General features: G+C 43.2%; 3 protein-coding genes across 7 annotated transcripts; 2 read left to right on the forward strand and 1 right to left on the reverse strand.

Annotated features, from left to right (window-relative positions):
• The first annotated feature begins 4,411 nt into the window (after nt 1–4,411).
• Nucleotides 4,412–27,976, forward strand: PIK3R4 (phosphoinositide-3-kinase regulatory subunit 4). Its single transcript, XM_061373159.1, has 19 exons — nt 4,412–5,171; nt 6,392–6,525; nt 6,700–7,282; nt 9,501–9,635; nt 11,498–11,719; nt 14,167–14,340; nt 15,500–15,645; nt 17,699–17,902; nt 18,119–18,320; nt 18,868–19,067; nt 20,003–20,213; nt 20,508–20,673; nt 21,418–21,582; nt 23,190–23,401; nt 23,667–23,798; nt 24,768–24,868; nt 25,924–26,012; nt 26,436–26,544; nt 27,358–27,976. Exons 1-19 carry the CDS (start codon nt 4,442–4,444, stop codon nt 27,526–27,528), a joined length of 4,086 nt encoding a protein of 1,361 aa, XP_061229143.1. The 5' UTR covers nt 4,412–4,441; the 3' UTR covers nt 27,529–27,976.
• Nucleotides 27,977–29,129: 1,153 nt separating this feature from the next.
• On the forward strand, nt 29,130–57,283 carry CAPN7 (calpain 7). 4 transcript variants are annotated; one of them, XM_061373153.1, is made up of 21 exons: nt 29,130–29,299; nt 32,969–33,077; nt 34,140–34,297; nt 36,603–36,670; nt 38,350–38,547; nt 39,351–39,437; nt 40,367–40,493; nt 40,808–40,893; nt 41,804–41,897; nt 42,246–42,392; nt 43,912–44,018; nt 44,926–45,046; nt 45,270–45,414; nt 47,019–47,118; nt 48,873–49,008; nt 49,468–49,543; nt 51,772–51,917; nt 52,593–52,655; nt 55,543–55,673; nt 56,859–56,951; nt 57,034–57,283. In XM_061373153.1, exons 1-21 carry the CDS (start codon nt 29,198–29,200, stop codon nt 57,176–57,178), a joined length of 2,439 nt encoding a protein of 812 aa, XP_061229137.1. In that variant the 5' UTR covers nt 29,130–29,197; the 3' UTR covers nt 57,179–57,283. The 4 variants fall into 4 exon arrangements, with proteins under 4 accessions (XP_061229137.1, XP_061229140.1, XP_061229138.1 ...); XM_061373156.1 differs by lacking the exons at nt 48,873–49,008; nt 51,772–51,917; XM_061373154.1 differs by lacking the exons at nt 29,130–29,299; nt 32,969–33,077 and having other exon boundaries at nt 34,163–34,338.
• Nucleotides 57,284–60,479: 3,196 nt separating this feature from the next.
• On the reverse strand, nt 60,480–108,247 carry SH3BP5 (SH3 domain binding protein 5). 2 transcript variants are annotated; one of them, XM_061373157.1, is made up of 9 exons: nt 108,129–108,247; nt 106,058–106,120; nt 95,887–96,015; nt 76,332–76,496; nt 68,688–68,818; nt 66,774–66,816; nt 65,157–65,376; nt 62,243–62,503; nt 60,480–61,910 (listed from the first exon to the last, which is right to left on the reverse strand). In XM_061373157.1, the coding sequence occupies exons 1-9, from the start codon at nt 108,207–108,209 to the stop codon at nt 61,729–61,731; spliced, it is 1,275 nt and encodes a 424-aa protein (XP_061229141.1). In that variant the 5' UTR covers nt 108,210–108,247; the 3' UTR covers nt 60,480–61,728. The 2 variants fall into 2 exon arrangements, with proteins under 2 accessions (XP_061229141.1, XP_061229142.1); XM_061373158.1 differs by lacking the exon at nt 95,887–96,015.
• Between the last annotated feature and the right edge of the window lie 15,457 nt (nt 108,248–123,704).

Below are 123,704 nucleotides of genomic sequence, written 5' to 3' on the forward strand. Positions count from 1 at the left end.
TAGGGAAGGGGAAATGGAGGGAGAAAAATGAAATACATAAGGTGTTTGGCTGGCATCAGAACTGAATTAGGCCCAGAAAAGGTGGCCATTAGCTGACTTGTGGCTTGTACAGAAGAGCCATTTCTGAGTCTCAGGCAGAGGAATCAAACATAGGAAGGGGGAAAATTACACAGGTTAGTCCTTGATGTTAAAGAGTTACCAAACTTTCATGGGAAGCTCAAGAAGGGCTGACTTTTCTCCCCATGAATGTCCATAGTTCAGTAAAACAAAACCCAAACCATTCTTCCTGCTCTGCTCTCACTGCAAAGGGGTGGCCGGTCAGCACTATCAACAGCTTACAGGTATGCTTAGGCTATAATAGAGCCTGGCTTTATAATTTCCCCCTTTCTTTTTTTAACTCCCAAAGTAGCCACAGGCATAGAAGAAAACTACAGTAGGATGACCTAATGGTGGGAACACATGCTAGCACAGTTTAACCTACTGGGTGGCAGAACCACTAAACTTGGTCTGAATGAAACACTAACAGGACCGTGTCTATGAAAGTACCACACAGGTCTTGATGCTTCTGAGCACATGGTGTGGGAGTGCAAGGGAGTGACAATTGTAACACAACTTGTTAGTGACTGAAATCAGCCTTGTTGAACATAAACACCACTCTCCCCTTCCATACAGTCTCTTGCTGAGTTCTGTGAAACTGATCTTGTGCATGCTGCTTTGGGAGAAGCATCAAGGAGCAAGTGATTCACACTTCAAAACATGTAGCACATGACTAGGGAACAAATCCGTCAGTACCTTCGGTCTGCAGACTACGCTTCAGGCAATCCTCCTGCTTTAGGTGCTTTTAAAGAAAACATTTCTCTCACTCATTTAAGTCCCCGGGATCACTGCTGTGTCATGGTGCTAAATCAGCAGGACAGGCTGCCAGAAGGTTTGATAGAGCAGAACGGTGCTGCGGAAGGTTTTAAAGTGTTGACACATACTAATCAGAGGTAAGATGGGAAAATCTTGAATCCCTCTGCAGATCAGTAATGAAAAAAGTGCCATTCAGATGAAGTCAGATGACACAGGAATAAATCTTTTCAAAACCAAAAAATAGCCCAAACACTGACACAATCACTTAAATGGAAACCTCCCAAGCCCCTTTCAGTAAAACACATGAGTTTGTGACTTACAGAAGCTTTATTCTCATTCCAAGATGCTTATGAGTGGAGACTGATTAAATCCATTTTTTCCTTCCAAAGCAGTTCTGGTTTCATACAACATAAATACCTCCAGAAGCCCTGGAATTAGTGAAATGGGGTTTCCTACAAAGTTGTGTCTCCTGTCTCCTTTCCTTCATTGCCTAATCTTACCTTAGCATTTTTTGTGTTTCACAGACGCAGTTATTCCCACTGTTACAGACAACCTGCTATTTTTTAAACAACTTGCATGTTGACCCCTTCCCACTCATTTCTCCATATGGGGTAAGTTCTTGTTACTGGGGCAGGAGCATTAGAGGCCTATAGGACACAATATTGAGCACAATGAGTTTCCAGGCTATTTCCAATCCTCATCATGATCATAGAATCATCACAGAATCCCAGACTGGTTTGGGTTGGAAGGGACCTTAAAGCTCATCCAGTTCCAGCCCCCTGGATACATCTGAATAAATGCTGGCTAAAGATGCCGCAGTGAAATGCTAGGTTTTCCTTTCTATTAGTTTTCAATTTGGAGGAGCACCTAAAAAGCATATAACTGAGGAAAGGAAGGAATGCTCTTTTTGCTGTTTTATTGCTCTGAAGCCACAACTGCCCCTCTCCATTTGCTGTGGCCACTTTAGCTTAACTAGAACTAACTCCAATTTCAGTGCATGAAAATCCGCCACTATTTTTGCCCCAGCATCTCTGCCCACTGTACACCTGGCAGTACTGCAGGGGATTTCACCCAAAGACAAGAGGCTGAAAAACTGGCTTGAACTGTGGTGATGCTAGCCCAGAGCAACCACATGCACAGACGAAACGATATGTCTTAGCTAGGAGACAATAACTAATAGCTTAATACATCTAAGCTAGGAGACAGTAACTAATGGCTTAGCTGGGAGCAAACTCTGCTTAGGGGAGTTACAAAAAAGCCCTTAGTATTAGAAAGCTCTTTGTATTAAGAAGCCCTACTCTCTTTTGAAAATTGAACTTATCTCCTATGAACAAAGGGAGAAAAACAATTCCAAGCTGCAGGGACTCAGCGATGCTCCTCTTCAGCCACATCTGAAGCTTGACTGCATGGGGCCTGGCATCCCTTCACAGCTGAGATGGAAGCTCAGTCATGGGGGAAGCATAAACACCTGTGAACTCTGTTTTGGGAGATGTAGGCTTTTATATTGTTAGAGTTTTCTGTCCAAAGAGAATGAGAGGCACATTGCCAGGGTGGGCTGGCCTTCTGAGCAAACCCTGAGAGGGTCAAACCTTAACTAAGGACTGCTGTAGCTACAGTCCTAGTTCAATGATTTGAGCAGGAAGTAAGTCACAGCATGAATACAGGTTCTGGTCTTCACTGAACACACAGCCAGAGCATAATTTAAGTAGCTTTCATGGGATTTATGCTTACTGAACAACACCAGATACTTTCTTCTGAACTTGTATTTCCATGCATCTGATTCAGCTGAGAAAATCTTTCTGCTTTAAATCCATTAGCTTTTTCCATTAGAGAGAGCAACCTCTATGTAACTGTTTTGCAGACAAGCTAATGGAGATTTTCTGATTACCCACTTACTGACTTATGAGACAACCTATGTCCAACTTGGCCATAGATGTTCAGCAGTCACTCAATTTTCTTCCCACACAGCTGTCTCCACCCGTGTTATGCCCTAAAAGAAGTGGATGAAGTTTTAGGTTATTAGGAGTAATCAGAACAGCTTACTGTGTTTTAAAGTCAAAAAGGGAGCACAGGAGTCACAACTCCACATTCCCCTCTCTACCGTGACAGCAGCTAAACACTGGGGTCAACAGCCTCAGTGTTACAGCATGAAGCCAGCCGACCAAGCCTTAAGCAGAGCAGGAAATTCACTCTATTTTCCTTATCTCCCTTGGCAGTACTGATGCCTACCCTGCCTGCCACCCAGGTAAAAGCCCTGTGAGCTGAACAATTATGTCCACATCATGGCATCCCAAGGGGAAAAAAGGGCACAAGTAGGATTCTAGGAGGAGCCATGCCTAAGCACCAATCTAAATGCCTACAGGTTTCCTACTTTTCACTCTCCTCACCCTTACTCCCAGCCCTAACTGTAACCCTAAGCCTGGACCAAGGTATCTGCCCTGCAATGTGCTGAGCCCCTGAGTGCCAATTGCCGGTGGCACAACCCTATCTGCTTTGGAGAAGATGTGTTTAAGTGACCTCATGGACAGCTTGGTGGAAATACACACTTGGGTAAGTTTCGACCGTACAGGCACTGGAGTGGGGGACCCAAGCATCACTTTGTTAGCAATGTGTTACTTCTACTAGTTAGCAAAAAACCAACACTGCAAAGGCAAAAAGCAAAGGGAAGGATGCACAAACAACCCTGGGGTTCTCCTTGCTCTTAGAGATCATGAGAAAGGCCCCCTTTTTGTTTCACTTAGAGCTTGCTATGAAAAGCCTTTTTCTTCTATTTCAGATACATGAAAACATGTCAGGATTTAGACCTAGTAGTGAGGTAACCTAAAAAAAACTCCGCACAGGCATCTGATGCTAAGCGTCAGAACAAGGAAGCACGGCAGCTATTCACCTGTTTGCTTGGCCAAGAGAAGGTCCTGACTAATGCATGTTTTACCTACGTACTAACCTCCTCCCATCACTTGCTGATACACAGCTTGCACCGCATCCGTACCAAGCTCAGGGAAGCAGATGCGCTGTACCCGCTATAGCTCTTCCCTGACAATGCTGAATAGGGAAAAATAAGTTATCAGCTGCCCAAGCGCATCACTGTTCCTCCACCCGTCGCACCGCCCTCTCAATTACAAAGCACACAAGAAGGAGGATACCCAGCCCGTGTCACTATAGCAGGCATCAACGCAAACCACGCCGCTTTCCGAGCGGGGAGGCGGGCTCGGCAGCACCAGGTCCCGCAGGATGTGAGCTCACGGCACCGCCCCTTCCCCGTCCGCCTCTCGGTGCCGGTTCCGCCGCCCGCAGTCCCGCCTCGCTCCATCCCGCCGCTGGAGCTGGGCGGGGGGATCCCGGCTGTGCCTGCGCTGGGGGGCCCGCTCCGGTGAGTGCTGCAGAGGGGGACCCGGCCCCACGCAGCGCTGCCCTGGCGGCGGGGATTGGGCAGGGGTTGGGGGGGAGCCGCGGTGGCGGCGGCGGGGCCCACTTGTGGCCGGGGGAGCGGGGCTGCGCTGTGCGGGGTTGGGGGGCAGCGGAGGAGGGTCCGTGTGAAACCCGCGTCGTGTTATTGCGCAGGGAGAGCCGTGGTGCGGTGGGTGCCGCCATGGGGAACCAGCTGGCTGGCATCGCCCCCTCGCAGATCCTGTCGGTGGACAGCTACTTCTCGGACATCCACGACTTCGAGTACGACAAGAGCTTGGGGAGCACCCGGTTCTTCAAGGTCGCCCGAGCCAAGCACCGGGAGGGGCTGGTGGTCGTGAAGGTGTTTGCCATCCAGGACCCGACCTTACCGCTGACGAGCTACAAGCAGGAGCTGGAGGAGCTGAAGATAAGGCTACACTCGGCACAGAACTGCCTTCCCTTCCAGAAGGCCACCCTGTCCGAGAAAGCTGCAATGCTCTTCAGGCAGTATGTGCGGGACAACCTGTATGATCGGATCAGTACTCGGCCGTTCCTGAACAACATCGAGAAAAGATGGATCGCTTTCCAGATCCTCACTGCTGTGGACCAAGCACACAAATCTGGAGTCCGCCACGGGGACATTAAAACAGAGAACATAATGGTAACCAGCTGGAACTGGGTTCTTCTAACCGATTTTGCCAGTTTCAAACCAACTTATCTCCCCGAGGACAATCCTGCCGACTTCAACTACTTCTTTGACACATCGCGGAGGAGAACGTGTTACATCGCTCCCGAGCGCTTTGTCGATGGCAGTATGTTTGCCACGGAGTTGGAAAACATGCGGGACCCTTCAACTCCTTTGGTGGACTTGGCAAACAGCAATCAGCGAACGAGAGGGGAGTTAAAACGTGCAATGGATATCTTTTCTGCAGGTACTTGGAGCCGTCAGGAGAAACCAGCCTGGTGTTTATGAGTGTGTCAGGGTGCAGACCCAACCCCAAACCTTTCATTCACAAAGTACACAATACAGTAAGCTACGTAACTTCAGTGCATTGCCATGTTATCTAAGAAGGGAAATTGCAAACTGTCTTGTTATGGTTCAGCTCTGCCCTGGGAAAGAGATGGTTCTGCAAGGCACAGACCATCACCACCCTGTGGCTGAGGTTACAGGGATGCATAGTGTATGCCTCCTGGGACCCAGGAGGAGGTTAGTCAGTGGTTCACCTAAGGTCTAGCTGCCTGGGGACTGAACCAGCTTTCAGTTTGGCAATATTGGCTTTAGAAGCCCCTTCTCATTTCATTGTCCCCCCAGGCAGGAGGTTGGATAACTAAATAAGCTCCTGGCATACTCTTGCTCACTCGCTACAGTCAGACTGTGGGGGTCTGCCTTGAATCTTGGGCTTGTCTTGAGCAGTTAGAAAGCCGTAAGTTTGGTTGGGCTTTTTGTTTGTGTTTTGTTTTGTTTTTCTTAAAAGTGATTGAAAATCTTAATTTAAAGGTAATGGTTTCTTCATTTTGCAAGCTGCTCTTATGGCCGAACTTCCAGGGCACTCCACTGGTAAAGCAAGATGCTGACTGTTGGGAGCAAAGTGCAGGCGTGGGACCACTGAATAGAACATGTGTCATGTACATGATGGGGGGGGCTGTGTTTGGAAGTTGTGTTGTTTCTCACTGGGCGTATAAGCTTGTGTGAGTGAATATATACTGTGTCTCAGCATCACTGTGGAAGCAGAGGTTGTTTCTTCACCTTCTGTAAAAGGATGGTGTAGTTTTGACCTACTGCCCAACCTATGCTGAATTACTGGTGCTCTTCTGCCACGTGACAGTGATGTAGGTTCCTTTTCTGGTGGTGTGTTTTCCAGCTGGCAGGTGGCTGAAAGCACTGCCCCGTGTTTCCTCATTGCAAACTGCTCTGCTGTTGGCATGTTTGAAATAGAATACTTTGGAGGTATTTCAGGGACCAAGCACAATAACCAGTTTTTAGAGCTTGAGATGTTACCTCCTTTCCACAATCTGGCAACTCATTTGCCTTATTTTTAATCAAGTTAAGAGTCACGTAGTGTTTATTCTTGTCTGCACATAGAAAGCAAAACTAAAGTGTTTATAATCCTCTGACATCTTTGACGTTTTGGGGTTTTGTTTTGTTCCTCAGGCTGTGTAATAGCAGAACTCTTCACAGAAGGTGTACCCTTGTTTGATTTATCTCAGCTTTTGGCCTACAGAAATGGCCTCTTTTCCCCCGATCAAGTCCTAAACAAGATTGAAGACCGCAGTATCAAAGAACTGGTAAGGATGGACTACAGCTTTAGAGTTATTTCTGTGGTCTCTCTGTAGCTTTTCCACCTACTCTGGTGACAAACCGCTTATTGCTTGGGTTTGGGTTTTGGTTCATTTTGTATTACAAATGTTTAAACCTTTAATCTTTCTCTCCCATTCTCTCCTCCTCCTGCCTTTCTCAAGGTCACTCAGATGGTCCATCGTGAGCCAGATAAACGTTTAGCAGCAGAGGATTATTTGAAACAGCAACGTAACAATGCATTTCCTGAGATATTTTACACTTTTCTTCAGCCTTACATGGCCCAGTTTGCCAAGGAAACGTTTGTGTCAGCAGATGAGCGTATATTGGTCATACGTAAAGATCTGGACAACATCGTTCACAATCTCTGCGGGCATGATCGCACAGAGAAAGCCGAGGGAGAGACAAAAGAGAATGGGCTGGTTATTCTAGTGTCTGTGATAACCTCCTGTTTACAGACTCTCAAATACTGTGACTCCAAACTGGCTGCTTTGGAACTGATTCTTCATTTAGCACCAAGATTAAGCGTGGAGATTCTTCTGGATCGTATTACTCCTTATCTGTTACATTTCAGCAACGACTCTGTGCCCAGGGTGAGGGCAGAATCTGTGAGGACACTAACTAAAGTTCTGGCTCTTGTCAAAGAGGTGCCACGCAATGACATTAACATTTACCCAGAATACATTCTCCCAGGTATTGCACACTTGGCCCAGGATGAAGCCACCATCGTCAGACTTGCATATGCTGGTAAGAGGAAATCCAGTCAAAACTCCAAATCTTCAGCTTTTCTGTATGTCCTTAACTGTTTTCTCCTGTGCTCAAAATCATCACATAGCTTGCTGGTTTTGGTTCAGTAAATCTCCCCCAAGTCTCAGAAATGACTGCAGGTAAAGACACCTGTACTCACTTAAGGTTGTTGACAGCAACTAAATGATTAATGAGTTGAACACTTAACAGGTGAGTTTCCAGTGTAGAAGTGTACCCAAACTAAGTAACTGCATTTTAAATAGTTGACAGAATGTGTTTGCTCTCTGCTAGATGAGTAAAAGTTTTTGTTGTGGGTTGTTTTTCTTAATCAACATTTAGTCTTCACTGTAGTTTTGCACATAAAAGCAACTTGCAGAATGTGTACATGTGCTTTGGGCTAGGGCCTGGATAGATCACACAGTAGGTGTGCCTACAGATAAGGAAAGGGTGAGAATATAGGTAAGCAGCCCTGGCTTTTTTCCCTCTATAAGCAAGAGCATAATGAAGAAGTCTTTATGGGGCTAATTATGTGAACAGGGCTTTCTGAGCTTGCCCACCCTGTGCTGCTTTTACTAGTTAATCCCAGCTGACATTTCATTAGCTCACATTGTTTGCTTAGAGTGTCCTGATTGAACTGAATAAATATGAAACTAACTTAAATCATCTATGTGTTGCTATGCTTCAGAGTTATTTTCCCACAAAAAGAAATTTGATATTCAGGGGCTGAAATTACAGTAACTGCTATGTAATAGACTGGTTTGTACCATAGCAGATGTTTTCTTTGTACATTACTCAGATGAGTTCTGCCTGGTTGAAGAAAGAAGCTTTATAGTTATGCCCATATTTGTTATTGATCATGCACCTCTATTTGCTATGACTAGCATATTTTTAAGTGTGTTGCTTCGTTGTTTGGTTGAGGTTTTTTGTTTTGCTTTGGTTTTGGGTTTTTTCCCCTCAAAAAACATAAATGCAGAATCAAGTTGAAAATGTCTCAGGTGATGTTTTCCTTCTGTTTACTAAGCTGATAAAACTAATTGTTGAAGACAGTGTATGGTTAATGAACAGGACTGATTGCTTTGGATCACCTTGATCTTCCACATTAAGGTCTTTATGAAAGAGCCATATTTTCATGTCTCACTTTTATTTGTAGATAAAAAAACCTTCTAAAATTATATTCATAATGAATTTTTAAATTAAGCAATATCAAGCTGAAGTTGTTGAATAAACTGAAATGGAAGAAACAAAATGCAATCCCTTTTATGCAAGTGCAAAAAGGCTACAGGTCTCAGTGCCCATAGACTCCAGCTGCATGTTTACACAGAGAATTCTCTCTGTGTTCAGTGGTTTGACTTTGTTTTCAAACCAAGTGCAGCTACAGTATTATCTGAACTTTGAAAAGGCTGTTTGAACTGTAGATGGTCAGGGCTGATTAAGTTGCCTTAATTTCAAATAGCTTTTCTTTTAAGAAAGCAATTTAAATTTCAAATATGTATATATATTTAAAGGTAGCCTAATGCTTGAGTTAACTTGTGTTCCTATAGGACACTTCTTGGAAGTGCTCAGACTGTTGACTTGATCTGGGCTGTGGTCAAGCTCCATTGGCATGCTGCTGTTGTCTTGGCCAACACTCAGAATGGCTGCTTAAGTAGGACTTCTATCTCAATGAGATTATTCCTGAGCCAGCACTGGCCTGACCCATATAATATAACCTGAGTTGCTTCAGCAGATTCCAAACAGTGCAGAGCAGTGCCAAATCACATAAAGAGGTATGGGGGCAAATGTTTTAAAGCTGGAATTCAGCCCTCAAGGGTAACCCTTAGGATATGTATCCTGGCATGGTGGTTTGTTGTTGCTCTTTTGTTGCAGTCTACCACATGGGCATGTTAATTAAGTTAATTGGCCTTTAATTCTATCAAGTTATTTAGTCATGAGCCTGAGATTAGGTGGCATTTAGGGCTAGTGCTAGAAGACTGAAGTGAGTCCTTGTTATGCTTGTTATTCTTTTCCACTTGTTTGCACGACAAAAGTACTGTGTAATTTGAAGTACTGGCAGTTTTTCTGGAGTCAGGGTTGACCAAAGCATGTTGTGTAATTTCAATCCCATTTGCCCATCATGACCAGTATTGTCAGTGGTTATGATCTTACATCAGGAGGATCGTCAGACTGGTGTAAATTGGCAAAGGAGGACAATTCTTAACCAAACTGTTTTGCTTTGCAGAAAACATAGCATTGTTGGCAGAAACGGCTCTGAGATTTCTGGAGTTAGTACAGCTGAAAAATCTAAATACGGAAAATGAACCAAGTGGTGAAGAGACGGATGAAACATCTCACCCTAGTGATAACTATGACACAGGTAATGTCACTTACCTTACCTGCTTACAATAGCAATTCATGGGCTAAAGCTCGTAGTTAGCACTGCTCTTCCTCACATCTTAAAGTTTAGCCTTCCTATTAAAAGGGGAGAATGCTTTGTCTTGACTAGTGTCAAAGCATGTTTGTTACAGTTCCATACAGAAAAAGACACCTCTGTTCTGAACATTGTGCAAGACAAAAAACTGTATAAATGATCACATTTTTCTTCTCCAAAAGTTCTCAAGGTATTTGTGATGCTGGCTGCCTGGTTGCCTATCTAGCTTTACTCATTTACTCCTGTAAACAAGTCAGCTGCAAAAACATGGCTGTATTCCAAATACTGCTTCCATTGAAATGGCAAGCAGTGTTAGCTTTCAAAAACCTGTCAAATTCTGGCACAGTCATAGTACTGTATTTTGCAGTCATTCTTTCCTTTCTGTTCTTACGCCTGGCAATTCCTGTCTCTGTTTTTGTGTGAAGGTGCTGAATGTATGGATGCCATTGGACAGTATCACTGCTATCTGTGCTACTCTGTGTCACAGAGAATGAGTTAAAATCCTAAGGATGGCTTTTCTTTTTCTTTCCCTTGGAAAGGAGAGATGTTAGTAAGTGACCTGGGTGTCAGCTGCAGTGCCATTTAGTGGTGCATGGCTTTCCAGAACAACGCTGGGTCAGTCTTCTAAGCTGGGGAGAATGTGTGGTTTAAAAGTTGTTACTATTTGTAATGGGTAAACATGCCACATATATTCCATCTGGTAGAGCAAAAGGCATGTTTCAATTATTTCTCAACTAGTTGCAGGATGATGATTTATAAAAGAAACCCCAAACCACACAAATCCTACCAAAACCAAACATAAAAGAATCCCCTTCAAGTTCTTCACATAAGTCACAGGATGCTCAGAATTGCTAAGGAGTTAGAGAGGAAGACCCATCATACAGGCTGTGTTTTTAATAAATACTGTCCCCTATCCCTCAAAATACGCCAGACATGAAAGAAGTAACACAAAGAAGAAAGAAGTTTGGATACTTCACTTTACCCTTTTAGAAACCAGGCATGAGAAATTTAAACCCAGAAGGCAACTCTTACATCAGAACAGAGTCCTGATGAAAAGCAAATCAGCTGATCATCTGACTGCAAGCAAATGGTAATCACCCCTGCAAAGCTGGGAGAACTGTGTGTTTGAGAACCTCCTTGTGCAGCTGTCAGTAATAGGCAGTGCATTAGCAGTTGTGGGTTTTCCATGTAATAGAAATGTTTTCTTAGTTGCATCATGGAGTAGAAGCGATGGGAAAGGTCATCTTCAAATTCTTCATTGGTATTGTTAGGGTCACTGCTCATATTTAATGAAATTGGAAGTTCTTGCTTTTTCAAGTGTTGTTTACTCCTCTCTATATCCTTAATGAAACCAAACTGTCTACCTAGCTCGAAATATACTCTTGATCTGTTATCAGTCCATGAAGTTTGAAACTGATAGTTAGATAAACATATCACACCAGAATTGCCTTGAAGCATTTTGTTGGCTGTTGTAACATTATCACTGACTCATTTTGATGCTTCTTCACATCTGCATTTCACCTATTATATCTAAACCAAGCTGGATCATCTTACTTGAAGTTACAACGATTTTAGAGCATATTGGTCTGGGAAGAAAGTCTTACATTTCTATCCTTTCTTGCTTTGCCACCACCTCATGCTTAGTCTGAGGTCTTTGGGGAGCCAGTTGTTGAAATTGTTGAGGATCTCTGGTGTTGTCCATCTTGCTGAGTCGGGTGTTTTTCAGTGTAATTCCTTTAGCAGCAGGTAGTGCACGTGCACGTATTGTTCCTCTCCAACCCAAATGCTCACCCTGTTGTCTCATGCAGAGTTGCAAGCCTTGCATGAAATGGTCCAGCAGAAGGTTGTGACATTGCTAAGTGACCCGGAGAATATTGTGAAACAAACACTGATGGAAAATGGAATAACACGTCTCTGTGTCTTTTTTGGGCGTCAGAAAGCCAATGATGTTCTTCTGTCTCATATGATCACTTTCTTAAACGACAAGAATGACTGGCATCTTCGAGGAGCTTTCTTTGACAGTATTGTAGGTAAGTGTTTGGTTTCAGCCAAACAAAATGGGGAGATAATAATGTCAATTAAGTTTTGCATGCTGAAAACTACAGTCACACAGAAGTCCTCTCTTGTGAAGATTACTGCAATTTATAGGAAAATAATTTGTTGAATTATTGGGTGTAAATGTTTCTTTAGGGAGCAAAGATAAATATCTGAACTAAAAGAAAAATGTATTTATTTTAATACAAGCGAGACTGAGGCATTTAAGTCTGGGTAAGATTAATGTAAAATAAACTTTAAATGCTGAGGGGTGTTTTGGGTTTGGTTTTTTTTTTGACTTTCCTATTTTTTTCTGAGTCTTTATTAAAGCCGCTAAATCAAAAACTGAATTATGACAAGTAAATACAAAGACTTCTGCAAGCTGTCTTGTAGAGGCATCACTTCACATGTGTGCATGTCCCAATAACTTCAGTTGACATGTTCATATGATGAAAACTATGCGTTGTTATAGGCTTAAATTAGAATTGATTTTTTTTTCAGTGCCTTAAAACCTCACTTAAAGACTCCTGTGAGCTCAGAGAACTTACCAATTCTAAAGTCTTGACAGTGATGACATCAGGTGTTAGGTATATGTAATATTCTGTTCATGTTGGAAACTGATCCATCTGACTGTTGCTGAGAGTCAGTCCTCAGGATTTGTGGGTCAACAAAACTTTCCCATTGCAGTACCTGGGAGGAAAAATGGTATGTCAGGTGCATGCCAAGAAAAATGAGCATGTTCAGGCTTCAAGAAGGGCCACAATGGTAGGCATACATTCCATATGACTGGAAGCCACAAAATGCTGCGCTGGCAAAGCCTGCCAAGGTGTGATGCTAGTAACTTGTCTCAGTTTGTTTAGAAAGAGCAGTGGGGTTGCCAAAGCACGGGTCAGTGTCCTGGCTTGCAAAAGACATGTAGAGAGATGTGAGACAATTAAGTGTAAATGTCAAGACATGTAATCTGTATTTTTAACTCCTCCTCTCTTTGTATCTGTTCAAAACCTCCACAAAAGAATTCAGGTAACGTTCAAAAGTGATATTTTTGTTTTACACTGCTTTACCTAAAGCTTTTGCACATCTTTAAAACTGAGTTCTAATGTGTTTTAAGTATGTGCAGACACTGCTGCCTGTGCCTGTGGGCAGATGCCCTTCTGTAGCAAGTGCCACCAAGGGGATTTCTTACTTGTGCTATTTCTCTCTTCTTCCTCTCTTCCTTGTAGCAACTGGTTGCAAAGCCCAGAATTAATACATGAGCAAGTATATGGATTATTACCTTATTAGAGTAAAAGTGATAAAGTTATTTTATGTTTAATCTTGATTCTGATGGGAAGATTTAGAGTTTTCTGGTAATTATCAATCCCAAGTAACTGGGCTAGAAGCAGAGGCAGTTATGGTCTATGCTAAGCACCACTTATAACAATAGCATCAATAAGCTTGAGCTATCCATGAAAATCTTTTTCTTTACTCTTGAGAACAATCAGAGGACTTGCCCAGTTGTTTGTGGTAAGGGATATTAGCTTGATGGATATAAAGCTAGAGAAAAGATGAGAAATCCAATAAGGTCCATCTTCCTGACTGTTGCCAGAGATCAATTATTATAGATGGATTATCTAATCCAAACAAGCAGTTCCAGATGGCAGTTTCCTGTGGCCAGTGGCTGGTTTTCATGTGGGAAAGGAAGAATAGGAAAGCAGTTTATTTTACTCTGATGCAGTTGATATATTTTTGTCCAGCAGCTTTGAAGGAATTACTTTCATTTTGCTTTTGATCTTGGCTTCTTTCTAAGATTTTGAATTATATTTTAGAATCGGATGTATTTTTTAAACTAGGGCCAAGGTGGCTTCGTGTTGGCAAATAATTTGAGAGTATTTAACTAAATGGCAAATCTTGCAGCCAGTTCAGGCTGGAAGATTTTTAGAAGATTGTTCTAAAATTTCCTTTTTGACTATTAGTGATTCTTTCTTTTGTGGCTAAGTGAATGTCTGTGCTTGTAGACTTCCCTTACTGATAATCAGTCCAGTATCCAGATCAGACTTTTCAAGAATCTGAATGATACAACCACTGCTAAGGTAAAAGACAAAATCCTGCTAACAGAACCATTCGTTGTTGCTTACTTGTCACTTCCATGTACAAATGCAGGCACTGCACCCCTTAGGAGCACTGCTGGTTTTGCCTTGCTGTTGCAGACTTGTACTGGCCAGCTGTGTGCTGACAGCTATGCCTGGCATCTGGAAGGACCTTTGCAGGCACAGGGATTTGCTTTTATCAAGCAGTTTTTAGAATGTTGGTCTACTTTTGAACAGAAAGAAGCTTCTTTTTTTTCCCTAATGACTAATAATCTATTTTGAGACGTCTCTGTGGGACAGCTATTTTAATCTCTGGTGAGCGAGGAATGGCAAGGAAGTGCTACTTTGGATATTTATGTTTTCGTTTTATGTTTCAGGTGTTGCTGCTTATGTTGGCTGGCAGAGCTCATCAATACTGAAACCTCTGCTTCAACAAGGTCTCAGTGATGCTGAAGAATTTGTCATTTATAAAGCCCTCAATGCTCTCACTTGCATGTGCCAGTTGGGGCTCTTGCAAAAGCCCCACATTTATGAGTTTGCTTGTGATATCGGTGAGTTGGAGCACTGGAGAATACATTGTTTTTCCTAGTTAGGAAAAGAAATCTTAGTATTGCATAAAGCTTCACTGTCAGCTTAGCTGTCCAATATACATACCTATAGTCCTGGTTTAGAATCTACACAAAACTCTGTTAATGAACTATTGCTAGTCAGAGCATGTGAGTGCTCAGAACTCTTAAAATATTAATTTTGATGAAGGAATTAGAAGCAGCTTCTCTGACTTTTATATAGGACATCCAAAACAATATTTAGTCCAAAAGCTTTCTGCTTTAAGATCTTTCCTGTTTTTCATTGCAACCTCCTATAAAGAAAAAATGGTTACTTCTGGAAGTTGATCAGGCCCATAACTTGCAAACTCTTAGCCATCAGCCTTGGGGAAGGGGGAAATCCAGTCCTTCAGACAATAAATGATCCTTTCTCATCCTATTTCTAACACCATAAAAACTCCTTTAACTCCATAGAATCTTGAATAGAGTTGGTCTCCTTACTTACAAGTTTAATTTAGATGTGCCCGAGATTTACCAGATATTTGTGGAAAAGAAAATACCAACTGATCTTTTGAGATGTGGTCTGCTTCTTCCTAATGTTATGGCTTTTCAAATGCCACAACATTATGGGGCAGATGATCTGTGACTATATCTCGTGACTAGATACAGTCCTTTGATTACGACTTCTTAGAACCTACATAGAGATACATGAGATAGATTTCTGAGTCTGATAATCTTACAATATAAGTAGTGACTCTTCAAGGCAGAGAGGGGGAGAAGGAAAGAATAAAGATTTCCTTAAAAACTAATAAGAATAAAAAATAATCACTGGTATTAGGATTATCCATAGTAGCCCAGAATAAGGTTGAGACCTATTTTTGGATTAGTCTCCTTTGCAAATCTGGAGTTGACAACAAGGGATTGAAATGAATAAACAGGAAAAATATGCTTTTGGGCAACAGTAAGGAAGCTGAGCAACATGGACACAGTGAAGTCTATGAAATAGTTTTCTCAGTATGAGTGTTTTAATCTTGGTGCTGTGAATGAAGGTTCATTTTCGGGATAATTCTAAGAGAAGGAAGTGACATTGCAGGCTGCCATATACCAGATGATTCCCTCTTTTTAATATAAATGGTGTCTTTTAACAGCCTAATTTTTTTTTCAGCACCTTTCCTGTGTCATCCTAATCTTTGGATATGTTATGGTGCAGTTGGATTTATCACTGTGGTAGCACAGTATTTGAATATTGCTGATGTCTACTGCAAGCTAATGCCATACCTCCATCCCTTTATCACACAACCAATAATACAGGTAATAATTCAAATGCTATTAAAGTGAATATATCTTGGCTAGTCACAACTCTTAAGTGTGTCTTGGGCATAGTCCTGGCCAAGATTAGTTAGGGTTTTTTTCAAGTAAGGTTAGAAGCAGTATTTTTGGAGCTCAGCTGGCAGACATTGCCAGAATGGCCATTGCCTTTCATGTTTGAAAGGCTGTTGTCTCAAATCTGTTGCAAGTTGCAGAACATTTTACAAAGCTGAAAGTCAACAGATATGTCTTTGGTTCAAGCCCTTCTCTGCCTTGTTTATAATCAAACTCTTGCAATATTGTGCTAGTTTATAGGAGGCTAAAAGTCATGAAAAGTTGGCTGTGTGTGTTTTCTGCTTTCATCTTTAAGACCAAGTATTCCAGCCCTGCCCCACTAGCACATTTGACCATGGGCCTGACCCTCTGGAAACATGGGCAGTCTGTTAGGCAGCGATTACCATGCCTGTGACTTCAGCAGTGCTACTGCCAAGGGCAAGGGCAGAATGCTCAGCATAGATGAGTTAAGTGATTTCATTAAGCACATGTTTAGGAATGACCTGCATGATGCTGGTAACATATTCATATTTGTATCCTATTTCATATAACTTTAGGACCTCTAGAATGTGTCTCTCAGGTGTTTAAATAAGAAACAGATGCAGTACTGAAACACATGATGCACTTTTCAGCATAACATTTTCTTGTAAGCCATGCAGGTGGTAACTTCACTAAAAGAATACTTTTTCCTCGTTTACATCTCCCTAGACACCTTGTGCAGTGTTTTGGGCATTGATTGATAAATTTCTGTCTTTTCACTTCCTGCTTTGTTTTAGTATGTAAGTCTTTACTATGCCACACTAAACATAGTAAGCAAGTAGGGGGTAGTATTGAGTTGAATCATAATAAAGTCCTCCCTTTGGACTCATTTTGAAGTTGTTTTTCATGTAGATGGTCAGCTATGAGATGTGTGTTACAGGAATGCAGTCTTCTGACACTGATGTGAAGAAACAATTGCAATCCCAACCCCATCATCTCCCATTAATTTTTTTGAGTATTCCAACCTTTATACAAGCATTTATGTCATCATTTTGGGCCTAATTAGGTTTAGCCATTTAAATGTGGGACTGTAACTGGGGAACTATTTCATGGATATGGCTTGCCTTCCCCTTGCCATCTTAAGATCTATTCTTGAAACAGCAAAGATCAAGTACTAAAAAGTATAAACTCAAAGGAATATTGGGGCTGCAAGTAATATGGATTGTATGCAAGATTTTGTTTGTTCAGACACATTGTATGGACACAAACAGACACTGATTTGCCACCTGGGAGGATAGAAACTTGTTTGGGTTTTTTTCTGTTTCAACAGTAATGAACAATCTTTAGTAGTAAGGAACTGCCCTAGTTAATGATTCTAAATTATGCCCTAACTCATCAGTTTCTTATGATTGTTTATTAATGTCTCAGGTTGCTTTTGAATATTACCTAATTACATGCTTGTGCATCCTTATTCCTTTGTATACATAGAAGGAAACCTGGTAATCTGACTGACACAGGGGAGGAGCTTTTCTAGTTGGCATTTTTACAGTGTAAATAGGCCAGAGAAAGACAGTTTGAAATACATACTTGTAGCAGAGTTTTTAGTGCCACCTAGCAATACCAAGTTACCATTCTGAGACTGCTGGCGGAAGAGGGAAAAAGAATGGAGAAAACCAGATGTGACCAGCATGGATCTTACTTTCAGGAAAGAAGTTGAATCTATGTTATTTACACAATGGTGTGCAATGATTTTCAAGTCCTGCATGATTTTTTTCTTACTGTAAGTTTGAAACCATCTTTCCAGGACTGTGCTGGAAGCATGATTTTTAGAACATGCATTCAGGGAAAGAGATTAATTTTTGTATCATACTTGCAATTGTCCAGTTACTGACTTTCAGGGTAGGAGAAAAAAAAAATGCAGACACTATAGACATGAGGTGACAGTGTTTACTGCTAGGTTTCCTCATGTTTATGTGGATATCATCCTCCTCCACATTGACTGATCTTTCTTTTTGAATTGCAGATAGATAAAGAAATAGTCCTGCTAAGTGTACTTAAAGAGCCTGTCAGCCGTTCCATATTTGATTATGTCCTAAGATCAAAGGATATCACAAGCCTCTTCCGACACCTTCATATGCGCCAGAAGAAGAGGAATGGTGTTCTCCCTGACTGCCCACCCCCAGAGGACCCTGCCATTGCACAACTTTTGAAGAAGCTTCTTTCACAAGTAATGTGTTTTCATCACGTACCTCGAAAGTCAGGCTTGAGACACTTGGGCTCTGGATGCCTCCACAGACTCAAACCTTGCCATTGCTGCTGTGAGGGACTTTCAGGCTGAAGTTCTGATCCTGCAGTGTGCTCTCTCCTTCCATTTCTGAGCCAGAAATTAATGCTACTGCTTCTTACATCTTTATTATAAATAATATTTTCTCTTATTTTGTAGGGGATGACTGAGGAGGAAGAAGACAAACTGTTAGCACTGAAAGACTTTATGTTGAAGTCAAACAAAGCTAAAGCAAATATAGTGGATCAGAGCCATCTGCATGACAGCAGTCAGAAAGGGGTGATTGACTTGTCATCTCTGGGAATAACTGGGAGACAAGTGGATCTTGTTAAAACAAAGCAGGAGCCTGATGACAAGCGTGGTTGGTATATTTTGTCGTCTATATAAAGTACAGCCTTTCTTTCAGGGTCAGAGAAATTAAATCTTTAATTTACTCAGCAAGTGTTCTCAGTAATTCAGCCTACATAATTATCACCATTCTTACTGGGTTTGCAATAAGAAAATACTGCTGCTATTTGAAATGTGAGGTGGTGAAAGACGGGCATGTTTTGCCACTAACAAGATTTAAATTACTTTGCATTTGCAGTAGTAATATATACCATTTGTTTAGCAGGTTGTGACAACCAGGGCTCTAATGACCCATGCTAACAGCGTAAATTATAAAGGTTACATTTCTGTGCTGTTTTCTCTCAAGAAGCAATGAGCTCTAACATATATCTGTGTCAGCTGATTTAACCTAGCAGTAGGGACTTCCCTAGATAAAAAATAATAAACAGGCCTATAAACATTGGATTTGCATGTAGTCTGAAAGTATTGACCAGCCTGAGTGAATGTTGTCATGATAATGTTTGGATTTTGGGGTTTTATTCTCTTCTTCCACCTCCTCCCTCTCTCCTAACTGTTTATAGCTAGAAAACATGTAAAGCAAGACTCAAATGTAAATGAAGAATGGAAAAGCATGTTTGGGTCCCTGGAACCAACAAACATCTCCCAGCCCATATCCAAAGGACATGGGCAAACAACTGATCCCGAAGCCATCCAGGCTGGGAAACCACTTCGTTCAGAGTCCTCAGCTGGCATTTGTACCACTTTATCATCCTCTCCACAGGTATTACTGAAAAACACTATCTTCATGTCTTAAAGTGATTCAGTTGTTTTAAAACCAAGTGGGACGTGGCATTTTTGTTTGTTTGGAGGTTATTAGACACTGGTCATGGTATTCTCTGGTGTCTTCTCTAGTACAGTAGCTGACTTTCACCTTCTGAAAGTAGGAATTGAGAGTAGGACAGAAATAAGTTTAGTCACTTGAATAGAAGAGCTTCGCTGACAAGTAGATGCCTTGCAAGAAGGGATGGGGCTTTGTGAATTAGTCAATCATTAGGTAAGCTGTTCTAGCAGGCGGGGCTTTCCCTCAAGTTGCATGCCCTGATAGGTGTTGTGAGGAAGAGATGTCGTGATTTTAACTTGGAACTGGTGTATCACATCACAGCTTCATTTAGGCATCCCATACCTGTAGTACTTAGTACTGAGTACAGAAAGATGCACTGGAAGTCCTGCAGGCTGTGAAGGCATCTGAACGCTGTTTCCTATTTGGTTTCTAGTTGGAGATTAACTTCTAGCTTTAAAGAGGTGTCCATTCTGAACTAAGGGGGAAACACTTCACACTTTTCTTTTTAAAGCCCAATATAAACAAATAATTGTTTGAGAGCTAACCTGTAATTCTGTCTGTCTTGAGAGCTACAACTGCTTCTGTAATCACGTAAGAGGTGTACATGGCACAGTTTCTACAAATAGAATACAGAATAGACTAGGCAAACAAGGTAGAGTAAGTGAATGGTTAAGCTTTTCTATAAATAATAATTTTCACTATTTTAAATTGTTTTCATGGAACATGAATTCTTTAATGCTAGTTTATTGCTAGTTGGTTCAATTAAAAAAAAATAAAAGCTTTTACCATTTCAGTGTGACCCAGTAATCTTAAGAGCAAGATCTATCTGTGTTTATAACATAAGGGTTATATTTTGAAGTACTCACCTCTTACAGGCATCTGATGGGGTGGTTGTTCAGCCCAGGAAACCGACCATGCAGGTGCTGAGCAGTACAGCATCCCCGTCTGCACACCAGTTACGCATCACCACTTGCAAAACAGAACTTCAGCAGCTAATCCAGCAGAAGCGAGAGCAGTGTAATGCAGAGAGGCTTGCCAAACAGATGATGGAGAATGCTGAGTGGGAGAGCAAGCCCCCACCTCCAGGTAAATCACAGGCCACCAAGGTGGCTATACAAAAAAATATGCATACATAATATACATATTTAAATGTTGAAGCTCCAAATCCTTCTCCAGCATCCTTGCAGGCCCCTTCAGACACTGGAAGCTGTTCTGGGGTCTCCACGCAGCTTCTCTTCTCCAGGTTGAACAGCCCCAACTTCCTCAGCCTGTCTTTGCATGGCTTCATATATCCTGATATGGCTATTGGTAGATGGGATCAGGGAGATTTTTGTGTTCCTAATTAGACATCAAATTCCATGGTTTTGTTTCTCCCTGTAGGATGGCGTCCCAAAGGATTGTTGGTAGCTCATCTTCATGAACACAAATCTGCAGTGAACCGTATTCGAGTCTCTGATGAACACTCTATTTTTGCCACTTGCTCAAATGATGGCACAGTGAAAGTTTGGAACAGCCAAAAAATGGAAGGAAAAACCACTACAACCAGGTACCTTTAAAACTCATGGAGTTTGGGGGCTGCTGTTTTAGGATTGCAAAATAAAGCAGAGCTGGAAGCAAAATATGAATCACTTGTGAGTGTGCTGGAGATAGCGATAATGAAATACACTGATGTTCTTTTTGGCTTGCAGCTATAAAATACTAGGTTTCGATTAGTTAACAAAGGAAAAAAAATCACTAGCAAATGCAGTGATGTGGTAATTATGGACTTTTTATCTCATTTCTGCACATACATAAATATATTCTGGTGCTGCTGTTTAAAGCCATATGAGGGTTTTTTGAACAAATGAGCTTTATGCTTAACTGTCTCATCCACTGATACTTGATGCAGAAAGCTGTATTGCTGTTTGAAGCACAGGTGGTATGGTGTGCTGCTTTGATACAGCCTTAGGATAGACTTCTGTTTTCCTGGTAGGCAGATGTGTGCTTCTGCACCTGGAGACTCCTAACCTAGAGGCTTAAAGATGGAGAGTTAAGCTTGCAAAGGCAGCACTGGCTATGTTGTTTTCTTATTTTGGAACACTTAGAAAATGTTACATAAAAGTGTTTTTTTCACTTGGAAAGTGTTACTACATTACCAGAATGTAATGGTTCACTGAAAATAATGAACCATTGGTTTTAAGTAGGTGTTTGAGAGAAATAGTATTGTTTTTAAGTGCCACCAAAAAAATGCCTTTTTTTCATCCTTTTCCCCTCCTCTCTCTCTCTTTCTCTCTTTCTCTGTACTGTTTAGATCAATTTTGACATACTCTAGGATTGGAGGACACGTAAAAACACTTACATTCTGCCAAGGATCCCATTACTTGGCTATAGCTTCAGATAATGGTGCCATCCAGCTTCTTGGTATTGAATCTTCAAAGCTCCCTAAATCTCCAAAAATTCATCCAATACAAAGCAGGTATGTACTTAGAGCAGTTAAATCTCACTGCAGAGCTCAAGCTATTACTATATTCCTCGATTAGATCCCTTGATTTGCTCAAGGATTCCTGCTGGCTGAGGCCCAGGCTGTACTGGAAGGCTGTAATCCATGATCATGGATTCATAGTGCTTCATACAGAAGTGTTGAAAGGAAAGCGTGCAGGGCTGAGAATTCATAGCTGTAGGTTATTGGTGCCTCCTGTGTCACTGGACTTACTGTGAGCCTAAAACAGTCAGTCCTCAAGTTCTTTTATTTATGCACTGGGATTGGTAGTTTCTTGCCTCCTTTATTGCTGTATTGATGAGGGACATGTCCAGGCCCCAGCAAATCTATCAGCCATCTCAAAGACTTCTTTTGTCTGAAGTAAAAGGTGTCTTAAATGTCCTCTCCTATTTGGGATTAAGTACAGAAATTAAATAAGCCAAATACAGTGGAGGTGGAAACTGCAAACCATATTTTCCCTTTTGGTATACACTGTATTTCTGCCTGAAGAAAGTGTCCATTTGCACAGACAGTAAGTGATTGATGACAGTGCTGGCAGGATAACATGAACAGGGGTGTTCCTGTAAATTCTGGGTAGATGAATATCTGATGGATGGAGCATGAATTACAGAATCCCAGACTGGTTTGGGTTAGAAGGGACCTTAAAGCGGGACACCTTCCACGAGACCAGGTTGCTCCAAGCCCCTGTGTCCAACTTGGCCTTGAACATTGCCAGGGATGGGGCAGCCACAGCTTCTCTGGGCAGCCTGTTCAGTGTCTCACCACCCTCTTAGTAATTTCTTCTTAATGTCTAATCTGTATCTACCCTCTTTCAGTTTAAAACCATTCCCCCTTGTCTTACCTTTACATGCTCTTGTAAAAAGTCCTTTTCTGGATTTCTTGTAGGCTTTCTTTAGGCAGTGGAAGGCTGCTATAAGATCTCTCCAGAGCCCTCTCTTCTGTAGGCTAAACAACCTCAGCTCTCTCAGCTTGTCTTCACAGGAGAGGTGCTCCAGCCCTCTGATCATCTTCATGGCCCTCTGGACTTGCTCCAACAGGTCCCACATTCTTCCTATGTTGGGAGCCTGAGAGCTGAATGCAGTACTCCAAATGGGGTCTCTCAAGACCGGAGTAGAGGGGCAGGATAACCACTCTCAACCTGCTGGTCGCAATTCTTTTGATGAAGCCCAGTACACAGTTGGCTTTCTGGGCTGTGAGTGTACATTGTCAGGTCATGTTGAGCTTCTCCTCATCCAGCACCCCAAGGCCTTCTCCTCAGGGCTGCTTTCAGTGCATTCTCTGCCCATCCTGTAGTTGTGCTTGGGATTGCCCTGACATGGGTGCAGGACTGAGAGACCCAGAGCACAGAGCTGTGTTTATGTTTGCAAAGAGCCAGCCTTTTACTAGTTTGTATAAGGCTCACAGGTCCTATTGGCAGAGAGACTTAAAAGACCATAAGCATCTGTTGTACTAAAATCACAAATTTGTTTCTGACAGATGCCTTGAGAAGTGACATGAAAAGGAAAATGTTCAGCATTAGCTATTGGAAGGAGTCTTAAAGGGAGTAATACCTATTTCTAAATTAATTTATTCTTTTAATCCAGGTCCTTAGATCTGAAGGATGATGGCTGTGTGGTAGATATGCATCACTTTAATTCAGGAGCCCAGTCAGTACTGGCTTACGGTACAGTTAATGGATCTCTGGTTGGATGGGATTTGCGATCTAGCAGCAATGCTTGGACGCTGAAACATGATTTGAAGTTAGGCCTTATAACTTCATTTGCTGTTGACATACACCAGTGCTGGCTGTGTATTGGTAAGCCTGTATTTCTTGTTAGCCTCTCCCTCCCCTTCTGGTTTTCTTTTACAGTAACTGTAGCTCAAACTTTTGCTTGATCTCACTTGCCTAGTATATGCTTTTCTGAAACAAGAGGAGACAAAAAACTCCTGATTATTTGTGGAAATTGTTCTGACCTTTAATGCTTGAGGCTGAGGTCTATCTCCATAGGAACAGAGCACAAGGAGATGGGCAAACTCCCGTATATTTATGCTTCTGATTATGATGAGGTTTCTTTCACCAGGAACAAGCAATGGTACCATGGCATGTTGGGACATGAGGTTTCAGTTGCCTATCTCCAGCCATTCTCATCCCTCTAAGGCCCGCATCAGACGTTTGCTCATGCATCCTGTCTATCAGTCCTGGGTAATTGCAGGTAAAGGATGTCTTAAACTTGCCTCACCATTGCCAGAGGTTGCTTCTGTTTAGTTTCTGCTTCAAGCCCTAGGTGGAGTGTTTTTATTCCCTTGCAGTTTCTCATGTGCTGTGGAGAGTATACTTGTGTTCATACTTGTATTCTGCCACTGCTCTTCCTGGATTTCTGAAATTGAAAAAGAGAGAGGAAGATAAAAAAAACAGTGTTAAGCCATTACGAAAATTACTAACAGGCTTTACAATTCTCATCTTCTGATCACTAAAGAGTCACTTCATGTGTGCTGTCTACCACATCACTTTTCAAGGACAAAACCGTATAAAATATAGAACCCAAACTCATGGCATACATTGAAGTTGATGGGAATTCTGCCACTGCCTTCAATGCCTCTGTACAGCAGAGAATGAAAGGCTATCTCGTTCCAATTCCCACATGAATCTAACGCAGCTGTGTCATGGGTTAGAGCTTTTGAACATCTCCCACCGTTCCTCATTTGGTATGCTCACAACTGCTTTATTCTCACTGCATGTAGCACTGTTATATACTTTCAAGTGTTTGTGTGGGGAATAAATTCTGAAATGGACAAGTAGCTTAAACTAATCCTGCAATAACAAAATTTACAAAGTTGCTGTAAGATGAGAGTAACTTGAGTTTCGTGTTTGTCAAAGGATGAAAAGTTATCTTGGGGGGGAAAAGGAGGTTTTAATACCTTTTTAAAGGCCTGGAGATTAAAGCAGATTTAATTTAAACTCCTGAAATTAGACCCTTTTAGCTGTAGTGTAGCTGCTTTTAAGTGGTAAGTGGAAAAAAACCATGTGCATGGCTTTAGTGCTAGAATAACAGTAACACAGATGCTGCTGAGAGCAAGGTGAGAGTGTTTCTATGTTTTATCCTCTGTCATGTCAGTAGAACAGGTAGTGAGAGCCAGCCAACCTGGTTTATATTTTTGCATTGGCAATATCTTTCCTGTAGCTGTTCAAGGCAATAATGAAGTCTCCATGTGGGATATGGAAACTGGTGATCGACGTTTCACTTTGTGGGCCAGCAGTGCACCTCCTCTTTCAGAACTGCAGGTCTGGTTTTCTTCTTTTCCAGTTTTTCAGTTGTGTAGCCAGGGCTAGAGCAATCTCAGACTCCATGCTGTGCATCAGCACAGTTATGTGTTTCCATGGCTGAGGCAATTCGGCACCTGAACTTGCCCTGGGATTTATTTTGGCACCATAATTGTTTTGTGTCAAAATCAAATTCCCTTTGTAAAACAGCAGTGTAACCTGAACCTTCACTGGTATCTTTTGCTGTCTGTGGAATGTACTTGTAATACTTACTTGTACTTGTAATACTCATTTGCTATATACAGTCATGTTCTTAGAAAAGCAGAAAGCCTGTCAAGCCTGTGAAGATTAGGGCAAAGCCAAAACTCATGGCGTGGCATTGTACTTACTTTTACATGCTATTTCTGGGATTGTGAATGCTTCTTTGCACATTCTTTCTGTAATACAATGTCACTACTATACTGAACTGCTAATTTAAAACGTGAATTTGCTCCTGTTCAAGGAGTTAACTGGGGAAGGAGCAATCTGGGATATTTATTGTTCTTAAAATACAAATACATACACAAAATAATTACAGCTGCTTCTATGTTGGTTTATAGATCTGGAGTCTGTTGGTTAGGTAGATCTGGAATCTACCTAAACTTGAATTTGTACAGGCTATAAAGACTGAAAGTTGAGTTTATTTTGATCATGCCCTTTTCACAGGAAGCTCTATGATTGAAGCTAATTTTCTATTGTATATCCATCCCTTAATGCCATCATACCATAAAAATTGAACATCCATGTGCTTTTCAATATGATTTGCCTTTCTATTCTTTTAGAAATAATCTCTTCCATTTGCCATTGAGAATGTAATTTCCAAGATTCCAGACAAGCATTAAATCTGCTGCATTGCTCTCTAAAATGTAGAGAAGCAATTTACCTTAATATATTAAGATGTGGCCTACTGAAGTAACTTGGCATTTGTCAGAAAGATTTGGGAATTGAGAGGATGAATGTGGTAAAGAATGAATTCCCTTTCTGAAGCATGGCAACAGCTATTGGTAATATTTTTATATATCCCTTTTCCCTACTAGCCTTCTCCTCACAGCATCCATGGAATATACTGTAGCCCAGCATCTGGTAATCCCATATTACTGACAGCAGGCTCAGACATGAAAATAAGGTAATAAAACTAGCAACTATTTTGTTTGACACCCTCCCCTCCACCCCTGCTGATACGCTAAATGTTGCCAAGTATTGCCTAAGTAAGCTCCGAGAAGTCAAAACAATATTGCTGAAGAAGTGTTCATTTAGTAAGCATCAGTAAACAGAGAGAATTGTTCTCAGCAAAAGTAGTGCAAAACTTGGTGCTTCTCTGAAACACATGTACCCTTCTGTAAGGTTCTTGATAGACTGCATTGGCAATAGAATCATGTGTAAGCTTGAGACGAATGTTGTATTTATGCACACTTTTCCACTAAGTGTAGAAGGGAAATAACACTTGTACCCACTCATTTTCAACATTAGAGCAAAACAGCTTTTAAACAGCTATATTAACATGATAAAATTGAGCATCTCGGCTTAATTTTTGTTCCTTTGTGTTTAGGTTTTGGGATCTTGCTTACCCTGAGAGATCGTATGTTGTTGCTGGAAGTTCTAATTGCCCATCTGTTTCCTACTACAGGAAGATAATTGAGGGCACAGAGGTGGTTCAGGTATTTTGCTTTGTTTGATAGACATCTATTCTCCTTGCCTTTTGGATGGCCCCATGGGTCATGCTAATTACATGGTAGCTTTAATTATAATTACCTTACTTTTATCTTTTACGGATGGTGTTGGTATTGCGTTTTCAGGCCAGAGTTACATGTTTCTTTTGGATATTGGAATCTAGTGTTTTAACACTTTTGACGTTGATCAGTCTTTGGGATGTCTCATGAGTAGGATTCAGCAAGACAGTGTGAGAGGTACTGGCCCCAAAATGATATGGTAGCAGAACTCTGAGGGTTTTATTACACCCTGAGAGTGACTTTTGGAACTGACAGTGTTGCTGATTGTTAAATAAGCACTATGTTTTGTTCCAGTTCAGTTGAATGAATGGTATTTCAAAGGTGACTGGAAAAGTCAGAGAGGGTCTGCCTGTGCACTGTGATATTTTAGTGCTCCTTCATCTGAAGTTCTTGAACAATTACATTCATTCTGTTGAACCAGTTTTATAAAACCTTTGGGAAGATGTATGTGTTGCTGTAGCTTCTTTTTCCCCTATAGGAATATCAAATCTTAGTAGTAAGTGTAATTGAAATAAATATGAGGAAAAAAAAAATCCCTAGTTACACCTGTAATGTCAGTCCAGATTAAGAATTAGGTTGTGTGTAATGAAAATAAATGAATCAAGGAGTAATTTTGTGTTATTTTGTTTGCTTTAAGAGGTTTTTGGTCTTTTTACACTGAGAACCTAGTATGTGTGACAGTTCCCCTTTGCAAATGCTCACCCTTCTGTAAATAATGTTTCTCACTTTGTTTTTGTACAGGAAATTCAAAACAAGCAAAAACTGGGGCCCACTGATGAGACCCCTCGGAAAGGTCCAGAGTCTCTCCCAGTCGGGCATCATGATATCATCACAGATATCGCAACTTTCCAGACGACGCAAGGGTTTATAGTAACTGCATCAAGGGATGGAATCGTTAAAGTGTGGAAATAGAGGTTGCACTAATATACAGTATGTAAATATTTGTAATAAAGAAATAGTGTTATAATGAAGTTTTCAAGGACTGTTTCCAGATCATGGAATAGAATGGTCTTTAAAGACTGCAAAGCTGATGATAAAACTGGTTATCTGTATCTTGCCACCCTGTTAGCACTTCTTAATCACTTCTTTTAATAAAGATGTTTTGTATCTATACCATTTCCACACAATGCCAGTCTATGAAGAAATCGTTTAGCCTGGGTTTGACTACATTGTTCTTTTAGAATCTTTCAGAAGACCATTTAAAGATGTCCCAGGTCATACATTCTTAAAGGTTCTAAAAGCAAAGAGCTGATAGAAGTACTTCAGTGTCTGATACGTGCAGTCTGAGAAATGAAACAAGAACCAGTGCACTAATGTACCTGTACATTCTAATAACTGTAATAAAGTCCACTTGAGCTTCCCTCTTTGGTACTTGGGGTTTTTTACAACCTCTGCAATGTCTCTGGTCTCAGCTGCCAGTGCCATTGGGCTGCTAACTGTAGTTTGAGATCAGCTTACCCGTGAGTCAGATCCTTAACTGCCCCCTCGCTCCCGCTGCCCAGTGCCCTCACCTCACTCCCGCCCTCTGCCCTCACCTCACTCCCACTGCCCCATGCCCTCACCTCACTCCTGCTGCCCTGTGGCTTCACCTCATCCCACTGCTCTTTCTCCTCTCCTCACTGCTACCACTCTGTGCCTTCACCTCACTCCTGCCTTTTGCCCTTACGTCGCTTCCACTGCCCTATGCTCTTGCCTCCTTCCCGCCAACCTGTGCCCTGACCTCACTCCTGCCCTTTGCCCTCACCTTGCTCCCACAGCCGTGCCCTCACCTGATCCCACCACCCTGTGCCCTCATCTTACTCCTACCACTCCGTGCCCTCACCTCACTCCCGCCCTTTGCCCTTGCCTCATTCCCACTGCCCTGTGCCTCCACCTGATCCCACCACCCTGTGCCATCTCACTCCCACTACTCTTTGCCCTCTCCTCACTTCTGCCACCCCGTACCCTCACCTCACTCCTGCTTCCCTTTGCCCTTGCCTTGCTCCCCCAGCCCTGCGCTCTTCCCTTGCTGCTGCTGCCCCGTGCCCTCGTCTTGCTCCCACTGCTTTTTGCACTCTCCTCGCTCCCACCACCCTGTGCCCTGAGCTCACTCCCACCCGTTGGCCTCATCTCCCTCATACCACTCGATGCCCTCACCTCACTCCTGCTGCCCTGTGCCCCTCTCCTCGCTCCCACCGACCCATGCCCTTGTGTCGCTCCCACTGCTCTTTACCCTCTCCATGCCCTCGCCGCTCACTTCCACACCCTGCCCTCGTCTCGCTCCTACCACCCCATGCCCTCGCCTTGCTCCCACACCCCGTGCTCTCGTTTCCGCCTCCTTGCGCCCTCACTCCCACGCGCTCCTACACCCTAAAACCCAAAGCACGGGCACCCCCCTGAGCGCATGCGCGCTCCCCTTTCCACCCTCCTCCGGAGCCGCTGGCACCGGGGCAGCCTCAGTGAGGGCAGGTGGGCGTGCCCAGGGGAGCAGGCGGTCGGAATGGGGGCGGAGCCGGCGGGGTCAAGGGAGGCGGGGGCCGGGGCGGCGGGGTTGGTTTGAGGGCTGGCAGCCGCTGCCGGCGGTACCGGGAGAGAGCCGGCCATGGATGCGACTGCGCACGAGCTGGACGCGGTGAAGTTCGCGCAGCTGGCGGTGCAGCGGGACCACAGCGGCCGCTACCAGGAAGCAGTCTTCTACTATAAGGTATGGGGGAACGGAGGGCGCGTCGGCGGCTGCCCGCTCCCTCAGGGCGCCGGTGTCCATTTCGCTGTCCTGGGCTCCTTGGCCTACCGGTAGGTTTGCGCTTCCCCCCACCCGCCGAGTCACCAGAGGGCTGGGGGAGGTAGGGGTGGCTCAGCCCTGTCCTGCCGGTGGGGAGCGATGCGCTGGTTTAGCGCTGCCCCGATCGCTTCCCAGCCCCCTTGGCGGGTGTGCCCCGGGGACGGGAGCGCTGCTCGGCCGGGGGCAAGGCGTGCCGGTTGCAGCCGAGAAGAGACCGGAAGGCCGGGCTTGCGCGTCGGAAGTTTGTCCCCGGAGGAGCGGCAGCCTTCAGGGCGGGTTGCGAAACGTGTTTTCCCTGTCTTGTGTTACCGGGTGGGAGCAAGGACTGCCCGTGCGCTGCTGCCTGCTCGCGGGCTGTGGGGTAGCACTGCAGCGGCGGTACTGAGAAGCGGGTACGGGCACTTGTGTAGCTGGTGGAGACACGGGCCCTTTTAGGGACGCTGCTGCTTAAAAACACCTCTCTCCCGGTGGTGCTCCATCTTCATTCCTGGCCTCCCCTCTATCTCTGCCAGGCTTTTCGGTTTTATGTTGGAGGTGTAAGCGCTGAGCATTCTGGAGATCTACGTAAGGGAGGCATAGGAGAAGTGGGCATACTGCAGCTCTTGAGTGCAGCTGGGAGCAACTGCCGTATCATCAAATAGAGACGTACACGGTGAAATACAAGGTGCTCAGTAGTAAGCTAGCTTCAGGTCGCAAGCTACCAGTGACACGTTTTAAGCCACATGTGAATATCCTTTGTGTTAGAGATCCCACTTTATTATTTTAATGCATTTTCCTCTTGATTCCTTTAGAATCCAGGGTGTGTTCAATGTCTTGCTCAGTATCTATACACTTACTCCTGGTATTTAGTAGCTTCTCTGCAACCACTATGCCTTCTTTACCTGTGCAGGTGGTCTCATTTTGTTGGATTTATGTTTTGCAAAGTTACACTAAAGTTCCATATCCTGGAGCCCATCTCATCTGTGAGAAGGGATTTCTTTGAAGCCTATGTTTAATCGTTGTTGCAGTAATTGTTCCGCAAATTCCGTTATCCTGCCAAAATAACCTCTCCGTTAACTTGCTAAGAACTCTGTAGCTGACCTTTTACTTCATGAATACTGTGTGTCTTTGAAACAATATAAAAAGTATAGTGCTGTTATCATGGTGGCCTGTGCATGTGTGAAAGGATAGGTATCTTTTTTTCAACCTGGTTGTTAATGTAGGCTGAGCTAATTTTATATATTTAAAGCATATATACACCCCTAAACCAAGTGTAGTTACCCATAATAATATAGCAGTGCATGGTCTAATAGCTGTGCACAGTACTTCTTTATTACTTTATTACCTTATTTAGTCCATTTCTTAGTATATCTGGAAGAAATTATCAAATGCTCTTCAGAAGAAAACCGTCTTTTTATGCAGATAATCACTCTCATGTGCTTCTCTACAGCATTTGGAAAATCTCTTGCATTTGCAGAATTCTTTGTGGTGATTTAGCCTGCATAGGTTTGACTTTCCGGCTGTGTCCTGAAGAATCACAGTCAATTTTAGATTAAACAAGAATAGTAAGAGAATATCACCTAGAATTTTGGAGTTACTTTTTGATTGAACAGTGCGAATAAGCATCTGGCCTGTCACCAACTTTCTTAGCAACTGCTCTAAGCATTTCAGAGCCCCCAGTACAATTATGAAGCTCATGGGAAAGTTTGGGTGCTGAATGGGATTCTGCAAGAACCTGACTTTAAGGATGAAGCACAGGAAATGATACAGTTTGTTGCTGATAGACAGCAAATGGCCTGTCTAAATGGAGTTCTTATGGATAGAAAATGCTGTTTGCTTCCTGCTATCATGTAACTGATAGGTCCTAGAGGAAGGCTGCATGTGAACCAGCTTGGGGTAACTTGCTACGGTGCTTTATGGAAGCATCAAACTTTTTGGGCAGCTGACGACTGCAGCAGAACTGGTGGAGGCTGTTGCTAAGTTTGATTATTGACCAGCATTTAGCAAATTACAGACTGATAGCCGATAGTTAGCATAGTTCAGAGTTAGTATTTATTATCACGTGAGTGGTGTACCACAGCTACATGAACTCCGAATTGTATGTCCACTTTATCACTGGAAACAGTTGGCATACTGGCTCTCATGCAGTTTGTCAACTGCTTCAGTCCTTCAGAAGCATAAATTATACAAGACTGTTTTCATTATGTTTACATCTTAAAAACTGGCAAAACAGAAACAACATCAATTGTGCATTGAATTTGCAGCACTGGTTTGAAAATCCAACAGTTGATCTTTGTGTTGTATGTAGACAATTTGTTGTCTACAATACTGCACCTGTTTTGTCAATCTGTAGTTGTGGTATGCCACAGACAAATACATGTATATCCTTTCAGCAGATCTCTACAGTGCACTTTTATCCCTATGAAATATAGTTGTATGGTAGACCTTGATGGTAGTTAATTGCTGCATATGAATGGAACAGTACTTATATTTACCCCTCTGTTGCTGTGAACATTTTATATGATGCAATATGGTGATGGATGTTGACAAGGAGTGTGAAGTACTTGGTTCTGTGATGCTTGTCAATGAAAAATTGCCCTGATAACAAGCACAGGTTGTATCAGGATCAGTTTCAAGCCTGGCTAAACTAGGCAGATGTGAATTGGAGCAAACTGATAAGCTTGACAGAAATCATGGCCATAAAGCACACAAGAGAAATCCTCTGGCCATGGCTGTGTGCTTGACCTATGCAGAGCAGCCTCTCCAAGCCCCATCTTTGTGGATCAGCTTTCTAGGTACTGATCTCCTTCCTACGTACTCAGCTTGCTACGTGAGTACCTTCTCTACTGCTGCTGGGAAGATGAGTGCTGCCACAAAAGCAGATTTTTCCATGCAAATAATGAGGACAGAATAGAGTTTTGATGCTCATCTTTACGAGTGACAAATTTCAGTTCTCCATATGCTTCTGACACTGTGCCGCTTCTGTTTATCACAGCCCCGACAAGCCTTACATGTTTTTCATAAGTTTAGTGGAAGGATAGACAGCTTATGCAACCGAAGGCCTTTTTTTGTTTTAATAGATTTGTACAGTGTGAAAAAGCCTTCATGCAGATAATATACTGTGCTTCTGAGCTGGAGGCCTGTGCAGTGTCCTGAAAGCAGGTTTTCATCCAGTGTTTGGTGTATGTTTTTTTCGCCCATAACCTCAAGTCTGTAGCTTTAAAATTAAAGAGCAATTTGTGGCTTGTGAGCTTTTACTGAACTGATTTCAGTGCATGTTTGAAGCATGCTGATTTTAGTTAAAATCTCTTAATTCCGTGCATTCCTGTATAGGCAGATGTAAGATCTGGCCTTACAGAACCTCCAAAGTTTGGTTTCTGGGTTGTTTTTTTTTTATATTGCAGCTTGTCCCATGTGTGAGATCTTGAACATAATCTCATTTGTAACTTGAAATTTGTTATTTCCAGCAGAATTTCCCTGCAGCCATTGAATCTATTGCAGATGCAGGAGCTTGCTTTCACCCAGTTTATGGCTCCTGTAGGTCCTCTGTTTACGGGAAGTAATTTTCTAGGCAGCAAACATAAACTTTGTCTCAAATCCTTTTCCTTGCAGGAAGCTGCACAAGCTTTGATTTATGCCGGGATGGCAGGGTCCAACTTGGAAAACATTCACGAAAAAATAAATGAGTACTTGGAAAGAGTTCAGGCTCTCCATTCAGCAGGTGGGTAAGGACCTTTCTAACTAAACCTATGCGTAAATTCATTGAGTGGAAAGCCTTTCAGTGCTGTGAAATATGTGTCAGTGATGTGTGCTGGTTTTCATTATTCTGAATTCCTTGTCTTTTGTGAAGGATGACAAATAAAGCAAGCACATCAGTGCTTTGAATTCTGCTATGTCAGAAATGAAGTGAGATTTACTTCCTAAGGATGTGGATGTGGGTATCCTTTCCTTTTAAATATTCTTAGGAACCACAACTGCAGAGCAAACCTGAAAAAGTAATTCAATATAGCAACAAAAAATGTTCAGGAACAAATCAAAACTCGCATCTAAGCCTCAGCTGCATGATGGATTTGAAGCAAGTGGGTTCTGGTATTCATGTAGAATTACTAACTTTGAGAGGGCAAAGAGCCCTTTGCTCTCATAAAGGCTTCCTTGTTTGATCTAGTTTTGGTGTTTATGCTTATACCAAAATCTCAATTTTTTGTACATCTGCAATTCTCAGTTAGAAGCATAGAATCACTTGGCCAGAAAGGGGCTTTGGGAAGTCTGTAGACCAATCTCCTACTCAAAGCACTGTAGACTTTGATTTTTGGACCAGGTTGGTCAGGTCCTCAAAATGCCTGAGAACAGAAATCTCCTTCAGGTCATTATGTTAAAGATAGACACCTGAGGAACTTGTATGTTACCATAGGTGACCTATTTTCACAAACGATGCAATATTTTTTGGGTTGAAACTAGATGATCTTAAGGTCATTTCCAACCCAAACCATTCTGTGATTCTATTTTGCGTAATTAAACATCCTTGTCCTTAATATAGTATGAAAGAGGTTTTATTTACATTGACTTGTGAAATACCCTGAGAGTGTATCTCTGCTTCAGGGGGTAGTAGTGGTATTGGTTTCTTGTCCTTGCAAAGATGTTTTTAGCAAAGTTAAGAAAGATTTGCTTTCCAGCCAAGAAATAGATACTGCCCATCTGATTAGAACTGCCAGTGTTTCAGTACCAGTAGCTGTTTTTACATATCTGCTGCTGAAGAAAGCTAAATACTTTCTTTTTCATTTAGTTCAGTCACAGAACACAGACCCTCTGAAGTCAAAACAACAGCTGGACTTGGAGCGTGCTCACTTCCTAGTTACACAGGCTTTTGATGAAGATGATAAAGACAATGCAGAAGAAGCTATAGAGTTGTACACAGAAGCAGTGGAACTCTGTTTGAAAACAGTATGTTAAGCTACAGGTTAACTTGGTGGAATTATGTGATGGTAAGAAATTCTTCCACTTATGCAAGTGACTGGCCCTTAAAGGCTGGCTTAAAAATGGAGTACCTGTATTTCTAAGACCTAATTTTTTTAATTGGTTTGTTGTTTTTTGGTTTTTTTTTACTTCTACTGTTTGGTTGGGTTTTTTTGTTTTGTTTTGTTTTGGTTTTTTTTTTTTTTTTGTTTTGGTTTTTTTTTTTTTTTTTTTTTTAAATGCTTCTTCTAGGATTTGTACTATGTTGCTATTCAACACTGTAAATTTATGGGGACTTGAGATTTATGTGTTTTTCCTGAAATGGATTATACTAAAACCTAGAAGTATTCTGTAACTGTTCTCATGTTAATTTTTGCTCTGGAGCAGATGCACCACTAAAACAGAGATTAAGCCAGTTAAAACGGAAGCTGTCTGGCTGATGTATCAGCTGTATTGCTTTCTGACTACATTAAAGGAAGCAATTTAAGGGGAATTTTTTGTGTGTAACAGTTTCTGAGAAAATAACAGACTCCTGATGCCAAAACTAGTAAAAATACTACTTGATTAGTCAGTGCTCAGCATTAAAGCTGTTACATGTGAATTTAATTCACACTGAAATTAATGGTAAGGATCAATTGGCTATTATGTAAATGATGAAGAATGTAATTACAGGTACTGCTTTTTTCCCTTAAGTCCAGTTGCCTTAAATAACTCATTACAGGAAGAGGTTCACCATCATAATGTAACTCCACCAAGTCTGTTTTTCTCTTTTTTTTCCGTTTTATAATGTAAATATATGTGGGTTGTTGGGAGGGAGTGTTACATTTGTTAAATGCTAGAGTAAAATCTTCTTTCTGAATTCTGTAAACTGTGATTATGTGGGCTAAAATACCCTGGTGATACAGTGTAACCAGATGAAGACTAGAACTGCTCTAGTTTTTTCCGCTTGAGCTGCTGGAGCAGAGCATTTTCAGTCTATTAGATAACATTTACTGCAGCAGCATACTGTTTTTCCTCTGCTGTGTTCCTCCTCTTGTGTCAGGGAGTGCAAATATTACTTACATATACTGAAATTAGTCTGAAATTATATTAACAACTGCCTTTATCATGTATTTCATTAAGTAGAGATAGTGGTGAAGTTTCTTTTAATCTTGACTAGCATATGAATTTGCTGAAATGACTGTAGGCTTTGTCCCTCAGGGTGGTCAGAAAGTACCACCTTCTTCCCAGGATGAAAGAAGACTGAAGGAACTCTGCTATCTTGAAGCTTTACTTCTGGCTTTCTCCTCAGTATATTCAGGTGGAGAATTTAGTTCTTCTTACTCTTGAAATACTTGGACAGCAGCCATTCCTCTTCTTCTATGGCTGACTCCTAGATAAGTGTGCTGGTGTACCTGCTTATCTTCGTATGTCTTTCAAAGTCTTTTCTAACCAGGAACTCTGGAGTGTAATTTAATTGCAAATGAAAACATTTGCTTATAAAGGGTGTTTCTAGTTTTGTTTCTTGATGTGAAACTAGCTTACCTTTTGTTTCCTCAGTTGACCTAGCTGACTCAGAAGAATCTGTAAAGGTACAAGTCTAGAACTTGAAACCTGCTTGTGGATTAGGGGAGAAGGCACACCTCATGCTGTGCCTCTTGCAGATTCCATGCAGTAGCCATGCTTCATCTCTAAGGAAAACAAAAGCATAAACTGTCATAGCTGACCTCCTAACTGAGAAGTTAGGACTCTTGATACCTATTTTAGTGCCTTCCCATAGATTATTTTATGCCTTTGCTTGCAGGTTAAAAATCTTGTTTTTGCACGTCTGTCTTGCTTGTTTGTATTTTAAAGTAAAATTGTTTGTTTGAAAGTAAATGTTCAGATTTATTTTTTTTCCTAAGTTACCATGATTATTTTTTACTAATTTGGGAAAAGGATTGGAACACATTTAAGCTCAGTAGTATGGATAACATTTGTTTTTGTCTTCTTTCTGCTCATAACATTTTAATATAGTTAATTCTTTTGGAGAATTGTTGTTGTGTACAGTATTTCCCATGCTGAAAAATTTTAAATACCATTTATGTTCTAGAAATCTTACTTAGAACAGCAAAATTACATTTTCTCACTTAGGATGCATTTTATACTAAAATAGATAAAAAAACCCCACATTTGCTCATCTCAAAAGAGAATTGAAAAAAATAGCTAGTTGCTCTTTGCTGCAACCTGTAAGTGTGGGATTTTACAAACTGAGCTTATAAAACCTGCTGGGTTTTTTTGGATATGGAGGTTTTTCTTTTATTTTGTATTTAAGGCTACTGAAACTTCAGAAGCAGGCCTCCAGTCCAAACTGAAACAGCTGGCTCGACAAGCACTGGATAGGTGAGTAGTGCTAATGTTATTGAACATACTTGCTGTCAGGTCTAAATGCGCTCTGTGAGTTGAATTCAATCTACCATATCTGTTCTGTACTGCAGAGTATGGATTCTGAGTGGAGTTTGCTCCTGTGGAGATCTTGCAGATAGCTGCCAGCTGCTGTGCCACTGACTACAGCAGCTCTTGTGCCAGTGCTGTGGGAATATTGGGGCATTCAGAATTGGGAAAGGACTGTGTATTTGTTGGTACCAACCCACTACTTCAGTATTCAGAGATATAAATTGGAGTACTCTACTACAATTATTGGCTTTTATAAAAATGCTGAAACACAGAGATGCAGATAGGGTGTCGATGTCCCTTCATAAGGAAGACAGTTTGGAAACTGGGACATGCTTATCTTGATGGTAGCAATCTAATTGTAGTGTAGATACAGTGAAGTGGAGTCTATATCTGAAACAAATTACACAAGTTCACTCTTAATTCTTTTCAAATCAGCTGTTTGGTGCTGAATAATGGACTGTGTTGGGCTGCACTTCAGCGTAAGCTGGTTTTTAGCTCTTCTCAGTCTGTGTTAAGAAACAAAACCTTTTGCATGTGTGTGACTATGCAGCAGCTTAATGCAACAACAACAAAACATAGCTTCTGAATACGCAGCCTTCAAGCCATTGAAATGCTGGGTTGTGAGAATGCTAGTGGGGTTTTTTCTGCTTTTGTAGCTGTTAGACAAATTAAATTCTGAAGGTATGAGGGGATGCATGTCAGTTTTCTCTGCCTGTGTTTCAGTGGCCTTGTTCATTATCTGGAAGCTCAGAACACCTACACCAATTCTCCTATTAACATAATTTAAAGGCAACTGTCCTGGTTTTGGCTGTGATAGAGTTAATTTTCTTCCCTGGTAGCTGGTATAGTTCTGTGTTTTGGCACTAGTCTGAGAATGATGCTGGTAACACACCAAGGTTTTAGTTGTTGCTCAGTAGCACTTACCCTGATCAAGGAATTTTCCGTCTCATGCTCTGCCAGTGAGGACAGGCATGAGAAGCCAGGAGGAAGCAGAAACAGGACACCTGACCCAAGCTAGCCAAAGGGGTATTCCATAACACAGCACGTCATGCTCAGTATAGAAACTGGGGGGAGTTACCCAAAACGGATGAATCACTGCTCAGGTTCAGCTGGGTGTCAGTCAGTGGGTGGTGAGCAATTTTATTGTGCATCACTTGAGTTTATTGTTCTTTTTGCCTTTTCCCTTTTGGTTTTATATTCTTACTCCTTGTTATTTCCCTTATTATCACTACTAGTAGTGTTATACCCTAGTTCAGTTATTAAACTGTTCTTATCTCAACCTGTGGGTTTTTCATTCTGTTGATTCTCTTCTCCATCCCACCTGTAGCAAGGGGAAAAGTGGGTGGGGGAGCGAGCGTCTGCATGGTAACCATGACAGCAACAAAAATCTAGTGAGTTCTGCCACAGGTAGTTTATATATGAGTTGGAAAGGCTATATTTTAATTTATTCTGGACCATACAGTAGTACTGGCATCAGAAATTGATTTCTTTTCTTAGAAAAGCAGTGGAGGTCAACTTGGCATTTGTTCATTCCATTTAACATATGTGGGAACATGAACAAAGCAAATCAATTACTGAACCATAACTACTTTTCTGTCATTGTAAACAATTTTTATTTGCTTTAGAGCAGAGGCACTGAAGGAATCTATGTCAAAGTCATCTCAGAAGAAGTCAACTGCACCTAAACCAAATCATCCAGTCAGAACATTCTTTCCACTGGGACCTGATTTTTCTTTAAATGATAAGCCACAGACAATCAGAGCAGTGCAGGCTAGTGAACCCCAAGGTCAGAGATACACTGCAGAGGAGATTGAAGTGCTGAGGTAAGTTGAAGACAAGTTTTTCCATATTTCATCATTTGTGCTCACATCCTTTGTGCATCTTACACCGTAGATTGAAACAGCTCAAGCACAAAGTTATAAGAAGAGGGTTGGAAAACCACCTCTTACCTCATTTTTGGTATTATCTATACATTAATAAATTGATGTATTATTTATGGTGATGTAATTAGTGGCTTTTGTGGGAGGGGGTTGGAACTGGATGATCTTAAGGTCCTTTCTGGCCCAAACCATTCTGTGATTCTGTGATTTGATTTGAAAAGATTTTGCATAGCCCTTTTCAGTTAACTCCTTGTTTAAAACTGAAATTACATTCATGTTTAAATATGATCCTCATTTTTTAGAAGGTGTTCTGTGCATTTTAGTAAAAAAATATTAATAAACTTGTGCAGTGTTTTTATTGTTGTTTGACGAAGTATTCCAAAATAACTGCCCCAGATCTGGTGTTGCGAATGAGAGGGCTAAGTGACTTGAGAAATTCCATTTAGGCAAATGTCGTTTTAAATGTGACTTCTAAAAGTAGCAAGACATTTGCGGCTGATAATCATTTTTATCCTAGCATGGAGACTTGTCTGCAGGTATGTACATGCAGGAATAGTGCTGATCATCAAGTACTGCACATTTCAAACCCAAATAAATATAGTGGTGGTTTCATTTGGGACAGATATTTTCACAAGCACTGTGTCTTGTTTGTTTTTAAAAACTTAAGTTTGTTGTAACCTTCTGGAACTTGGGTGTTTGAAAGCCCATAGACATGTTTGTAACTTCTTTTTTCTTTTGACTTATAGGAAGACATCAAAAATTAATGGCATCGAATATGTACCTTTCATGAGCGTTGATCTGAGGGAACGTTTTGCCTTCCCTATGCCATTTTCGTAAGTGTGATTCAATTACTGAACTTTACTTTTGTTTTTATTGCCAAAGCTTTCCCATACTTAGTGTTTCTATGTTTTGTTTTCAGAGTTTAAAATTGTTTGAATAGGCTTTTAAGCACAATACAGGGAGAGATATTTAAATACTACCACTTCCTTCTTCTAGTCTAATTGTAAAATTTCAACATAAGCTGATCCAGTTGTGCACCGTTTTTGCAGTTGTATCTTCAAGCCCATAAGGACAATATTTTATTTGGCTTTTTAGAATATTAGGCTGGACCACCAACTTGGGTCAGTTTCCTGATTCTGCTGCTTCCCAATGAGTTTAGCTCCCTCCCTCTCAGTTACCTGTAAAATGAAAGTGGTAGAAAATTCCTCTATAAAAGGACTGTTCTGAGGAAGAGTGATATGTAACTGTTAAGACCTTCATTCAAGAGCAATAATAGTATGTTAAGATTACATAGCTATGATATACAAAACCACTGGCGTTTGGTTTTTGGGTTTGGGTTAGTTTAGTTTTGGGTTTTTTTCCACTAATGGCTTGCCAAACAGATAAGCCTTGATATTTAGAACTAAATAAACTTTATTATTAGTTTATCATACTGAAATAAAGTGAAGAATTTGAGTTTCTGCTATTGTAGATGGCTTTTTGGAATCCAGTTCTCCTGTTTGGTTCTGTATGAAGGAAGTTCTTGGGTTGCATTTCATGGTTTTAATACTTTTGCTTTTTCTCTCTAAAAATCACAATCTTAGAAGTAGTGTTCTTTGAATTTGTTTTACAGCTCTGTCTATAAAACTGTGTAATTGTTCTGCACATACTTTGCACCATCTATCAGATATAAGACTAGGCATAACATGAAAAGAGCTTTTCTAAACTGCTGAATTATTTCTACTACTGACTTATTTCTACTCTTTTTCTCTCTTAAATCTAGTGATAAATGTGGGAAGCTACCATTATCCCCCAAACAGAAAGCAATGTTTGCTAAGTGGGTGCGACCAGATGATATAACAAATAACCCCACGATGATTTATACTGTATCAAGTTTCAGCATAAAGCAGGTAAATTGTTCCTAAAGAGAAAAGTGTGCTGCTAGCAGTGTATTGCAGGGGACCTTCTTGTTCAAAAAAGTATCCCCAAATGTGAGTGCTTTCCATGGTTCTCATTAATAATTCTAACTGGTTTACTCTGTAGGGAGCTTGTGTTGAGCAGGCATACATTTCCTGTCTTTTTAGGAGTAACATTGCTTCTCTTGATTGAAATCTTCCCATTTGAAGGGAAAAACTGATGATTTTCCTTCCTTCCATACATCCCATTTGTTTTTCAGTATCTAAGTTATTAGTAAGTGTCCTCACTGCCTTTCTTTTCTTTATAGACAATAGTGTCAGATTGCTCTTTTGTGGCATCACTAGCTATCAGTGCGGCATATGAAAGAAGGTATAACAAAAAATTGATCACAAGGTAAGTAGTTGTTGCTTTCTAAGATCTTTTCAGACTTAGTAACTGCCAGACTTCTGCAAATGTATGACAGTTGCAGTTGCACACAGTAAAAAACATCACTTTTTTCACTTTCATCTCCTTGGGACTTGTGGCTTCAGCACTTCTGAGAGGGAGGCCAACTTTATACAGTATGCAGACACTGGAGTTTAACTTTGGATGTGTTTGGAGGAGTTTTAAATAGTTTGGAAGGTTTTGTTTGGGTTTTAATAGAAATCTTGCTTTATAATGCTTTCTATAATGCAAATTTTCCTACTTTGCTATGCCAGCTGCTGTGCAATGTGTATAGCATCTCGCTGTAGAATTAATGTTAGCAGTGCTGTCTCAGTTCCACTTGACTGGCATCCTGTGATAAATTTGGCATGGATTTTGCCACTGCCAAGAGCCTGTTACCAGACCAGTGTGTAAAGACTGTTCCTGGATTTATTTTTTTTTTCATTTTAACTTATACTCATTAGAGCTGAACTTGTTCTTTTATGAGAGCAGTGAGTTCTGTGCTGAATTCTCCTTCTTCAAATGTTTGACTTGTCATTCAGGCAAATACCGTATTTATACTACAGATGTGTAAATAGCATTTGTTTAATAGTAAGATAAATTTGTTTGCCTTGCTTCTGATGGAGAAACAATTAGGTGACTTATATTCTCTTTATTGCTATGTTAAGCAGAGAACTGCAGCAAGAGCAAGGCTTGAAAAGTAAGACCTGTTTAAACATCTTTGTCATTTTTACTGAATTGAAGTTGCTCTTCCATACCTATGCTCAGTGTAAATTCTAGAAATAGGCTGTGTTAATCCCACTTCTGTTATCGGTGTGTGTGCAGCCAAGGTATTTATGTCATAATTTCTTTTTTTCTTTTTTTTTTTTCTCTTTAACAGTATAATTTATCCTCAGAATAAGAAAGGAGAACCAGAATATAATCCATGCGGCAAATACATGGTAAAGCTTCATATCAATGGCGTACCTAGAAAGGTAAATGGTTTGGGGAGACTTTTATTCTGGTAGTTACACTGAATATTTCTGTGGCTACCTTTCACAATAGGTATTAGATACTTTACAAGAGAGTACTGTCATCATCCCCATTTTACATTGGAGAAAGCAAGGCATGTTATCACAGGTCACCTATAGACCTGGAATAGAATTTCTTGTTCACTTAGGCAAACCATTGCAGGATTGTTAGAGGTTCCCATCTATGAGAATGATGGTTGGGGCTGGTTGTCTCTGAAAAGCTGTATATTTATGTAAGTTGGGGCTTATTCCTTAAAATACTTCCAAAATACTTTATTGACATTATGATGATTTTTCACTTATTTCCCACAGGTAATCATAGATGACCAGTTACCTGTTGATCATAATGGAGAACTTCTCTGCTCTTATTCTAACAATAAGAATGAATTATGGGTATCATTAATAGAAAAGGCTTACATGAAGGTCATGGGAGGATATGATTTTCCAGGATCAAATTCTGTAAGTACGTGATTATTTCTAAGAGGCAAAAAATTCCTCTTGGATAATCTTGGGTCAAATAACTTTTCCTTCTAGTGAAATCAAAGTAAATTGCTTGGGGAGGCAAGTATTTGCTTTTACGTTTTCTTGGGTTTTTTTCTTTTTCTTTCTCTTTCTTTCACTAATCTGCTTAGCTCTACTGTTTTGTGGTTATGGTTGGGAAGGACATGTATTTATATAATCTAGATGACTGTGTTGGGTGAAGTAATTATTTTTTGCCTATTTCAATATTGCTGATTTTGGTTTCTAACTGTCATTCAATAAATAGGGCAGTTGGTTAGGAAAGGATGAGGCTAGTCATTTAGTACATGTATATAGAGGGAGCAAGTACTTTGATCTGTGCAAGTTTGTTTAGCAGATTTACACTCCTTTACAAAAACATGTATTGGGTTCCTATAATGTGGGTCCTAAAGTAGCAGTCATTGTACTGCAGCTAAAATGACATGCAAACTATTCTTTCAAAGGACAGGTTACTGAAATGGGCAGCCCCTATAATCTGCATCTGTCACTTAGGAAGAATTTCTGGTTTTAATGTATAATTGCTTAGAATTTTAACACTATATTTTTATTTCATGGTGCTGTCCACATTCTAGTTGATGTGTTAATAATTACATTCTTGGAGGATATACTAGGTAATAGTTGTCTTTTGAAAAATGATAATGGAGGCAAATGTGGCTTTGTAGAAGGGGTAAACTTGTAATACATTTTTATGTCAGTGTTAGGCTGCTTTATTTTGGAGGACAGAATCTTATTGTTAATAATCATATTCTCATTGTTGTCCTATAACTTGCTATCTGGAAGAGCAGCTTGACTTGTGACATTTAATCTCCACCCTTCCTGCCTTTTTTTGACTGTATTATAGCTTCCTTGTATAATCAGGCTGTGGTGTACTTGTAATTCCTCAGGTTCCTACTCACCAGTGCTGGTTTTTAACACTTTAAGCATTTATAGTTTCTGCTTTTGCTTTGAGGAGTACAAAGCAAAAGAAAAGGGAATAATCAATATTTCAGGGAGATAAAACGGGGAGATTAATGTGGCCTTTTATGGAAATATATGTCAGTGTCAGCTTTACTAAAAAGGATAAAAACCCATCCCTGAGCCTTAGAAGTAAAACTTAAATAACTTCAAATGCAGGTATAACAGCAAGGTTCCAGATAGTTTCTGAGACTGTGCTTTAAAAAGTCTCTGAATCAATTCAATAAAACACATCATAGAATTGAGCACAATAGATCATTCTCTTATGCTTCTTCCATTGCTCTGAAATTAGTTTTTCATTAGTTCACTTTCCAGCATTTTCCTAACCTCATCAAATAAGGTTTTATTTAATATAGTCTTAATCTTGAGCCTTTAATGTGTAGAGCTATATTGTAACTTGTATATACTTGCTTTCTTTCAAGGCATTTTTATAACCTGTATACAGACATCATATGCTTATAGATGGATCATCTGCTCTAATTTCTTTTGAATGTTTGCATTTCAGAATATTGATCTCCATGCACTGACTGGTTGGATACCTGAAAGAATTGCCATGCACTCTGACAATCAAGCTTTCAATCAAGATAGTACTTTCAGAATACTTCATCAGAGGTAGAAGTTTTTAATTTCCTAAGTACTTAAAATGCTTGCTGTTTAGTATGTGTATTACCACTCTGAAAGCAGTACAGTCACCACAGATCCTTAACAGCATTTTGGTACTGCTGCAAATTGTGCTTTATAAGGCCTCCACATTGCTTTATGGAAGGAGATTTGAGATACTGGTGGTTTTGATTGATAGAACAGAAGAGTGAAATATTGTGGAATTTTATTTGAGGTGATTTTTCTTCTTTCCATATGAAGAAAAAGAGTAGTAGCCATTTCTGGATAAAGAAAATAGAATATAGAGTCAGAGAAGAGCAGCTTGGAACCAATATACAAGCTGAAAGTGTTTTAAAAGTAGAAGGACATGTGTTCTGTGTTCCCACAGAGTTCTTCAGATCTTTGGCATTGATCTGCTGTCCTTAGCAAGTGGATATAGTATAGTATTTCTAATTGTATCACAAGACCTTGGTTATTATACCCCAATAGTAAATGTCCTGGAGGAGCAGCAGAAGTCTTTCAAAACTGCAGTACTGATCTTCAGATGTGTGAAGAGTGTCTTTAAAAAGGTGACACAGATTGAACTTCAGGTTGATAAATAATGATTTTTATTTATAAAAATATGAAATAATGGAATTGTATATATTGTATATTTTTCATTTAAAGCCTATACTTAAAAACTGAAAGAAAATAGTTTCACTTTCTCAAGCTTTTTCAGTAGTGGTTTCTGCTGAGAAAAAACTTATTCCAGTTTTTATAAAGCAGGGTCACACTAACAATGTAAAAACATGATTGCAATATCTGGCAAATGTTAGTTTGAAACTTGCAAGATTTTAAATTAAAAGCTGTTTTAATTTATTTTAGCTTTTTTAAAAGCTAATTTTAAATTAAAAGCTATTTTTCATCTCACTTTGAACAGATTTCACAAGGGAGATGTCCTTATCACAACAGCAACAGGGGTGATGTCTGAAGAGGAAGGAGAAAAATGGGGTTTAGTTCCAACCCATGCATATGCAGTCTTGGATATAAGGGAATATAAGGTATCAATGTTTTCAGATGCCTGTTTGAAAACTGTCTGCAGTGGATAGCTGCAGATCTTTTTGCTCTGATGGCTGCTATAGTTTATTTTGTCTTGAGCTCCATTGGGAAGTTCCAGAAAGCTTAATGATGCTGTATTTTCTTGAGAGGTTAGTCCATATTCTATGGTAATATAAATACAAAAATTACCTTGAGAAGATAAAGCCAGCAATTTTATCTCTTTAGGGACTTCGGTTTCTCCAGCTGAAAAATCCCTGGAGTCACTTACGTTGGAAAGGGAGATACAGTGAAAATGACACAAGAAACTGGACCCCAGATTTACAAAAATACTTGAACTTTGATCCAAGAACAGCTCAGAAAATCGACAATGGTAATAAGGTTTAAAAAGCCACTATCTTTTCAGATAATATAGATCTTTATGGAAAAAAAATCATAAGTACAAGGAGAGGGAGAGTAAAACTAAATAGCTCCAAAGTTTAGGAAGTCTTTGTGTATTTAAATCTGTAATTTCAGGTTTGTCTGTGGTTTAAATTTAATCTGGACTGTTTAAGATAGATAAAATTAACTGATGAGATTATCTCCTTGCTTAAGTGTTGCTATCTCAGTATCTGGGCATGGGGAGGTAAGGGCGGAGATAACATCTTGATAATAAGCTGCATAATGCTTCTCTTCAGTACATGAATAGACCTTTTGTGGTTTGGGGTTTTTGCCTCCAAAATTTGTGAATATGTATCAAAGTGCTTTTTATAATCAGTATTTAAACTAGTCTTGCTTGTATTTGAGTTTATGAAGTGGAGGTAAGTGGTGGATTTTATTTTTTTTCCTTGCATTACATTAATATACCCACACCAAATCTTTATGTACACTGTATTCCTGGCTTTAAGAGTAGATCAAGACCTGTCTTTGAGACAGTGGTACTGCTATGTCACTGTCCAGAAAAAAACAATTGGAATGATGCCTAGCATTGCCTTGTTCCATCTTCCCTGGGGAGCAACAGAGTGTAGCATCTGGAAAGTCAGTGTGGGTTTTTTTGTGGATGGGCCTTCAGAAATGCTGCAGAAGCTCTTTTTGTGCATTCAGAAAGAGATACCAGCTCTTTTTATAGCATCCTAGGTGCTCCCTCTGTAAGGGAGCTCTTTTGTTAAGCACCAATCTATTTCTGACAGCAGTGTGCATCCAAATGCATTAAGTTATAACATTTATTGTTAAACTTCATACAAATGTATAAGGAAAACTTCTGATTTAATTATAAGAATAGCAGTCCTGGCTTTGTGACAATTACAGGAGATGAGCTCATTGTTTTGGGGTCAGGTTTTTTAATTGCTGCAAGATCTGCAGCTGCCTCTGTCAGAGACTTGAATTATAAGGCTGTTACCTTTTTGAGAGCTCATTTCATCAGGAGTCTGTCAGCTTGCAGGTGCTGGTCTTGGTTGGAATTGCAATTAGAGGTGCTATGGAGAATGAGATTGAACACATGAGAATGTTGTAAAGATAAAGCAGATTCAGGCTGCCAGAGCAAGTCATGTAGGTGTTGGATGAAGTATCATAGAAGTACATTCAAACATACTCACATGTTGATTAAATACTTGATTGTGTTGGGTCACTATTGAAGTAAATTGTTGAATTGGGGGAACCTTTTAGGCTATGTAATGATTTTTAAAATCATGTTAGGTTTTTAAAATTCTATGAGAAACCTAGAAAAGGGGGAGGCAAGGTTGGAATCATTGAGTGGCATCTCTTTCAATACAACAGATCCTCTTATTACTTATGCTTAGTGATTGAGAATGAAAAGGACACTGACTTTTTGAAACTAACTTGGTTTAATATGTTTGTTTTGGGGGTAAGTTTAACTTTAGAAACGTACAAGGTTTTACAGAAATGTTGGTTTATATAAACTGTATTTATTTGCCTGCAAAGAGGCAAGTAAAATCAAGGTGTCTAGTAAGGAAACAATACCAGCATGTCTTTTCGTAGGCATTTTCTGGATTGCCTGGGAGGACCTGTGCCAGCACTATGATGTTATTTATTTGAGTTGGAACCCAAGTCTTTTTAAAGAATCTACATGTATTCACAGGTTGGTCAAATAGAGAAAACTTTTGTGTTGGTATTTCACTGCATTTTCTGATGTAGTGTTTTCTTTCTTCCATTCTTCTTAGTTACAGCTGAAGAGGTGAACTCCAACCATGCTCTCTTGAGCCTGACTTTATGCTTTTAAACTCTGAGCCCAGGCTTTGTTTTTGACCTCTTCTGTAACATCATTGAAACTCCAGTGACCTCTGTGATGTTGCTATGGACCTAAGGCTGTATAATCAGACTCTGACCTCAGTCCCACCTCTGTCTGTGGGAATAGAAATCAGATTTTTGTGCAGCCTCTCTTTAAGCAAGTGGCCAGACAGTGCTTGAGTGACCTAGTTTTTATCTGGAATTCATTTTCTTGGCCAGTTGTAAGTTGGTTGTGCAGTGCTTGTTGTCTTTACAGGGTGTGTTCACTGTTGTTTGATTCTGTTTTTCCCCAGTTGCAGTTATCATAAGGAATCTTCCTCGCCTGCTGAGTTTTGTTTTTCCTGAAAACAGTACTTGTCTCCTCCCTAGTATCCATCATACTCAGCCTTTTTGTCCCCCAGTTTGAAGATGTGTGTGCCTCAGTTTTAGAAAGCAAAGGTTTCTCTGTTTCTCTACTCATACTGGGCTTTGTTGCTGCTTTCACACTATTTCTGCATATGCTAGCTCTACACAGGCTCCTTCATCCATAGCGTAACTGGTGAGCTTATCTGCAAAGGCTCCTTCCATCTTTGTGTTCAAATTAATTCTAAAATACACTATGGTGATATAGCAAGTTAGATAACATGTTTGCTAATCTCAGAGCTCATCTACTAGTCTTTTCTTACATTGTGATTGTCATACCTCTGTGTAGGGAAATGCCTAGCGCAGTGGCAGGTGCCATAAAAAGCAGAGTAATGATGGTGCTAATTTGAAGCTTAGTTTATAATGGAAACTTCTATGCCTGCTGTTCAGTGTTAAGAAGGGGGGGGCAGTTTGACTTAAGTGGCTTTATCCACTTCTGATCCCAGCATGCCATACTTTGTTCTCAGTCATCAGCACTTTCTCTTTTATCACACTGTATTTTCATTGTCTGGACACTTCATGAGGCAGCAGGCATATTTTGCAATAGGGTACCTCAAGGATCTGTAGCACTTCATGCAGGTACCCTTCCAAAGGGGAAACGGATGGAATTTCACACTAAAAATTACCTCAATAAAAAACTGGAGGAATAAAATTTGGCAAGGTTTTGAAAAGTAACCATATCTTATATATGGATTTCTATAGTTACAAAAGCACAGGTGTCTTTCATTTAAATCCGTGTATGCAATCATGAGTATAGTCAGGTAGCCCAGATTTCTGAATGGCTTGGCTTTTTCTGTGCTTTGTGTGGTTGCAGTCACCATGCCAAGCAGCCAAGCTGTTTGTATTTAGCATTTTTCATCATCACACCTGTATTGCTAAGTAATTTATAAAACAAAGTTATAAGGTAATGCTTCTGATGTGGTTGTGTTGTCCAGCCACTGCAGTAGAGTCCAGTAGAATACTGGCCTTCAGTAACTGTGTTACTGGTAATAGATAGCTCTGAATAGATGTAGGATCCCTGGCACTATTGAAGGCCAGGTTGGATGGAGCTTGGAGCAACCTGGTCTAGTGGAAGGTGTCCCTGCAGGGGGTTGGAACTAGATTATATTTAAGGTCCCCTAGACCTAAACCATTCTATGATTTGATTTTTAAAGCACCAGATAATGTCTTATTTAACTAACCATGTGTCTGCATTACTTCTAGTACTTGGGATGCCAAGCAAGGTCCCGTGAAGGATGCTTACAGCCTGGCCAATAACCCTCAGTACAAGCTAGAGGTCCAGTGTCCACAAGGTGGAGCTGCCGTATGGGTCCTGCTCAGCAGGCACATCACAGATAAGGTGCTGGGTTCTTTTCCTGTATTGTGAGTTCTGCAGCATCTTCTGTAAGCCTTCCTGTATAGCATTCTGTTATTAGTATATCACTGCTTATGTTTCTTGTTCAGGTATTTGTCTATGTATATGTCTACAGTTTAAGTTTAGCAGCTGCATCCACATACAAACAAGATCGTTGAAATAGACCCAGATTAAAAATAGAGCTAAGTGATTATATTCCACTATAAAGGTTCTGAAGTAACTTTGAATCCCGGGGCCTGAACTGTTATAAGTGAAATCAGTGGCAGTTTATTTACTTCAGGTGTTTTAAAATAACATTGGATTGGGTATCTCCATAAATACTAATATCGGCTCATACCATGTGGTGATCAATGGGGATGATAGAATGTGTACTTGATTCTGATGAAGCATTACTTATGTTCCACAGAAGTGTACAAATCTACTTGATCTGTGTTTTTTTTACAGGATGACTTTGCACACAATCGGGAATTCATTACAATGGTTGTATACAAGACTGATGGCAAAAAAGTTTACTATCCAGGTTAGTGTACCTTAATTGCCAAGACGATTGTTAGAAGGAAATGAAGAATTGCAAAGGATTTTGTGGAGAGAAAAGGCACTTTTTGCTTTAAAACTAGAAGCCTTACTCCAGGAGGTCAGTCTTCTGACACAGTTGTTTAGGTCAGTGTGACCACCTTCAACAGTCTACAGGAATAAACCAAGCTGTACATGTTGGAAGTGTTTAGAGGGAACAGATGATGTGCTTCTGTTTATCTGATAGCATAATTATTTCCCCCATTTCTGACATTATTTAAAGGATTATGGCTTCCATTAAATGTAAATAATCAAGGTTAATTGTTCTGTGAACTTGGCTTAGTAAAGTTTCTAAGCAGGCTCATGAGGTAAAGGTGAACGCTTCAACATATGTCAGACTATCAGGTCTGGAATGCTTAAGGGAAGTATTTAGATGTCCAAATTTTATGAGAGTATTACACGTGGTCATTTTACATCAGATTCTACTCACCTTGAGAAAAAGGGTCTTGGCTTTTGGAGCTTTGTAGCTGTGAAAAAGCTGTTTGTGTTTTATTTCAAGAGAGATAGGAGATATGAAACATAGGAAGTAAAAGTAATTCCTGGTTGAATGGCTAGATTGCAACTTTAGGGTAGAGCTAATAATTTTGGGGGGGGTTATTTATTATTTACATCAAGTTAGAGATCTATGTAAAAGATATTATTTGGATTTCTTCAGTGAAGGTGCATCCCAAGACAGGTAGGATTTGGCCTGTTGCTTTTACATATAGGGATCTGCTTTAGAACCAGAGTTGCATTCAGGTAGTTGCTCATATGCAACAGGTAATAACAACAGCTAATGTGAGAGTAGCTTTTAAAGCTTTTTTTCACCAAAGAGTGGAATTTGTGGGGTTTTTTCCTGTTGGAATGGTTGGTAAGGTTGCATTATTCATCTCTGTTCTTATTCAGTGTATTCTGCTGACCAGTTCCACTAGAATCTAAACTGTCTGCAGAAAGCATCCTTTGAGACCTGAGCAAATCATCATCTATTTTTGCAAGAGCTGATCTTGTTAAAGCATCTGCTTCTCCATATACCCCAAGACTTGCTTCTGGTGTGACCAGTACTTGTGGCAGTGCTTATTTTACAGTGTGTCTTACTGAAAGCATTAAGTGGGCAACCAAACACACTTGCATAGTAGAAGAAATTGTTCAGTAGTGTTTGAAAGAGACAGTCTTCCACCAAGACCACTAGCAAGAACTGGATGATTCATATGTTTTGTCTCGCTACCCAAACTCTTTTATAAACTTCTGATCTCACGAGCTCAAACTTGTTTAATCTTTTTTCCATGGAAATCAATTGGTCAAGTTGCAGTATTATTTTTACCATCTGTTAAAATGAGACTGGAACAAAGCAGGTTGATCCCTTAGCAGTGAGGCAAAGATTTCCCTTTCCTAAGCTGCTTATTGTTTTATAGTAATCCTTTCCCCTCTCCCATCTTGCTTAGTGGAGAAAATAAAAGGATGTGATCCTGGGCCTGTTGAAGTAGCTGCTAGATGTGTTCCTGCTTCCCTGGAATGAAAAGTAGTCTGGAAGGAATCAGCTAGAGGCTAAATAACAAATTACATTGTCTAACTGTAAAAGCAAATATTTAGGATGTTTATCATAAGTAGTGCATGTGCTTGGTACTGCGAATCGACTACATCTGTATAATGATCACAGGGATTTGGAGAGAGAAAGTGTGTGTGACTTAGTTAAAGCAATTTACATGTTTTCAAGTCTTGTTTTCCTAGTGGCCAAAGATTTGGTAGCTTGCATTCTGAACTCTCCAACCAATGGAGAAAGAGCAAGCTCCTCAGGGAGTTTTAAAGAGTGATCAAAGATGCCTTATCTTTCTCCTGAAATATGAGCATCACTGCAGTAGGTCTTTGAGTAGTGACATTGGTGGGAGATGGATAAGCAGTTCTTGAAGGTTGTGGGATTTAAGCTGTACTTTCAAGTGTAGAATTTGTGTCCCATCATGTGTCATGCATCTCTTGATAAGGTTGAAGGTACCAGTGATAGTTGCTCTTGCCTGTCCTTTTTATGAGCAAATCTTGAGGCTCTATTCTTTTGAGAGCACTCAGGTCTGCTTGCAGTCTAACCTTAATACCAACAATCTGACTTTCCTGGCAAAATTCATTGATACAAAATGGCTGAGAAGTTTACCAAGCTGGGGGATTTTATGATCAGAGAAAAGTGTTCATCCTTCTCTTTTCTAGCTTCTCCTCCTCCATATATTGATGGTATTCGGATCAACAGTCCTCATTATCTGACCAAGATAAAGCTGACCACTCCGGGGCCCTATACGTTTACCTTAGTGGTGTCTCAATATGAGAAACAAAACACAATCCATTACACCATCAGGGTATGTACTGTCAGTTTCATAATGAATATTAACAACTAAACTGTAAAATATCCTTTATTTGTAAGTTTGATTAAAAAAGTGTACTTCTGGATTGATGGTGTTATTTTGGGGAGGAAGGTTATGAGTGATGGAGCAGAACCATTGGATGAGGTGTTTGATAATGTTCTTTGTTTATAGTTAAGACAACATAGTGTGTATGTTTTGAGTAATGAAACTTCAGTAACTAAACTAGCTGGAAAATACTTCTGTTTCCTAGCATAAAAGATGTATATCTGTACAGGCAAAGCATTGGCTCCCTATATATCCAAAATAAGGCTATTTTATATCCGAATTAACATTTAAAGTCTTTTAGCTTCTCCTAAATTCTTGGACTCAGTATTTGGGTTTTTCTGTATCCCCTCAGTCATGCAATGTTCAACGCTTGATGTCTGGTTTTGTCACTGAAAAAAGTAAAACACAGATCTTTAAGTAGACCTAAGTCTTCTTAGTCTCAGACTACTCTGGATTTCAATTTCAGACAAACTTGTCTGATGAGCAATATAGGCATGTAGTGAACAAGTATCTAAAAATGATGAGTAGGTAATTCTGCTCTTTTATTTTAACCTGTCATCATTTTGTATGAGAAGTGCTAGATTTTGTATGAACACGAAACCAGCTGCTTCTTTTACAACACAGGTGTATTCCATGTGCAAGTTCACCTTCTCCAAGATTCCCACACCTTACACCATTTCCAAACGGGTAAGGAAGTATTTTTTTCTATGGGGCACTGGACAATAATTCTGGTTTGGCTTTTCCATATTTGAGATGTACAAGGTTTTTAAATACATTTTTGTACTACTGCCCAAAAATGCCAGCTTAGGCCATGTCCTCACAAATGACACTTCTTAATGAGAACTTAATCTAAGCATCATTAGCACAAGGCCAACCCTCTATTTAAGTTACATACAGTTTGCCAGTTAGCTGTTCTGTTAGCATAATTCATACCAACATAAAAGTCCTTGGGCTGGCTCACTTTCACAGCACTCTGGATGGATGGAGGCTTAACTTCCACTGCATTTAGTACATAAATTCTACCTTCAGTGCAGAGTGTGTTGTTGCGGCTGCACCGTTGCAGAAGCACTTTAAAGCCTTTAGAATAGACTGACCTTTAGAATAACCATCTGTACCCTAATACACAGTTACTCTGCAGAGATCAGGTTGATTGTGCTAGTACTACTGCAGAGTAAAACCACTGTAGAAGTGTTGCTCATCTTCCCTTGAGTGATTTTCTTGGAAAACCCCTTGGCATGGTGGGACAAAACCAGCACTGACAAACCAAAGGCACCAGTAGCAAGCCCGTGACAAATGGACTGAGGATGGTAATACCACAGTATATTAATGTTCCTCAATTCTGCAAAAGGTCTGTATCCACTGGGCTAAGCACTCATGGTGCCAAATGGGATCAAGGCAATATACTGGTGGCAAGTTTCATGTAGAAATGCTCCCTGAGAGTACAGAGGCAGAGCAAGAGGAAAAAGAAACCTAACCAGAAGCCCAGGCAGTTTTGGGGGCAGCTGCTGTTTGTATTTCAGTTGTCAACATGAGCTGTAGTTATACCTTCAGCTTGAAGTATAAATATAACCAAGGGCTCACAGGATAAAGTAACTTGCATGTATTTTCATGCATTAGCAGTTTTATCCTCAAGAAAGAATAAGGCAGCAGCTGTTAACTGTAAGCTCTGTGCCTACCCTGGGGAATCCTACTAGAGGCAGAAGTTTTCTGTCCAAACAGTGATTCCTGTGGGAAGAGGGAAACAAGGCTAGTTTGAGCCATGGTGGAAGTCTGTTTTCTAGGAGACTCATGCCTGAAGCAGAGGATCACATTACTTTGTGTGGTCAGAAGGGAAATGTCAGCTTGCAGCTAGTTCAGACAGTGTTTCATACCAGTTGTTATTTCTGGAACAACCCCTTGAAGTGAGCCTGTTCTGGAGAACACTCAGTGGCTAGAGAAATTCCTGGGAAGAAGACAAGGTGACTTGCTTAGTTTGTCCAGAAACCATTGTCCTTTTTAGCTCTGAAGAACTGGGCCTAGTTTGGTGGAGTACTCTACGAAGTCAAAGCCTCACTGAAGGTGACCAGCCTGTTTGAGGCAGGACATCTGTTTTATGCTATAGTATGTTTCAAAAGAGCATAGAGTATATGGAAACCTCCTGCTTATTATTTGAAGATGTGTGTCTAGTATTCAAATAAAAGGCATGTTCAACTTATCCAGGGCCAGCTCTGCCTTTATGACTAAATACAAAAGTTAATCAGGTGGGCTTAATGTTTATTTGGTCTTTTCTTAGCAGTCATCACACTTAACCTGCAGATAACTAACTTGCAGTTTACATGGAACAGCAAGTTGTGTTAGATGTCTTATACTAAAGTTGAGTGGTTGGCTCTATTGCTCACCAGGGGGATTCCTAGACCTGAGTGCAGCAAAGGTGGAAAAGGCCTGGATAGCTATAGCAGGTTTAGGTTCCTGGGTAGTAGCCTGGTGAGGGAGGAAATTCCCCTTGCTTCCAAACTTGCCATGTTTGAGGCTTTTGGACACAGAGTTAAGGAATTAATCACAAGAGAAAAATGAAATGTTGCTCCTTGTTTGAGTGAAAGGGGAGGGAGGTAAGAGAAGAAACAGATCTCGGCTATAAATCTGTGTGAATGCCTGGCATGTCTTGCAAGTCTAACCTTTCAGCTTCAGGACTAGCAGAGGAACTTGCAAACAGATGGCCCATTTCTTAAAGTTGGAGCAGCATTTTTCCTTTTGTATTTCTTTGTCCTTGTGAAATCTGTCCTTTATGTCTATCTTGTCCCTGTAACGCCGGTTATCAGAGTGCATGGAGGTGAATGGACAGGGCTGCAGGCAATGATTTCAAAAGCAGAGGTACAACACAAGTAGCATTGGACTTCCTGTAGTTCTGTTGTTTCTTGTTTGGTGCAAGAGGAGTACGTGAGCAAACAAAATAGCCTGCAGAGTCCAGTTGTCACAGGGTAGATGGGAATATCGATCTTTTCGTAGATGCAGTTTGTCATAGTCAGAAACAGTCACTCATTACTTACTTAATAGAGATGGAGAAAAATACAGTGCATTTCCAAGGGATCTGGAGAGGGACTCTTCATCAGGGACTGTAACAACAGGACAAGGGCTGATGGGTTCAAACTGAAACAGGGGAAGTTCAGGTTAGATACAAGGAAGAAGCTCTTCCCTGTGAGGGTGGTGAGGCACTGGCACAGGGTGCCCAGAGAAGTTGTGAATGCTCCATCCCTGGCAGTGTTCAAGCCCAGGTTGGACAGAGCCTTGGGTGCCATGGTTTAGTGTGAGGTGTCCCTGTCCATGGCAGGGGTTGGAACTGGATGACCTTAAGGTCCTTTCTATCCCAAACCAGTCTGGGATTCTATGATCTAAGGCTTTGATCAAGGCGGGTGGACTGCTGCAGTGAAAGTTTATGAATTCTCAACACAGGCTTTCACTTGCACTTTAAAAATTAGCAGAAATTACTAAAGTGAGTGACCTGTGAAGCGAGAGGAGCCTCTAGTCTTGTTTGTATAAATAAGCAATACAAACCCTCAGCATATAAAGTATTCTTTGTACTTTTGACTTCTTTCAGGTTAATGGACAGTGGAAAAGCCACAGTGCTGGAGGATGTGGAAACTTCAGAGACACCTACAAAAATAACCCCATTTATCAATTCCAGCTGGACAAGAATGGACCATTACTAATTGAACTACGGGGACCAAGGTTAGTAGACATTAAGCATCAACACAGTGAGAGTATCACAAGCTTTGTCAGTATCTTCTGCAGGGAGGGTAGGAAGCTCCCTGAAAATCCTGAAACAAGGTATAGGAGGTAGCTCAGCTTTTGTACTGCTTTTGTTCCTGACTTCACCATCAGTACTTCTAAATGTGTTTTAAACGTGCACGTTTGCTACTGAGGAAGTCCTTGACCTACAAGGAAAGCAGGAGCCTTCTTTCTCCTCAGTTTTGGGGTCTGAGCAGAGCTAGGCCTTGCATGAAGGGAAGAAGGTGCAAAGGACTTTTTCTTCCTCTTTAATTATGATCATAATTCCTTTAGCAGTAGAGCTAATAAGCGAGATGCTAAACCCTTACAGGCTCTCAATCAGTTGCAATTCTGAAAGTGCATTTACTCTACCACTAGCAAGCCAGAAGTATCAGATGTCAGTGCTCTATAGTCTAGACCTAGACAGGTCAAATTCCTTTGGCAAAATCAATGATCTACTTCAAACCACCAGTATACAGTGCTTCCAAATAGTATAATCTCCTGACAGGCAGTCAACTGTTTTATCTTTTGCAAAGCTGTGCAGTGCCTCCACCAAATGGCAGTGGTTTTCTGTCCATCCTCCCCTCTTTGAGGAAGCTTTTGTCATGAAATGGAGTGCCAAAGTGTGTGGCTATACAGTTCCACTAATCAAGCAGGTTCTGTATGTATTTTGTCCTGCATTTGTAGCATATATGGGTAGTCTGAATGACGAGGCAGTGGCGCCTGTCACGGGCATGAACAGGTAGTAGACAAGCTGTCCTAAGTTAGAGTACAACATGAAGAACCCTGCTGAGGTCACTGACATTCATTCCTCTGACAGCGATCAGATCACATCCCAGGATCTGCACCATGTGGCAAGGGATTGAGTGACCAGAAGTTTAACTAGTTGAAGTCTGCTTAAATGTGGAGGCAGCCTTCTAGCAGGCATTTTCCCCGTACTGTGCTTCTGAACCTGAAATGTGTCCTGTTTTCCTCCAAATTCTACTTTCATGTCATGGCAAGTTTGACTTAACATTGCTGTCACAAATGTGACAATACTTTCTGATGTCTTCCAGTCATGTTGTCTAGTTTTTAATAAACAGCCCTCTTCATGGTGATGCTGATGACCCAAATAACCATAGTAACAGTCTGTCATGTTGCTTGCAGGCAATACAGCGTTGGTTTTGAAATCATCACAGTCTCAACAGTAGGAGAACCTGGTTCCTATGGCTTTCAGAAAAAGAGCAGTGGTGACTACAGGTAATGCTCACTTAATGAAGTCTTAAGAGGTCTGAAACATACTTCAGATTTTAGTTCTAACAGGTAGTTTCTTTTGTCATAGGTGTGGATTTTGCTACTTGGAATTGGAGAACATAGTTGCTGGAGTTTACAACATTATCCCTACCACATTCCTGCCTCAACAAGAGGGTCCTTTCTTCTTAGACTTTAACAGTGCTACTCCTCTTAAGGTATCACAGCTGCAGTGAGGAGACAGATCTATACATTCCTGTTTCAGGATGTGGTTTTGATCTGTCCCACTGTCTGAGAACAGGTGAATAACTCTTACTACACATACACAGAAAATAAAACCATTCTAAAGTTATAGCCAAAAGCATGGAATTGCTGGTTTGCCAGTTTAACTGTTGCAGACAACTGTGGGATTTGCTGCTATGGTACTGGAGCAAGCGCTGCTCAACAGGCTAAGTGATTATAGGCAAATGGCAGACTCCATTTATTGCAGTTTTTTCACACTTCAGAGTCTAGTGAGTTAAGGGAAAAAAAACCCTCACAGTGATATCCTCTTTTCCCAAACTACAAGGTATATGGGCTTAAGATTTTATTGTTAAAAGTAAATATGTAAGAAAAAGAATGTTCTTTGCCATTCAGGTTGGTTTGGTGATTTTCTAAGCAAAAAGGCAGCATTTAAATCTCAGAGCACAGGTGCCACTTGGTCATTGGGAAACTAAGAACGCATGCTACGGGAGCACCAGAAAGATGTGTGCTAAAATCATTCCCTGGGAAGTCTGCTATTAGCCCTCTCCAGCACATACAAGATCCTTTTGTTTCATTTCCTTCATAAGGTAGCTGTTTAACAAGTGTCTGTCTTGACAAGGGCACTGAAAACACAAGCCTTGGAAAACACACTGCCCTTCTGACTGCAGTTCTTGCAGACACCATCTGGGCTAGGGAATTTGTGACAGGTTTGTCACAGTGTGACTTGACTTACCTTCTTTTGCAAGGAAGTTTCTGATGATTGAGCAAATTAACAGAGGGCACAGCAGAGGCACAAGCTGAGCATAAACCACATTAGGTTCTTTGTGGTTATCCTTGGCTTGTGGAGTACACACCAAGAATGGCTTCATCCTGACAAGACTAATTCCGATCTCATTTTCCCTACAACTTTGTGCTGTTTTTAGCTGAGGTTAAACCAGAGTGGCAGTGGAGTCCTGCATGTATTTCTCACCTGTGAACATAGTTAGGAAGTCTCAACTAAGACTGTGTTTGACAAGACAAAAGGTTTTGCCAGAACTGCTTGCTTTCATTACTGTGTTCTTGCACATCCTTTGCTGTTTGAGATCAGGCTGGTAGATTTGCCTGCTCTGCAGGAAAGGGTTTTTCTTTCCTCTCTTGAGCACAACCTAGTGCCAAACCTTAAGCTGGATCAGATGAGTGCAAGGCTCAGTTTTCATTATGTGCTAAAGTAAAAGCAAGGAATGTACTCACTTTCTTAAGGACAAAGGCTCCTGTCCCCACCAGGATCCACTGACATTTCTTGCACATGCAGGACAGGCACTGGATTGTGCATATCCCCATAAGCACACAAGGGTTTAAGGTTAGTATCACTGTCCATTACAGTGCAAGACTTACTCAGATATTGCACCTACAAGAACAGTGTTAGTTTCTCCCCTTCAGATATAGGATGGAATACTCAGGTGGAATATTGAAAAGTAAATACATCATATTCTTATAAATTTTACTATACAGATTCTGCTTGTGGCAAATTACTTTTATAATAAAATTTTCTTACCCTTTCTTCGTAGAGAAAAAGAAGTTCATGTCAGCACTTATGATTTGCTTTGATATTTTTTGTCAAATATATAATTTTATATTATTTCCACAAACAAAGCAGGAAAAATTATGGGAAAGTGAACTGATCCTTAGATTTTTAACACAGCATCTAGGTTAAGCTTTTCTTGATACCCCCTTACCATTTTTGATCCATGTGACAGAGGCTACAAGGTGCTGATGCAAGCATGGAAATGTTATGCAGCAAGGCATTTACATAGCTGCCCAACAGCTCAGCCTGTATCAAAAGTACACCAGTCATGTTACTTCCAGGTTCACAGCCAGGCACCTCTTGCCCCTTAAGTCTTTTCTGCCTGTAAACCTCCAGTTCAGGCCTTTAAACATTCAAATACAAAGCCTCATAAAACACACCAAAAAACATGCTGCTCTCCCAAGCTGTTTATCACATGCTGCGCAGTTGTGATTACTGCCTGAGCAACACAATGAGGGATATGATGGACAAAATGAAAGCCAGTTACTCTAAGGGGCTTTAAAAGGATTTGGATTTTGATTTACTAAGTACTAAGGGAAGACTACTGCAAAGGAATGACTTTCAGTTCTCTGTCAGCAGTGCAGAGGGGTAGCTGGAGATAGATAGCCTCTGCACGAGCTCCAACATTCTCCTCAGACTCTGCAAAGCCTTGTTTGTAGAGTTTTGGATTAAATGCTGCTCTTACAGCTCAGGATGAGCCAGCTTCACAGACACACCTCCCCAGTTAATACAGGTTAGTACTTGGTTACTCCAATCTATCAGTTCTCAAGGAAGTACCCGTGGATGAACGGTATCAACATGCAGGTTTCATGTAACTACTTTGTACAATGATTAGGCACTTGACCATACAACCTATGCCAAGTGTGACCAACAACTAATTAGAATAGTCTGTGTACTTACAGTAGCAGTCTTCATGACTTAGTCAAAAAGGACATTTACATTGTTTGATTAATACCAAAGAAGTTAAATTCCTAAGTTAACTTTTGCTCTATACATTCTCACTTCAGCTGAAGTGATCACATGTACTTTGATACACCAAAGGCTTATTTTTATACCCTTGAAGGCAGCTACCATCGTATCGCACTTCAGAACACACAACTTGCTCCAGCAGACAACAGCGTAACTACAAAAGTTTAAGTAAAAGTATGTAATACAACGTGCCACTTCTGTATGGCTTTGCATTTTGTATTTGGTACTGTCAGTCCCAGCTTTTCCCCACGTAATGGTCAGATCAGAACTGGAACCATGGACTTCTTTCCTAAGCAGTGACTGGGCTGGGAAATGCTAGCAAGGGAAGGATTCAGCCTTCAGGGATGCAGAAGATGTAAATGTATGAATAATTAAAGCTATTAAAGCTTAACAGCTGTAATGTGTTGAATCTCATTTTAATGAAAAGGGTTTCTGTACCTCCAGCTCAGCACGGCCTTACAGGAAACAGCAGCAGTGCTAAGCACAGAGGTGTTTCCTATGTATTGGAATGTCTCCTGCTCTCCTGCACACTACAGGGTTTTGGATAACCTGACTAAAGCTCTGGTCTTGTGCAGCTTAGAATAAAAAGCACATCAGGTTTGCAGGGGTTCAGGTGTTGTCTATGTACTGCAAAGGGTTCTAATAGCAGAGTGACACCTGGCTGCAGCAGGAGTGGGTATTCAAAGACTAAACATGCTGCAGGAGAAAATCCGGTTCTTGGCGCTTGAGATGAGATAGATTTGGCTTGCACGGAGTCGGAATGTGGAAAACAAAAGTGTTTACTGTAGTGTGAAGAATCTTACATTAACTTAGAGATACACAAGCTGTGGCAGGGACGAAATACAGCAGGACTGCAAAAACAGAATAGAAAATACTTCGGGCAATACTAAAATTCCCATCAAATTAATGATAGAAACGGATGGTTTAGATAAAATGGTGCTTTCAGAAATGCTTAGCTACCAAAACTGAAGAGTCCTAGGATTTTTTACTACCACTTATTAGCATAATTACCAGACACTACTACTGCCTAACAGCTGCTGGCAAAACACACCCTTGCCCTTTTTAGTTTTATTGAACAGTTTCTCTAGGGCATACTAAAATCCCAAGTCCCTTAACAGTTAAAAAACCCCACACGGTACAACCTACAGAGAAGCTTAAGAACACATTGTCAATCCACACTGGCAATTCCTTGTCTTCATGCATATTCCAAGGGTGAATCCCTTACCAAAACTGTCCCAAAAACATCTACAACTCCCATTTTGGAGGAAGAAGAACCCCAAAACACTTAAAGTGCTGAAAAATAATACTTCACTTCTCAGGGGAGGGAAAGGGCAAGGAGCCAACCAATTCTTTTTGGTCACTGGAATCACCCTTGGAGTCCAAGCCAGACTTGGGAAGAAGGTCTGAAAGGCCCTACCATCGCTGAGTGTTACCATCATCTGCCTGTCTCAGCACCAGCTTTTATCGACGTGACTCATCTTCATCCCTTCTGTGAGCACCAAGGGAAAAGTGAAGGCTTTTAGACCCTGCACATGCAACAGCTCTCCTGTATACAAAATATTTCTACAGTTTCAGCATAATACAGACAAATACAGATATTTAAAGAATATACCACTTAAAAGATCCACCATATCTAAAGAGCATTTTGTTCTACAAAACTGAAGCCAAACTGCTCTCTGCAAAAGTCTGGCTTGAATTTCAGACCCGCCTACTGGCATTGAGTTTCCACGGGAACATTACTAGTTATTGCTTCAGCCGGCTGCTACAAAACAAGTTACAAAGTCTGTGAAACAGGAGTACAGCTTAAACAGTTGGTAACGCACCCGGCCTACAAAGGGTTTACTGAATAAAAAAACCTCAGCCCTCCACATCAATTAGACTTAGTGCAGTTTTAAATCCTCAGAGTAAACGCTTCAGATTTGGCATATATTATTGGCACAATGTTCTTCAAACACTTAGGAGTTCATATATAAATATCTATACTCCCATTAATCAGGGCACAAAGAGGACTCAGCCAATCTGGGCAGCTTTTCTGCCTGAGCATATTCCCTCTTTGATTTTCATGCACTGAAGGGAGAGCTGCTTCATTCGGTTATCCAGAGCCAGCCCTTCAGTGGAGCTGCTCCTGTTGCTGCTCCTGTTCTTGTTCGCTCTGTCGCTTGTCTTGTTCTCAGCCCCTTCTGCCCTATCCCCTGCAAAGAAAGGAGAGAAAAAAAAACACCCAAAACTCAGGTTTTCCTTAAAGGTCCCATCAGAATCTCATTGATGACATATTTTGTGAGATACCTCAAACCCCTCCACCAAGACAGAACTGGGGAAGCTTCCCAGCCAAGAGAAGCATCAGTACAACACTTTAGATACCACTGTTAACTGCGGGATGCAGGGCTTTCAGGCCCTGCCTTCCCCAAGGAAGGAGCCAGCTGGTCAGAGCTCAGTGAGCTGGCAATATGCCTAGGGGAGCTGAGGTTTTCCTCCCTCATAAAGCTGAAAAGCATTGGCCCAGAGCCTATCCAGCTGTGCATACCTCTGTCAGCTTCGCACTCAGGGGAAGATGCTCCACTGCATTCACTTCGGGGGCCGAGGACAGGAAAGATCATCCCGAACTCAGAAAGGGATACAGGGCTGGGCAGATCCAGGCTTCCAGGTCGCATTGCAGGAGGAAACTGAGTGGGCACCTCGCAGGGACTCGTAGGACCAGAGCTGAAGCTGGACACGGACTGAGTTTCTGAATCTTCTTCAGATACGAAGCTGCTGCCATTGTCATCCTCAAACACTTCTGAAGCCACTGCAATGTTCAAAGAGTATTCCAGTGAGCAAACCTACCTCCCTCCTGCACCTTCCCAGGCAAAGGCACCTGTGCCCAGGTTTGCATCCTCTGTACACGTGTGCACTGCTAACCCACTGGCTGCCTCTTCTTGCACACTGTCCCCTGGCATTTCACACACTGATCACAAAGGCCTGACTGTGCTTCAGGGAACAGCACACCCACCAGCCATGCCATGCCATGCCATGCCAAACCAGCTCTATGGTACCTACTGCTCCTCATGCCAAGATGCTCCTGGACTGTTGCTGCCCTTGCTGCCCCCAGCTCAACTGGCCTTGTTCACTTCTGGTCTTCAGTATGTAACTTAGGCCAGGGCCAGGTCCCCTGTGCCCACCTCAGCCAGGACCACCTTGATCCCAGCACAGACCCCTGTTTCTTTAAGGCTCTGGTTCAGAAGACGTAGCTCCAGGGGCAGATTGCTTCCATTTTACCTTCCCACTTCTGCAGTTAAAATGCAGCCTGAACTCCCAAGATCTCTTCTCGGATGAGAATCACCAAGCAACACTGCATTAAAAACAGCCCCACCCACAGATACCATTTTCCCTGCTCCTGTTTGCTCAGATCTGAATTCTAATTAAAGCAAACCAACCCCAAACTGTCTGGCTACAGTAAGCTGCAGGGTCTTTGTTAGAAACAGGAGGAGGAATCCATTGAGGGAGGTTCTAGTTTGTGCAACGTAATAGTGTTGATTTTGCTAAAATTGGACATTTTCAAGCTTGGCTCATTGTGGGATGGGGACCTATGAACCAGAGCCTGCACACAATATTCCCACTGAGATCCAAAGGGGGTTTTGCATGCATCAGCCTCTCCACAACAAACACATGTGCTGGAATCACACTGGTCTGAAGAAGTCCCATGAACAGCAAGAGGTTTACAGTGACCTGAGGTTATCTGCAGCTACGCCTCCCTGTGAGCCCTGCCATTGTTAGGCTCAGAACCACCCGCAAAGAGCAGCAGGAGCAGAACAGCAGCGTTCATGAAATGGCTCAAGGGAGAAGTTCCAGACTCATTCTTCTGCCTTGCCAGGGCTCACGGGCACCTCTGACACTGAGGGTACCAACAGACGTGTCCGATTACATGGGTCCTCTACTTGGCAAGCAGCACTGACATCAGCCCATCTACAAGCAGCACAACTTAAACCGTAGCGTACTTGTCACCATCGACACTCAGGAGCACCTGCTAGGGCCAAGACCTTGCTGCTGCTAAGGTGGTTTATTTATTCACCTCCAGCAGACAGAAATCAAAACATGAGAGGGCCTTGGTGGACCCCCCCACACCACATTCCAATGCATGAGAGCTCAACCTGTTATTTTGGTTACTATGGCAGGCTGTTAGCCCTTGCCCCATCATAACTGTGCTGGCACTAGACACAACCTGGAGTCCTTCCACCTCTGCCAAGCTGTGCAATTCAAAGATAGAGATGAGCCTGCACCCCCAAACACCTTTCAGCACAAGAAAACCCTCAGCTCAGTTATACCTAAGGCTCCTGGGAGGCCTTTGGTGCAAGCTGGGGGGGTCTGTGGGTATCCAAAGAGGCAACCCCTTTGACTCGGAAAGGCTCAGCCATGGGACTTCAGGGTGGCAGAAACTAATGCAGCCATACCAAAACCTCACTGCATCAGCTGGCCCAGACACTGCACTCCTTGCTGTGGCAACCCTGGTCCCAGCTGTGCAGCACTGAGTGAGCTCTATTGTACATCACATGAAAGCTCCTGCCACTGCAAAAGAAGGAGGCCTGCCCAGGGCTGCCTCGCAGCTCCCATGGCACAGATGAGCTGTACCATGGACCTACAGGGCCTCAGCACTGAACGCATCAGTGTCTATGAGAGAACTGCACATTCAGCCTGTGTAGTTACAAATTCCTGCAATCCTGACCTCCTTTTCCCTGCAGAGCGAGTGGCTGCGTGGTACGGAGCTACCAGCTGGGTTTAAACCATGACAGTTACCTAGGACTGGAGCTCATTCAGTGATGGCTGCTGTTACCCAAGAGAAACGTCTCTCCTACAGAGCCTCTCAGTGCACTGCATTAGCATACTGCTGCTTCTTCACTTCCCTTGTTCACAGCACACATGTTCTGCCAAAATCACACATTGGCCAAAGATCCTGCAGTGCGAAGGAGCTTATCCTTACACCCCTCCTGGGTGAGCATCATGCCTCCCTGCACTACTGTAGTGCAACTTCAGTCCCCCTGCCACAGGTCCAACACTGCAAGACAAGCACTTGATCCAAGAGGTCTCTTTCCAACCAGTCTGCTGCCTCGACAGCCTGGCTGAATGATCTGCCACCTCCTGTGACTGCTCTGGGCAAGTCACCAACAGCAGCAGCACAGGCTTAAAGGTTCAAAGTATGCTTTGAAGCACATCAGTTTTGGTTTTTTCACAACAGCCCTGTACAAAACCCAGCAGTGATGCTAAAGGAGCAGCTGATGTGCTTCAACTCCTATCATTTCCCTTTGAAAACTGGTTATTAAGGAACACAATCAACTGCAACAGTCACAACAGCCAGCAAATGTCAAACTGCAGAATACACAGAGCAATCACTTGCTCATATCCTCAGTGTCTTATTTTATGATGCTGATGGGCTATTTCCAGGCACAGGACTGCTCTGTACTCACCAGAGATGGTGTCTGACTCCGGTTTACTTGCTGACAGGTCTTCCACAGAGGTATTGCTCCCTTCAGCACCCACGCCACATCCTCGGGGCCCCATGGCAGTGGAGCGTCTCCTCTCGTGAATCTCATCTGAGATCATCTCCAGGTTTTTCAAGGCTGTTTTATACTCTCCCTTTGCCAGGGCCAGTTTTGCCTGCAGATCATCCACCGTTTTCTTCAGTTGCTAACAAGGAGGACAGGTATTAGATGTGATTCCATTACAAATGACACGCATGCAGTCCTCGGTTATGTGTCTGTAGAACTTGGCTCTGCTCAGGCAAGCTAGCATAAACCATGGTTGGTATCTAGGTGATGGAGAGTGGCTGAGCACACAGCAGGGTCCCCTGCTGACATGCAGCTTTCGCTGCTGCTTATCTCCCAACCCTCAGGGCACAGCATGGCTGTGGGTCATCCCTGAAGGGGCTCAGGTTCACCCTCCTCTGAGCACCAAACCCACCCCTTCTTGGTTACTGAAGACTGGAAAGCAGCAAGCCTCAAACCCTACAGCAGTTTCCACATCTTCAGGCACAAACTCCATTCTACAGTAAGGGCAAAAGTGTTGTACCCCCTGTCTCCCAAAGGTAAAACACTGCTTATGTATCTGCAGCGGTCTTAACTCTGGTTTATATTGTACATTAAAAGCAGCTTGTGCTGTGTTTTGTATTGTATTTTACACAACCACCCTCTTCAGGAGGGCACGGAGCAGCTGTCACAGCAAGGAGGAGGCCCCCAAACAGCAGCAGGCCTTTGCCCATGGGGAAAAGGGCACTTCTTAGAAGATGCCTCTTGCCAGAAGGGATTATCAGGCTGGTACCCAGCCCAGGATGGGCAGGATTCAGCTCTGACCATAGCTATGCAGGCAAGCAAGATGGAGGAGCAGGGGGCAGCCCAAGGCTAAATCCTGGCAAGGAAGAGGTGTGCACCAGAGTCTCTACAGTTTATGGACAGAGCTGCTGCATCTCAAACCAAAGGGCTCACAAGACATGTGTGGGACATACCCTGCATCCCATGGAAGGAATGGGAATCTTTAGCTAGGCTCCAACTGAGCCTTCTTGCACCCATGGCCAACAGTGCAAGGCATCGTGTTCCTCTCAGACCCTGTGCACATCCCACACACCTACAGCACCAGCCACTACACTGCAACTCAGAGCAGCCAGGCTCCCTGTGTCGGGGGGCCACGTGCAGCGTAAGTCACTCAAATAGAGAGCGATTCTCATGAACTGACCCAAGCAGTGACAGAAAAGAGCACCTCAAGCACAGTTAAACAGCCGGATGCATAAAACACTGGGGAGGAAACACCAAAGACCAAACCAATCCCAGGACTTGGTCCCAAAGCCCAGGACAATCCCCAGACTGTTCAGCTCTGGCAATAAGCAGCAAGGTTCACACACTTATTTCACACAAAGAAACAAAATCTCTCAGTCTTTCATCTTTAAAACATGCTTAGCAAATTGCTCGAGACGTTCTGAACTGAACTGGTTTAGTGCAGAAGCTCAGCACAGTCGTCAGAGCACTTTGGGTGTAACTTCAGTATTTACTGTAAGCAGTAAAGCTTCAGGTAGATCAGAATTACACACCTACCTCTAGCTGGACATAGTACTTCGCCTTGAGTTCAAAGTAAGGTCTGTGGGAAAACAAGGAACAGTTGGTTACAATCACTGGGACTGAATGGAGAGTACTGGAGTGGGAGCTGCTCTCTTGGTAGCATTAAGAGAGCTATTTAGTGTTTTATTGCAATTCCAAGACTACAGAACACAGACGTGTGCTCTCAAGGCCTCTCTTTTCCCCTCTAACATATCTGTTCCTCGAGAGCCTTTTGACCTAAATACAAATTGCAAAGTCCCAGTTTTGAGTTGAGGCCTAGATTCTGCCACTTATCTAAAGGCAACATCCTGCTCCAGGTGTGGCATCCTCTCTGTATCCATCACAGCACATCACTCCACAAAGGGTGAGCCTTAAGCTTCCCCGTGATCAGATCTGGGGGTGGAAGGGAGGTTCTTGGGCTCTTCAGTGAAGAAGCAGGGATGAAGGGAGGTCAGTGCACCACACACGAGGGCACGGCATTTCCCTGCTGCAGCGCAGCAGTCGGACAACTGACCTCTCCAACACCCTGTGTAGTAGGACTTCAAATACACCCACAATGAGCCTGTTCGTGCCATCAGGCATCCTCCACTTTAAAACTAGGTTAGAGCTGGCATTTCTGTACAGCCCTTATTAAAGGATCTCTAGAATACTCTATGCAGGTGGTTTTTGCTGCAGTCAGCCCTGCTGTGAGGCAAAGCAGTGCACTGGGATCCTTCCAGCTCATCCTGAGGAGGATGACACAAGACAACAAACACCCCCATGATGGCAGTTCCAGCAAGGAAACAAAGATTCAGAAAGCAAATCATAAGAGAGGCAGCTGGGGCATCAGGCTCAGCACCATCACTGTGATAAGAAAGCATGCAGGGCCCCAATGGCTACTTAAATGGTCTTTATTTCAAATCTTATTGCAAGGAAATGACTCTTAGCAGCCAAAATACTTGTCAGGTATTGCTCTTACCCAAAGGAACGTGTCATTTAGTGATCTGGTGATGTGTTTCCCAGTCCCTGAGCAGTGCTAGACAAACAGCATGCAGCTCATTCTCATAGCCCATGCTGCTGCGCTGTTCCAACAAACATGCTTGAGTCTGCCTTAGGAAGTGCTAATCCGTTCTTGAATTGAGCAAGCACCAATCAAAATAGGCTTTTAGTTGACCGATTTCCCCCAAAAGTCATTTCTAGATGGAGGGATTAAAAGCTAAATACAGCAAGCAGAGTGTTTAGACAAGCTACAGTCTGGAGATACAAAGGAAATGACTGAAATATAAAGGACTGGTTGTAAATCAGGGCCAAAATTGTAAGCAGGCTCTGAGCAAGAAGCTGTTCCATCAAATGCAGACACATTTATTAATGACACTGCTTAGCTATGCTCTCTGAAATGCATTTCCTTCCCCAAGAAGGGCTCTCGCACAGCTTTGCTATGGCAGCATTAGGGAGTAAACAAGTCTGATGTACAGCACTGACGCAGTCTCGCACCTTTCAGGGCTCTGTCACTTGCTTTGTCGCTCTGCTAACTAAACAGAACTAAACTGCAAACAGTCCTAAGCTGCAAAACATCTACACACAGCTCTGTAGCAGCATCTACATAAATCCCACCAGCCTGTTTCTCGAGACACAGTCCACCAAAGGGCTCAGTGCACCAGAGCAAGACCAAGGATGTGCCCAGAGAAGGTGTCTTACTCCACTTAGTTCACCAGTCTGCCACATCAGGTGCTTCCCAGGACACTTAGAAGGATGACAAACACAAGGAGAAGTGCCGATACCAACTGTGCTGTGAGGCTGTTGCGTGCAAATAGGAGCCCAAAGAAGAGGTACAAAGGGCAACACACTTTGACAGGTTAGAAAAACCCCACAGAAATGGTATTTCCCCAAACAGGTTTCCTCCTTAAACTCATCTCCAAATGTAAAACTTACTTTGATTTATTGATGGCTCTTTTCAGCTTCTTCTCCAGTTGTTTCATCCTTCCCATGGCGGCATTGTATTTGGCTGCAGTCTCCTTGTGAACCAGCTCACTTCTCGTTTTGGTCTGTTCTGCCTCCATGACCTTCAACAGGATAAAAGCCAGATTGAGTGGCAAGACACAACCATCCATTTCTTATCATTTCAATAAACAGCATCTTCATAACCTCTCCAACCAGCTCACGCCAGGAAAGTGAGGGTGTAGAAAACACATACTTTCAATGAACCTACTTAAAAGTCTTTCCTGAAAGGATCAGCAATACACCAGATTTGCAAACACTGTGTTAATTATGACAAAGGTGGTGCAGCTTCTTGCATAACCTCTCTTATGGGAAGATCAGACCAGTCTCAGATTTTGGGATCATCCATTTCTTAACCCAGTCAAGGGAGCAGAGTAGTGCTAGCAGAAGTCCCCCATTGAACAGCATCCTGCTTCTCTCCCGGGAGCCTGCCTTTCCCAGCAGGATGCTCAGCCCCCAGACGCAGTCCCACCACTCGGGGAAGGGCTGAAAACCAAGCACAGCAGTGGGAGGGCTGAATCACCAAGGAAAAGCATGTCTGATCACTGCCTGTTTGCAGAAGGCCAGGAAGGTTTTCCCTCAAAGCATCTGACCAGCCTCAAGTCACTGAAAATGCAGAGGTTCAAGCCCCCAGCGGACACCCCCATAATGCAAACGGGGGAAGATTGCCCACTGTCAGGCAGGCAGATGCTTAATGCAATTCATCTCCTTTAATGCAGGAGCCATCAAGATTTGGACAGGGAGGTAACAGATTTGGTTTAAGTAAGAAAAGTGGTGATGCAATCACAGAATCCCAGCCTGGTTTGGGTTGGAAGGGACCTTAAAGCTCATCAGTTCCAACCCCCTGCCATGGGCAGGGACACCTCACACCAGACCAGGTTGCTCCAAGCCCCTGTGTCCAACCTGGCCTTGAACACTGCCAGGGATGGGGCAGCCACAGCTTCTCTGGGCACCCTGTGCCAGCGCCTCAGCACCCTCACAGGGAAGAGCTTCTGCCTAAGAGCTCATCTCAGTCTCCCCTCTGGCAGGTTAAAGCCATGAGTGCAACCTGTATAGTTTCTTTCATGATGAAAATAAAGAATACTGCCTTGATTATTTTGGATGAGAAAACCAAACCTGAGGCCCCTCTTCAATCTCAAAACATGATGCTATTCTTCCTGACATTTTTATGATCTTCCTAGAATCCACAGGGAGCAACAGATTTGGCCAGTGCATTATGAACACTCATTTCATTCTTGAGTGATGGTTCAGGGGTTGTAGGTTTTGCTGGAGAATGGATTAGAATTTAGTATCATACAGATACAATTGATAAAAGCATGATGAAAGGAGGCCCCACAGGAGCCTTCACCAGCAGACAAAGCGTTTACACAAAAACATGATGCAGGGTAATCAGTATTAAAACAACAAAAAAGATATAAAGTCTCCAAAATGACAGAGAAAAGGACATAAATCAGACAGTCTTGAACATAAGGTGACTTAATGATTGCTATAGGGGTGGAATGTACATCTCCATTGGGTAGGCAATGAGGAGAAAGCAGGCAGTCTTCAGGCTCCATCTCTTGTAGCTATGAAGGCATCCATACAGAAAACAGCAGGACTTGATTTTCACCAGTCCTGCATCTCCAAGTGCCTCAGCTTTGACCACGACTTCAAGCACGTTTTGCCCCAACTGCCTCCCAGCACGAGAACACGCATCTGAGCTCTCAGATCCAGAGAGAGCAGTCAGGATTTCCTCATCTTAGATAACCTCACCTTGACTTGCTTGGAGTGCTGCTCCTCTCAGGAGTTGTCCTGTCGTGTTGTCCTTCCCGATTCCTAACTGAAAGCATCAAACTGCTACACGTTATCAGATTGATAACACGCTCTCCCCTGCATCCCCAAGTGCATCGGCATCAACTAGAAGCTCCTGCTGCCACAACCTGAGGCTGCGTTATGCTCATCTGCACACACCACTTATTAAACAAAGAAGCTGCTACAGGACTATGAGAAAGAAAGGCTTCCAAAGGCGCTTTTGATCAGATATAAAATAATACCCTCATCTCCAACACCCTTCAACAACTATTTCATAAATAAGGCACCAGGGAGGGGAGAGGAAGGAAGACAGAAAGGAATCTGTCAGATTGATAATAGGCTCTCTCCTGCATCCTGAAAACACACTGTAGCTTCTTATCTTGAGCAGCTGTTTGAAAACTGGCTTGATGCAGTGACTTTCCTTAGCGAAATATGTCAGACAAGGCTGGTTTTAGCACAGAAGTGTGTGAAACTGAAACGCCACCTCCAAAGACTGCACAAAAGCACCTTCCTTGTGGTGTGGCAAGGAAACTGCAATTTTAAAGTGCTGGAAGCCACAAAATAATGGAGCAGCTGGAATGTGCCAGTGCTCAGTTAAACGTCAATCCCTCGTATCCATTCCTGGGACAAAACTAACATCAACGGTGATGTGTGGGATGAACCACATCAGTACTGCCAGCATCAGGGTCACAAAGCCAGCTCAGGCATCCAGTATCGTCTTGATTTTGCACACCTTTCATATCAAACATTGCAGAAATGCTGAACCATGCAGAACTGGGATTAGAGGGTAACAGACTGCAAACACCTCGAAGTATCTGACAAAATAAGGCATCTGCTGCCAGCCACATATACCCACGTTCAGCACCCTTTCCAAAACAAAACAAAAGACTGCATACTTCATCCCTCTGAGAAATCAGTGATGCAAGGAAAAACATCTTCTCCCACTCCCTTGTTTTCCTATGGATGTTCTGTCATCACACTCACATTACCCACACAAGTCTGTGCAGAGGCCAGCGACAACCTGTCCCCTTTCCCCCAGGACAGCAGCTCAGGGTGCATGCCTAAGGCTGAGGACAATAGCTGGACAATGATGAGGTATCTGCGGGCATCCATCACCTGCCAAGATGCGGTTCATTCAGACAAGAAACAACAGAAGTACAACCCACCCCTCACAAAAGCCAAAGGCCTTTAAGTAGAGAAGCCGTCCATCAGGGCGGGTGGACAGAACCAGAGAGCAAACCACGCTGCCACCTCTGCACCTGGGAGGCTCATTGGAAGCCCAGCTAGGGAAACCCCTGCCCTATTGAAAAGGTCTTACTTAAAACATGATCCACTCAGCTTGTGTAAGAGAGAAGTACTTTTAATCAGGCCTCATAATTCAGTTGGGGACCTGTAAATAAGCTTTTGGTCGCAGTCACCAAGCAAGCTCTTTTGTCAAATGAAAGTCAGTGTGCTACCACCGACCTTGCCTTGCTGATGCTCCTAAGCCATCACAGATGCAACAGCATCGTTTTGAGAGAAGCAGAGATGTGAGGATGATATCTATTCAAATTAGGATGGCTCAAGACACACCTCTCCTCGTTACACAGTCCTGCCATTCATACCCTTGGGGAGAGCAGGGGACCACTCTGACACAAAAACACCCAAAGCAGGTGAACTTCCAGGATGCCCACACTTTCACCAGACATTCCCGTAGCTCTGTCCTTAATTACTAGATTGAGCTCTGCCTGGAAGAGGTGCTCTCCCAGAGTAGCACAGGCTACAAAAAACCCAACACAGGTATCGATGGATTCCTCTTCTCTCCTCCCTCCCCTCTATTTCCAACCCAGATGTGTCTGGGAAAGGAAGGCTAGTGTAGAGTAGGTATTTTTAGTGAATAAATCTGGACTAGTAGCTTTGTTCCCCCAAAGAGATTTGCATATCTGAACTCAAAGATGGACTCCAGGCAATATTCCAGTAATAATGGATGCAAAAGGAACATGTACCAGTGAAATGAAGCAAAGCTGACCATCTGAGCCAGAGAATTACTCTTGAGAACTGCTGGTTTGGGTTTTTTCCCCTGAAAAATAGAAATTGATGGCTCTTCTAGGGGAAGAATGATAAATAAAAGATGTAAGAAGCAATGCAAGATTAGTAAACCAGGAGGACAGAATCAACAACGCAGGAGACTGCATTTAACCCCTGCATCTCCAGGGTAAAGGGACAGAGAGCTCAGGATAGGGAAGGATGCAGGTATTTTTGTTGTTTCTTTCACAGGCTTTTCTTCCCCCTCTTTTTCTCCCAGTATTGCTCTCTGCAGGAAGTACCTCTTCTCCCTCCACCACGAAAGCACCCACGCACTGTACAGTGACAGATGGTGTAATATCAAAGGGAGCTTCACAAGCCAAATTGAACCAAGAGGGAGCATGCCTCCTCCCTCTTCGCCCTCCCCTCATCCGTTCCTTTTTAACATTGCTCATGATCAAGAGCCAAAACATTTCTTCTCCCTGCCAGAACCGAACATATCTCAGGAAACACTGTAAAAGCAGATTGCATCGGCAATTAGAAATTAGCCATTCCTCTTGAAATCCATAGAGGAGCTTCCTTTCTGCTCCAGCGTGTCTGAAACTTGAGGTAACACATCTGTGAGCACTTCCCTTTTGTACACACGTATGAGTGATTCTCAACATGAATACAAACGTGAAGATCTCTCTCCTTCATCCTTTCTCCATCCTTTGGCCTTTTGATAGGCCTGCCCTCTGCATCCCAACCTGCAGCATTATAACTCAAGATACTCAAAGGTAGGAACACACTTCCCAAAAGCGTTTTCTCCACATTTTAAAGGCAAACTACAGATACCAGCGGCTAACAGTGAACAGTACTTTTCTTCTCCAGGCAGCTTAAGAGCTCATCAAACCTGTCTACATGATGACATTCCCATTATAATCAACAGAGAACTCATCTGACAATGAATTTGCCCCTCTGGTCACGTGAGTTGTTCTCCAGACACCATCAACTTATTGATCAGACCTCCTTTGATTATAATGGAAGTTTAGGCAAGTAACTAGGACATACAAAATCACATCCTAGACACCTGAAGCTGATGCGCTAAATGTCAGCCTATGTGTCATTACACTTACCAGAGATCTGCAGAGAAACGGACACCTAGGGAAAAAGGCACAGGAATATACCCCAAAATACACACCAAGCTAAGAGTAGAAGCAGGTAAAGCAGCTGCCTGACTTGCAGGATCACATCACAGTCCTGTGCTTCACTGTCAACACGTATCTCAAGCGCAGATATTCACATGGCTTAGCTGCATCTTGGCAGGCAGGCCAGCTCCTCCTGCTCCCTATTGCACCCAGCTTCCTTTGGAAACATAGCTCAAGCTACAAGGTGAAAACATTGCTGGGTTCTCACTGTGACCTGTTGGTGCTGGTCCTGTCTGCTCTGCAAATAAAAACACCTTCCCAATGTTCGGCTTCCAGCCCACCTGCGATAAGCAGGATTTCAGTAACTCCCATTTCTCATCAGTTTAAGTATTCTGTATCAGTGGCTACAAAAGCCTTGTTTGCAGTAACCCATTAGGCTGTTGGGTTCAAAACAGTCTTAACAGCCTTTCAGTCTATGAAGAAATCCAAAAGCAATTACAACATACAACCTTTATCTCCATTTCCTCCCAGTGAGGGTTTGCAAACAGCCTTTCCCATTTGATACTCTGGAACCCGAGTCTTTGTCCACATCCATTGGATCAAGTGCAAAAGTAACCTGGCAGTATTTCCATATGTGCCTATATATATATACACATATATATATAAACACACATACATACACACACACACACATATATATATATATAAATTCAGTGTCTGATTTGTTCTCTTGCCTACCCTTTTCCTTTATGCACTCTGCTTGCATTAAGCATAAACCCAAGCTGCTACAAGGCTTGGGTTTTGCTCCAAATTCCAGATGAATTCAAGAGCCTGCAACCTCTGCCTAAGAATAGCAAATAAACCCACTTGACTCTTGCCTCACAATCCTATCAATAGAGAAACAAATCAGTTAGTAGCCCACTTCTAACATTTGGCACAGAAGTGCTTTTCTGCTCTTGATGCATTGCTGTAGAAGGACCAGTGCAAGACTATTCTCTGGGCCTTCTACAGCAGAGAAGATGGGTTTAGCTGTAGTAACATTCTTATTCCCTAGTAGCTGGTGCTGTGTTGTGTTTTCAACTTCAGGCTGACAACAGTGCTGGTAACACACCAAGGTTTTAGTTGTTGCTCAGTAGCACTTAACCCTGTTCAAGCACTTTTCAGTCTCATGCTCTGCCAGTGAGCACAAGAAACTGGGAGGACAGAGACAGGACCCATGACCCAAACTAGGGAAAGGGGTATTCCATACCACAGCAGAGCATGCCCAGTATAGAAAGTGGAGGGAGTCACCTGGGAGGCCCAGATGGCTGCTCAAGTCAGGCTGGGTATCGGTCGGTTGGTGGTGAGCGGTTGTATTGCACATCACTTGTGTTTATTGTTTCCTTTTCATTTTCCCCTTTTAGTTTTATGTTCTCTCCCCTTGTTATTCCCCTTATCATTATTAGCAGCAATAGTACTATGTTGTTCTTTAGTTATTGGGCTTTCTTATCTCATACAGTTCTTTCAATTCTCCTCCCCATCCCTCCTCAGGAGTGAGGAAGCGGAGGGGGGTGTAAGCAAGTGGCTGTGTTACCAGCTGGGTTTAAACCATGACAAACAGGGATCCCAACAAGGGAAAATGGCAGCTGCTGGTGACCTGGCATGCACTCACTGCTAAGGTGGGGCTCCCTTCAGAAACACCTAATGCTAACAGGGGCAGTAACACAAACGATACCCTGGAGGTTGCTTTCTCTTTGTAATATACTCCAGGTTTTCCATCTCTCCCCTACACGCAGCCAGCATCCTTTTTGTTCCCTGTTTCTTCATCAGGCAGCTGGTTTTAGAATTCACTCTGAAATAGAAGCTTTCTTATAACTGAGAAGCTTCTGCAACAAAACAGAGCTACTGCATTGAGAATTGTGAGACAATACAAACACTGTATGGCACACTGGCGTATTTGGAATAGCAAGTTCAACTTCACTGCCATATTAAGGGGAATCTCTGACAGAACAAAGGCTTTTAACTTCAATTTTTGATTCTTTCATGTTAAAAAGAATATTTCTGCCTTTTCTTTAATGAATACTGACTTCCACTGTTTGATGGCACATCTTTTCTGTGGATTTAGAAAGACTTTACAAAGGAGGTAAGACCTCGTCTAAATTTGAAGGTACTTCAGGATAGAGCAGTGTGCAAGCTTAAAATGCAGCACGCATCTTGAGCAATTCTACATTCAAACGTGTTTCTGAAGCAAAGTGCCTTGTTCAACTGACACCATAATAAGAACACGTTATGCTGAAATTGGAGCATGTCCAGAGTAAAAGTTTCCATCACACATGCATTCAGGAATAGGCATCCCTACGCAATTAGCCTGGCATAACTCCAAATGCAGGTATGCCTTAAGACACTGCTTACCCCTATTATATAGATGGTAACTTTTTCTTTAGAGAGCTACTTCACTAGCTATTAGCACAGGCAGATGGGGAACCAGTTGTCTCAGTAGCAGCCCAAAGCACAAATCACTTAACCTTAGGCTTCACAGTTTTCTGTGGCTTAATTCCCTATAAAACCACATATCTGGACCAATAGAAAAAAGTGGCCTTTCAGAAACTCAGCCTCATGCACCCACCACAGAAGAACACAAAACACAGAAAAGGCGGATGCATGGGCCATGTCTTACCCTCTGAGTCGCATGGTTGAGCATCTCTTGCCAGGCAGAGTCAAACTGACGTTTGTCATCTTCCAGTAGCCTCTGCTCAGCAAGCGAGATGGTCTCTTTAGCAGCACGCAGCACTTCAGTGGCCCTCTGAAAATCCTGAGTTGCCCTCTGAGCTTCCAGCTGGGCCTGAAAAACACAGAGGAGTTGGGATGAGAGATAAAGGAACGCGTTCGGTCATGTTTAGAAGACGCACCACGCTAATCCCAGGACCTTAAAACCACCACATCATTGTTATGGCTTCCCAAACTTTTACTTGGAAGTGACACATATTCCCTCATCGGAGTAAGCACTGCTTATTACCCACCCAAACGGGTAATTTGCAAAGAACTGGCCATAATCAAAACCCACAGAGCTGGTCCCCTACAAGAAAGCACCTTATGGGGTAGGTTTAACCACCGAGAAACAAACCAAAAGAAAACGCAATAGCAAGCTTGTGGCATGTCAAGAATACCTTGAGAATGGCACTCCCTGAAGGTAGTCGGGGTGGGTTTTTATCTGGTGTACCATTAATCATGCTGAGGAGGTATTTTGGCAGTGTTACCTGGCTGTACATCTCAAACAAGGTTTTTCTGAGGTGCCTGCTAACTGTGAGGACTTTGCTCTCACTGGTTCCAACTGGTGCTGCAAGTCCACAGTACACAGGCAGGAAGGTAGCCAAGGGAATCTGCACTGCACATAAACCACTGATAAAGGCCTTTGGAACCTGCTGCTTCCTTTCAGCAATATAACACAAAGCTTGAGTCTCAAGTGTCTGCATGGAAGCAGGGGTGAAAGGAGGCTTTTGGTGGTTCCTGCTGTGAGATCAGACTTGTCCAAAACAACATACGACCTTCCCAGCAAAGCAAGCACAGTTTAGAATCAATGAACTGTGATCCCTTTTATTCCAGACCAAACCAAAATTCTCCAAGACACTGCATTTACAGACACCCTCACCTCTCCTGAAGGTTTTAACACAGCTCTCACAAGACCCAAATCCCACTCGGAAGGGTCCTCAAGTAAAACGCTCACATCCCATTTTGGAGGCTGAAGCCACATCCATTTATCACAGCTGAGAGCACCTCCAGGGTCTCTTAAGGCAGCAGCAACAGCACCAAAAGGGAGAGCAGCCAATAAAGCAGAACTCAAGGCAGTCATACCGCAGGTTTCAGTAGTACCATGGTGACAAGAGTCATCACTCTTGAGTTCAGCAGCCTGCAGTGCTCACCGCAGTACCAGTGACAAGCTTGAAATGCTCAAAATAGGTGACTACAAGAAAGAGACAAGGAATATCCACAAACAAATCACTGGTATTGGATGGGTTTTGGTTGGTTGGTTGATCAGACAAAAATGCCTTCTCTTTTTATAGCTCTCACTGAATGAGTAGCAACTTGAACATTCAGGCTTTCAAACATGCAGGTTTCACATCTGTATTCATTTGCTGTCTCTTAACACTACCAGCACTTTACTACCTTGTTGAGGGTGATGCACAAATACCTTGTGTTTAACTCAAAAGTAAAGTCTTCACCCAAACATTCCCACATTATATACTTCAGAAATGCCTATTCAAAGGAGGATTTTGGAGCTATTCTGTAGTGAAACACCACCCTTCAAACGTAAGCTTCACTTAATGGAGCATCCAGCGCTGTGAAGACAGTTTCAGTGATTTTTTCTTTTTAAATGAACTGGAATTACCTAGTTTATACCTATGGGAAATGCCTTTGACCAGACACAGCTGACAAAACAGGATAATGAATAAAACTTTCATGTCATGATATGCAGAGGAGTCATCTTAGGCTGAAACAGGGTAAAGGACTCTGTCATACAGAATACTAAACTGAGGAAGATGAAGTCTTACAAATAAAGGAAGAGGTTTTAGTGTGAAGAAATGGCAGCTATTTCATAAGTGGCTAAAACCCCCGATACAAACTGGGAAATAAGCAGAAAAATGGTGCATTTCTCCATCAAACAGCTGGCTACACCTCCTCAACACCAGCTGCATCAAACACCTTCATGTTTGAGCCACCACAGTTACTTGGAAAGGTAATGGAAAAAACCCTTTCCTCCCTGCCACATCCCAAGGGAGATAAGCTCCCAAGTTAAACCCAAGTCTCAAAAGGAAATAAAGCACACTAAGTTTCCCTCGCTGGCTCCTGAAGGAGCAGAAGGCTCTTCTTCCTTCCTTCCTCCTATCACACAGAGGTACTTCACCCCACAGTGACCGTGTTAAAAATAGAAGCGATGTGTCAGGGGTCCTTCAGCTAATAGCTAGGGAGGGAAATCAAAGCCATCACAGTCAGTGCAGTAACTTCCTCCCAACCAAGTTCCTTGATGCACTTCCTTCTGAGGTGGCTGCTGATGTTTTCCACAGAAGAGAAACTCCCCTAACCATGCCCTCTGCTGCTTTCAGGCAGCTCACACCATACCCTGCCAAAAGCCTTCATGAAGAGCCATGGCATTGAAGTGTGAATTTCCATGCAGTATTGTACATCCCAAAGCAGCACGTTGCTTTGGGCCAGTATGAGTGGGTGAACAGCATCCTGAATCATTCATAATGACGAATGATGTTAATTCATCATTAACATGGTCCCTTAGAAAGTCTAAGGGAAAACCCCCATACATTGCATCTCCTCACTGCCCCAGTCACCAGCTGCCCATTCCAAATGTATTAACACATTTTATAAGGACAGAATAAGCCTGACTAAAGAATACTTTAATTTAGCACTAATGAAACCCACCAAGCACAGCAAAGCCATCTGAGGAACTTGAAACAAGGCTCAACCTAAGCTTCAGACAACGGACACAGCAGGAAGCCTAAATCTTAGTCACCAAAACAACCTCTGCTGAACCCTCTGAAAATTCACAGCTTCTTTTTTACCTCCCAGTAACTCTGACCTATGCTAGTAAAGGGGTCAAATGCAAATACAGACCCCAAGTTTTCCATTAAGATAGTTTGAGGTGGGATTCTCAAAAGGGAAGTAAAATGCAAGGCTCCAGTAAGAGCCAGCACCAAGTACTGCAGAACAGTGCTGGAGATGCTGGAAGAGCAAGGCTAATCCTCAAGAAAGACCCTATGAGGTGGAGCCAAGTCCCAGTGACTTCCAGGCTGTCAAAGCCTTACCCCAGTGAAGGCTTCAGCTCCATGATGAGCCCTGCCCATGCAAGAACCAACTTAGGGACACACGAAAGCAGCTCGGCAAAACCATCCTCAGCAAAGGCAGAACTGCACCAACAAGTAACAGCTTTCGAAACTCCAGTAAAACCAGGTCCCAGGGGCAATGTGAGCACAGAAGCAGCACAGTTTTCTCACTGTAACTGCATCAGTAGTTGCAAGTTTCTGTTGGCACAGATACTGGGTCAGGGATCAACATCTAAGCCAGCAAAAAGTCTTCAGAGCATTAGGAATCGAGTTACTACATCCTCATGGAAAACAACGTTTAGTGGTAGCTTGCAGTACTGGTAGCTCATCTGATGAAGCCTCTAAAGCATAACTGTCTGCACAGGAGACAAATGCTCTTTATGCTAAGAAAACCAGAAGCTAAATTGACAGTTCTACTTGCACCAGTAGGACACTGAGAGATGAAGTGGTTAACAGGTAGGCCCATAACTGGTCACATTCAGCTTCATGCCTCGTAGCTGTGTGAGCAAATGGAAAACTAAACCAAACCCACAGTTAAATATTCTCTCCCAGCTCTATTTGCTGAATGCTACTCTGCAATGGCAGCTTGGAAACACTCTTTTGGAACACAAAGTGCTTTTCGGTTTAAGGGAGTTAGTCCAAATACCAGTTTAGCTTCAATAGTTATCTGGGGTCAAACTACAGTCTTTTAAGCAACTTACTGAAAGCCTGGGAAAGAAAAAAGCCAAATGCTAAGGTAAAGAATGACACATTAGTCATTAGAGAAACATCAATGGGTTTGTGGCTTTGCCAATGTGAAAAGGGATACACAAACACTTTTTAGCTGGTACAGTTACTCAGTAATTAGCCTTCATTTAAAACTCCCTCCAGCACGTACAAGCAGTTCTGCACCATCACGGACAGATTGCTCTCACACTCTCCTTCTCAAGCCTGCAGATCACTCAGTTTGATGGAACAGAAAGTAGCCATGGTCTTCATGTGCTCTTAAAACCATAACAAGCAACAGGAGCTCACATCTCCATCCAACCTCCTGACACTGTATGTGAAGAACTTCATTATTTTAGACAGTGGCTGTTTCTCTCAAAAGAGCAGGATTCAAAACTCAACCGACGAGCTGAAAACTAGGTTATTTTGCTTTCAAGCACAAACTGGTGTTTGAGTTGAGAGAGGTTTGAGCCTGCAGTAGCACAAAGGAAAGCGTACTAGATGATGATGGCAAAAGTCTCTGGAGGCAAGTGGGATGTCAGCTTTCTGCCTGCCAACCGTATCGCTCGCAGATGCTTGATGCAGTCCACCTGATAGAGAAGTGAGCATCTCTTTCAAATATGTCAGAAGGAGCCAGGCCACTGAAACCCCTTATTGCAAATGGTGAAACCTTGACACCTTGAGAACTGGGGAACCTGTGCTCCTGCTCCCACTGCCACAGTGAGCAAGAGCAAATTGTGCCTCATCGCCAGTGCTTTTTGCCAGGGAACTCAACGGAATGTCTTCATGACTGCAGACCCCCTACTACTGTAAAACATAAAATGGGATGCCTTGAGAAATGCCATTAAGCAGCCACAGAGATCTCAGCTAAGGAGAATCCCACCGTCACAGCAGCCTCTAACACATGCCATCTACACAGCACACCAACTCTCTTTGCCACTGTGCTCATCCCTCCTCCACAGCCCAGCACTCTACAAACAAGTCTCCCACAACAGTAAATCACTTCCCTACAACAAACAGCATGCTCTGCTCACCCAGTCCCCTCCTCATGGCCAAGAGCTGTCTCTTTGCCACTATCCACCCTGTGTTCTCTCACCAGCTCATCTCCCTGGTTCCGATATTCACAGCCCCAGACTTCCCAGCCAGCTCCCGAAGAAGCAGAGGTGACACACAAATGGGGCACAACAGTATAAAACAGGTCAACTTTTAAAGTGAACAATGAAGTCAAACTAAAGGGGTACTGGCAGGTTATTGTTGCAAGCTATTAATGTATTACTGAAAGGAGCTCAGCCCTGACAAATACCTTTTGGGGGGATAAAAGCTGCACCCTCATGGGCAATCCTCTGCTTCGTCTACCCAGGGCTTTGCACAGAAGGGAGCAGGGCACAGCAGCTGGTTGTGTTATTAACTAAAGATAGTGATGAAAACAAACTGCCTGGCCACGGCAAGCTAACCGAAGAACACAAACCAGGTGCTTTTATAAGCGTGCTCACCCTTCTGCAGCCGGCAGCAGCACACAGAGGTCTGCAGGACTGCATAGACACATCTGCTTGTGCACTTCCAAAGCAGAAAACCCTCTACTCTCTCATCACATAATACAGTTTTCTGTTTAGTTTACATAGCTTTTATCATCCCAATCCCCCTTTGTAGTCAGAGCCCTTGCCCAGCTGACATAATAGAGGATTTGTCTCACCCTACCATACAAAGCTTGGACCCTCTCTATTAACATCAACCAAGACTTCTCTTCTTCATTTCATTTACCTCTGATTTTTGTGTTTGCCTACCCGGTTACATGGGACTGCACAATATCACTGACACAAAAACCCCACAGTGCAACACAGCTAGAGCAGGTTAGCTGACACCTAATACACCCTGGTGCGCACTGCTCGGCCTCCGATACGTGCTCTGACCTGTGAGCACATGCACGCACCTAAGAGCCAAGCCAGGTTGCCAGAAATAGAAGCAGGGGGTACATGTTGTGAGGCCAAGCCTGCTACTGAATTTCACCCCTCGGGCAGCCTCCCTCACCAGGGGACCAGGGCCACAAGTGCTGATGAATTCGTGAAAAGGGCATCGCTAACACAACAAGCAAGAGTCCCATTGGAAACAGGCAGCAAAGAACAGTCATTTGCAAGTATTAACAAAACTGGCTTCTCATCTATCCAGGTGAACCTACCTCATCCTGTGCATGCATTACTACCAATAGAAGGCATGAATAATCTGTTTCTAAAATCACTGTAAGCTGAAGCATGATGGAAACACTCAGCTGCTGCTCAGAACAAGGCACTGGCACCCCACATGCTGACCCAAGGCTTTTGCTCTACAAGGCACTTGTTTGTCACTGTGAAACCGATGTCTCTCCCACTCGGTAATCTTTAGAACAATAGTTTAATTGCTAGCAGCAAATGCATACTTGTGCACTACCGTATACACAATGATTAACTGTGTTCCAGTGCCACTCTTCAGAAGGAAGCAAGTTTCAGATGTTTCCATTCTGGCCCCCTCTCATTCTTTCAACAACATCCCACGGTTAATTTGCTGTGCAAAGCACAACATGAAGCCTGTTTTAAAACAGGAACTTTCCTCCATCAGTCACCCACCAGAGCTGCTGTAGCACTGCCTGTCTTTGGGGATTACCCTGATCACAGTGACTGCACTGCAGCATCCTGAACTAGCTTCTGGCAGGGATGAGGACAGCAGGACCACAACTCATTGACCAAGGCATACGTGTCTTGCCCACCACTGCAGTGGAGTCAATAATTCAGAAGCATACAGGGTCAAGGCAGTTAAGTGTTCACTGCAGCATTGACAGTAACTAGCTGCTGAATGCTGCTGGTTTGGCTCCAGTTTTCTTCAACCTGATTCAATGCTGCTCTTGTTATTGGCTACCAGCTGCAGCCTGGACATCAACAGAAGAGCTCGTGATGCTCAGCATCCGAACAACAATCTTGATACCAGCACAGCTACACCCCCAGCAAATCTGGGGATGATGCTAAGTTAGAGGAGATGACTGAAATGGAAAACATAGAACCTCAACCCAGATGGACTTTGTGAAACTCAGCTGTGCCAAGAGACACCCCACAAGGCTCAACACAGAATAGCATATAGTCTTGTACCTGGGGTGGAATAATCCCATGATCAGCACAGATGGGATGATCAGCCCTGCATGTTACATCTCAGGCTGAGAAAGCTGAAAAGGCTCAACTCCTGTGAGTAAGACAAACCATGTCCTAGGCTACATTAAGAGGGCCACGGCTGGCCAGTCATGGGAAGGAATCATTCCTTCCAACTCAGTGCTGGTGAGGCTGCACAGGGAATACTGCATGTCCCAGCTCTCCGATGCAAAAGGGATGTCAAAGCAGGGTCCAGTGGCTTAACAAAGACTGCAAGGGATGTGGACCTTTTTAGTCTAGCAAGGAAGAGACTGAGGAGTACTCTAAGCTAAGCAACTGCCAGCTAAAAATTGAAGGGGAGCTGCAAAGATGACAGAAGTCAAATAACGCTGCTCAGCAGCACTGGATGGTGTAACATGAAGCAACAGCCACAGACAGCAGCTTGGTTGTTCAGGTTGCCCATTTAAAAAGTCTTCGTTACCAGGCTGGCAGTGTGACCCACATTACCAATCTCCATCCCTGGAGGTTTTCAACACTCATCAAAACCATAGTTGATGCAACCCAGCAATGGTGACAGCTCCACTTTGAGCAGGTGGCTGGGTACAGAGGTCCTGTACACGCAGCATTTCCATCAAACACCAGCATTTTGTCTTTCTGTTCCTCAAAACCCAAAGAACATAGCTGCAAAGCCTTAGCCGTGATGCTGAATGCTCTGCTAGATTCCACACACTTCTGTCCTGGAATGAGCAGACAAGTGGTGCAGTTGTGGGGGTAGAAGTTTTGTTTGCTTTTGAAGTCCCATGACCTTCCTTTCCCTTCTCTCTGCAGACTAAAAACCCCCAATCTGTGATGACTGTTTGCATTATTGGCAGAAAAGACAGCTCTCAAGCCTGAAACACCCTTGTATTCTTCAAGCAGTTCATTGAAAAGCTACAAAAAGGTACATGGGTTAAATTTTGCTAATACAACAACCAGATGTCACTTAGTCTTTGCTTTTGATTAAGTGTCTTGTTCTTGTGCTGGGTGGTTTTGGGCCCATCCATGCATCCACCCCATCTCTCCTAACAGCTTCAGGGTCACAGAACTGACCTGACTCCTGGCTCTGCTTCGTTTTCCTGCTAAACCTGTAGTCTATAAAAAGGCTGAAGAAATAAGAGCAGACCTACAAAGCATGCTGAGAGACATCGAGCTCTGTGCTAAAGTTAGGTGATGTATGTAACTCCCTTAAGAGAGGATCACAAGCCATGTTCCAAGAAGCAAGAAGTTCAGGGCACAATCAGCAGCTCACATCCTTACCTACTTCTGTTACCAGCGTACAGACAGTTTGTCTGCTCAAAGATAATGCCAAAGATAATAACCCTAACACCACCTCCCTTCTTTAGGAGCTACATAAGGAAATGAGGGAGAAAATACCTAAACATATAATTTCCTTACATGCTGTTTGGATGAATCCTGGACTGGACCAAACCATCAGCTGCCATCCCTTCTCTGTTGGTTCCCACCTAGGCTTTACACTAGGATCTTGTGAAACAAGGGCAAGAATATGATCTCTGGGCCAATCGTGGCCTTCAGGCATTTCAAACCTACTGGACTCCTCACTGGTTTTAACTGATCGAGCTCCCTGCATCACAGGAGTAGGGAGATGATGCTCATTTGGGCACAGGGATTGTATGGGAGATACTACACCAAGCCTTTTGGTCCTCCCTCATTTTTCATGAGGTTGTTGTAAGATGCTGGTCTACTTGGAGTTACTCACACTAATTAACAAGTCTATGGCACCAGAATATGACAAGTTGTACATCCTAACACCATCCAGACACAACCTTCTTGGGTGTGTACTGCTACCCACTTGTTAGCTGGGCATTTGTCTGTGGCCACAATTATAAAGCTGATGCCTTCTAGAAGAGATCATAGAGTCCCACACTGGTTTGGGTTGGAAAGGACATTAAAGCTCGTCCAGCTCCAACCCCTGCCACAGGCAGGGACACCTTCCACTAGACCAGGTTGCTCCAAGCCCCCTGTGTCCAACCTGACCTTGAACACTGCCAGGGATGGGGCAGCCACAGCTTCTCTGGGCACCCTGTGCCAGCGCCTCAGCACCCTCACAGGGAAGAGCTTCTGCCTCACATCCAACCTGAACTTCCCCTGTTTCAGTTTGAACCCATCACCCCTTGTCCTATCGCTACAGTCCCCAATGAAGAGCCCCTCTCCAGCATCCTCGTAGCCCCCTTCAGACACTCTGAGGTCTCCACTCAGTCCAGGTTTTTCTTCTCCAACATAAAACTTAAGTGACAAAACCACCAAGCCAATCCTCCCCCAAACATGCACCTGCATTCTGAGAGCTTCAGCAGGGACCCAGTGCAGGGTTCACAGCCAGTTTCTAGGTTTACAGAGGCTCTACATGCTCATCTGCACCTGGCAGCAGCCTCCGTTGCTGAAACCAAATATAGAAGGATGGAACAAACTCCCACAAATACACCCTGCGAGATGCACACTGCCTGCCTGAGTGGATTTTGCTATTTACCCAAGATAATGAATGTTTGGCACATACGGACGCAACAGATACATTCAGGAGAAACACCAGATTGTTGTCTCACCTTACTGCCGCCAAAGCAGTGAATGTTTGGAAGTAGAAGGTTCCAGAGGGATCTTGGCAAGGGAATTGGCAGCCTGGTTTTGAATGCACGTCTTGTGCAAGCGTGCATACTGCCATAAGCTAAGATGAGGCGTGTGGGTAGGAGTTTCATCTGGGTGATGGGCTGCTCCCAGCTACCAGAAAGCCTCACAGCCATCAGCAACTGCCTATCCTCAGGAGCAGGGACATGCTCTGGAGAAAGGGCCCAGGCTACCTGACTGCATGCTCACAGCTGCTTCCGAGACAGTCATGCTCCCAAGGGACCCATTGAAGCTAATTAATCTCTTAACCCTGCATGTTTTTCCCTAATGGAATTACATGACTCCACAGTACATGTGAATAACAGGCTTGATTCACTTAAGGGAAAGAGCTGTGAGTGGTGTCCTGGACAAATGAAGGGCTAGGTCCATTCCTTGAACAAAAGTCTAGGCAGCAGCAGGGGCAAAACTTCAATTCCACTTCACAGCAATAAAATCCTCCCTTAAGAACAAGCCATTAGCACCCTTTACCAAGTGAAACAAGGCACAAACCACCAAGGGTCAGGATCAGATACAGCTAAAAATGCCAGGCACTGCTTCAACATCCTGGCAGTTTCATGTATTTTCTAACAGTAGAACTGTGAGTTTGCTGTAATTACGAGAGATGTTCTAACAGAAACATGCAGAGCCATTCCCATACATGCTACAGAGGAATTGGACTCTTCAGATAACCTTTTCCAGTGAGAACAGACATAAATTCATACCGTTTTACTAGAAGTCACAATGAAACACACCCAGAAGGCAGTAACCATCATTCAAATCAGATTTGTTTTGGTGGCAGCCTCCAGCTTAAGCATTTATCACTCCATAATAAACTCCCACCTATTTAGACCACTGTACACCATAAAGATTGGGGTGGCTGAACAGCTTCTCCGAAGTTGCAAGACTCAGGCTGCCTTCAAGCAGGCACCCCTGCGCAATTGCCACACAAAACAAGTATATAGGATATTGCCCTGACCTCAAGTCACCTGGGCTCAAATGCCCGCTACTGTTTTTAACAGATGATCCTCTCTGTGGCTTAAAGCCTCTTTAAATAGTCTTTACCAGTGGCCAGCAAAGACTGGGAGGGGAAACAGAGAGAGAGAACAAAGCAAAGTAATCCTTCCTTTAGATTACTGGGGTTTTAAATGCTGTAGACTCACCTTTTGGAAACAGCTATGCAAAGGAACACACAATCTAAACCTCTTGGTTTTCCAAACTGAAGAGGATACAAGCTGATGTTAGCCAAACAGACAACAACAGTGGGAAAAGGAATCTCTATTTTCACATCTCAGCACCCTTTGAGAACTGCTTACACCTTCTCACCAGTTCCAGCATCTGCCATTGCATCTGTGATGAAGCATAGCATCCAGATCACCTGTATCCGTTCTTTCTGCCTAAATCACCTGACATCTACCAGAAAAACCCCAAACTTTCCTTCCTTCCTTGTTACTCCAAAGAACAGAGGGCATTTCTACACCAATTTACTCCAGTATTCCAGACCTACTTCTGTTTCATAACAGAAGAAGAACAAGGAAAAACATTCTTGACAGGTAGGCAAAATAATTAGGTCATTGCATTCTTGACAATGAATGGAGATAGAGGTTGGACAGTTAGCTGGCCTCCTACTGCTGCCAGACAGAATAGCTTAGAACCGATGGATGCTCTGTGGGGTTGGAGAAGATGGGAGAAAGAGACACCAAAAAAAGAGTGATTCTTTTTTTCCTCTCTTTTAGATAAATTCTTCAAAACTCTTAGATGAAAACTGTATTTTCTTCTGCTTAGGGAAAGAAGAGCAGAAGAGGGAAGAACCTCTCATTTACAGTGCACAGCTAACAAATTTACATAATAGAGCCCCCCAAGGCACATCTTCTGCTAATGATGAGAAGACCAATTAGACTTTTTGCATCACTAGCTCATACAAACTCATCATCCATCAACAGCACAGAGCTCACATAAAAACATGCATACCAACCCAAAATAAGTAGACCTGAGGCACAGAAGGCATAGACACAGTCTAACTTTTAGAGGGGGATGTATATGCACAGAATTTATTGATACAGGTATTTCAACGATCAGGTGGATGAAAATTAGTTCCTACTGTCCAAAGATGCCAAGTAAATGGTATTTGCAGACGGTTTTACTACCGATGCCACCCAGTTTGCAGGACATACAAGTAACAGAGCACTAAATATGAATCAGGTAAAGGGCTTTTTTCAGGTCATCTGTGAAGCAGCAGCTGTTGGCTTTTTCAAACAAGGGACAGATTTGCAGCTGCTCAGGATTAAGAGGGTAGAAACCTGCCAGTCACACTGACCTACTAGCTTGCATTAGCAGGGTTGATGGGAAGAGAAACACACTGAGGAGCTTTCCTCCACAGATCAGACCTTTGGCTTAGCTTTCCAAATTCAACCAGGCAACATCTGTTATCTTCTCAGCAGTTTAAGGACAGCTACTCTGATATCAATATCACACTGCTCAACCAGATGACAGAGCCAGAAAACAAGTGTCAAAACAAGGTCTTGAACTTCAAGCAAATCAATAACACCACTAAGAAATGATCCAGGCAAACCCCAGCTGACTGACCAAGGTAAGTCTCACTGAGCTCCCTGCTTCCTGGGCTTCATCACAACCTTGGTCTGAAGGAAAATGCAACAGAACCATAACATAAGACTTCAAATACAGCTTTCAGGTTGTGAGTATTCTGGTGGAGGAAACAGAACGCACCAAGCACAAGCTCTGTCTGCCAACAGTGAAACACTGAGGATTACATCCCTGAACACAGGGTAGCAACTCCTTTGTGCTACTCCAGGGCTTCAATCACAACTGTGCAAACATGATAAGAGTACAAGGGGCACCCCAGATTTTGAGCATGGCACAACATTTTCTTTACTTAACCCAAAGTGCATCCTACTTTAGAAATAAAAGTTTACAGAGCCCAATGGATTCCCTGGTGGAAGTCCAGGAAGTGACCCCTCGCCCTCAATAAAATCACTGATGTCAGATTCCTTTGCTTGACTTATTTCCTCTTCAGATGGGTGCCTGACCCCACAGTCAGCCACGTACTATGTAGAAAGGGAGATTAATATACTGAGAACACCCCTTGGGATCACAGCAATGGGAACTCCACATTTCACAAGAGGACTGATGTCACATCAGCGTGGTTTCCCTGATTTAATGGTGTGTTTCGTAATGACAATAAAAAAAGGAAGAAAGAGTTGGAGGGAAGAAGGGGTTCAGGTCTAGAACAGCTCCACAGAGGACAGGGCAGACATACAAAAATGATGCCATCAGGTACAACCCATAGACCTCATGCTTCATCATTTCAGGTACCACTTTTGCACAGCTCAGACATTTAATCTCTACCATTTCTTTACAGCACTGGGATTCCTGATTACTCACACAGCACATTCCATGTCTCCTTTCCCTTTGGAGCACCCCAGCCACCTCTTCCCAGGCAAAGCTTGTGCTGCCTCCCTCCCTCTGTGCCTGGCCTGCCCTAGTGCTGAGGCCATCATGTCAGCCTCCATCACACAGACAAGTTCATCATCCACTGACAGGTGAACTCCAGCTCAGGAGGGAGCTGCTTCCCTAACTCTGAGTGGCCTCTCAACCCCACCAGCCTTAGAAATCCAAAACCAAATCACAGCCATTTCTGCATGGTTGATTTACACATCTGAGGAGCAAGTCACTTCTCACACTGTGCACCCCACCTTCCTAAACCAGCCATCATTACCTTCTCTATCCTCACACTATTGTGAGGCTCCCTGAGAGCCACCAGGGCAGCACAATACAGCATCTTCAATTAAAAGGGCAAACTACCAGCATAGGTAGACCACAAATAACCTAAATGGCCAGCCTAGACTGGTTACTGCAAACGGCTGGAGGAACACCATCCATATAAAATAGTTTCTGCTGGCTCCCCCACCAGAAACATGGGTGGAAATACTCTTAGGAGCCTATGACAGTTACTGACCCCACATTAACAGAAGTTGTTCTCATTTGATAAAAGGGGCACTTTTGCCCGCATCAATGTCTAAGGCTTTCTCCAAAGGCAAGATGAACAAACTGTAAGAGAGAGCAGAATTAACACCCCATTAATGGCATTGATAGTGCAGCACCAAACCATAGCCACAGAAAGCAGTCGAGTGCTCTGGGCGTTCGCTTTCTTTCCCCTGAAGTGGTCAGAAGGATCTGTAGTGAGTTTGTCAAAGTCAATTTTCAAGTTCCTGTTTCTTGCTTTCAAAACCTGAAGCCACCAGATAGTGTTTTGGTTCCCCAACAGTTAACCAGAAACACTCCTTCAGGAAAGGTCCGCTGTTGTTCCACTGCAACTGTGATAATAGTTTGACTTCTCACTAGCTCCATAGCAAGCTGCCAAACGGGAATGCGGGTCTGTCACAGTTCTGCTGACATTTAGTTTTTGCTTCTCAAGTTTCCTCTCCCTCCACCAAAAAGCCAAGATAAATCTATCAAATAATACAAATCAGTCTTAACTCCTTGTTAACATGAGCATCAGGACTTGAGCTCGCGAAAGTAGGATCAAAAAGAAGATGCTTTATGACATGTCTACCTCCAGTATACCGATGCGTTACTTACCTACTGCCTGGGAACAAGAGGGGAAGACCTGGATATCCAATATGTTGGATCTGGACCCAGGAGCTGTCACTCACACTCCATGCTGTCCTCCTGCCCACAGCAGAGCCAGCTGGTGCTGCAATCCCATTAGCTCTCACTCGCTGACCAGATTTGGATGGGAAACCTGGCTGCTGCAGGAAGCGACACCGGCAAGACCAGTTTCCAATTCCTAATCCATTTTTAAGGGTGATTGGCAGTTTTGAAGCTCCAAGTTGTATGAACTTAAAAAGCTTTTGTCTAAGAAAGTCATTGTCTGTAACTTTCCAGGCTTGCCACGCTACTTTCACACATCTCAAGCTGGACACTTAGAAACTGAGATGCAATGGCCACTTTGGAAAGCTTCATTTATAGGCACAGCAGTCCTGAATACTGCAAAGAATAGTATCAGTCTCATCTGCTGAGGAAGACTTTTCCAACTAGGAAAGTGTGCTCCTATCTGCTTATACCCCTCCCACCTTCACCATCAAGTGGCTCAGTTTCACCTCATTTCCTGTTCTGGAAGATTACAGCAGCTCCTTTTCATCCTGGTTCACTCAGATATAAGATTCATTGAACCACTTGGTGCAGGATCTAGTATGGGGTATCCCTGCCCATGCAGGGGTTTGGAACAGGATGATCTTAAGGTCCTTTCTAACCTAAACCATTCTGTGATTCTATGCATACCCTTCAATATACTCCTGTCTGAACACTTGCTACGGACGGGCCCATTAGTGAGAGATACATACAGATGTGACCTAGCACAGATCTTTCATCTATTTTTGCCTGAAGCAAGTTTTCTGACACTCTTTCTTGAAAGCTAAATGAGGTGAGGGAAATATCACACAGCAAACCCATGTCCCTCCCAAATAAGCTCAGTACTAAAGCCGAATAAAGCACCTGCACCTACTTCCAGCCTGAGCCAATACTGGAGACTAAAGCATAACTCCTCATCCTCTAAAGACCCCTGCTCACTAAAAGAAGCTAAAGCTTAACTTAAAACCAATACTCCCAACATGGGTGAGGGTCACTACTAACACATGGATTGTTCTACTTGTAGGGGCAAGTGGGAATACATTTTTATCAAACCTTAATTTTTTTTCCAACAGAAACAAAGCAGGAAGACAAATCCTCCTGTTCACTTTGCCCCTGGGTTCACAAGCAATGACGGCCACACAACATTTTCATGGCACCCTTCACCCAATGACCCCGAAGTGCTTTTACTTCCCTCAATGAACTTGGCTTCACAGCAGCCTGACAGCTCCATTTTACGTGGGAACTGAGAGATGATGTAATTTACCAGCACAAAATCAGCTCCTACAGACTATCACCTGCTCACACGCTATTACATGGGCACTTTCTGCCCCAGCCCTGCAGAAGTCAACAATGGCTTTAAGACACTCCTTAACTCAGAGGCTCGAGACCTACACTGCTGTTTATGTTATTAGTGTTTCCTGGTAACATCACCCTTCTCTTCTATTACCTTAGGGTGAGAAAAGTCTCATTTTTCACCTAGCCATCCAGGGAAGCACATTACCAGCAAACAATCCCCCAACACCACCCCTCCAACCACCCCAGCCCATAAGAAAACCCCACTACAATAACAAAATAACACTAATAATTAAAAAACCCCACCAACCTAACAAACAGATACGGGACAACTGATCTTCCCAACACCTGTAAACACCTGGACCACCTCCTGGATTAAAGGAGCTTCATATTGTTGCAACCTAGTTGTTGCTTCTGTACGTACACGATACTCCACTATAGGCCAAGGTTCTTCCACTGACCACACACATTATGGCATAGGTTAAAGAACAACATGAAAAGACAGTCTGCCCAATGCAAAAAGGTTCTTGCGGCAGAAATACGTCCAAGTTTGATTAAATAACAAATTTGGATTAAAAAGCTCCAAAACAGTAAGGTGTGCACCACAAAGCCCATTGCTACACCATATAAAGTATCACAATGGGGTTGTCTTAGCAAACTTTGCATGAAATCTATAGGGGCAAGAATATTAGCCACTTCAAGTCTCAGCAGAAGCCAAATGCTCCTGTTTTGGTACCAAGAGACAGCATCCTCATTCCCCTTGACACCACTTCACAGGGCAAAGCACTCAAATCCTGACCCTAAGGGTCCATTGTTCTGTTAAAGCAAAGTTTCACCTTGAGGAAGGCCAAGTGGAAGCTCTTAGCATATGTTAAACTAACAAGATGCTCCAGGACTTATACATGGGAGAATGAATTTGTTTTGAATTCACCATCATCTGCCAACGCACAATTGCACAGGATGCAGATATGTTTGGTAGACAAAAGGGCTCAAGGCCCTAAAGCTTCTCCAGGGAGATACTTGAGTTGGGAGCCTGTTTTCTGCTGAGCCCACATCAGTGCCCTCATGCCTTTTTACTGCGTTTTATCTCAGTAGATGAAACAAGTATTTCCAGAAGAGAATCATGCTGATGCCGGGTGAAAGCAAGCTCTTCGATATGACTAAACACAGCTTGCATCAGACAACTAACCCTGCAACTGACATCTTAAATGCAAAGAACTCTGGAAAACTCCTGGATTTCTGCCAAACTAAAGGTCATTAATTACATAGTTCTTTATTCCCAGAAGACTTAATTTATAGGTCATAATTTTACTTCCCTTTACTGAAAACAAAACTGAAGTTTACACTTCCCTTTCTCTTACAAGTACACAAGAGCCTTGTGCCTGTGTTCTCACAGACAGCCTAATGGCTCTAAAGTAAGCATAAAGACAGGAGGAGGAAGTCAGTCTTCATAGGCAAGATGTTATTATAAACTTGAATGGAAAAATACCAAGCTGTTCCCATATTTCTCTACAATTTTACAAATCAAAGTAAAACAAAAGATGTGGACTGACACATAACCATATTCATAACCTGGTACATGCCTCCAGTTCCATGGTTTCTTACCCACTCACACCTTCTCCCCACTTTAGCATAGCAAACTTGCTCCCAGTTAAACACAACTTTTCTAGACTGAACTAAGACTAGAAACACTCTTTAGGCTGATGCTTTCCTGACGATTGGTACCAATCTTCCCAATCTCCTGCTTTCCAGATAGATTCACTGTCCTTCAATGGTACTATTCCTCTTAGCCCTCCTATTTTCTATTTCATGATTTTATTAGACAAAGAGCCAAAGGGAAAGCAGAGGCAACTGTCCAGCTCTGCCTGCTGAGCAGATACAAAGAGGAAGCTCCATTCCATGACCAGCTCCATAACACAAAATGGAAAGAAGTGAAATGAACAGTTAGAAGGGGAATCCTGGCTTTGGAAAACAGACAACATTATCAAGGAATTAAGAGCAAATTGAATATGCAGCAAATTAGCAGATCTGGTATAAAAGCATTTAAGCCTAGCTAATGACAGAACAGACTGCGAGAAAAATCCAGTACCCTCCAACAAGCCCAATAGTGGAGTAGTGATTCTACAGCTCTAATCCATCAATCTTCAGAGGTTTGGGTTACTCAGGGTATTTGCACTTTTGAACCAGCATCACTGCTTGGATTTCAGAGATAGCAAAGACACAGCAGTAAAAAATTCCACTTGCAGGGCATAATCTGCTGCCAGCTTCAGGCCAGAGGGCACAGCTCACTGCTCTTGCTGCTTGCTGTTACAAACCTCAGTCATCTGATTTGCATTCTGAGCATGCATTTCAAAAGTTACACCTGGAAAAGTCAACGGTAGAAGTCCTATGCACACTGCACATTACAGGGGTATTCATAGTAAAATAAGCCTAAGATCATCCTTAAGGCAGAGTTTTGGGGATTCTTTTAATTGCACTTACTAATTAACACCACAGAAACAATTCCTTGCTCTTTATTACTAATTTCCTCTTATTCTCTAGCTCACTATTGGTTTATCTCCAGCACATACCATAGGCCCCAAGAGTAGGGACTGCTTTCAGAACAGCTACAGATGAGTAGATATTGTGCTTTCTGGGCTTTGAAGCAGTTTACCCATTTGCCACACTGCTTTTAGTCTGAAGGATTAAGCCTAAATAACCCCTACACGTCATCCCCAGTGCCTCAGACAATGGCTCCAAAACAATGTCATGCAATTTAAAGGACTGCCACGGTCACATATTACCTTCCATTCCACATCCCACCAACCCAATTCCTGCTTCATCAGCTTTCAAAGTGATGAAGCTTGCGTTCATGCCTCCCTTTCCTGTGCCTTGTTCTGAGGATGCATTCTCTTCTCTCATGCTCCAAGTTTCCTTCTGCCTCCTGGCACACACCTACACTACTTTTCTCATCCCTCAACCTCATCCCTACCTACTCTTCCAAACAAAATCCTTCTGCACTTTTCAGGTGTTTCACACGTGCTCCCCCCATCTCTCACTCTCCCCTTGAACACAACCGCATTCCGGCTACCCAGACACAGATGCCACCCCTCCACATCCTTCCAGCCGAGCACAGACGCAGCAGCTCTAGGGCATCTCTTCCACTACTTCTGCCTCTCCCTGCCTTGAGAGAAAATAGTACCCAGGAACAGCCTCCCCCTTGCCAGAAAGCCTCAGACACCAGCAAACCCCATTACAGACACCTAACAGAAGCAATACCTTCATCACCACACACTCACCTCTCAGCTACTTTTTCCCTAAAGTGAGCAGCTGCCTGACATCTCACAAGCTCTTTGCTTTCCCTGCAGTAGATCAGACCCTTATTTCCACACCTCATCCTTCCCTGCCTCAGCCATACATACCTATCAATAACCAAGTACTTGAGAGAAAGGAGATAAGGTTTTGATGCCAGCACAGAAAGCAAAGCTCAGTTTCTGCCCAAACCAACACACTTAGAGCCCCAGTTAGCACACTCTTGCTTCAGCACAACCTAATCAACACTAAGCCCTGCAGGCTTCCCTGAGTCTGCCTGACTCCTGGCCTCTTTCCCAGCACCTTCCTGTTGCAGCCATTCAGCTGTTGAACATTTTGCTTTAAGAATAAAAAGCAGCTACATGAAATCTACACTGTGTTTTCAAATACCTACAAGTACTGATAGGAAACAGCAGGGCTCTGAAAGGCTCTCTCTGATAATGAGATGAGAACAGAACCAGTCTTTTGCTATTGATCGCTTGTGTCTGCTATAGCTGTCCCTGGACTGAGGAACATGTGCAGCTGTGGCAGGGATGAAACATTTCTGCCATCAGTTCTCACCACTGACATGCAACTCAAGACACAGACCAGCATCAACCAAGCGCATACCCTTAAGGTGTCAGTAATAGCAGGAACGCAATGCAATCAGCATGTGCTCTCCAACTACCAGCATGAGCTTGTAACAGAAAGTTCTCACCTGCCTGGCCACCCTCCGAGCTTCCCAGTAAGGTTTAGAGTCTTCTACGGCTTTGCCAATCTTCTTCACCAGTTCATCCAGTTTTACTGTTGCTTCGACCAGCACAGAGCGGAACTTCTGGCGTGCGTCCTTCAGAATGGTGCAGAAGGGAAAGACAGAACAAAGACTGATTAGAGCTTTAAATATTCTTTCTACCTGTTTGCTCCCACCCTCAGGTTGCTCAATTTAGACCCACACACACGGCGACGCATTCAAAGCGGTTACTGGTATTTGGACTAAGCCAGAGTTCTTCACTAGAGGTAGTAACAAGAACCCAGAGCCGTACTGGAAAGCTGGCATCCTGGACACCAAATCTTTGTCTTTCAGAGACCGCTTCCATCTAAAGCCTGCAATACCCTGTGCTAGGTGTCACCTCTGGCAGGGTTTTACAGAGAGGAATAGATGTAGATTACTCAGTGAGGAAGCAAACAGCAGCACAACAACTTCCAGTAGGGAGTTCAGTGACAAAGACATCTAGACAACACTAGAATGAGGCCAGCAGACAGGCCAAATACCCACACCAGCTGGAATTAGCATCTCCTAAACCTTAGCATGTGACACCCCTAATATTGTTCCACCACTTCACAACGTGAACAAAGATGGACAGGATCTGCTTCCTGCAAGAAGAAATGGAGGCATCCCACATGGTATATTCTCAAATCAGCTCCTCTTTCCTTTTATAAGCACACCCTACTTACTTTGATAGCAGCAAAAAGCTTCCAGGTCCTCATGGCATGACTTCTTGCTATAAAAGCCCATCTTTTCAGCTGCGGCTTGTACGAATGGGTAAGGACACCTACATCCCATTTATTATTTACTACATTTACAAAAAGCAAATTCCAGCTACTTCCAAACTGGACAAATTGCCCTCTTCACATGATTAGCCAAAGCAATGAAAGTATTTTCTCTGCTCCACTGTTAAGCAGAGTGATCCTGATTTCGATCTCAGCATCCAACACAGGCTCTAAATCAATGGAATTATTGCAGAGAGATGCAAATTCAGGCTGGGAGCTAGCCCGGGATTTAAGACTATGAAGAGGAAGGGCCATGTGAGCTCTTGACAAACCTTGTAATTCTAATGAGAGAGCAGCATTGATGCAGACTGCCGGAGTGACATGGTGATTATCAGGAAGCAGCTGGCTTGAAGAAGTGCTCTGATTCAGGAGGGCTTTGACATTATTGTTGAGGATTTCTAGAATGCACAACTCTTTATTCCCTGGAAGAATTAAAACACACAGGAACCTACCACTATGCATTCAGAAGTGGAAAAACCCTGCAATAATACATTAGTTTTTACAGAAAAAGCGACATACTTCAGTAACAGCTTCTCTGCTTCCTTTATTATAGAATGGAAGCTGCTCTGAGGTCTTCACACAGCTTCTCCAGGCTGAACAGCCCCAATGTTCTCAGCCTGTCTCCATACAGGAGGTGCTCCAGCCCCTGATCATCCTCGTGGCCTCCTCTGGACTTGCTCCAACAGCTCCATGTCCTTCTTATGTTGAACACACCAGAACTGCACACAGTGCTGCAAGTGGGGTCTCATGAGAGCAGAGCAGAGGGGCAGGATCACCTCCCTTGCCCTGCTGCTCACGCTGCTTTTGATGCAGCCCAGCACTCGGGAGGGTTCTAGGCTCAAGCGCACACTGAAGCTGCTCATGTTCAGTCTCTCATCAACCAACTGCTCTGAATCTCTTCTCTGCCCAGCCTGCAGCTGTGCCTGGGATTGCCCCAACCCAGGTGTAGGACCTTGCACTTGGCTTGGTTGAACTCCATGAGGTTGGCATTTGGCCACCTCTCAAGCGTGTCAAGGTCCCCCCTGGATCCTATCCCTTCCCTCCAGTGTTTCAACTGAGCCATACAGCTCGGTGTTATCTAAAACCTTAGCCAGCATTGGTAACATTTTAGCCCAATGCGAATAGTTTAGATTCCTCAGGCACCTCACTTTGTTCCAAGGGAGTATTCAAATGGATAACAAGGTCAAAAACGGAGATTAAACGCACGTTCATTTATTATTTAATTGACTCCCACCCAGTCAATAATCTCATTTCTTCGTGAAAGCCTGAAATGCATCATTAAAACAATGGGTACTGAGTCGATGATTTTCCCAGCGAGAAGAATTTGAATACTTCCAAATTAAAACACTGGATGATACATGGTTCACTGTTCAACATGAGTTTCACAAGCAACTGCAATCAGACTGCAAACACGATGACTGCATTGCAAGAGAAACGTTAAATATTGACGCATATTCAGCATAATCAGTCTCCCTACAAGTACAGGAACAAAATGAAGAACTTATTTCTAAATGAGAGAGCCTGAAGGTTTGGTTTTCGCCTTCTCTGTGAAAGGTGCATATTAGGGTGCTAATTGTGGATAGCAAACAGCTCAAGAAAACTAGGCATGTATATGTGTTAAGCAAAAAAAGCCCTATGCAGTGATTCATCAAACAAATCAGTTCACGTTTAGATAAGCACTTGGAACAAAGACACCATCATTACGAAATCCGTGCAGGGAGACCTACCCCATATTTATTCATTTCATAATTGCACACACTCTTATCTATTAGGATAAAGAGGTCCTGGTCTCCACCTGGATTTTAAAAACTAGAACAGAAAAAAAGAAACCAAAAGCCAAGGACAGAGCCGTGAAGCCAACAGCAAGTTCTGTACTTATTAATCCTCCACCAAATCAGATGAAGCACATACAGATTGCTGAACTGTAACTAAACCTGTACCTGGCACCTAAGGCACAGGTCTTTCAAATGGCTGAGCAGACATTTGTCCATGACTACAGCCACACTTCAGTTGGTAGTTAAACAGAACAGGGAGCTCCAGCTGAAGAATATGGTGGTGTCAACTTCCAGTTTATCATTTACCCCATAAGAGGCCCACTTCCTATTTTGAGGCATTATTTGGGTCTGATCATCTTCACTTTTTCCAGTGAAGAACAATAACAAAAACTGAAAGCCCCAGAACTTTATACCTGTGTCATCCATCACATGACTTATTTCAAATGACATTTATCCTCAGGTTCCTGACTGTCAGGAGCACAAGCCTGCAGGCTCTGCCACCCTCCGCATGAGAGAACAAGCATATGTTCATACTCTGTTGTGATCAATCTCCCTAACAGACGCTTCCAGGCATCCCCTTTGGACACAGCAAGAAGATGCTGGGGTCTCTTGAGAAGGCAAAATGCCAAACCCATCCCCTCTCCTGCACTACGTGCATCAATTTTACTCTCCACTAGCCCCAACTACACTACAAAAAGCAAACAACCCCATGTTATGTATCTATACCGTGCACATCCTGCAACAACCCAGTGCATTCACAGAACAGTTAGGGTTGGAAAGGACCTTAGGATCATCCAGTTCCAACCCCCTGCCATGGGCAGGGACACCTCACACTAAACCATGCCACCCAAGGCTCTGTCCAACCTGGCCTTGAACACTGCCAGGGATGAAGCATTCATAACTTCTCTGGACAACCTATTCCAGTGCCTCACCACCCTTACAGTAAAGAACTTCTTCCTTATATCCAATCTAACCTTCCCCTGTTTAAGTTTTAACCCATTACCCCTTGTCCTATCACTACAGTCCCTAATGAAGAGTCCCTCCCCAGCATCCCTATAGGCCCCCTTCAGATACTGGAAGGCTGCTATGAGGTCTCCACACAGCTTATCTTCTCCAGGCTGAACAGCCCCAACTTTCTCAGCCTGTCTTCATACATTCAAACTGATTCAGCTCTCACGGTCCCTGACACAGCTCCGATCTGGGAGCTGGGGCACAGCTCCCTCCTGCAAACACGCAGCCACACTCAGTGTGCTGGCTCAGTGTCAGCCCTGCCACGTGCTGGCAAAGCATCTGTAAAAGTCATCACACTGGGACAGTGCAAGCTTCCCCTGGCAGGTGCCTCCAGGGAAGTTTAAATGAGAAACATCGATGCAGCAGCTATTTTTACTCTTCATGTGAAAACAGGGTGGTCAGAAGCACCAAGAGAATCAGGTTGCTTTACAAGCAAGGCAAGCCCAGGAACACTGGGCTTGGTGCACTTGCTGCTTACTTGACATGAAACGCTCACCCGTGTTTCATAGGAAGGATGGGACTGTGGTCAAAGCAATAACTTGGGAATCAATTTAATTCCCTGCTCTGTGTCTAGCTTCCTGTTTTATTGTCAGCGAGGAGCTATGACCCACACGTGAAGCGGTTCAAAACTATAAATCCTCTTAATGGTGTTTACTGTAACTACACTCACGTCAAAAACTTAGAGGCCCAAAGAGCACAGCAGTGCAGTTCATCCACAGTCCCCATCAGGAAGGGAGCCTTAACATCTGTGTTAGGGAGACAACCACACCAAGCAAGAGCTCTGCTCTCATCAGCTTTCTTCCTGGAAATCCTTAGCACCTTCCTCTCAAATGACAGATCTCATGAGCAGAATCATAGGGAGCATGCCAGGCTTCTGCCCCATATATGCTTTTGTGCAATAGTTCATCATTAAAAACAGACTTTGTTTCCAGTAACTTGCTATTGGGCAGCAACCTGCTATTGCACCAGAAGAGGGACAACACTTAACAACAGGCCATCCACACTGCAGGATTTTGGAGATCCACCCTCCAATGTGTGGAGAAACTAAGCCACAACTTTACACTTACACTGCACTGGAGAATAAAGCACATTTGTTTTCCTTCCTCATGAGTGATGGGGATGAGGTGGTGCCAGATGCCAGGCAAATAATTATTTCTGCCCATCAGACGCAGCTTGTACTTTCAAACAATTTTCTTTTTAAAATGAACTTCACACATCAACTGGGTACGAAGCATCTTGGTGCCAAGCACATCTAGATTTCATTCACAAAGGCTGTCCTATGCCCTTTGCGACAGCTTGGTGTGCAGAACCTCCAACAACCCATTAAACAAGCCTGGAAGGTGCAATGGGAAAATGACATTACTGACTGAGAGACAGGCTTCATCTGTTTCCAAGAGACAGGCAGCATCCATACCTGCCTTCCTCTGCTACAGAGACCTACCAGCTGCCAAAGCTCATTTTCCAAGCTTTAACAGCACCTGTATCAACAACATCCAAGTGCGAAAGCAGGTAGGCTTCCCAGTTACGTACACACCAGATGCACATGGAAATCCACCTCAGAGCATCCAACAGGTTAATAACATCTATTCGGTGCCTGGGCAATGCAAGTAAACCAGACTGACTACCAAACCTCAAAAACAAAGTGCAAGGAATGGGTTAAGTAATACCTCAATTCTTGTGCATGCAAAAAGTCTTTTTTTCCACACAGCTACTAATTTGTCATGTAAGAACAATACAAACTGGTATTTAGAAGCTGCTCCAATGCAGATGGTTACAGACTCAGACTACCAACACACTGTTGCTTCTAGTCCTTTTGGAAGAGGGGAAATGAGGCAGGGAAAGGCACTGGGTGCCCCTTCCAAAACAAGATTTCTCTGCCTAACGCTTCCTCCCTCTCTTAGGCTGGAAACACCTTTCTAGTTCAGGAATATGAATCAAGTAAAGCCCTTTGACTCACTTCCAGCACCATAGCAAAGGAAGCAGCCTTGTCTCACTCATCCACACACAAAGCAGAAGGCAAAACAAGAGGCAAACCCCATGCAGGAAGCACTTCCTATGGAAACAAGTAGATTATAAAAAGACATGGAAAGAATTGCCCTGCTAGTGCTGGACAAATCCATCACGCATGTACAGTGCACTCCCAAACACAGCAGAAATACCAGCCAGCAAGCTGTTTCTCCCTTATCTGTGTACTCTTTTATGGACACTGGAATATGCTGCACAGGGATACTGATAATGAGGCAGATGTTTCTACAGAGAGATGTTTCTGCAGGCCAAGCAGGCGTGATCAGAATGAGATTCCTGCCACAGAAACGTTATATTTCTGAAACTTGAAAGAGTAAGAATTGTGTAAAAAAAGGTTTCCTTCAAATTCTTGTCTGTGATGGGGTCAAAAGCTCAACCTTTATCCCAAAAGCTTGATCTTTATCCCCAAACCAAGAGCACCTCTAAACAAAACAGACCTTGCCTTCCAAGGAGCAAGGCTCACAAGTGGAAAACCACCACAGTTGATAGACCCCTTTCCTTTGACTCTATCCAACACCAACCCAGGGTGACCATTAGGGTAAATCCAGGAGTAAAAGTAACACAACATCCTGCCAATCCGAACTACAGCATCTAGACAAGCATATAAGAAGGATCCTAACCAGGCCCTGCTCACAACAAGCATGGCTGAAAGCAGCACAGTTCAGCTCTGGTTTTCATGTGCAGCCATCTCCCCTTCATATGGGCAAGCTCTGAGCTCCAGCAACACAACTCTCTTAACAAAAACCACATTTGGATAGCTGGGATTCCAGTAGTCATTTTAATGGTATGTGCTGTATTTCCCCTCCCTGAAATGCTGCCAGAGAGCCCCTGAGTGAATCTGTTACATCTGAATTGTACGCTCAGGAGCCAAAGACACGTACGAGTTAGCTGGGCAGGCGAGTCATGCATGTTTGTTAAACACATTTGCAGCTCCTGATGCGAGTTCAGACAGAGATGCACTTCCAATAAACAGGAAAAAAGCTCAAACAGCAAAGCACCATTCCAACCTGCGTTTGGCCAAAACATGCTTATATCTCCCCTGCAAGATGCTTCCCCCACCCTCTCACAGACACTTCAACATAAACAGGGACATTAGCGAAGCCAAGTGTTAAATCCCTCAGAGGACCCTTATCCTCCTTTGGCTGTGTCAGCAATGCTTAGTGTTGCAATCAGTATGAGCAGCATTATGGATTTTAAATCAAGTCTAATCAAAGATTCATTAACAGGCAATACATTAACGCAACATATAACTACACCAGCCACTCGGTGCCCTTTAGCTGCTCCATGACTCCTGAACAGGCTGTGAGCATCAGAAGGTCAGGGTATTTCCCCAGGGTTTAATGGTATAGGTCAAAAGAACAGAAAATGAGTAATTATATCAAGTAAAAGAACAGATGTAGCCAACTTCAACATACATGTTCAAGTCATGCCATGCATGTAAATCCACCCCTCTCATATGCGGTTTGAGTGCAGAACTTATATTAAAAGACAAAGAATGGCAGGCTGATCAGTTTAAAACTGAATTCCCCATTTTACCACCTCTGCGAGCAGCAAATACCAATACATCCTACACTGATCAGAGACACGTCTGTGGCTACACCAAGAGAGGGCAGTCTCAAAATCCTAGAAGCCTTTTGTGATATCAGCCCCATAACATTTCCATTGGGAAAAGCAGAATTCTTACTCCCATTTTGCAGATGTAGACGTGAGGCTAAAAGCATTTCACACTGACAGCCTTTTTTCCCAGTTAATGGAACTGGAGACAGCAGCAATCCCAGTTAGTGACCCATGCAAAACTACAGGAAGCCCAGAACAAACTCGCTGTACTTAGATGCCACAAGGTTACTCTTCCTGCTTATCAGAGATTACATCAACTCAGAGAAACATGGGTTTCATGTTGAACTTCCTTCAAAGACATATTCCTTCTACTCAAATGCTCCCATTGCTTTCCCAGATTATTCTGGGGGACAATATCAACAGTGGAAATGTATGGACCACAAAGTAATGCTACAGGAAGCTGGCAATCAGCATCTTGTGCTGCAAATAGTCTAATGATAATGTCTCTGTTCCCATTAAAGTCATCTATGATCAGATATTGAAAAGATGAAGAAAATAATAATAGAACAATAGGATAAACAGAACTCCATTGTCTGATTTAAAAACCCCCACCAACCCAAAACCAATGCATCTTTCTTCTAATGAAGTATCTTGTAATAGCAGCACCACCATAAACGGGGAAAGGGAAGCAAGAGGGACCTAAAGCGGCTAACAGCCGAAAGAGCAAATCTTCAAAGGCAAACTCAGCACAGCTCTCCCAGAAGCCCACATTTTCAACAGCATTCAAGGATTTTGGAAGACTTTGAAGCAGAATGATCCCACTTCTAAACTCCCCCTTGCAAACTCTAGATTTATCTTAAAAGGCTGCTTGGCAAAGATTTCTTTCCTTGTTCAGAGTAAGAAGGCAGAGAGCATCTTCTAACCACAAGTGTTGCGTTGCTTTGGGCTTTTTACATCTCTTTCCTCTATGAAGGTCTTAAGTCAATTTAAAATGCATTTATCAGCAGGTGCATAATTTATGCCTTGCTTGCATCATTTGCATTTGTCCTTCAAATTTAAGCAGATCAAAAGTGATGAAAATCTTTCTGGATTTCAAATTATGCAGTTGCATGATACCACAAACTGGCTTCAACCCAGTCAGATTTTCAGATGAAAAGCAAAGAGGAAACTTTCATGAAAGCACACTGCCAATGGTATTTCCACTTAGTTCCATCAAAGACTCTTTACAGTAAGTACTGCAGACAGATCTGCTGTAAACATTTAATGACATAGAGATAATGTGGAGAATGATTATATGATGATTTCTATCTGACACCTACTATTTCTTAGACTAAGTAAAGTAAGCAATGATGTAAGCTAATGTGGAAGCACCACTCTTGTTTATAGTGATACATCCAGGAGCCTTTTGGCCTTTAGAGCTCTGCATATGTCACCCATGCAATAGCTGCAAATCTCCCGGTTCTACAAACACTTGAGCACATGAATAATTCTAAACAAGCAGTAAAATCCCATTGTAAGTCCCATCATTGGGACTTATTTCATGAGTATGCATTTGCATTATTGTTACGACTATTCTATCTGCTTCATAATGTCTGTCCTCAGTTCAAGGTTATGACATGATTAATGAAATCCAGGCAACTACCCATAGCACCATCTTTCAATTTCAGTACCTCAGCATGAAATAAGGAGACTGAAAAGATATACATCATTTTTCTCAACAGATGTATATAAAGGGTCCTGAAGCCCATTTAATTGGTACTGCTGCAGACTAGCACACCAATTCCTAAAGTTCACTCATAACATTTAGATCAAGCTGGTGACACTGAACAGTTCTCACAGCTGAAATATAGTTTAATTTTGTATAACAAATGGCCCTGCATTCCCCAAAGTTTCATGATCATTTCCACAAATCTACATGCCACAAAGCACAGAACATGCAAACAAGAAGGGAGAAGAAAATAGCCACATGACAAGGCTGCTTTGTTTCCAAAAGGGTTCATAATCCTACATTCTGTTTGATGCACACAATGGATACTCCAGTATTTTATAACACACTACCAGGAACCATCCCAGGCTCCAGGCTTCCATCTCATGAAAACACACATACAAGGAGGTACAAGAAAAATCAACAGGAACATTGACATTTTGAAGATGCAGACAAATCTAGAGATGCACTGTTAGAGTATGTTCATCACTGCAATTTCAGCGTGTTTTGATGCAGCATTCCAAAACAGTGCAACGTTATCAAAATTACTCAGGATGCACAGTAGCATTTTATGCCCGTTTTCCTTTAGCAGCATATTCATGTTACACTCCTACTGGTTTTCTCTATTTTTTGTAGTTAATGAAAGAAAATCTAGACATACAAGTAGGCCAGCCTGTTTTGATTTGTTATTAGATCAGTAATGCTGAGCCTTCCGGAATAACTACCAAGTACCTGAAGCTCAAATCTGGGGCTTTAGAAACAATTCCTTCAGAACTTTCTATTGGATGTTTAAGTGTCTAAGAAAACCTCTTTTTCCAACTACAAAGTATTTTCCTTCAACTTTCCTTACTCAGAAAGTAAGGACAACAAAGGCAAAACTATAGCCGCCAAGGAGGAGATGCTGGCAGGTGACTATATGGCAGAGACCCCTTCTCCCCAGATAAACTCGCGCTGTCTGTAATCACAAGAACACAAACTCAGACCAGTGACTTGCATAAACAGAACTTGTCCAACTTTAGTTTCAAAGCCTAAAAATAGGGTTTGGCAGTGGGTGGTGGTGGTGGGGTGCTCTCCACATTCACTTCTTCCCTTCCTGTTCCAGCTGTTAGCTCAAGTCATACCTTTAGCAAAATCATCACTAGGCTCTTGCTGCCGAATTACCATCCAGGATGGCACAATTCAGGAAGGAACCTACTCAAACGCACTGTTCTGCTGCTCACAAAATCCAACACGTGCACAGGAAAATGCAAGGATGAATTCCATACCTCCAGCTCTGTCTCTCTGCGATTGATGTCATCTGTAGATTGATTCAGCTTTTCCAGCTCTCCCTAGAAAGAAAGAAAGAAAAGTCAAACATGTAGGAAGAAATCAGAGCGGGGAAAGTGGCTGAGAAGGCTCATTCAGCATCCCCACTGAATACTCACAAGGGCTGGGGCTTATAAACTCAGTGAAAAGAGGAAACCTTGCAACATTTACAATAACTTTGCCACTGCTCTTCTGCTTACCATTGGTTTGCTACTTACAAGCTAAATAATCAGAGAAGCTCCATATTATTATTTTAAGGCAGTACATTTCCTGTTCTGGCTTATGCTTTGCTATTTAAAACAAACAAAGGCTACCCTAAGTTCTGTCTTGTTAATCAATATGGTCAGTATCTGTTAGTTTCCAGTGAGATACACACCCCCCCAAAGGACTAGCATAAAGTTACTGCTATCACAGAAGATGTACAGTGAATTCACAGTACTGATAAGAAACCTGTCTTGCAGCACAAGAGGCATTTTACTCTGGATTTTGGCAAACCATTTCATAACACAACCAGTCAATGGGACATATGATGATGTTTACTTAGACTGCCTCCACGCCAAGGTTTTGATCTCTTAACAGCAAACCCAAAGTTGTTAAATCCCTCGAATAAATATTTACTAGAGGTGGTGTTGGCATGAATGGAGTTACTGGAAAAACAAAGCTCATTCTTAACGGCTTTCTTACCATAAAAAACAACCCTAAGGAGCAGGCTTCTTTGAGCAGCGTTACTCCATGGCAGATCCCACAGTTCCAACAGGAGCCTTCTCTAACTGCAACGGTGTTTTGTCATCAATCGGTGTAACAGAACCCACCTCAAATCACTCAGCCCTATAACCCAAACCCTGCGCACAGATTGCCACCACAGCAATTTCCCACGAGAGGACAAGAATGCCTGCTCACACTAAGGAATCAACTCTCATCCTCACAGGCCAGATTTCACTTCCAGCTCCTAGGATTGGGAAGCCACATCTTTGCGTTTGGCCTCCGAAACAGACGCTCATACAGAAATTACCCAATTCCCTTTACTGTAAGGCTAAGTAAGAACGCTACAGCTCTCATGGAGGCACACGCAGCAACCTGTTTTCCCAACCAAACCGAAAACTCCACCAAAAACACTCATGTGCAAATCAGGTACCTGGAAACATGCTGCAAGCTAAAGAACCTAAGGCCAAAATTAGATCAATAGGCAGTGCTGGAGCTCAGCTTCTCAGAACCAGGGCAGTAACAGGCTGGCTTTTGGCTAAGGGCCTTGCTCTGTGTGACCATGCCCTGTTAATTTTGCAATTGCTCTGCTTGGCTCTGGAGAAGAAACGCTCACGATGGAGAAAAGAACGACAATTACAGCAAGGAGGGCCCTATGCCAAGAACCCATCCTCTCAGCAACGTACACACGGGTTTATATTCCCTCTCGTGACAAATGGTCCCAGCAATCCTGGAGGGAAAAGCCATAAATCTGCAGAGACCTAAAAATACTTTTCATTTCAGGGACCACAGTAGGCTGAAGTTTGCACCAGGCAATTGGGCAAGACACGATTTGGGGGAGAAAAGCTTTGTTTAGGAGCCATGCCAGAATAAAAAGCATTTCAGAAGGCATTCAGAGAGAAGAAAAATCCGTTTTCCAACAGATCTTTCTTAAACAAAAAATAATAATAATTAAGAAATTAAACATAAAACACCACCAAAACCTTCGGGTACCCCCATTTCCAAGTCTCTGAGCATCGGCCCTGTTTCCCGAGCAAGGTCACGCTGTCATTATCAGCGATAAAAGAGGAGGAGGATTTCGGCAGGGGAAGAAGGAAGGACGCTCAACCGCGGCGCCCGGCCAAGGGCCGCGGGGTAACAAAGGACTGGGGAGCCCCGGGGCTGCTTCCCCCCGCACCCGGCGGGTATCCAGGCACTCTGCGCTGGCACTGGCATATGCATGTGTGTATATATGTACGTGTATACACACAGCTATAATAAAAGGTACCCATTATGGCAATTATTATCGACATTCCCCCCGTATTACAATAGCAGCTCGGGAGCCCTCACCTGGATGCGGGGATCCACCTCCTCCTCCTCGGGCCGCGGGCCTTCCTCGGCGGCGCGACCGCGCCTGCCCCCCGGCTCCATGGCTGCTGCTACCGGTGCGTCCCGATCCGCCGCTGCCGGCTCCGGCTCCGCGGCCGCTCCGGCACGGCCCGGCCCAGCCCCGCCTCCAAGGGGGTGGGAGAGAACCCGTTCTTCTCCCCCTTCCTCCCTCCTTCCCCCCAGCATCCCCCGCCCCGTTCTGCATTCCGAAAGGAGGAAATGAGCGCAGGGTTGCGGGGTTTCCTCCGTTTTTAACCGGCCTTCCCGTCCCCACGGCTCCCTCCAGCGCCCCGGTTTTTGTGTGTTCGATGCTTGTGCTTCGCTGTGCTCGGTACTGGCTCCCAGTGTGCGCATGCAAACCGGAATGAGTGGGCTCAGGTGTGGGGAAATGCCTGCGATACCTTGGGTGGCTTTTTGTTGATTAAGTAATTAATAATAATCATCTTCCCTCCTCCTTTCACCTGTTGCAGGTTGGGCTGGGGGCTGGCATGCTATGGAGAAGAAAAGGGGAGAGAAAGGGAGGAGGTAAGAATAATAAAGGCACTTTCAACAACCGTGAAAAGCGAAGTGAAACCCAGGTTTCCTTTGTGGCAAGCAGCTCTTGTATCTACTGGATGCAGCAGCAGGAGACACACTGAAGATGTGCCCTTTTCTTGTCAGTAAAAAGGGGCTTCTGGCCAGAAGCACTGATGCTGTGTACACACAGGGCCCCTGGCTAGCAGGATACTTCAGATTAGGGTCTTCTTCATCATGGGGACAGTGCCCAAATCAGTACCCAGACACTAACAGGGAAAGAGTGGGCAACCCTTCTGACTGGCAGTGCACAGCAGGAACGAGTTCCAGTGCTGCTTTGTCCCACTGGCCTCAGCCACAGCGAAAAGCCCCTCTGTGGGCCACAGGGAATAAATAGAACTGAGAACAATTGCTTTCTCTTCCCTTTTCACAGTAACACCGGAGAGAAACCAACAGCTCATCCCCTCATTATGGGAAAGGAAAGACATGATTCTTTGTCTTTGCCCTCCTCAAGACACAGAGAAGATGGTCTCACCATTGCGCATGGGCCAGGCTACCCATGTAGGAAAAACAAGGCAACAAGTGGCAACCGGCTCAGGCAAGGCCCTTCCTTAAATCACACCAACCACACTGATAACTGAACTGCTTCCTCACTCCCTCTGGGTGGACAACCACTCATTTCGTATGGATGAGGAATATAGCTCCACCTTAAAAGTCTCACTTTTGATTTAACACCATTTTTGTTGGAAAACTCCTCAAAAGATTACCAAGAAATCCAAGTAAAAGCTTAGATGTGGTAAAAAAGAGTCCTTTGTGAGACTGAAGAGAAAAAAAATCTCAGCAACACACACAAAGATAAAACCCCACGTTCCTAAGGTAAAAAAGGAGGAAAAAGCAGAGTCAAGCTCTTCTAAACACTGTAAAGCTACTAGTAAAAAACAAAAAAGGAAAAAGGGGAAAAAGGAAAAGATGGGAGGAAGAGTGGCACAAATAGTTAGAAATAGTGTAAACATGCAAAGTGCCACCAACAAACTAAAATAATCAAGGAGCAGAGGAGGTGTTGCCAAAACGCAGATGGGTTGTTTGCAACATCATTCCTCACAGCAAAATAAACCATGTAAAGGGGGAAAAACCCAAACCAAATCAGCCATAGCCAAGGGTTTGCTCTGCCTGCTGTTCATAAAGGGAACTCAGTGCGTACACACAGCCTGAGGTCTCCAGGGCCCCAGCATCCCTCATCCCCCGTGTGCTGTGGTGGTCAAATAACCGAGGTTATCATCATCCCAACGGCATGGGAAACACAAAGCAGCACCTGGAGGAGTTAATGCTGGCAATCCCACTGTCGATGCTTAACGTTTCTAGAAAACAAGGCTATGTAACCCAGCTACTGCAGCTATGCCATGACTCTCCAAGCCCGTGTGGTCTGACCCACAGCAGGATCATGTGAAGCACTGCCTGGGGTACAGAAATGCTGCCCCACAGACATGCTCTCCCCCCAGGGGATTTGTAATGTTCACATGAGGACCCTGTTCTCCCATTACCACCATGACAGTCCCGATGATTATCACAGCTCAATAAACCTCCAGCCAAATTCATCAATATGCTGCCATCAATGCGGAGCAAGCTATTTCTTCCCTCAGTCAAACAGTGGGATTTGCGTGTTGGGAGAGCTGCCTGCAGAGCTCAGTGCTATGCAAGAGATGGTACAAACACATGGGCCCCTTTCCCCATGACTCTGAAACATCACATTGAGCCCCAAGGCCACCAAGATCATTTCCTATCAAACCAATATATGGGAAAGATGTATATATAAAGAACTTGCTGAGGAATGCCCAGGTTATACATCCGTCATCACCGCAGACATCAGTAAGGCACAAACAGAAACATGGCCTTAAGGGAAAGATTTGACTGAAAAGGGAGAGGGAGACTATTCTGTACACATTAAGATCAATCAAAGAGAATATTATTTGCATGCCCAGTTTCTTCTCTTCCCCATGAATCAGTTTTAACTGAAATCGTTGTCACACGCAAAAGGAGTCAGAGCCCCAGGAGTGTCCAAGGAACAACCCCGTTCAGCACGTACATCAGCATCGTGCTTGAGTGCATCTCAGCAAGTTTTCCCCTGACACCAAGCTGCGTGGTGCAGTTGACACGTTGGAGGGAAGGGATGGGACCCAGAGGGACCTTAACACGCTTGTGAGATGGCCAATGCCAACCTCATGCAGTTCAATAAGGCCAAGTGTGAGGTGGTGCACCTGGGCCAGGGTGATCTCAAGCACAAATACAGGCTGGTTATAAACTGGATTGAGAACACCTGTGAGGAGGAGGACTTGGGAGTGTTGATTGATAAGAAGCTCAAAATGAGCCAGCAGTGTGCACTTGCAGCACAGAAACTCCCTGTGTGTTGGGCTGCATCAAAAGGAGGTGACCAGCAGGGCAAAGGAGGGGATCCTGCCCCTCTGGTCTGTTGAGAACCCCCCTGCAGTCCTGATCTAGCTCTGGGGCAGCAGCACAAGAGGGATGTGGAGCTGCTGGAGGGAGTTCGGAGGAGGCCATAGAGATGCTGTGAGGGCTGGAGCAGCTCTGCTCTGGAGCCAGGCTGGGAGAGCTGGGCTGGGTCAGGCTGGAGAAGAGAAGGCTCCTGAAGGGGAGACCTGAGAGCAGCTCCAGCGCCTAAAGGGGCTGCAGGAAACCTGGAGAGGGGCTTGGGACAAGGGCCTGTAGGGACAGGATGAGGGGAATGGCTTGAACCTGCCAGAGGGGAGACTGAGATTGGACAGCAGGAAGAAATACTTCACTATGGGGGTGCCCAGAGAAGCTGTGGCTGCCCCATCCCTGGCAGTGCTCAAGGCCAGGTTGGACACAGGGGCTTGGAGCAAGCTGCTCCAGTGGAAGGTATCCCTGCCCATAGCAGGGGTTGGAACTGGTGAGCTTTAAGGTCACTTCTAACCCAAACCAGTCTGGGATTCTGTGCTCTGCTTTGGTCAATACAGCGCAAGAAGTCAGCTGTGGATGATGACATTTCATCATTACTTCAGCCAAGCCATGAGTGATCTCATCCCAGTGAATCTCTCCTACATGATGTTAAAAGCCAGACACGTCCCCAGCCCCACCCCACTTGCACAAAGCCAGCCATACTGGCCATTTCATTTGAGGAAGTGCTAGCAATCAATTCTCTTTCTTACACTATTTTGTAAGATGCTATTGCCTTTTGAACTTGCATGCAAACGGTGTATACAGAGGCACATTAATGGAGCTTGAGCATCTATGGTACAAACAATTGTAGATTTCCCCACCTACAAGGAATGTGTTTAAAGAAAAAGCTACATCCCAAAATACCCTTTAATTTCACTTCTTTTTAACAAGCACCATTTAAGGATGATTAAAAATACCCTTTAGGCTTCCCAGGGCTACAGAGAAAGGAGGCTCATTTAAGGAGGTACAATCATAATCTTTCATAAAACCTAACTACAAATATTTAGCTCTTGGGATATAAATATATATATATCCCATGAGCTACTTTTCATATCATTGTGAAGCCTGCACTATACAGACAATTTATATACACACGCATATACTGTGCCATAAATAAAATGCACAGCTAACAACTTGATGGATTTCCCTGCTTGCTGTTGCTTACTGGGAAAGAACCATCACCATCACAGGACTTCTTTTTTCCTCCTCCAAACTGTCTTTTGGCAAGGGGGGTGGTGGGTGGGATTTCCCACTGGAAACCATCAGTGTCCACAGTTCACGTGTCTCCTTCTTTCTGTATGCAAATCTACAAGCCTTTGAAAGAGCCAAATAAAGAAAAAGTCTATCTCAGCTTTGTGGAAGTGAAATGTGCACAGCCTCTTTCCACCATCTCCTACCATTAACAGCATTTTCTGCCGTCTACTCGCTGCCTGGCAGAAGCATACAATTCAGTGCTTCCCATTACATAAAAATCGAGTGATTGAGCACATTGTGTGTAGGAGGGAAGTGGAGTCTGCTTTAGCACCCAACTTGATGTATCAGGATCAGAAGTAGTGATTATTTGTGTTCCCCCTCCTGCCTTCCTCCATGCCACAACCTGCAGGGGCATGCTGCTCCAGAGCCCCAGCCCTGCATCTCCAATGGGGTGCCCAACAGCAGCCCAGAGCATCAACAAGGCTGTGAAACTGGCCCCAGTCCAAAATCAGTCACAGAGGGCATGTTTTGAAGCCTTGCTGTGACAGCCCTGCTGCCAGCAGCAGCAGCAGACCAAGTGCCTCACATCTCCAAGAGCTGAATAAATGCTTATGGATTGCAATGCAGATTGCAGGCTCTCCCCCTCACCTCTGCTACCCACTCAACTACATCTTGGCTACTTCTCCCTTATCATCCAAGCTGAGCTTCTTTTTGTCCCACAGTGTTAATACCTTCCCCTTCTTTCTACCATCCCAAGTATCATTGAACCCATTGCTCTGTCTTCCTTGGCAGCAGGAAGACAGCATAGCAAAGCTGCCCACTGCTTGGGGAGCTTGGGAGGATTAGGGAATTATCCTTACAGCCTCTACAGCTTGACATTATGTCTGGAAAATACAGCACAGATACGCAGGACCAGGGGATGGGGAGCGTTGTCACTGAGATATGAAACACTGAGTGGTTCGTATCTCCATCAGCTGAAGAGATCTGAAGGCACAAGGACAAACCTCTGAAGCTACCAGATTACAGATACCTGCACTACATGCTTCTGGTCTCACTAACAGCTGAACTGCTTCAGACTTTTATACCAGCAGATGCAAGCAAGTTTCAGACCTAGGCTTCAAACTATTAATGGGATATACCAGCAAAAATCTGTTCCCAAAGCAAGGCCAGCTATGGTGTCTCCTGGGTGGTAAAAGCAAGTGTTACACCAGAGAATGCCAGCAGAAGCAGCTTTGGGTGAGAGACTGAGAGAAGACCTGTGCCTATACTATTGGTGTATCCATTTTCAGGCAAAGCCTTGAAGACATGAAGAGGCCAAATGACTGCAAAAAAGCATGTAAAAATCTTATGGCAAAATTCAAGACCCCAGGAATAGCTTTTTCAGTTTAGTTTCCAGTATCTTAGTTTTAGTTTTTATCCTGGACTCTCCTTTTTAGCATGCTTCATCCTTGCTCTATTCCTCTAGTTCTCATTTTGAACTCAATTACATATTCAGGAGCCATGCCTTACTGCATAGCCCTTAAAGAAGGCCCTCTAAGATTTCCATAGCACAAGTTACACAAGTAAAACCCATAATTCTTCACAAGGTACATAACTAACCCCATTCTTATCATGGTAATCAATTCCTTCAAAACCAGGTTTCTTTTGTTCATGTATAAACTGTTCCATAGCACTTGCCATTAGCCATGGTTCGACACCAGTGTTTGTCCAAATGATGCAGCTACACCATTTCAACCCCATTTTGGAGTCGTGTTTGCTTGCCTTTTGCAGAGACTGGAGAATAAGAGACCAGACGAGCCTCTTGCCCACAGAAAACATGTTGTAGTCCTAGGAAAGACTGACATAGGGTGCTGCAAATTGTGCTTCACTGAGATCCCTCCAATGTGAGGACAGTTTTACCATCGCACTGAATAAGTGGTCATGGGGGTAGAAGTGAATTGTTTCACCTTGGGAGTCTCCTAACAGTCAGAAAACTCACTATGCCCTCTAGGCACAGCATGGGGTGTACATAGGGTTCCTATGTGCCCGGGGAATTGGATTAAAAACCTGCTCCCTTTCATCCCAAAAGGCCATTCATAGCGTTGCTTTCCTTGTTCTGTTGGCACAAGGAGATAAGGTGACAATTCCTTTATTCTCGGGCAGTGACTGTATCAGAGCAGCACTTTTCCAGCTCAGATGTACAGGCCATTTCCCAGCAATAACAGGCAGTGCCTATCCCAGGAGCAAACTCCACAACAGCAGGAAGAGATATGGGAGGACACTTCAGAAAACCCTGCCCAAGAGGACCACAGGGAGCCGAGCAGATTGTCTTTCATTGACATGAACACAAATGACTCCACACCGGGGATTATGTTCCTCTGATTTAAATGTGACCTCCAAGACTCCTTTTTAGCTCCTTTGGCCTTTCCTTCAATTTTCTTCCATCTTATTATTGCCTGCCTTCCCACAGGATAACTTGCAAGTGAGCTGTTAGCACCAGCAGCCACGCTTCTGAGGAGCTGCCAAGGCACAAGCCACTCTCATCATGCAAAGTGGCTGAATTCCCTGGAAAAGGTGGGCATGATGAATACCTGGGGCAGGTTCTGGGTAGGACAGCGGGGTTTTACATGTCCAAAGGGTACCTTCATTTCTATAAACCTTTCACATGCTTTTTGTTAAAAAGAGGTGTTCGCACCCTGTGTCTAGGAAAGGAAAAGATTCCTCGGTGATTTGTTGCCAGCAAGCAGACTGAATGGCTCAGGAGCTCAGTACGGTCACCAGCAAAGATGCGGATAAGGAGGAAGGTACCGAAGGGATTTGTGTTTGGCAGGCTGTGAGGATCATCCATTTGGGGAAGAATCCATGTATTGCAAAATATTCTGGGAACATGTTTGACACACAGAGCAAGCCTATCAGGAATGAGATGGATCTGCCTCCTTGGTCACCATCACAAGAAAGGGTACAGTGTGTCAGCACCCCGGGGACCCAGAAGGCTTGTCTCTGAGATTTCCAAAGCTCAGCAGTGCAAATGCAGCCCTTACACACAGGGACAGAAGTTACCCCAAATCCAGCATCCACACTGCTTCCCAGTCTCAGTGAGCAGGACCGGGAGGGAGCCCCAGTGAAACAATAGCTGCAGTGGCACAATCAGCCCTGCAACTGCTGCTGCACGGTGCCGGGGATGCGCAGTGGGATGCATGCACAGGAACACCCTCTCCAAACAGCACAAGATGAAATTGATTTTCAGATGCAGAGAGAGCGAAAGGAACAAAGCAGATGTCAGGCTGCTGCAGTGCAGCTCTCCCCTTGCAGGCAACCCTTTGGAGCAATCATTCCTTCAATGAGAGGAAAGGGAGGAAAACCAACCACCCAGCAGTGTGCTAATCTGCACAGACAGAGCAGCTTTAATTCTGTCTGATCCTCCGGAGGGAGGAAACAGCGCTTCCTTTTGCCAAGCATATCAGAATGGTTGCAGGTAGCAATCTCCCCTGGCATTAGCTTTATTAAAGAAGGGGTATTTCCACAAGTCCTGAGAAAGCTTGGTCAAGAGCCAGCTGGAGACACATTACTATATAAGCATCTACTCACAATGATGATGACAGCAGGCAGTTGGGAACTCCTGGAAGAATATATAGGCATCAAGTGTATGCACAAAGCATCACAGCCACACACATCCATTTTACAGCTATCAAATAATAGCATAGCAGCAGCAATGTGAGCAGCTAATCACCACCTTCTGTTCTTTTTAAATTGGGCTCCTGTATTATTTTGCTGCAGCTATGTAATTCACTTGAATTCTGAAGGGAGAAGTGGTGCCCTGGGTTGTTGCCACAAGAAGGCCAAACCTTCTTGAGCCACTTCCTCAGCAGAGAATGATTTTTGCCATGTAAATTTGATGGAAAAGTGAAAGAAAGGAGATCTGAGTAATAGGGGCCTGCATTTAATGAAACAGCCACTTTCACGTTCTACTCATAGAAAACACCAATACATTCATCATCCCTTCCTGGAGGACAGTCCCCAGGCAGATTTTGCACTGAAATCACTGTGACATCTGCTCGGGAAATGAACACAAATCTCTGTATGCGTGCAGCAGATACACTAGCAAGGTTGCAGTGGGAGGAGGGGAAATTGCCACTTTTCAGACAAACTAGAAGATGACAGCTTGTCACATCCATAAGGAAATACTAGCAGAAGTGAGAGGAGGCAAGAGGCTTCTTTGTCTTTCCCCCCCACCACAGTGTTACAAAGGTATAAATTAAGTACAAAACTGTGGCTTCTTATCGGCTGCCTACTGTAACAGCATCTGGACACGTCTCATCCCCTGGGAATGCTAACAATAATGCAGTGTACCTACCACCCACACACGTTAACAAAGCTCCACTGAGTTCAAGGGAGCTCTGCCCCTTCCCGAGCTGAAAAGCCAGTCCAACATTCCGGAACAGAGGCCAGAAGAGCCTCAAAGGGTGAAGGTGCAGAGTAACCTCCTTCGGGTCATAGAGCAGAAGGATTGCCCATAGCTTTGTCAGCAGCAGGGACAATGTTGTACTGAAGAAGCAAGGGATTCAGTCATGACTTGTCTACATGCAAAAATCATGACTTAATGTGGTGCAACCCTGTTTGTACAGACAGACACCCATTAAAAAGGACAAAGTTAACTCAAAGTCCCCCATGTTTCTCCAGAGACTTGAGTATGTATATGCTATTAGACAAGGGCTGCAGAGTCACCCACATGCTATAGCTTGCTTGCCTGTCTGAGCCCATAGGCACAAAGGTGAAGTCCTTTCCCATCTTCTTTCAGTCCAACATGCAAAGCTGCACCAGTTGCATCACACGGCAGGGCACAAGATCAGGATGGAGGAAGGGTCATGGTATGAAGCTACTGATAGAAGATCACCTTCTAGCAAGAGGTCCCTTGGCTCCAAAACCTACTCCATACACTGCACCATACACTGTGGCCTCTCCTCCATCCCAGTCACACACAACACTGGAGATGAGGGCAACACAGCAGAGCATGACTGAGACACATGTATCCGAGTCTCATACAGCATCTAAAAGATGGATCTGACCTTGCACCCACATGGGAAACAGCAACATCAATCTAAACTCCTTTTAAGCTAATGATACCATCTACACAGGATTACAGAACTGCAGCTGTTTTGGGAGGAAACAGGCTCTCTACCAAAAATACATAAATGGGTCCACAAATCCTGTATATCACATGCCTACTGACCTTCACCTATAAGAAATGCATTGCATTAATACATAGCAATATCTCATTGCTGGAGCACAGCACCATTCTATCCATTATGGCTTGCTTTCAGGAGCACTCTCCCCACCCCAAAAGCTTGTGCTCAAGATACTGTACATTCCGTGATCCAGACAGTCAGATTAACATGACTGTAAAAAGGGGATTAGTTTAAAGAGATGTACAAGCCTCCACCCACCCTTCCTTGTGCTTTTACAGTGAGAATTTGTTCCCAGTTGGTATCCAAGTGTGCGGAGTCAGATCAGTTTCTCTTCAGAAGAGGAGTGCTGCTTTTTATCCTGATGAAGGCAGATACTACGGACTTCACAGATACTTACAGGATCTGATGTTTAAGATTACTGTAATCAGGCTTTGATGAAGCCACTCTGATAACAGACGTGTGGCTAATGAGTTTCCTAATTTCACTGTAATTCGACTACAGCCGAAGTCAAGAAATGGCTTAAAATAAGCAAAGCTTCAGGAACGTGGACAGTGGTGATAAACCCCAAATTCAGAGCTCAGAAGTCTCCTCTGAAGTGCTATTAGTCCACATCCTCCTACTTCCCCACAGTCCCAATCTTTAGAACTTCAGGTAAACGTATATAAAGAAAACTTTGGCATTTGGACTCCTGGCCTCAATTTGCTTTCTCATGCAAGGGATAAACTTTAAGCTTCCAGGAGTTACACATTTACAGTCTGATTTCACAACAAAGACCATTGATTCTATTCAGTTGAAAAATAGAAACACTTCCTTCAAGAAAGCTGTATTCCATCTTTTACAATGAGAAACTGCTTGAGAAAAGTAGGAAAGAAGCAGTAGGGTTTGTTGGGTTTTTTAAGCTGTGTAACATTATTCTTAGAAGGGAAAGAATTCTTTACACCGGAATGATTTAGTAAGCATACGGAAATACTTTCCACTAAATCATGGGTTTAAGACAGGCACTTTAAATGGATATTGTCACAAACCCCCATGGTCTAACTGCAGGGCTGTTGGCCACAGCTATCCCAATGCCCTTTTCAAAGCAGAGGTGGAGAACAAGTGTATGATGTGCTCGATACCTCCTCCTGTGCTTGCCACAGCCTGACCAAGAGCCAGGCTGCTGCTGCCACCCCTGCCTCAAGCATTGCAATAGAAGATTGCAATACGAGCATGCACAGAGACAGCACAGAAACACCTGTATGCCCTGAAGGGGGAAAATAAATGCAGAGAATTAAACAAAATTTGAGGTTTGAAATGGCTCTTCAGTCCAAAAGATGCATTAAAAGAGTCTCATAGCTGTTTGTGCACAGCCTGACAAGCAATAAAGTCAGCAAGAGGTTCAAAGACACTGATAGCTTTTATCTGCTGGACAGTTTGCTTTCAAGCTTTTCAGATGAGCAGGTTGCTCTTCTAGGCATTTCTATCATGCCTACCTACTTAGATTCCTATCCTGCAGATCATAACAGTCACTGCATGCATTCGTTCTTGTCTGCCATACCCAGAATATATTTTATGTACATTATACCTAGGATACCTTTAAAAGCTACAAGCACCAAAGAGGGACACACATGAAACACAGCACAGTTGCATAAAATAGTTAAAATACAAAGAGTCCATCAGTTTTGAAATCAAGAAATCCTAAATAGGTTCCCCTCCATCGGCTCCAGGTAACATGGAACATTTCCCACCTCTATAAGAACTGGGGTTAGGGGGGAGAGGGGAAGAGAATACTGCAGCTTCTGCATAGTGCAGCCAAATCTCCTCCTCCTGTCAAATCCTCCTCCTGCCCACAAGATGGCTTAAAATAGACTTGCAGAAAAGCCTCATTTTGGGGATCTTACTATCTTATTTATGCCATTGTTTCGAGCTCTGTAACTCAAAGCATTGAGAAGTGAGATTGCACTTCTAGGAACAAGAACTGAGTTTGTAATACAATAGCCTGAACCAGGACTCCAAGGAAAGCAATGAAAGTGGGTTGCACATTGAGAAGACAGCAGAGAGCTGAGGATGCACACAGAACCTTACTTCCATACTCATGGTTTATTTTCTCTTCTAATGGTGTTCAAAGCGTGTTTTTGTCTTCCATGTACTGCGCTTGTTCCCTACTTTAAGGCCAGATGAACAACTTTTGTTTGTTAGGGACCCAAGGAGCTCGGGGCAAGACAATGAAAGCTTTCTTGAGAGCTAAAGCCGAGTCTTGCTGAGTGAGCAGTCTTCACTATTTATATTGACTAAGAATGTCAGCCTTATGCTGCTACATGGTATATTATACCAAGAGCCTTGAGCCAGCTAGAAATGCTTGGGAAAACAAGAAGGGGGGCACCTCGGATTGCCTGCAGCACAGAGAGCCACAGAGCTGAAAACAAGCAAACACAGCCAAGAAGCTCCAGCCTCAAGGAAAACCAGAGCCAGATTCTCTCTGGTCCCTTTTCCATGTCCTTAACAGACTGTGAGAGAGGCCAAAATTCCTTCAGAGCTGCTTGTCCTTGCAGGGCGGCAGGTTCCGAGCAAGGAAGCCCACAAGATGACTTAGCAGACAGACAAGACTGCTTGGAGAGAGGATGGGAAAGAAGACGTTGCCTGTGGGAGGAGAGCCCTTTGCAACGCTTCTCCTGGGCTGAATACACTTGCTTAGTCCCAGCCACTGCTCTCCTGGGAAGCAGGAAAAGGCAGCTCTCAGGATGCTCCATTCCTGCCTATCGCCAAGTTGCTGGGAAGGAACCATTGAGAATACAGCCTCTGTGCTTTGCTTGGGAGCAGATTTCACTACAAAGAAGCCTTTCCATGGACCTCCTAAGCTTGGGACTCAGAGATCCCCTTCACGTGTGCAAAAAGCAAGGATAAGCCAGCCCTAAATAAAGAGAAGGGAAAGTGTAAGAAAAGCAAGGAGAGGAGCCATGGTTTTTACAAACGGGTTTCTGAGCTGGCAGACAATTAGAGTTTGCACTAATTCAAATACTTAATACCCAAAAGAATTACTGTTGCATAAAATGTGGTTGAGGCAATTTTACATGCAGCTTATTAGTGGTAATGGATTAGATGAAATGCAGAGTGTTTAAAGCAAGATATAAAGCCAGCACGATGTAAATGTAATTTTATTCTATGCTTCCCCTTTCCCTTGAAATGAAAAGGGCTTGCTGGAAACCAAATGGGGATTACTAAAGTAGGAGAAACTGTAAAATGGCAAACTAAACTCTAGCTGACTTCAGACAATGATTAATGAGAGAGATACAGCCTTCTGGTCATCTGCATCTTAGGCAGCTCTGCTTGAATGGCTGCTCAGCTGGAGAGCAGCTTACCTACAAAACAAAAGAAATGGGAAGAAAATGGGAGCAGTTCATCTAAATATAAATTTGCCTAATGTTTGTGAGGAGTTAACAAAATACAGTATTAAGGCAGTGCGTTTCTCAGTCTGTATCTTAAATCACTGCAGTTTCTAAGGTAACAGTCTAGTGGGACCCAAATTAAACAGAAACTGCAAATTGTCAATGCAACAAATTATTGCCTCGTGGATAGGGGCAATCAGGATCCCAGCTGCCATTAACAGCAATAGTATTTCACTTGCCCTCCCACTGTGCTAAGAACATTCCCTTTAAATGAGTATTTCTGAGATTGTAATGAACTGTATTTCATTAAAAATGTCCAAACCCTTTTGTTTTCTTTCCTCAAGATCCAAGAGCTATAAAACGATACAAAAAGATGATTTAAAGGCATATAAGATTCTATCTGGCTTGTCTGTGTTTAATCATTACCAGCTTTTCCTACCGCTGCGTTCAAGATGCAGACAATTCAGTGCTAGGGTTAAAAGGAAGATAGCACTGGTTAGTGGCTAGTGCCATCTTGTGAACAAAATCCTAAACGTCCTTCCTCTTCAGTCAAACCCACCCTTTTTAATCAAACTGCACCTATACAGCAGGGTAGAGGGGAAAATAAATCCAGCTTCTGCACAAATGAGTAACTTCATTATAAGAGCTCTGTACTTAGGGATAAAATAAGCCCCCAGGCCAGATAAGAGCTTGACAAAATAGGGACAGTCTCTAGAGAAGGAAGTTATCTCACAGTGCAGCTGACAGTAGGAGAAGCTTTTCCTACCTAATGTTAGCCTTACTCCAGAAACACCCACCTTGTCAGCCACAGATGTGGCTAACCAACAAAGCCTGACAGACAAACTCCTTCCTTGTTTAGGTCAGTTTCTCTTTTAAGACCTGTATTTCTTCTTCTGGGCTTCAAGCAGCAGTGGAGGACAAGGTTGCATTAAAGTTATTGAACATGGGGGGTTTATACTATAAATCCAGCACCTGCCAGACACAGGGATCACAAACTCTCCGACCTCCCTGTGGACTCCACAAGGCTTGGATTTGCAGTGTTCTGATGAGGAACAGACTGGAAAGACAGAAGAGTTGAGGCGAAGAGCAGCACTGCAACTTCCTGTAATATACGATCATTTTTATCACTATGTCTGCTCCTGGTGCCATGCAATTGTAACTGAAACACTTCTGCTTAAAACAAAAGTACTGATTTCGTATCTCATGGATTTTGTGTACCTGCTTCACTGGGTTTTATTATCAGGTTGGGGTGTATCACTGGATTCTCTTTCTCCAACACCTAGGGTCAGCAAGGGGAGGGATGCATTAAATCTCTCATCCTAAAATCATAGAATCAACTAGGTTGGAAAAGACCTTTAAGATTATCAAGTTGAATCATTACCCTAGGACTAGGACTTCCAGTCCTCTGGAGCCTGCTCACTAGACCAAGACTGCTGATAAAGGGAGAGTGGCTTAGCGAGCTTCTCTGCCAGCTCCTTCAGCGCTCTTGGATGGAACCCATTTGGCACCATAGACCTGTGTGCATCTAGGTGGAGCAGGAGGATGTTAACCCTTTGCTTTTGCATTACTAGGACTTCAGTCAGCTCCCCATCTCTGTCACCCAGCTCAGGATGTGCTAGTCCCTTTCCCATCTTGGAGTTGCAATGTATCTCAAGGAAGTCAGGTGAAGTTCTCCCATTGACTTTGACAGAATGAGCCTTTTACAGTGTCCATTTGCAATCTGGGAAAGTACCTTTCAGTGTTGTCCTTTTACCCAATCTTTTCCTTTTCAAGGATGCATTGTGGTTACCTCTTCATCTCCTAGACTTTGGAAAACTTGATGGTTGCAGCAGTAGGAAAATGAGATGGCATACAACTCACACTAAACATAGCTATTGGTTTCTTACGTACCATTCTTCACTCAAGATTCTTCCCACTTCCCTACAGGGCAGAAAGTGAGGGGCAACGCTTGAAATCACTCAGGAGAACAACATCAGGGTTGAGAATGGTACATTTGTCTTTCAAATTGCAGTGACAAGACATTCAGGAACCACATTTTCCTCCATCAGAGCTAGTATCTCTCATTAACAAAGGATCTGCTCTGCAGCTAGATGGCTTACTATTTAGATACTGAACCACGGTAGGGGAAATAATTTATTCAGCCTCATATTTACAGTAATTTAAACTTGAAGTGGGGAAAATATTAATCCCTGTGTTGTATCACAAATGGGATGTCTGTCCTTTCTCTTCTTACCCACCTTGCTTAACTGGTTACAGATTTTAGGACAGAGATTGTCTCAGTCTCTGTATCTACAGCATCCAGAAAAATGGTGTCCCATCCATAGGTTTCCAGATTATTGCCACAACAAGCATGCAGTGAACATGTTTAAAGGGGTTTTGTTCAGAAGAATCCTCTTTGGAAGATGCCACATGTTGAACTTGACATTTGGGCTCCATTCACCCTGGTTTCAGAGACTCACCTCTAGTGCTGTACATACTACCATTTCAGCACATCATATTTCTTTCCACCTCCTGTAATATTTAACATGTGCACCATAGAAATCTATAGCAATAAAAACTTAGGTGAAGGAAGGATGTATCATGCCAAAAGCTTCAAGAAATGTCAAATCGAGACACAAAGGTGAATTTTCTCATACTTTACTCATATTTATGACTCATACTTGACTCAATTGTGAACGTAGTCAACAGCCACATATTCTCAACTCTCTGAAAGGCTACATGTAAGAAAACTGTATCATCACAGTAACAGGCATTTACACTACTGCTACCTGTGCTACAAACCCATTTGAATGTCCCTGGAGCGAGGTCTGGCATTGCACATCTTC

The sequence above is a fragment of the Neopsephotus bourkii genome, unplaced genomic scaffold, assembly GCF_033783945.1.
Source record: "Neopsephotus bourkii isolate Nb327-2 ecotype Australia unplaced genomic scaffold, CSIRO-AGI_Nbou_v1 NB_1629, whole genome shotgun sequence".
NCBI lineage: Eukaryota > Metazoa > Chordata > Aves > Psittaciformes > Psittacidae > Neopsephotus > Neopsephotus bourkii.

Bases quoted from the DNA above. Each gene is read 5' to 3' on its own strand.
- PIK3R4 (XM_061373159.1), top strand. From the start codon at position 4,442: ATGGGGAACCAGCTGGCTGGCATCGCCCCCTCGCAGATCCTGTCGGTG. The intron at 9,636-11,497 runs GTAATGTCACTT...TGTCTCATGCAG, and splicing joins TAGTGATAACTATGACACAG to AGTTGCAAGCCTTGCATGAA. The intron at 11,720-14,166 runs GTAAGTGTTTGG...TTTATGTTTCAG, and splicing joins TTTCTTTGACAGTATTGTAG to GTGTTGCTGCTTATGTTGGC.
- CAPN7 (XM_061373153.1), top strand. From the start codon at position 29,198: ATGGATGCGACTGCGCACGAGCTGGACGCGGTGAAGTTCGCGCAGCTG. The intron at 40,494-40,807 runs GTAAATTGTTCC...TTTTCTTTATAG, and splicing joins CAAGTTTCAGCATAAAGCAG to ACAATAGTGTCAGATTGCTC. The intron at 45,415-47,018 runs GTAATAAGGTTT...GTCTTTTCGTAG, and splicing joins AGCTCAGAAAATCGACAATG to GCATTTTCTGGATTGCCTGG.
- SH3BP5 (XM_061373157.1), bottom strand. From the start codon at position 108,209: ATGGAGCCGGGGGGCAGGCGCGGTCGCGCCGCCGAGGAAGGCCCGCGG. The intron at 62,504-65,156 runs GTGAGTACAGAG...TGAACATTGCAG, and splicing joins GGAGTCAGACACCATCTCTG to TGGCTTCAGAAGTGTTTGAG. The intron at 61,911-62,242 runs GTATGCACAGCT...CTTTCTTTGCAG, and splicing joins TGAGTGCGAAGCTGACAGAG to GGGATAGGGCAGAAGGGGCT.